At 39.6% G+C, this 107,954-nt stretch overlaps 3 protein-coding genes across 31 annotated transcripts; 1 reads left to right on the forward strand and 2 right to left on the reverse strand.

The window, feature by feature from the left end:
• Positions 1-451: 451 nt before the first annotated feature.
• LOC104138689 (granulocyte-macrophage colony-stimulating factor receptor subunit alpha) lies at positions 452-23,648 on the reverse strand. Of its 6 annotated transcripts, none has more exons than XM_009666423.2 (12): positions 23,511-23,648; positions 16,486-16,582; positions 16,177-16,310; positions 14,039-14,165; positions 12,497-12,626; positions 12,229-12,404; positions 9,435-9,574; positions 4,408-4,446; positions 3,272-3,401; positions 2,726-2,822; positions 2,055-2,136; positions 452-815 (listed from the first exon to the last, which is right to left on the reverse strand). In XM_009666423.2, the coding sequence occupies exons 1-12, from the start codon at positions 23,520-23,522 to the stop codon at positions 744-746; spliced, it is 1,236 nt and encodes a 411-aa protein (XP_009664718.2). In that variant the 5' UTR covers positions 23,523-23,648; the 3' UTR covers positions 452-743. The 6 variants fall into 6 exon arrangements, with proteins under 6 accessions (XP_009664718.2, XP_009664717.2, XP_009664719.2 ...); XM_009666422.2 differs by lacking the exon at positions 23,511-23,648 and adding an exon at positions 18,419-18,767 and having other exon boundaries at positions 16,486-16,578; XM_009666424.2 differs by lacking the exon at positions 23,511-23,648 and adding an exon at positions 18,419-18,767.
• On the reverse strand, positions 19,247-36,381 carry LOC104138688 (granulocyte-macrophage colony-stimulating factor receptor subunit alpha). 10 transcript variants are annotated; one of them, XR_011136664.1, is made up of 9 exons: positions 36,222-36,377; positions 30,950-31,079; positions 30,682-30,857; positions 29,787-29,926; positions 27,866-27,904; positions 26,890-26,945; positions 26,128-26,215; positions 25,489-25,673; positions 19,247-24,610 (listed from the first exon to the last, which is right to left on the reverse strand). XR_011136664.1 is itself a non-coding variant. In XM_009666421.2 (9 exons), exons 1-9 carry the CDS (start codon positions 36,358-36,360, stop codon positions 24,539-24,541), a joined length of 1,005 nt encoding a protein of 334 aa, XP_009664716.2. In that variant the 5' UTR covers positions 36,361-36,381; the 3' UTR covers positions 19,247-24,538. The 10 variants fall into 10 exon arrangements, 8 of the variants coding, with proteins under 8 accessions (XP_009664716.2, XP_068778778.1, XP_068778784.1 ...); XR_011136662.1 differs by having other exon boundaries at positions 19,247-25,296; XM_009666421.2 differs by having other exon boundaries at positions 25,489-25,570; positions 26,807-26,945; positions 36,222-36,381.
• Positions 33,752-89,210, forward strand: LOC138062951 (interleukin-5 receptor subunit alpha-like). 15 transcript variants are annotated; one of them, XM_068922501.1, is made up of 15 exons: positions 33,752-33,874; positions 36,659-36,825; positions 36,943-37,088; positions 59,224-59,400; positions 61,990-62,032; positions 63,315-63,514; positions 63,868-64,022; positions 64,157-64,304; positions 64,905-65,013; positions 65,101-65,288; positions 69,423-69,559; positions 74,143-74,287; positions 78,282-78,369; positions 80,110-80,200; positions 89,078-89,175. In XM_068922501.1, the coding sequence occupies exons 6-15, from the start codon at positions 63,412-63,414 to the stop codon at positions 89,156-89,158; spliced, it is 1,245 nt and encodes a 414-aa protein (XP_068778602.1). In that variant the 5' UTR covers positions 33,752-33,874; positions 36,659-36,825; positions 36,943-37,088; positions 59,224-59,400; positions 61,990-62,032; positions 63,315-63,411; the 3' UTR covers positions 89,159-89,175. The 15 variants fall into 15 exon arrangements, with proteins under 15 accessions (XP_068778602.1, XP_068778611.1, XP_068778699.1 ...); XM_068922557.1 differs by lacking the exons at positions 33,752-33,874; positions 36,659-36,825; positions 36,943-37,088 and adding exons at positions 52,043-52,495; positions 59,873-59,965; positions 62,400-62,462 and having other exon boundaries at positions 89,078-89,176; XM_068922510.1 differs by having other exon boundaries at positions 36,659-37,088.
• The last annotated feature ends 18,744 nt before the right edge of the window (positions 89,211-107,954 follow it).

The raw sequence follows: 107,954 nt of genomic DNA on the forward strand, positions 1-107,954 counted from the left end.
TCCTGCTGAGTTTTGGATTCATCCAAGGACAGAGATTTCACAGCCTCTCTGGGCACATGTTCCAGAGGCCATTTAACCGCTCTCGCTTGTAAAAGAAAAGTTTTCCTTATGTGAAATTTGAATTTCCCTTGCTGCACCTTGTAACTGTTCTCTCTCATCCTCACAATGTGCAGATCCCAAATGAGTCTGCTCTGTCTGTAGTGCAATACATCAATTAGATCCCCTTTAGCATCCTATCCTCCAGGCTAAAACTTCCTCCTGTTTCACCTTTTACATTGTGTGCTCCAGCCTTCTAATCATCCTGATGGCCCTCTACTGAACTTCCCCAGTTTCTCAATGTCTTTCTTGTATGGGGAGGCTGAAACCTGGACACAGAACTGCAGGGAACAAAGAACAAGGTCATTCATTCTTATTCTTAGTATGAGAAAAAATAATTTTTTCATTAAACAAATTCAAACATAACTGAAACTTCTTGGCTGATATATTTCAATCATATTGACAAAAAGGATGATATCCAAAAGGGCAGTTACCCAAATAGCTGAAGTCAGTCCAAATTAAAAGCAAATACAATGTGATTTCAAAAAATTGCACGTGAGGTAATCGTCTCTTTTGGCTGTACTACTGTCTTTATCTTTGAAAAGGAAGAAAGCAAAGAAAGCCTAAGAGTTATATCAGAATGTACAGAAGTATATACTGTTGTCTGAGCTGAGAAATACACTTGCAAATTCCTTATTTTACTTTGGTTATTTAATTACTTCAGCAACTAATATTATGTCTTCAGTTTCCGGTGTTATGGACTGCATTTTGCACTCAGTCTGCAGAAAATAAAATAAAATAAAAGCTTCCATTAGTTTTATAAATAAGCATAGCGTCTACTTACTTATTTGTAATTCTGAGAGTATTTCAATATTTGTTGCATATTTTATAAATATTTCACTTCTTTATTTCTTAGCTAGTAAGCTTCCTCAGCAGGATATAACAGTCACATTTCAGCCTCTACATAACGCAGGCACATGGGTTTTGACTAGCCTGAGCGTGGGCAAGGAGGACTTGTGTTTTTCTCTAGTGCACCGTGCAGATTATTGCAAATCATCTCAAATAAATTAAAAGAAAAGGGTTAACTTTGTTAAGCTATTCAGGCAGATGACTATGCCTTGGCCTGAGGTTTAGCTACCTGAACAGACCATGAGAAATTACCAGACATGACACGAGAAGTTACTGGAAAATAAAAGGGATGGTTAGATGTAGGTGAGCTGCTGGTCAATAAGCTTGTCTGCTCAAACCATATGCCTGATCACTGCAATCTCCGCTATGATCTTACAAAATCCTATTCTTAGCTACTTTCTGTGTCACCTTCCTCTCTATCCCGTATGTATCCTCTAGTGACCTTCAGGCTGGACTAGCTGGTGAGTAGGAGGAGACCCACACTTGGAATAACCAAGGTCAGGGCCAGTGAGTGGGTCAGGGTCCTGGGGTTGGGGCACGGGCGGTGAGCAGGGGGACTTATAGCTAAGGTCATATTGGAGGTACCTGTGCCTGTGGGGTGTTGCGTGTGCAGAGAACGAAGGTGTATTCACGCTTCCCAGGTGAACTTCAGCCTTGCTCAGCTGACGAACAGCAGAAGGAACAGGCCGTCTACCTCTCTGCTTATGTGAGTGCTGTCGGTGCTCATGTGGTGCCAGTAAAGGCGCAGGTGCCGATCTGTGTGGCTGGCCACGTCAGTGCCCTGTGTGTGTGCATTTGTGTGTGTGTGTGTATGCGTGTGTGTGTGTCTTGTATTGGCAATACACACTCAGCATTGCTGCTGGCTGGACCTACAAATGGAACAAGCAATACCTGCATCTTTTGGACTGGCATGAGAGAAACCCCCTGGGTCTGGAAGTGCACTGGATTTGGCCTCCCTTAACAAACTAACTTGCTGATTTTCTCTTGTAATTCCCCGATATATGGCAGTTACTCTCTGTATTAAGCTATTTATCATTTAAGCAATACCTTTTAAACTGCAGTAGAGCCTTGAATTTCATACATTTTGTATAAATAGAAAGAAAAGATACCTCTAAATTTGTATCAGGCAGTAGATGAAATGCATTTTTTGGCTCTGGGATTTGTGGAAATGCTACTTTCCAATAGCTAGTCCTGGAGATCAAAAAGGGATGGAATAGAAAAGAACAAATAAATAACCGTTATGTATCAAAGCCATTGCATCCTTGAATAAACTCTTATCTTCGTCTTCTAGGGTAGAAGAAATGGAAGAGAAATATATATATATAAATATATATATAGAGTTTCATCACAGAATGAACGTTGTTCAGGAAAACACTAGGAATTGCAGTGACTCTTGCAAAATCTATGCTGGAAAGGATAATCAACCTGTGTGTTTGCAATAAATTCAGCACTTCAAGGAATCAGGAGATGTACTGTGCAGACAGTATACCCTACAAATATTTCGACCTATTGCACTGCTAATATGAGTAACTGCATATAAGTGTTCTCCTTGCCATGTTAACAGAAGAGGGCCCTGTGGAAGAGTGAGGGAGAAACTTTGGGCATTACAGTTACAGCACCTGCAGTACCACACCTCTGGTTTGGTTTCCGCTGCAGTGTGAGTAAAAAGTACTCACACTCTGTACTACAGAGACACCTCTACCGTATTTGTTTGCTTAAGAACTTCATACGTGTTTCATACACACAGGCAAAACAAAATAAATCCATAAATTAGGCCTACCTTTTACAGAACAAAATTGTGAGGATTGCCACTAAGACTGTTGCAACTACAGTCAGAAGTAAGGCCAATACTGAAGGAGAAATAACTTCTTCATTTCCTGAAAGAGTAGCAGTTACAGTGTCTTAATGTAGTAAAAAGGAATAGTTACGTAGCTATGTCAAACACCTTCATTGGTTACTGACTGCTGGGTGTCAGTCTGAAAGGTTTCTGTTGTAATATAAAACAGCTCTCTAACTTAGTGCTTAAGCAGTAATATATGCTGGCAGAGATTAACATTGAGCCTATTCGTTCATCTCCTGCAATAAACATTTACTGTGGTTTCACTTAGACCTGTATACATTTTATATTGTTTTCGAACCACCAGAATGTTTGAGTATTAAGAGATGTACAAATACTCTCTCTTCTTTTCTTCCTAGCAGTGTAGATCGAAACAAAATGTTTGTATATTGTTTATATTTTTGTGTGCTAATAGGTGCAAAGCAATGTATTAGGTAGACAGGAAATAAGTGGGGAAAACTAGGCCAAATAATTGGTTTGCATTCTTACCAAATCCAAGAGGTGCACTCCACTTCCCCCAGGCTGTGTTTACAAGACAGCCGCTGCCAGCTGCTCTGATTTTCACAAAATACCTCTTTCTCATATTGAAATTTTCAAATGTATAGTAATTTTTCCTTTCCTAAAAGCAAAACAATTAAACTGATTAAACTGAGTTTTTCCTTATTGCAGGTCTAGCTGTTAATAGTGTGAAAGTTTCACTTACCAGTGAGTCTTCACAAGCTTATGAGAGCAGACTGGTGTTATAGAGCAAAATATAAATGTATGTCCCTTTTATTATGCATATAATATCCATATATCCATGTATCTCCTTTCCAAAATAACCTGTCCCTCAGTAAACTTTTTCAGTTTAGAAGCTTTTTTGTCTTTAACATTGTATCCTGTAATTTCTGATGCTATAGTATGACTTCTTTCATAGTTTTCCTTTCATATGGCACCCTCACAGAGGCAGAAGAAGCTGTTAGACTGTCTCATTTCAGTACTGCTAGAATTGAGTGATGTGAGGAATAAACAGCCTGCAAGCACCTCACGTTCCTCATGTGCATTATAACTTTTCAAGACAATCATAAATTCCCATCCAAACCTGTAAAATTTGTAGATTTCAATATGTAGAGTTATTAGAAATTACTGAAACATGTTTACTTTTGGATACTTTCAGGATAGATATGCAAGCTGCACTGATTAAAAGGAGGTGCAGGACACCCGGAGAACAGCATACATGGATTCCCTTCCTGCAGGACTTTTAGTGTCTTTGTTTTTCATAAATAGCTAAATTGCTGGGGGATGTTTTCTCTGTATCGCTTGTCTCTGCTGTCATTGACATGTAACTTCAAATTATGATCAAATGTTTGAGGGGCAGCAGGGACAGTAAGGTGTAAAACTGAAGCTTTTTCAAAATACCTAGAGAATAATTATAAAGTTCTGTCTTTGAATATATGATAATGTCACATAACCATTATAATGCTTTATCAATTTGAAACGTTTAAGAAATTTATAAATAAAGATCTCATAAAGCATAGCATGTTGAGTGCTGTTATACTGATATTAAAAGCTTTTGCATATGATTTACTTTTCACATGACTATGAAGCCAACATGTATTACTGATAAATAGAACAGGAACACTTACTATTATATAAGTATCTTTGGTCTTTTCCTCAGCATTAGCCTGCAAATTGAAAAAACACTTTATGTTTATGATCGTTTATTCTGTGATTAGATTATAAGTCATGTTTTATCCACTATCTTCTTTCACCCCATGCTCTTTCTTATCTCCTTGACATTTTGTTCAGAACTGGTGATTTATCTCAGATTTAAGGTCTAATGTATAGTTCTTTCACAATGCCAAGTTTATATAGTGAGCAATTCTGCTATGGAAAAGTGTTTATTTTCCTTACCACCAGAGTAGAGAAATAAATTTTCTTTCAGATTGGTGATTGAACTGAAACACAAGCAAAACAGACCTGGTCTGAATCAAAACTATAGCTTTATTGCTGCATATACCAGGAAAAATAAATAAATAAAATAAAAGAGAGAGAGAGCGAGAGAGAGAGAGCGAGAGAGAAATCTATGAGATAAAACCTTTAGTTTATGCATAGTATTTATATTTAAAAAGTAATTATTTCATTACTTTTAGTTACAAATGTTTTGTAAATATTGTTTCCTTTTCTCTTGGATGAAACGTTCTGAAACTGACATGAGTTCACATATTTTAAGCTGTCCTTTAACAACATTTTTTGTAGAGACAGTAAAATTCACTCATTTCCCTTGAACAGCTGTAACAACTGCAATGTAATGTAGTGACCACACAGCTAATTACTGGTAAACTATATCTTCTTCTCCATTAGCTTGTCAGAGTATGATTTTTTTTGAGTTCTACCTTCCTGCATTTAAAAATAAAAATAAAGAAATACAAACATTTTTGTCAAATAACTGCAGGCATTCGCATGTGCCCCTGGCTATAAGTTTGCAAGGCATGCTGCAATAAAAAACACTAGTTTCTAGAATTTCTAAACCAGCTACTTTAAGCACAGGAATCAGTCTAGGAAAAAGTGGAACAATATGCCCTCCTGTTTTATGTTTTTCTAAGATAATATGTGAGAAATTTAAATAACGATGTCATGGAAGACTTCAGAAAGTGGAATTCTAGAAGGATAGCTGATCTTTTGGAAATTTTGGAAAAAGAGATATATTTAAGAATGTTATCTTTAAAAGACGAAAGAGAAAAAGTATGCAACAGTCTTAGGGGACTTTCTCCTGTGGGGGACACAGTCGCTAATCTGCTGACCCGACCTGAGGGAGGTTTGTTGTTTGCCAGGTGCCAGGGCCCAGGATGTTGCAGAGGGACTGCCAAGGCTTTTCTGACCCTTGAACTGCTTTTCTGTGTGAGCGCTGGTGATATTACCAGGGTAATCTAAAGGGTTTCACAAATGATAACAGAGCTCTGGGGATGAGGGTGAAGGGCGGGGGCCTGGGTGGTGTTTACTCAATCCTGCTGATGGGAGAGAAAGTCTTGAGCAGAAGTGAACTGGTCCAGCAGGTCAATGCCTGGCTGCGTGGCTTCTGTGGTGTTGGGACTGCCTGAGAAACGAGGGCTCCTGAACGGGGACAGGATACATCTCACCAAGCTGGGCTAGAGTGTCCTGGCAAACAGGCTTGCTAAACCAGTGAGGAGGGCTTTAAAATAGGTATATGGGGAAGGCTTACAGTAACCAGAAGAGCAGAGAGGGAACAAAGGACAAACTAGAGGACAGCATGACAAGGGAGGCTCTCAAACCTCCTGTGTAAAAGCTGCATGACTTGAGGCCTGTCTCAAAGGCTTGTGCTAAAATCTACATTGCATGGGGAACAAGCACAGGACAAGTTAGAAGTCTGTGCGCAGCTCAAGAGCCATGAGCTCATTAGGATTACGGAGGTATGATGGGATAGATCTCATGGCTGCAATGCTGCAACGGATGGACACAGGCTTTTCAGGAACGGTAGAGTGGGAAGGTGAAGAGAAGTGGTTGCGCTCTCTGTAAAGGAGTGGCTTGAATACATGCAGCTTTTTCTTGGGAAAAGTGATGAACTAGGAAGAGAGCTGGTGGGAAAGGATCAGCAAATAGATGAAAACAGATGACAATGTGGTAGATAAATGCTGTAGACCGCTTGGTCAAGAAGAAGAGGTGGATGAAGCATTCTCTAGGCAACAGGAGAAAGCCTTCCAGTCACAGGCCCTGGTACTCATGGGAAACCACCCTGGATGGCAAAGAAGCCCAGGAGAACTGGCTGATCTTCATGGGCAGCCTCCTCAGAGCACAAGAATGGTCTATTCCAGCATGCAGAAAGTTGAGCAAGTGTGGCAGAAGGCCAGCATGGATGGACATGAAGTTCCTGATTGAGCTCCAGCACAAAAAGGAAGTAGAGAGAAGGTGGAAACAGGCATCTGAGAGGAATGCAGAGTCATTGCCTGCACAGGCATGAATGCGGTTAGCAAAGCCAAAGCTCAGCTGGAGTTGAAACGAGCAAGGGAGGTGAACACAGCATAAAAGGTTTCTGTAAGTACATGGGCAGCAAAGGGGAAGTAAAGGAGAATGCCGACCCATTGCTCAGAACCTAACGATAAAGGACATGGAAAAAGCTGAGCTACCAGTGCCTTTTTAATCTCAGTTTTCACTGGTGAGGTTTGCCATCAGGCCTTACAGTCCTTGAGACTCCCACTAGAATCTATGGGAATGAAGCGGTATCCACAGTAGACAAAAACAGAATTTGAAATTGCTTAGTCCTTTTAGATGCACGTAAGTCCATGAGACCAGATGTGATGCATCTGAGGGTGCTGAAGGAACTGGTAGATGTCCTTGTGAGGCTTTTCTCATCTTTGAAAGGTCATGGCAATTGAGGGAGATTCCTGATAACTGGAAAAAGGCAAGCATCACACTCGTCTTAAAGAATGGCAAGAAGGAGGTTGCAGGGAACTACAGTCACCCTCATCTCAATCCCTGGGAAGGCTGTGGAGCAAATCCTCTTGGAAGCCATATCTAAACATACAAAGTGTAGAAAGGTGATTAAAAGCAGCCAGCCAGCACATGTTTGCCAAGGGCAAATCATGCCTGACCAATCCGATTGCTTCCTGTGATGAGATGACTGGCACTGTGGACAAGAAGGTAGGTATGTTGTATAACTTGACTTTAGCAAGGCCTTTAACTCACCCTTCCACAGTCTCCTTTTCAGCAAGCTGGTGAGAAATGAGCTGCATAAGTGGACAATAAGATGGGTGGAAAATTGGCTGAACTGCCCAGCTCAAAGAATTGTAATCAATGGTGCAAAGTCCACCTGGTGTGCAGTAACTAGTACGGTCCCTCAGGGATCAGTACTAGGACCAATACTATCCACTAGCTTCATTAATGACATGGATGATGTAACACAGCACACCATCAGCAAGCTTGAGGCCAGTACCAAATTTGAGGGAGCAATCAATATGCTAGAGAGCACGGCTGCTACTCAGAGGGACCTGGATAGGCTGGGAAAATGCACTAGCAGAAACTTCATGAAATTCAACAGGTGCATGTACAAGGTCTTGCATCTGGGAAGAATAACCTCATGCAGCAGGATGCTCTAGAGGCTGACTGCCTAGGAGGCAGCTCTGCAGAGAAGGGTTCAAGGGTCCGGGTGGACAAGTTGACCATGAGGCAGCAATGTACCCTCGCAGCAATGAAGGCTAACTGCATCAGGGCTGTATTAGTAGGGGTTTAGCCAGGTGGTCCAGGAAAGTCATCCTTCCCCTTTGTTTGGTACTTGTGTGACTGCACCTGGAGTACTATGTCCAGTTTTGGGCTCCCCTATTTTGGACTCTAAAATTGCATGTTCTTCATTGTACGCTTTCCATTTGTTTTAGAATTTTCCCAGGCCATTTGCTGTTTGATTCACCTATTTGAGCATGGGACTTAGTGAGAGGGGTGGGTGTCATTTCACTTCCATCTTCATTGAATAAGTTGGCTAAACACTCTTAACTGTCAAGAGAAAGACATTTTAAGGCTTATTTTTTCTCATGCTAAAGTAAATATCTAAAGTAGGCCAGTTAAACTACACAAATATCCTTCTATTTACTTAAAAGCAACTCTAGTAAGCTATCCCAAACACAGACAACCACATTACAGACAGCTGAAATTAAAAGAGACGAATTCCACTCACTACAGTTAAGAGCAGATTAGAAAAGCTAACATGCATTTTAAATACTAGATCATTCTAATTTCCTTTTGCACTACATAATATTGTTAACAAAATAAAAACACTCAAGACTGTGATGGTGCTTGAGTTTAGCTACACAATTTGTCCAAATGCTTACATTGTGTGGCCAGATCTACAATCTAGAAATGAACTTGGTGAGTGGTTAACAGGGATACTAGACCAAGCACCACTTAAGAGACAAAACAGTGACAATTATTTTGTAGTAGAGATCATCTGAAGGCAGAATTCACTACATAACTGCTGTTAAGACTCATAAAAAATGGGCTATAGGCTGCTTAAGAGACTTTAATGATCATAAAAAGACAACAAAGGGCACATTTGTTTCATAGAGTATATCCTGATATGCAGCAGACAAAGACTTCAATAAGTATTTCAAGATTTCAAGAAGCTTTACTGCAATTGCACGCTTATGCAAAGGTGATGCAAACTTTCCTGTAAGCAGAAGTAGTGAAGTTTTATAGCAATTAGTTGGGCCTGGGAGAAAATTCACCTATGAGAGGGTAAGACCTATCCAAACTAAGCAGTTTCAAATAACAAATCCAGGGAATGCCCTGGATCGGTGGCCAAGGCTGGCTGCAGTACAGGCAGGTTTTGCTTTGTAGTCCCTCTCTGCCATCCTGTGGTCATTTGATACAGTTCTTCCCCAGTTACAGTAGCTAATGTCTACTGTTTTAGCAAAGAAACACAGCAACCTATCATTCCATATTGTTTCAAAAAGACTTTTAAAATCAACATTTGAGACAAAAACAGGTAATAAAAGTTGGGGCAGTACATGGTAAGGTAAAAGAATGGGAGCACCACAGAGAAATATGGTATTACATATGAGAAATGCTACACTGTAAAAGAGAAAGATTTCCCTGATATGTATGTGTATAGGTAAATGGAAACATATATATTAATGTTAAATATAGGTCGAGGAACTCCTCTTACCTTATGCTTTATGTCAACTTCATATTTAAAACACTTGTCTTTGCTAGAATGACTTATCTGGGGTCGTTCCCATTTAATTATGCAATCTTTTTGAATGCCGTCACAGTTGGCAGTGACATTTAATGGAGGCATGAGCTCTTCTGAAATGATATTACCAAGAGTGCAATTAAAATCATTTTAATCTCTTTTCACGCTAATAAAAGAGAATGCAATTGCAGGTACCACATCTACAAAGAAAGATACTTATTTGTATCTATTCTCCTTAGAAGCTCTGTTAGATATAACTGAAAGATCGGAGTTCTTCAGATCCTGTCTTCAGGATCAGAAAAAACAGGGACTAAGCCAGGGAACCTGACTTAGGAGCATACCAAGATACAAAGCTCCTCCATTCACTTTGGAAAACACTTACGTAGACTTCCTTCTTCTTTTCATGAGGAAGTTCCTTAGTAGGCAAAAACTAGCTGATGCTGAGAAATCCAAAGGACTTTTCTTTCTTCGGGCCTCCTCACCCAATGCTTCTGTAACATGAAGGTGTGGCTTGTTTGGTGTTGTAAACTAACTACGTAGTTTAATCCCCCTTCAAAATTAGCTATTAAATTACACATTTAAGAATGGAGCTTAAATTTTTAGAATCTGGCCAACTTCTGCACGCATCTGCTGTAGGTGTAGGCACAAATATGGAGACTTTATATTTTGATCACCCTCAAGGACATGATGCTTATTATAAAGACGAAAGACAGTCACTGGTTGCAAAAAGGGTGATAAAAGGCTGAGAGAGGAAACCTCAGTTTCAGCTAGTCTACCTTTTATTGATTCCTAGGGGCTGGATTGGGCTATTTGGACTGTCACTGTAGGGGATAGTGAGGTCCTGTCCTTCTGTTTGTGTTGATCTGTTTGTGGCTGTATCGTGCATGTGTGCACACCTATTTGGCATTCTCACTCAGCCCCACTGCCAGCAGGGCCTGGAAAGGGGGATGTGGAGCAGCTGTACCCCTCTACTGGCCCAGGACCAGAGAGATCTGGTCCTGCAGTCCACCAGATTTGGCTACTCTTACCAGCATCAATCAATGAACAGTCGTGTTTCATCTCCTGTGAAGAAATGCTATCCCTTAATTCCTTCTCCTTATAGAACTAAGCCTTGTTTGTCCATTTTTTTGAATACAACACCAGAAACAGTGAGGCTTTGGCAAATCAGTTGATTCATTTTCATAGTAAATGTACAGGATGCTCCTCCCAAGTACAGCACCATACAGAGTGTGTGAAAACCTGTGGTGCTTTGTATACATAATCATCTCTCTAGTCGAGGGTATGTTGTCCATGGCTGCCATGCCCACTGGCAATGAGAAGGAGGAATCAGTGCTCAGATAAGCTTCTTCTGACACGTCTCCTCAGCTGAAAGATTTTTGGCCATCACTGAAAGGATAGAGGTGTGGAATGAAATCTCTGACCTCCTGAGGTTCTTACTGGAGAAAAACTTAAAAATAAGAAGAGTGGTGCCACATAGATTTATCCTTCCTCTATGGAAAGGCTTTTGGTGTTGAAGAAGCCATGACAGATTGTAGCTATAGATATTTCTTGATTGATTGCACTCATGACTTTTTGACTTAAGGAACAGATTTTCTGGAACAGTTTCTCTCTTTTGACTTTAGGTCTAAGGTGGACACTTGGTTCTCTCACAGGTGATTTATCACCTGGAATTAAGTGACTATGTCCATCTTGAACAGAAAATTTGCAATTGCAAACTATACTCTTCTCCAAACCCAATGTGAAGGCTGTTCAATACAAGTTGAGCCATGGAGTCAGTACACATAAGAAGGGATGGAAAAGCAATGACTAGAAAGAAAACCTCTGTCCAAGGTATTAAAATTTGAAGAAGTAAAACAAGCAAGGCAGAAATTCAAGCTATAGTAAAAGAACTACTGCAAAAATAAAAGTAATGATATACTATGTCTCAAAATAGGGAGACAGAAACGCTGACGAGAATAAATAATTGAAAGTAATTTGAACAAAGAGGCATACACTGCCCCTTTTGTCATTGCAAAGATGGTGTATGAAAGGAGAGTTCAGGGCTTGCCTCTATAGATACTACATTTAGAGAAAAAGCATTCTATCCAGTAATATTTGTAAATGGGTAACCACAGTATGAACTGACATACAGATAGTCTGTCAAAGGGAAATGGTGTGTTACATACTCTACAACGGTATATATAAACTGGAGTAGAATTCTGCAGCCAGACACCAACGCAAGAAATGAGACTACTTGCAGTAGTGTTAAGTCTAACAGGAAATGATATGAGAATTTGTATTGAATTCAGTGATATAGTCAATAGATTTCAGGCTAGTATTTAACTGAACCAGTTTTCAAGCTGAGCAACAAAATTGCACTGTATTTGTATGGGAGAAGACAAACGTAGAAGTTTCAGATGAAATTCTGGAATCCGACACATCCAGTAGTATCTGGATCATATGAACATCCAATAGTTTATATGCTTTCATGGATTTTAGAAAACTGATATCCAACTGGAAAACTCTGTCTGTTAGCACTAGTATTCTGTTAGAGTGGTCAGACTTCTCTGAGCTGCTGTTTCATGCCTCTGCCTCCTGTTGCTGTGGTTTTCTTTTGGAATGATATTTTCACATCCACAAGGGCCAAGACTAAAGCTTTTCAAAGAAAAGGATAGCCTGTTTTATAGGGAGAAAATTCTGTAAGGACTACAGGCTCCTTTGCAAGGATGAATTCCCTATTCCCCTCATGCAATAGTGGAAACAAAGTAGAAAGAAATTATTTACTTACCAATTGTATACAGTTCGATGTACTCATCATAGAACTGGATCACGGAGTCTTTGCTAGACCCATTCACCACAAAGTAAGTAATTGCATCTTTTATCGCCACATTTTGGAAGTGGCATCCCGTGTGCCTCCCTTTTCCATCTTCAACATAAAGCTCACATTCCATCTCTTCTCCTTCTCTGTGTACAGCAAGGTGTTTTAGTTGCACGCGTGCAGTGTCATGCGCTGAATCGGGATTCAGAATTCCCTAGAGTCAAGCAAGCCTACTCACCTTGAGTTCTGCCAGTAGAGAAAATATTGGGTATCACCTGGCGCATCCCCGCCCGCACACCAAGTGCAGTTCATAAGGGAAACATTGTAAACCACGCAGGAGAAATTTGTAATGGCTGTCCCGGGCATGCCTGCAAACAGAGGAACGTCCCATGTCCCTTTGTGGGGGAAAACGGTATGACTGCTCCAAATCAGAACATCCCGGCATCCACTTAGGTATTTCAGGCACCTGCGACTTCAGCTGATTACTGTGGGGCTTTAGGAATGGTGTGCTTCATTTTCGGTAGCATAACTGGAAGATGTTTGCAGTGATAGATTCCGTGAATAATTGCACATGGATATAAACTCCAAGGATATAGTTATAGTTGCATCTGACAGAATAAGGCTCAGGGCAGGGGAGCCTATTTTGCTCTAGTACAGGCAGTAAGCTAAACTAGCTACCCTTGTGCTTTGAATTTTTCCGATTCAAAAAGAGACACAGGTGCCTCGATGTCACCACCCGAAATATCTCCCTGTCAGCCTTTAGAACCCTACAGTAGTATTTCTATTCCTAATGAATTTGCTTCAGTGCCTTGTCAAATACACAGGGAGAGCAAGGAGCCTCGCTGAGGACTCCAGAGAGGATGAGAAACCTGAGTACAGACCTCTTAAGTCTCTCAAGACTTCAGGGAGAAATGCTTATACAAATAGGTATAGATGTAAGCTTAGGAAGTCTTTGTGGTCTGCAGAGATACCTTCTTCCACCTAGAATTAATTCCAGGTACCATCTCCTGATCACAAACATTTCAACTCTCTCCTTAAGCTTCCACCCCTACCCCTACCCTCCCCCCCCTAAAAAAAAATTCCAATACATTTTTTTTAAACTTGCCTTTTAAAAGGAAGGATGACTTATCCTTAAGTCAACCCCTTTTTTAAAAAGAGATAGCAATTTATTTGGGCTTAACAATACCAGAATGAAGGCCATTTTGTATATGCTAACTCTATTTTGCTTAAATGAGCACATCATGTACCTCACTCTCTTACCACTTTTATCTATATTACATACATATATAATATACATAATAATAATATAGTGTAATAATATACATTTATTATCATATACACAAAGAAGAGTAAATTCTGTCAGACCTTTCATTATTGTGGATGAGACTGCAAAGTCATGAGATGCTGAGTGACACTGTGATAAAACTAAAGGTGTCACAGATTTCTCACATAAGAAGTTCAAAGCCAGCAGCCATAAACCTATTTCACTTGAATTTTTAATAACATTTTAAGAATATTTAAATGTAATCAATAATATATTAACACAAATATTTAAAGGAGATATGACAATGCAAATGATGGCAACAAGCAGGGTGCAATTACTGAGTTGTCTTGGCAATTTCCTTTTCTTGTGACTGAAAGCATTGTCATAATGCTCTGAATAAGTTCTTTCATCGCATAGAAAACGAGTGGATTAATTAAAGAATGATTTTTTATTTTTATTTTTTACCCTTAAAACATTGGAAGTAGGCAAAACCTCTTGTAAAGTTGAGCATATTACCTTGTGGAATAAATGTGCATATACTTGAATACGTAGTGTTGTTGTTCACTCCTGTAACTGAAAAGCTTGCACCGTTATGTAGAGGACGTGCTATATTTTTTTCAAACATGCAGTTTGTATTCTTCACCTGAAAAATGATACGCACATCGTTTACTTTTGTGCTTTTCATTGGGTGGTTTACATAGCACTCCTTGTAGAAAGGGCTCAGGCTTGTGCTTGATTTGTTACACTGGGACCACTGCAACCATGAAACAGGTACCAACATCTTTCCAGGCTCGAAAACTTCCTTCCCAGAAGGTGGGGATAATGAACCTTTACAAGTGCAGGGTGAAGAGTTCAGTGCTTCCCTCTAGGAAAGCCCAGAGGAAATGCTGGTCAAATAGTCCTAGGAATAGCAGTTCCTCCTGCCCTTCCATCCATAGCCCCCCAGACCAGTTGAACCTCCTCAACATGAAGTATGTTTTCATAGGGATTGACAGAGGGCTGCAATGTGGTTTATACTCCATGCAAAGACGAATGGAGATACTCCACAAATGATTGCTTACGTAAGAAACTGGATTGAGGTTCATCTCCACTAACATTAGCTTTCTGATAGCTAGCATCTAGTCCGAGCAAGTCATACAGATGCTTTATCTATGCAGTGGTGAGGGAAGACACAGACATTGGCATCTAAGAAGCATGGGATACATTGCATTCAGGCAGGGCCTGTATCTCTCTAACAACTCCTGTCAGAGCTTAAAAAACTACAATCTCCATGTTTAGATTGCTGAAATGAGGGTAACACGAATCTACTCAAATGTGTGACTAGTCCTGTGGGTAATAAAATTGCATGGAGTATTAAAGGAATCCCAAAAAGTCAGGCTTTTCTAGAAACTGTCTACTGAAACATTAAATATGGTATACGGATTGCTTGTTGACATAGTAACGTAGTATGAAATGCTCCCTTTCCATTTGTGCAAAACAGACTGCCAAAACCTATATATGCTATTATAGTTCCTCTTCTTAAAAAAATTCCGTTTTAGGGGTTGTCTACCCAGTCAGATGCTTTAGAAATACCGGCCAAATGGGCTGACACTGCTGCAGCTTTGAGCTCTAGAAGAAGGGATCTTAGCTAAGGCAGGAGCAATACATATGCAGGCAAAAGAATAATGCCCGGAGGACAACTTAACAACTTGCTTTGAAGTTTCAGTCCATCTTGTAGAGGACAATAACTAAGAAATTATTCTGCTTAATATACATGTAGTTGCATAATAGAGGAAGGTCTAACTTGCCATCTTCTCTGTGTAAGCACTTCTAAAAACAAACTAAAACATAAGCAGAAGTTGCCTTTTTCTAAAGTCATGACAGTTTCAAGTCATCCATTCACATAAGATCTGAGGTTAAGTCTCATGTCTGCTATCAAAAGTTTGGATCTAGTCAGAAAGTCTGGTGGCATTTCTCCTTTTCAGTTATTTATATAGGTTTCCCATTTTCTTGAGCGAAGATGAGAATCTGGACCATGCTAAACTGCAGAACGATCTAGTGAGTAAACCCTGCAAGAATGCTGCCTATAGAGATACCACCCCCTGAGGCCTACAATTTTTTTCAGGACTTGGCTCAGTTTGCGTATACAAAGGTGCCTGCTCTGTTTGAAATACCCGTGGATATCCTGTTTGGCCCCAGCAGCTACACTAGAAGGGACATGTCTTCACTGCCTTTTGCGTCACACCAGCCATTTCTGAGCAGGCACATCATTGCATTTCCAAGACCACTGAAGTCTTATGTTTAGGCAAGTCAGTCAGGACCCAGTCATCTAACTCAAGTCTATCCATTGTACTCATAAATCATCTTCTGCAGGTCATGAGCTGCCTCTCACCTAAGCTCCTCTGAAATATGGACAAGAGGCAATCTTACACTTCAGTGCCATCAAGGCCCTGATTTCACAAGAGTGCTCTGAGAGCAGTATTTCATGAGAATGGTGAGAGGATGGACATACCTCAGTACAAAGAGGGATCTCACTAAAAACTAGAAAGAAGCACTAAAACACAGACTACCATGCTCCTACCAAGGATATATTTTTCAGTTACTTAAGGATATGAAAGAAAAAGAAAATAAGTGCAATGATTTATCTGTACTCAAACTTTACATAGCAAATTTACCTTTATCCTTATCTCACCATCACTTGCATTCATAGAACATGAATACTCCGTGAAATTCATGCTGCTCACCCAGCTCAGTTCCATTTTCCTCTGATTCAGGGTCAAATTTCTGATAGGCCAGTCTGGCATCTCCGCTGAAAGTATCACAGAAGAGTATCAGTACAGATGCAACACTAATGTCCCCAGATTTTCAGGTGCAGAGACTACCTAGCAGGCCTCAGCCATAAGGCAGCTTAACCACAACTGCTTCCAAAGAGAGACATATTACACCCCACCTCTGAGGATGTCCCTTGGGAGCATTGTACTTACAGTCTGTGCATCGCCAGCCAACACACACTGGGGTAGTAAACAGCAGCATCCACCAGATCATGAAGATGAGCCCAAGAGGAGCAACCATCTCTTCTTCCTCGGAGATAAAGAGCGATAAAACTTGCCTAAAGTCAAAGATGCCAGACTGAACCACTCGCCCCTGAATTTATCTAGTCTGACCTGCTCATACTGCCTGCCTCCACACCATTCTTCAGCTCCTATGGTTCTAGTGAGGCAAGATCTCCCTATACCGAAGCCAGGCTGACGCTTTCCCAGCAGGCTGCATTAATTCACGTCCTCAGGCATCTTGTTGCTTGTTATACCTGCTACCACCTTGCCCAAAGGGAAGTCAGAGTCACTGTGGTGGTGGACGCTGTGGTTCCCAAGATCTCTTTTAGAGCCATTTTGTAAATGGGAGTTACTTTGGCAACAGGCCAGCACTCTGGCACTATAATGAACGATTACATGCCTTAGCCAGCAGTTCTGCAATTGCACAGTTAAGCTCCTTCAGCATTCTCAGGTGGTGACACCTAGTCCTAGTGGCTTATTAGTATCTAATTTATCCACTTGGTAAACCATACATATATCTACCTCAAAGTGGTCTAGCTTCCCTGGTACAGATTTCCCTCTGGCTTCTGCAGGACTGAGGCGAAGACTGCATTGAAATTTTCTGTTGCAGCCTCACGGTTCCTAAGGGGCCCTTTTATGCCTCCATCACCAAAATGTTCCACTGATTCCCTTGCTGTTTTCCTACTACTGATATATTTAAAGAACGTATTAGTAGTTTGAGAATGTTTGCAAGGTGCTCTTCAGCTCCTTTTATCCTTTCTGATTTCCTGTTAATATTAAATCTGCCATGTTTATGAGTATTTCTGTTTTACTTCTTTGGGAAAGATTCACATGTTTTAAAAGCTGCCCTTTTCTCTAGGTTGATCTACTTAACTATCCCAAAGAGACATATATGGTTTTCTACTGCAATATTTTTGCTTCTTTTCAAATTGTGTTACAAAATTACCTGAACTTCCAGTACAGTAATTCTGAAAAACTTCCATGCTGCTCTCAGGCTTCTTCTTTCTGGAGTGCTCCTTTTAAGGTATCTTTTTGCTTGTTTATTGGCTTGTTTTTGATTAACTGCCTCATATTCCATTTCAAGAAAGAGTTAAAGCACAGGCCATCCTACAGATTCCTCTTTTCCCCAAAACTTCCCCAGTCACTGTGCTGTCTAAATCCTTCCTCTGTACTATCATGCTCTGAGTCTCCAGACCTCTGCCCATCTCTCAGGTCTTGAGGGAGAGAAGATTAAATAGACCTTTCAAGCAGTAAGAAAAGTGTTCAGATAAGTTGTACAAAAGTTAAAGAAGTTGTAATTTTCTACCACAAAACAATAAGTCTGTTGATCTTGGGACTACTGTATGAGATGCTATATATATATATTTAATGATTGCTAACTTAAGGTCTGAAGATTATCTACATGCTATGAAGAAACGTTAAGAGGAATAGACATCAAGCGAGCGGGTAACAGTCACAAACAGAAAATGTCAAAACCAGCCACAGCAATATCAGTCAGCTCCAGTCACCCAATGGGCAGTATGTTATAATGAAGTCACTTGCTCATAATACTTAGTTCATATATTTTCAAGGATGTTTTCAAATATATGCATAAAAGTGGATCTAGGAGGAGCGTCTACCTTTGCTGAGAACTCAGTACCAAAATCGGAAAGAAAATCAAAATTATATCCAGGGCCTTTCCAAAGCAGGGAGTAGGCACTTTGTTTGCAAAGATCTTCATTCAATTTAGCGCCATATATTGCTTTGCCAGCTTTCAGATTTTTACCTAGGACATTTTTCTTCCAGCCTTGGGATTCCGGTATCCTCCTATCTTACTGCATACCTCAGTGACCAAAACAGTCAGATAAGACAAAGATGAACCTACCTCGTTTTTCAAAACTTCTGTATCTCATTTATCTTTGTATAATAGTCTTCAGGCTCAAAGAAGATGGAATGACTTGTATTTGAAATGGTTGTATATCTATAAATAGGGCTGTCTCTCTTGCCACTTGCTTTGTAGGGAACTGTTGTACCATGGGAAGTGTTGCAAGATGTGATGTTCATCACTTCCCTCCTTATTCTTACCAAATTCATTTCATTGCACAACTCATGATTTCACATAACACAAAAAAGCAGTTAACTAGTTATGTTTTCCTTTCTCTTGTATAGGATCCATCGGTGCTTTGAGATCCATAGAAAACTTTTTCTTTGACAGACACTGTGGCATCTCAGGGCAGCAACTGATGGCCTCGGGTTGGGCTGGGGTGGGCCGGGGCTTGAGGGGATGGGGGAGGCCCAGGGAGGGCAGGGGCACTGAGGGCTGCTGGGGCCCTCCAAGAGCCGGACCCCAAGCCCATGGGAAAGAGATGATTTCAAATCTTGGATATAAGCTTTTTTAATAAGATACATCAAAGCCAGAAGTGATGATTTGGGTTTATTCTCAGTTCAGTATTCCCAGTGCCAACCTCCTACCCATAACAAACCCACAAAAACAGACAAAAAAGTTGCCGGTAGTCCTATGAGCAAGCAGATAAGTTAAGTATGCTGGTGCAAAAAGCCATTCCAGAGGCTGCTATTGAACATTCGTTCTGTTTTCAAGCCATAGCTGTGAATTTTCTAGGGAAGAGGGTTATTATAAACATCAAAAATGTCAAAACTTCTCTTATACTCTGAAATATTTTGCTTCACACAAGACAACAGAAGATACAGCTCATTTAATATTAAGCTTTATGACCCATGCAAAGAAATTTTATTTCATCACATGTTGAAATTTAAACATAACTGGAAAATATGATATTTTCAAGCTGTAAATCCTGTCAGGTCTTTCCTCTTATGAATAGTCAGATCTAATCTACTGGAGTTTTAATTCTCTCCAGCCTGGAGAAGAGAAGACTGAGGGGGGATCAGATCAATGTGTATAAGTATCTGAAGGCAAGGTGTCAAGAGGATGGGACTAGACTCTTCTGAGTGGTGCCCAGAGACAGGCCAAGAGGCAATGGGCACCATCTGAAACACAGGAAGCTCTGTGTGAACATGAGGAAAAACTTGTTTCCTGTGAGGGTGACTGAACACTTGACCAGGTTGCCCATACATGTTGTGGAGTCTCCTTCCCTGGAGGTATTCAAAAGCCATCTGGATAGGGTGCTGGGCAACGTGCTGTAGGTGACCCTGCTTGAGCAGGGGAGTTGGACTAGATGATCTCCAGAGGTCCCTTCTGACCTCAACCATTCTGTGAAAAGTTATAAAAGAAAGAATAGTTCATGTACTTCTTTACCATCGCCATTTCTTGCCTATTATATTTGGAAAAAAGCATCTGCTGCCCAGCATCCTGCCAGGCTGCTCTAGTATTCACATTCTCTATCAAAAACCCAAAATCATTCCTATTGCACTGCTTCCCTGCTGACGTACGCAGTGATATAACTGTAAATCAACTATTCGTAGATAATATATCGGCATCAGGCATGTTGCATGTCAGACATTCAGGAGGGAGCGGTGGTTTCTGCAAAGAGATCGTACAGGATTCACACTGATTTGATGTAAACTAAGGTTATACGCTTATGAACAATAAAATCTCTTAGTCTTTCTGTGCTTGCATGAGTTACCAGTTTTCCAAGCATACTAGTTACATTTTCTCTGCTTGAACCTCTGTATCAGAGGTGTTTGTACAAACTGGCAAGCAGAAACATAAACACAATCCTTAAAGCATCCAGGAAATTTCTGTTTTTCTGGGTTTTTTTTCCCTTTAATTTCCTTAGGAGAAAAGCAAAGATAATGCAATGCTGACTATCTTTGTAAACAAAGAGTGCTTACTTCCTATAGACCCAGAAACACTTAGGCTCGTGAGTATTTCTGGTGTCTGGATTCCTACCAGTGAGTGAGCACTCATCTTGAGCAACCAGAAAGGGAGGATCTTAACAAACCCTCCTAGATGTTAACAAACATCCCTAGAAACAGTAACATATAGGAATTAACAGAGCCTGGCCCGGGCTTTTGTGGTCACAGAGTGAAAAGCTTAAGAGAATGGTAGTTTTATAAGGACCAGTTCACGAATCACCAGAGTTTACTTGCTCCATGAAAACGTAATAAGGCTTTTCTGAAGCATAGTTACAAAATAAATAACGAGAATGAAGGGCAAATAAGAATTGGTGGATGTTTTACCAAAAAGTAGATGTACTTTTGAAGTAGTCGTGCAAGAAGCTGTCCTTGTTAAGAATCACTGTCTCTGTCACATTACAGGAAAAAGAACTGAAAGCTCAGACTTCAGGCCTGGGATGAACATGGTAATTCAGAGAGAAAATGAGCCTATTGTCAGAAAATTCCACATTAAAGAAATTTTGTGCTTGCATATGTAGGTATTTAGTGAACACTTACCGCACTGTAGAAGTAGAGGAAAAGACTTCTGACCATGAAGAATAAGAAAAAAATACCCTTTTGTGTCCCTGCCTTTGGAAGAAAAACATTCAGTTTTGAGGAGGTAATAGACCGTGTTTTAGGGATAAATCACATGCACAGAGAATGTTTAGGAGAATCAAAGGGGCTTCTAGGAAATAAAGGAAGGCTAAGAGAGTTTCTGGCTCACCACCTTTCTTTCTCTCCGCTTTCTGCCAGCCTTTCACCTCCCTTGCTCTCCGCACTCCGTCCTGCAGCAGCTCAATTTACAGAGCTTTATGCAGTGTCCTACCCACTCTTGCAGCAGATACCTACAAACCAGGAGCTCTTCTCGCCCTCTGGCACCTCTTGCTGGAGAACTGCAGAAGGGAGGGAGTTGGGACTGGGTCATGCAGCCCGAACAGCTGGCTGGGGAAGAGGAAGGCTGGGATCAGTAGCACCAAAGATGGGTCTACTGATCCTGCAGCCGCTGGGACAGTGAGTCAGCTGGACAGGGATAAGGTTTGAGGATAGCTGTTGCCGTCAGCAGGCTACAGCTCCTACAGACCTACAGTAGGTGGCAGAATCAGTTGTAGCATATGACTTCTTCCACAGATGCAGTGGCTGGATGGCAGGGCTGTGCGCATAGCTGAGACACCCTTTAACCACAATGTTTGGCATTGACGCAGTAGGATGTCGGCTGCCCTGGGCAACTATTTCATCTGTGCCTAAATCTGCTGCTCGGAAGTACCGCCAACTTCCAGGCTTTGAGTTATCCTAATTAAGGGTCTTGAAGAGGGTAAACCGGTTCAAACACATCTGTTCAGTGATGGATTCTCTCTCCAGCCTAATTCTCAAATGGCTACTGGTGCGTCCCTTGCGGAGCCCTATGCCCTGTGCTGAAGAGCTCCTGAGGCTGCAGAGTCACTGAAGAGGAGCAGCATGTTCCCTCTGAGATTATGTTTCTGTAACACAATGAGGAAGTCTGGGTTTCGATGTTTTGGGGTATGGGTACTTTTGTTTTCAAATTGAAATATGCTGTAGTAGAACAATCCAACAGCCCACAAGGACAGCAGACGTTACAGGATGTTACTGCAGGCAAAGGAGGCCTCCCACCCTTCTTTGGGTGGGGATTTCTTTGTCTTCCTACATTTAATACAAATACTCCCCTGAGGCTTTCAAAAATACAAATGAATTAAAAATTTTAAAAAATCTTCAAGGAAAGCTGATGCTATCCACAGTGTAATCAAAGTCTGTTTTCAAAGAGGTGACTTTTACAGGCCAGGAAACTAGTGTTGAATGGGCTCACTATAACCCAGGAGCTTGAAGAGAAACAGATTTTTTCCAGAAGGGAAGCCTGACAGGGACGCTAAGACTTTTTCCAAACTTTTGGCTCTAGAAGGAGTACCACTGCAGGAACAGAAATAAGAATGACCTTTGTTAAAAGCCCCCAGATCTTGCAGAATAATTCATTGCTCCAACACCAATGGGGGTGCTCACAGAGCTGCCTGGGCATTTTGCTATAGATGTGTGTTATTGCTTTTGTATAGTCTGCAAATATTACAAATGGGAGAGAGACAGTCCCTCTCTTCTGATCCTTGCAGCAAGAACTTTCTAATTTTAGTGAATGACTTTTTCCACAGAACAGAAAAACAACCATAGCAGACCAGAATTCAGGACTTCTCCCATCTGTATGAATATCTGAGCCACTTATACAGAAAGTCATACACCCTAACCTCCCTTTCCCAGTGAGTCTTGCCTTCGTCCCTTGCCCAGGGATGGGAAAGGGATGTCCTGACCCCACACCTGCTCCTACCTCCACTACTTCACAGATAGAACTTCTATTGTTCTCATCAGTGTGCTAGAAGTAAATTCCAGATTTTTGAATGCCAGGAGCTGTGCAGACTCAGTAGCTTTCCAAGTGAGAGCAATGGGGTTGTAAGGGGTGCACAGACGACCACAAGCAACTGTGACTGCAGAAATATAGAGAGGATCCAGTAGGGCTTATCTGGTTCAAGCCCCTTAGATTAAAGTAAACTGTAGCTTTAGCTGGCCACTCCAGTAGGCTCCTGCTATAGTTCTGTTTTTTAAAAGCAATCCAGGAGAACTATAGAGAGCACCAGGAATAATATTTTGATACAGATTTTATACAAGATGACTGCAGGAGGTACTCAGCTAGACCTATGACTCACGAATAAAGAAACGGTCAGGAATGTGACAATCAACAGTTGCCTTGACTGCAGGGACCATGACATGGTCAACTTTAAGATACTGAGGGAAAAGAGAAAGGTGAGTACCATAACACAGACCTTGCAAGTCATGAGAGTAGACTTCAGCTCACTCAAAGCAGGATATCATCTGAGATCCAGAGTTCTACCCATTTCTCAGCCTTTTAGTCAGGAGATTGGTAGTAATTCAGAAAATTCAGCTAGCGATATGCTGGGCTGAAGTTTCCTGCAAGCAGCTTAGGTTTAGCCTCCAGAATATCATTCCGTGTGTCTTGGGTGTCATGACATGAACCATAGCTACCTGTTCCTCCCCTGCAGTCCCAAGTAACCCCTCTGAATAGCTCATGGCATCTACTACCTTTTCCCAGGCACAAAACCTACCATGGCAGACATATCTTCACGTACTTCATAGATCCACGTCTCCTGCACCCACAAGCAAATCTCCCACTTGCTTTCTCCTTATCTGATGGATCATCTCTGCTGCAGGAGCTCCCTTGGTGTCAGAGGACGGTGCATGGTCATCAGCTAAGAGATGGCTCAAGGCAGGCCTTCCTGCAGCCAGGGCTTTGCTCTGGACAGAAGTGAAACTCCCACAGGAAGTTCTGCTTTGATGGGGACAACCAACCTCAGCTTCTTGGGTTAAGGGGAACCACTGAGGGTTTTATATCTAGCACAATCTTTTCTTAGCTTCAGCAGTACCTCTTTTGTTTTGCAGTAATTCAATTTACCTGAATGTGCAAATCACTTAAGGCATTCCACTATGCAAGAGTTCGTCCTATGGTTTCTCTGGTAGAAATGCAGAGGCAAAGATCAAACCAATTTCAAAAGAAGTGGTTTTACAGTTGGAGATAAAGCTTTGGAAAAGCCAGTGAGGATAGAATAGCCTAGTAGGCATGGGATAGACATAGCCCCCAGTTTTCTCAATCTAAAGAGTCCGTGTGCAGAAGCACACGTGATCAGCCTCCTAACTGCAATCCTGTCTCATGTTTCCTTACTAATTGGAAGATTCAGGATGTGCCTGTTCTGTTTAGTCCAGGTGTTATCAAAATATACAACCTCCCCGCACCTTTTGCAGCTAAGAAGCTTCTGCTTGAGAGCTCATAAGTTTAGCTTCTGTCATTAACCCCCCTCCCACACAGGCACAGTTATTCCCACGATAACTTCCAAGTACTACCAAAATGTTTTTCTGAAACATTGCAAGAATATTCATCATAAGAAGAAATAAGAAGAGTCAAATTATTTATGGAAAATGCAAGCAAATACAAAGTTATTTTTAAAGATAGGCTCTTGGGGAACTACGTTTACAGGTAACACTGTTATCTCTGCCCACAAGACACAGCAAATAAGAAAACTAACAAGATATATAAGTATGTGGAAAAATTCAAACTGCTCATTTCACTTGCATGCCATTATGCCATTTCTTCAATAGTTGTTATTATTTCTTCAGGTTCATGCTTTGTTAATTGATTCTCATATTCTATCTAGTAAAGGAAGAATAAAACATTAGTTTAATGCATGAGATTAGCCACTGGTTACAATTTATGACCCACCTGTTATTCAGACAGTGGCTATTTATTTTATAGAAGTTGTGGTAGGACCCTGTCAGTGAGAGCACTGAGGTAGATTTGTTCAGGTCTTTCCTTCATGGAGAGCTCCCCAAAGAGGACCAAAATATTTTTCTACTCCAAAACCAGAAAATTCATCTTTCCATCATGTTTTTGCAGGCGTGTTCTTGTTTCCAGATGTGGATGTAACCAACTCAAAGACTTTCTGAATTGTAGAAAACTTTGCCACAATGCCCTTCAGACCTACAGTTCTCCACTGTTACCTGCGATCGTCTGTCTCTTCCTTGTTCTTCTCGTGAAGAACATCTATCTGAAGTTTGCTGCATAAGCTAGAATCTCCCAGCTCTGTGCTGTGACTCTTTTGCTCACTGCACTCTAGAATCTATACTGGTCTCAATATCTGCTATGACACAGGTATTTTTGATTAGCAGTAGGTTTTTCTGCCCCTTCTCTCCCCCAAAGCTGACCAACAGCCTAGATCTGTTTTACCATTGCCGAGAAGCTTAGGCACAGCACTGTTGTAGTGATGGCTTATGGCTTATAGGGAGAACAGGGTGAAATTGTGTATTTCTCCAGTGCGCCAGGTAGATGTACACCAAATGCTTTAGAACGTAAAAAGAAAAACAAAATAATTATTTGCATATGGACCTCCTCTTTCAGTACCCCATTTACAAGAAAAAGAGAGAAAATTACTCCTTGCTTCTGAACATCTCTCTGGCACATAGGTCATATCTTTCAGGCAGTGATGGATCCTCATTTATAACAAATTTCCTGCAAATGGAAACAAAACATACCTGGAAATTCATAGGAGAGCTCTCATGGAATGGGTCTTTTGGCTGTGGTACTGGAGCAGATATTATTTTCAAACAAGTTCTTCTACAGCAGCAAAAAGGGGTAGTGAAGAAAAGACTGAGTATGCAGACTTATCAACACTTATTATGTTATGGTACTCTTGAGGTATTATTTTCTTCCCCCGAGACTGAAGTAATGAAAGAGTAACTAAGAATTGCGTAGGTTGAGCACAATGGTATCAGTTCATTGTTCAGAAATTGGACTATAACTTCTTTTATGAATTGTTAAAGAATCGTAATAAATTACTTTATTTCTGTCTCCAAATGGGAAATATCCTCAAAACAAATAAACAATTTAATGCGCCACCCATCTACATTACAGTGTCTGAAGGCAGGAGAAGGGCACCGGTATAAGCCTTCTCCCGCTAATGGAGAGAGTTGTTTTACACTGGGAATTAGAACTATAACGCCCATATGAGGAACATCCGGCAGGTCATGACTCCTGCTATAGCTCAGTGTCAAAATTTCCCCTCTCTTCTCCCTTTAATAGATATTAGAACTTTTCTTGTTGGGGGAGGAAAGATTTTTTTTTTTTTTAATTCAGGCACAGAATAAAAATTTTCCACAAGAAATAAGGCTTACACTGTGCAGAGGAAAAATATGAGACTTGCTGTCACCACTAATGGCAGAACAAGCGAATATCCTGAAGCAGACGTAAGATGTTCTCTTCCTGAAAGGCAAGCAGTCATCAAAGTGCTCATTAGCATCACAGAACACGAATGACCACACAGCTGTGTGAAACATCTGCTTTGATGAATGATAGCATCAAACACCAATACGAAGTGGCTTCTTCCTTAACTTAGCTCCCCATCACCTTGTAAGGTTTGAAGGAACAGGATGGCTGGCAGTATATGGACAGTCTCCGGTAACCTAAAACATTGCAAAACTTTTTGCAAGGAACTGAGGCCTTTAGAGCCCTTCAAAATCCAAGGTGACATACGATAACAGTGGAAAAGAGAAGTTTATAAAGACAGAAGTAGAAATGGAAGAAGAAAAAAGAGCTGGCAACAAAGACCTGAAGATCTGTTTTATTCACTGGCTATTTCCCTGCAATAAGCACCCACTGTCATATCAGAGTGCTTGGAGGCCTCCCTAGCATGAGGAGAGGTGCAAATTCTTTCCTCTTTTTCATCCTGGCACATTGGAATAATGTGTGAATATCATTTAAATGTGTTTCTATCTGTAAGTAGGAAGCAATAAATGAGGCAGATAAGTAATAATTGAGAGAAAACTAGGACAAGAAAATGATTTTCCTTCTTACCAAACTCAACAGGTGTACTCCAGTCCCCCCAGTTTGTGCTCACTAAACAACCATTGTCAGTTGCTCTGATTCGGACTTTGTACCTCTTTTGTGCATTGAAGTTTTGAAATATGTAGAATCTTCCTGTGATGTTTCTTTTCTAAATACAAAACAACTCGACTTAGAGCTTTTTCTTCACTAGCTGTGCAGATGTTAACGATGTGTTATGTTCATTTATTGATGCAAGCTATTAGAGAAGAAAGTTTGGACATACTTCTGTGAACGTACCAGGGTAAAACAACAAACAAAATTTTTATCCCTTTATAAATTAGCTTGTTCCATCCTAATCCTTTCTATTTGAATGTCTGTGTTATTGTTGATGTGAAGATGAAATTTACTCTATGCTTCCTAGACTCCTTAGCCTCCAATTAAACACTGTGACTTTAGAAAAAAATCAAAAGTTTATTTTCGATCCACAAGTATTTTTTTCTACTAAAATTTAGTTCTTTAGAGATTTGATATTTCAGCACCCATGGAAGTATTCAAAATTGAAGTGCAATGGCCACATTTTACTGAAGGGAAAGATTTGATATATATTGAAATTATTCTCAGAAGAATATTGATCCTTCTTGAAAACTTGATTTTTTTTCTTCTCCTTTATACTAACTTAATCTTTTAGGTGGTATTTTCCTGCATCCCTCATCTCAACTTATTCCACAGACTATTATTAAAGAAAAAGTTTTCCACATTTTGTGTGTTTAAGTGCAATACGGAAATAAAATCCATATGTGTATACATATATGTAAGAGGAGGTAGAATATAAATAGACTGTACAATGGAAGGTTTCATGACATGCAGAGGACTAATATTCTACCTGTATAGATATTTTTTGTATCATATTTTGTAAATAACAAGTTAAAACATAACAGGTTAAAATAGCTATTTTTAGGAGACTTTTAGCTAAAAAGCATATTGGAACTGGTGGATTAAAATCAAAACAATTTGGTTTGAAGATGCTTTTATATAGGTGAACTTTCAGCCCAGCATAAGCATTAGATTAATATGCTAATGAAGACTTACTGTTTTAGATGCATCTTTGGTGTTTTCTTCAGGATCAGCCTAGCAACAGAAGAAAATTTTAATTTTTATGATTATTCTTTTTATTACTATACAATTAAGGGTCCCTAACTTCTGAATGTTTGAATTTCAGGAAAAAATGTGTATATAGTATTTTAAATACTTTCTTTTCAAGACTATGAAGCAAGCTATTCTTCCACTGAAATTTATTACCTCACCACTGGTGCTCTGAAATAATGTATCCTTTAAATTTGATGGTAAAACAGAGAATCAAAAACTAAAGAAAGAGGCTCAGATTGCCCAGAAATGAAAATTGTATGTTTTCCTCACACAAAACATAGAATCTGAAAAAAATACTAGTAAATGAAGACAATTTTTTCCATCAAAATTTTTCTTTCTGTAGCTTTTTCATTCTAATGGGTATAATACTACTGCCCATATTCATCCAGCTCTTTAAAATACCTGTAATTACTGAATTGTATCATAACAACCACGAATTAAGGCCTGGAAAATCTGATTATTCTGCTTCAATAAGCTGAAAGAATATTTATTTTTATTTGAAAACATGAATCCACTTTAAATTTTAAAAAAAGGTCACTGAGTTTTTTTTAAAAAAATCAGCAAATAGATGCAGCATTACTACCTCATTATTTCTGCTCATCATGGAGCACTAAACTTTTCCATGGAGTAACTATTGGACTTTGACATAACTACCAAGTAAAGGATTGCTAAAATAGTTGCAATGTAAATTCAAGACACTCCCGACTTTGTATATGGTGCAGCTAAATCTAAGAATTTGGTCAGCTACAAATTTTGAGGTAACTAAATAGTTAGCTGGATCTGGGAGGATGCTTGCTTATGAATAAACAGCATCCCAAAGGGTCACACAGTTTCAGCCAATAGTAAATCGGGAAACATCAAAAAAAAGTATTTAGAACAGTCTGTAGTACAGGCACTTAAATGATGGAGGGAGGGAGTCATACCCAAGTCATACCCTAGACGTATCTAGTGCTTAGATACGTCATGTCCAGATCTTGATTTATCCATTCTCCCCTTACTTTTTGGTAGTCATAGTAACTACGTACTGCTTCAGCAGTACCTCACTGGTAGTAGTAGGATTATAAACTGAGGCAACAGGTGAGGAAGGCAAGGTTGGATACACAAATGTCAGATGGAGGTATCTAAAAGGCCTCTCAAAACATCTGGATAAGTAAGTTGGCAAGCAAGGAATGAGGAAAAGCTTTGGATCTATTTAGCAATACCATAAACATAACTGAGCAGTACTGACAATTACAACAAGTAGGAAAAAATGAGAAGTTAGGTTGACTGTCCGTAAAAGATATGATGAAACTCCTGACTGCATAGAGTTAATTCTGCATAACACCTAGGCGCTTATAAAACATGATAGATGGGCTATGAGAGTGCAGAGAGGAAAACTACAGAAAAGAAGATCCTGACCTAATGTCATCTAGAACGGTACCATGAATAAGACACTACACTAGAACTCAAACCATCTTACAGGGACATAAAAAATCTGATCCTATCCTGTTTAACTGCAGTTTTGATTTTCTGTAGTTGACTTAGAGTTTGTTGACATGTCTTATAATTGTCCGTAATAATGTTACCAGGTCATATAATCAATCTGCCTATTTGTACTAGCTGTTCATCTTCAGCGTGGTGAATCCCTTGCCCAGTTTCTTTAGAGACTAGCTGCTGAGCGGGCTGAAAGTATTCCCTCAGTCGACTGACCCTATCTGTGGGTAGCAGCAGTCCTCAACTCATTTGCAAGGTGGCTGCTACATATGAAAAAGGAGAGGTTGCTTAAGAAGGAGAAGAGAGAACAGGGTATTGGTTGTATGGTAAGTGTGCGTGTGGAAATGCAAGTATATGCAGTAATACTAAGAGTCATAGAATAAATTCTTACCGTGTTTTCTATGACGATTTCATATTTGAAACAAGCATCTCTCTTAACGTGACTTGTGCGAGGTGGTCGCCACTGAATTTCACAACCATGCAAAATGCCGGTACAATTCACAGTGACATTTAAAGGAGGGGTGAGCTTTTCTGAAATAATATAATCAGGAATGCAATAAAATAAAAATCAATTCTCTTCGCTTTGGCTTGATAAAAAACAGTGGATGTTCAAGCAACTGGTCTAGAAAGAGGTGCTACAGCTTTACCAGAATTATCAGATTCATCCCAAATTTTGATTCAGGACTTCCTAATTTAATGCTCTGATGAGAAGTCTGGAGTACCTGAAGCAGCAGTAGGCAAAACTTAAAAAAACCAAAAATTTGTGTTAACTTTTGCATTTTGGAAATGTAATCTGTCCAGGGGTTTTTGATACTGAGTTCATATTAAATAGAATTAATTTATTTCTGTATTTCTTACTAGTAATATGCTTAAATTGGCAAGTATTGGAGGATTTTGCTTACAGTTTTAAGGCACTTGGTACTTTTATGTTCCGTGGAGGAACAGAATTATGGGATAAAGATATAAGCCCAACATCAAGATAGTCCCTCTGAGGCATCCTTAGCGATTTAATCTCCAATGTTAGTATCTTTCTTTCAGAGAACAAATATTTCACCGAAATATTCACTATTCTCTGATCCATAATTTCACATTGCCTCTGCATTCGTTTGTTTTCATTCACTCTTGTAATTTTGACTTTTCAGACTTTAAGGCTGGAAAAAAAGAAAAAAAAATCTATCCTGAAGATCAGTGTGTTGCAAATGTATACGCTTTTTCTGGGGATGTATTCTTCATTTCCTCAGTATAAAACTGGAAATAAAATTTGAAAAAACAAAATATATCCTTACCAATTTTATACAAAGCAATCTTCTTCTTATAGGATTGAATGTTTTGTCCATTTCTAGACTTGTTTACTAGGAAATGAGCCATCTTATTTTCAATGGTCACATTTTGGAATCTACATCCCGTGTGTCTTCCATAATTATCTTTGACGTAATTTTGGCATTCCATGAAATCTTCTTTCCTTTATATGACAAAGTGCTTCAGTTAAATATGGACAATGTGACATGTCAGATCAGAATTCAGAATTCCCTGGAGTCAAGCAGACCTGCTTACCTTGAGCTCTTCCAGTACAGAAAATATTGGGTATCTCCTGGAGCAGTCGTGCCTACTTGCCAAGTACAATTCATGAAGGAAACATTGTAAATTACACAGACGAAATTTTCAATGGCTGTCCCATTCATGCCTGCAAATGAAAGAATGTCACATGTCCACTTTGTGAAAAACTGTGTCACTGCTCAAAGCCAGGAGATCTCTGCGTGCACATTTAGCTGTTTTAGGCATGTGATTAGTAAATCCAATGGCATATTATTCAGGTCTAGCAATTAGACACTTACTTTAAGACTGCAATAATTTTATCTGTGTTCATCTGTGAGGAATCTGCTATTGTTTCAGATTCTGAAGATATGTCTAGGATTTGATTAGCTAGACTAAGTCTCAGGCACACTAATATAATGGGGACTAATAACAAAGATATGATCGTCTGTCCTTTGCGTAGGTCCTACTTTATTTAAGACCTTGTCTACAGTGAAATATAAATTCTACAACCATGAGCAACTGTGTTTTTGTTAAGTGCTCTGACCTGTGGTTGATTGAAAAAGGACTAGGCATTTAAAACAAGCTCTCTGCCACTTTCTTTTGTGTAACCCCGGGTGATTACAGCCTAACCTTCAGACTGCTTCCTAGAGCGTTGCTCCTGCAGAAGTGTCACGTTTTTGATGGGATAATGGCAATCTTTTGGATCTGACTGATCCTGGATGTGAGACAGTTGCTAATCTGTTCAATACTGAGGCACTTTGGATTCACACAAAGGCTGAATCATTGGTAAAGAGATATATTTTGGATATCTGTACAGCATCTAGATCTGAACTCAAGACCCTAGCATCTCTACAAGCTAATACTGGAAGTGATTCGCCTAACAAACCTCACATATGTGTTTTAGGACCAGAGATTTCCTTCCTTGAATTTCTCTCAATTTAAGTCTTTATTTATACATAGATATATACATACATACATGTATGTATGTATATTTTAGATATCCATTTATTAAACCTTGTTTTTCTATTAATTTGGGATCATTTCACAGAACTGACTTGGGAGCAATCAGTAATGCATAATTAAATTGACTAAGCTTTAGGGTGATTATCCAGCTAGAGTAGCCTATGTTCTGCAGCTGTGGCCTGTAACCTCATAGCTAGGTTTTTTGTCAGCCAGAGTAGTTTGCTTGACCTAATGTCTCAGCCACTGCTAAGGTTTTGACCTGCCTAAAGCCAAGAGTATTTTACATGAGTATTTTATGTACTGCATACAGTCCTCCTTCAGATTCCTATGGCTGACTGGTTTGGGCATTGCCCTAGGATAAGCGATAAGAGTGTTCAAAAGGTATATTTCCTTTGGCTCCTTTCTGCTCTTCAGCTGTAATATGAGAAGAGGTAGCTTTCCAGAAAAGGAGTAGAAACTCAGATGCACTCCTAATATATTTAGTTGGATACCTCCAGGAAGTTACTTTTGGCTTTTGGAAGGCTTTTGGACTACTCCAAAGAAGGAAGTTTCTTTCATTTGAGTGCATTGAAAATGTAGACAGATAAGAAAGATGATAGAGGATTAAAGTTTCCAGAGACAAAGGCTGTAGCCTTCAGACAGACAGACAGGGGAATCAAACCCCATGTCTCAAAATATATCTCATGGGAAGCGCTGTCTTCACATTCCTTACACTGGGAGTCAGCATGCATCACGGAAATGTTACTGGGGACAAGATCTTCCAAGGGAGTCCAAGAGTAGCAACCATCTCTTTTTTTATGCCTTTGGAAATAAAAAGGAATTTTTCAAGAGACAATAAAGATGCCAGAGTACTCTTGGATTTTTGGAAAACTTCCTCTTTTTCAAGAGCAAGGTGAAAACTATTTCAAGAGCTTGGTTTAGTAGCGTTTCTCTGGAATGATACATTCCTGCATCCTCCATGGATCCTTCTTGACTGCATCTTGCTTCCTTGGCTGTGCTAGTACCATTCCTTGTAAGGTCTCCTACTGAGCTGTACTGAAGAACTGATCATCGCTAACTCTTCAGCAGTTTTTGTTTTGCACTGTTTTCTATCACAAGGGCTTACCACCCCTTACCACAAACAATCACACAAACTCATCTGAGATGATAGTGTGGGTTAGCAACAAAGATCCAGAGGAGAGCTGCCTAGGCTACTTCTGCTACTGCAAGAAATGTTCACCTCAGTTTGGTCATTAGAGGCATCTAAGCACTCAGCAGGCACCCACTCCCAAAAGTCCACTGACTGCGGTCCTGTACTAAGGTGATGGAGAGCTCTGCTCAGTTCTTTGTTCTGCCACAGATTCAGCTCATGACCCAGGGTCGATCAAATTTCTGCACTTCCCCATTTACAAAAGGGAAATATAACGAGAATGGAAATAGAAAAAAATTTCTTCCCATGAAGAAATTGTTAGGTATATGCATCAAAAAGTCTGAGGTATGATCACAGGAGATATGCAAGGGTTTTACAGGGATAGGTTTTCTAAAGCCTTTGGAAATCCTACAAATCAAAAGAAAAAAGGATTATTCTGATTTCAGATCAGATCACAACCTGGTTTAGGTATGCCCCAACAAGCCAAGCTGGCTGGGAATATAGGAAACAGGATGAAAGCATCTCCAAAAATTGCACTGTGATCAAGGAAAAGGTAAACGAAATGTCTGAGGGAAGCATACAGCAATATACTCAAATTATCTTGAAAAATACTAACATGAGAACTGCAATGAGAGATTCGATCTGCCTACAAAATAGTCAGTTATCAGCTTCAGAGTGTCACATTCATATCAACATCAAACGTATGCTGGGAAGCTTTTTCATGTGTATGTGAGTCACAGTATCCCCTTTGTAGAACGAGACTTTCATTCCAGGTTTTGAGGGGATTTATTTTTCATTTCTTCTTTATTTACCTTTTTTGTAGCTATACTGAAGAAAACCTAGCAGAGTAGGTAAGTAAGGCTTCCCTGTCTTTAAGGTATTATTTATTATTGATCCTACTCTATTCACCTACATTGTAAGTGCTATAATTTTACTTTTATTTTTATTATCATCTGGAACTGAGCAAAATTTTCAGGAGAAGTTTCTCCCATAATCTCCCTTTATTTCAATAGAAGTCTGAAATTTTTCTCCTTCTAGTTTATACTTGAGGACTAGCTATGTTGTTCTAGTGACTTCTTACTCCTAATTTTTCAGTTTGTTTTAGCAACTCTTCTTTAATAACCCAATCTTCCTCACTTTTCTATCATTATTTCCTTAAAAAAGAGGCAGGACCGTACTGTCACAATCCTTTTTTTGTAATCTATGATGCAAAGAGCAGTTTAGTTTCACTGTAGTGCACTTTTCCTTCTGAAATGCCTCTTATATTCTTTCATAATGTAATGTATATACAAGTATACTAATATACTCACAAGCATCCTTGGCCATATAAATAACTTATTTTTCCATATTTCAATATCTTTAGTTGTATTTGAAATTTTTCTTGATATTCTTTATATCTTTTCATGAGAGAAGTACTTAACAGAGAGATTGATGCTATGATTGTAATTATATCCAATTATATAAAAACTTAATATTTTAGGCAATTTCCCAGATACAGGGAAACTTGGGTTCATTTTTTTTCTTGAATCAACTTAGATATTACCTCTATCTCTTGTGTGGATGTCAGAAACTATGTAGGAGCCATAGCTGCGAAAAAACATCAAAGAAAATAAAGCTTAGCTCTGCAACCTTATGATAGTCAGGATTATTAATGAGGAAGGACTGGATCTCATATCTGGACTTTGAGCACAAGAGAATTTTTACTTTTTATTCAGTAACTGTTGAATAAAAAATGAACAATCATCTCTAGGCTCTTGGGACACAATGGACCAGATAATTTGAAAAGGATTATAAAAAGGCGAACAAAAAGAAATTCAAATTGCTTTAACCTAAGCAATTTGGTTAGATTAAACCTGAACCAAACTTAGGTTTGGTTCTGAAGAAGCCATCAGATTATGGGCTGGAGTTTTTCTTACCTAACCTTAAACAAGAGCTACATAGATGTGTCTATAACTGAGCCACTAAATCAACACTGCTTTTACGATGGCGGGAAAGAAACAGGTACTTAAAACACAATTTATTCAGCCTGGTCTAGGATGAGATGGATGAAGTCTTAGTAAAGCTTATTTCCTGCTGCCATTGAGAAGATAGTTCAAGGTGACTAGCTCAGAAGCATGTACGTACAACAAAGTTATCTGCTTTGGTCAAATGAATTCAGGAGGATCCATTCCTTCCCCCCTTACATAATCTGTAATTCACATGTATGTCTCTGAGATCTCAGTTTGATCTCTACTAGAGTTATGAAATATTAAACAGAAATGCCACCAGTATTCTTTGCTCCTTGAAAATTGCAAATTTATTTCTGAAAATACCTTTTTTTTTCTTCTTTTCTTCCTTCCTTTCTTCCTTTTATTTTCAACCTGTATTACTATCATATGCTTCTCCTTTTTAGAAAATAATTGCAATTGAAGAACAGTATTTTTCCCTCCAGTGGTGGGAAAAACTGTCTTTCACATCTCAATTAATTCCTGTGCAACCTGTTGGTCAAACTCTTAAGGAAACAAAGTAATTCCATGTGAAGCTGTTTCCTTTCTGTACCATAGTTTATAATCATATTCTGAAAATTTGCTACTGCTAGACTCTATGTTATAGCATGAGCCACCTTCAGTTACCTCTCAGAACATGTTGAATCCTGAAACACATCCACATATAACACAGGAGATGGTTATATTAGGTATTTAGAAATATCATGCTGCAATGACAATTGTCATCCATACTGATTATAGGGTTGATTAGATAAGAATAAAAACTGGTTGATAACCTGATGAGTATAAATAGCACTTGACCATGCAGCTCTTGACTACTCTTCATACTGCTATGACTGTTTAATCAACGCAAAGGAAACTTTGCTTTGATACTGTAATGTAGGTTTTGACTTAACTAGATGAATACACAGAGGAAAAATGCTACTACTTGGATGAGGCCAGTAATGCTAGATATATGGCCACCCTTTTCATATTTCACGATCTTTACATACTTATTTTCAGACTGTAGACAAAATATGTTAATATGCCATCAAAATTTTGCCTAGGATTCATCAGACAGAGACAAAAGCATACACTTGTAGGTAGTGTCTGTCCATCTCAGGGTTATTTTAATAGCAAAAACTAGCACAAATAATAAAATGTAGTATTTCTTTGCACAACTTCTTTGGAGTAAAAGTAGAACAGTAATAAACAGAGACAAAAATAAACATACCTCCTCCTTGAAAGCCTTTTTCCCTGAGGTGATCACAGTAATGGGTCACAGAAAGTACAGAAACTTTGAAATTGCCTTGGCATATTTTTTTGTGCTTTGACAATGTGCTTTCTTTATTAAGTTCTTTTAAATCACCCATGCAACAGGATGCAAAATCCCGCCTACGTCTTACTCATTTCCTTATCCTCTACTTCTGCAACATAAGGGAGAAAAGCAGTAACAGCCATTGTTTTTCTAAGTAAGGGTAGAGTGACATCATCCTCTTTACCACTTCATTCACCTAACTTTTACTCATTCATGTCAGTTGTGCTTTATAAAGGCTACTGTATAGGGCACAACCTTAGAGGTAGGTGAATATAGGAGCTTAAGCTATAGTTTAGATATATATCAGGTACCGTTGTTCCAAGCCCCTCCATTGTCTCCTTCTCATTGCCTAGGGTCACAGCCCTCTGCAGGACAATAACCCTGGTACTTTGGACAACAGCCCACACCTCTGCACGCAGCCTCAAAGTCGTTTCCTGTAGATAGGTAACAAACCAATGTCACCAGCAATTCTGTTTAACAGAATTGCTGTTCCTGATGTGTCCGGATGTTGCTGGGCAGGGTGAGTTCGACATGCGCCTCAGAAAAACTTTCTTAATGCATGTAAATGTTCTGAGCAGCTCAGATCTAACAAAAATCAACATTACTTCACCTGTCTGCACTACTGCCCTGGTCCCAGGAAGGTGTGCACTTCCCTTTTCCCTGTGGCTGCAGACTCCGAACATCCTCTGTCCAAGTGCGTTCATCAAAATCGTGAACTAACACAACAGGTTGTCCACACCCAGGCATGAAGGTCTCCTCCTGCCCAGATTTGCATGACGTGAGGTGAGTAGCCCTTAAGTGCCATCCCAATTGCTTTATACACTGAAGACTGGGGTTCAGTCCTTTGCTCAGCAAAGCAGCTTGCATGAGCTGATGAAACGTAGTAGCTGCTCTTTCATATATCCCATGCGCTTTCAGTGTAATTACAGATCCCTCTGCCTTTCCCACCTTTAAATCATTTTAAAGGGGAAAGCAAGTCATTAGTGTAAATCACAGCCTTCAACTTTGATAAGCTAAAATGTTCACTGAGTGTACTAACGTTACTATGGACATCTGTTATATCTCTGTGGAAGAGTGGCAGATCAGTTCAGACCTGTCCTTCTGCTTGCCTGTATCTTTTACAGGTTGATTCTGATCAGCCTTCTGGGCAGAGGAGGAATTGAGGGTTTCTAAAAAAAAGATGTTTCCTCTTCCTCAGGTCTCAATTCCTCAATTTTATTTATTGTGTAGACAACACGGTACTAGCTCCTTGCTGAGATGTCATTTCAGGAGCTACAGAGGCAAAGCAAGACCTTTTGTTCTCTTTCTCATTTTCTATCATAGAGACTTTCATAAAGCCAGAGTGAGTTATGGTTTTGGGACAGGTTTGCCTCAGTGAACTCGAAACCTATTTTTTAATATTTTATATAAATCCTACCCAGTCAAATGACAATAATGCTGTGCAAGGCTGGAAGCTAAGCAGTTGACTCTGAGATGAGGTTCACAGAATGAAGTAGGTGTTCTTTGGAAAGGATGTAACTATGCAATTAAATTGTATCACAATTAATATTTATATATCCTAACAGAAATAGGGCTGTATAAGCAAATATAAATGGGGCTGGATGATCGTCTTGTTCTTCTACAAATTTATTTTTTATTCAAATTGGTATTTCTAAAGTATTGACAATTCTAATATGCAATCACATGGTACGTGGATAGTTTCCTTTGTGATTCAGCAAACTACTGTAACTCCTAATTACTGCTGTAGGAGTAACTTTTTTTAACTGGAGATTTGTAAAATCTCTGTGATATGGGCATGTCTGCTCATGCATTTCATGCTGCTTCCACTTCATAAAATCATTTGGGATGACATGAGAACCTTTAAGTGTTCTTCAGCAAAAAAGTATGTACTGAATAAAGAGCGAGTAATATTTTTCCTTCATTGTTAGAGTAAAAAAGGGTTTATTTACCTTTGACTTTGCAGTAATTCAAGTGTGGGTTTAGGTAGAAGTGAGGCAGAATGTGAGATGGATAGGTGATCTGATGGTTTCTGGCATTGGGATCCTGTGACTTATCTATCTGAGCAGTGGAGCTGATGAAAGTGCACTCATCTCATCTACCTAGAGTCACTCATACTATGATTTCAGCTCTTTGTCAATGTAGGATCTGTTCTTCCAGTATCTACTGACCTCAGGTGAGAGAGAAAGAAAAGAACAGGGAACATGAGGACCCCCTTAGTCCACCTCAACTACTTGCCAGTTAAAGGATGTCAGACATGAAGAAAAGAAGCCTCTTGTGAAACTTGTGCCTCCATTGTAATGCAAAGTACAAGTGATAGGCAGAAGCCGAAGTGAAACTACAGCAGAAGTCCCATAAACTTGTAAGATTCCATCTCATAATAAATTAGCAATGGTCAATAGCGCTTTTATACCTGTTCTGCATTTGCTTCATGTCTCCATTCTTTCTTGTTCAGAGGGAGTTTGGGGTGTTAGACCTTAAACCTGAGTTTCTTTATGATGAGCATCTGCAAGAGGACAAATAGGAAAAACAGGGAAGTCAGGAATAGAGCTTATTGTCAGGGGGCAGCAAGGCTGGGGGCTCCCTGGGGCTGTTGTTGGGCAAAGGCTGCCGTCAGGGCCGGTCCAGTGCTGGCCGCCTGGGTCCGTCCCCCCGCGCCAAGGGCGCAGGGCCACGTGGGCAGCCCCCATGGTTGGAGGGCATTGGGCACCACCGCGGGTTGGAGTCAGGGTGGCGAACAAGGGTCGGATCCAGCCCTGCAATGGAGCCTCTTGCTCCCCGCAGCTGCTGGTGGGAGGGGGCTGTCCTGGCTGCACAGGCCCTGCCACCCCCAGCCTCGGTGAAGCCCACAATGGGGCAGGGGCACGCTGGGGCCCAGACACTTAAATTGGAATTTAGATCTGAGCAAATAATAATATTTTAGCATGGGATGATCAGTTTTGTTTTAGTTTTTTTGGCATAGCTGAGAATGGTTGGGGTTTTTTTTCTTCATTTTTTTTTGGAAAAAAAGGCTCAGAGAAGTAATATAGGATACATTATTTGACCAAAATGAAATACTGTGTTTGGATTAGGCTTTATAATGTTTTTGGGGCAGACTCCGAAGTGAAAGTGTCATCGAAAATTAAAATTTGTATGTTGTGTACAAAATGATAAAATATTCAGTTTTCTAAATTCCTTCCTTATTTATTTTTTGTTTGTTGAAAACAATTTGTCAGACTTGACTTAAATTAATGAATATATTTAGTATGATGATCTGCTCAGTTTAGGTCCAGAATTGCATTTGATGTTTAACAAATTACTGGCAAAACCTCTTCAGAGGCCTGCAGAACATCACTTTTTTTGTTGATGATGCAGCTACTACAGCTATATTTCATGTTACATTTGTCCCATAAGGCTGAGAAAGGCTCAGAGTACACTTACTCGTGATTTCAATCTTGAGCTCAGTACGCAGAAGTGACTGTGCCTGTCTGTTACAGGACTACTGTAAAGGCAGGGCTACTTGCTTATGTTATAGAAGAAGCATTTTTTTTAAATCTCCACCTAGGTTTGCAATCTTTGTTGCATTGCATTTCCAAATGCAAAGGTGGAATTCTCTCCTTGACAGCCTCTCAAGCATTGTTTTTTTAAAAATAGAGTCTTCCAATATGTGATACCTGTAAAGTTGCCCTTGCTAGCTTCCTACCCCTGTAGTAATACATGGCAGAAAAGGTGAAAGTGTGCTGTAAAACTGCTCTTTAGAATGGCAGCTTGATTGTCTGAACAGAAATCAAAAGTTTTAGAACATGAACTGAGGGAAACAAAGGAAACAGAGAAAAACATAGAGTCAGTAGCTACTATAATGCAGTCACAGAGAAATAAGATAATTGACTTAAACTGTCATAGTTTTCCCTTTTTTGATTAGCTATCTGTAGATCAAACAGAAAATATAGATAGAGAGATGGTACTTATGTTGGTTAACAGCAGATGAAGTAATGCACTTTGTGGGAGGGCAGTCACTAGTTCCCTCTCAGTTAAAAGAAACTATTCAGCTTTGTTTAATCCCGCCCTTCTCAAATGTATCAGTTTGCAGAAAAGACTGTGCAAGGGACTTTTCACTGAAGGCTTGTTCCAACAGATGAATAAACATATGCAGAATTATTGTGAAAATGTAGAAATAGAAAGGGTACCAAGACTCCAAAAATGAAAGATAAGTGCTCTTCTTTGCTTTCAGAGGTGTGAAGAATTACAGAGCATTCAGCAGATTGATTTCTGTGAGACTTGGTGTGAACTCCCAAAAAAAAATGGCACTTCATTTGAGTGTGGTTTGCCTTCAAGTAAAAGGCTTCTCCTGAAAAACAAATGCTGTATTGTCAGTGGTCAGGGTGATATGGGGAGGAGGGAGAGTTATGATATAGTTTTGGCTTCATACTAGAACTAAAGATGGTTGTGTTACACATTTCACAAGATAAGTGTTCCAAGAAAGGCAATATTGTGATTTCAAAGGAAAAATATGTATTTGAGATTGGTAGAATGAACAAATTCAAGTGGTCATGCTGAGGAAGCCAAGGGGTGTCAGTAAAAAGACACAGGTTGTGCTCAGTTATCTAAAGGCAATGCTGCTTCTTGCCATAGTCCCTTCAGTAAGAGCCTTCCCAAAGCAGCGAAGGGCTGGAGCGCGTGCTAGCACATGCTAGTGGCACGGATCTGAGAAGAGGTAAATTATGTAGCTACTTAAAGCTCTCGCATCAAGCATGCCCATAAGTAACTGCTAAATAGCAAGCCAAAAGCTTATTTTAACAAATTGCATTATGGAAAAGTCTGGGAGGTTGGAAGTCCTTGTGAGTCCTTGTGTTCGGGCCTATGGATTTACTCAGTAAGCTATTGTCTTCATAAAACAGGAAATGAGAGAGAAGGAAAATACCCATAAACAGAACCGAGCTGCTCAGAACTGAATTGTTCTGATTTCCTGTCTGTAGGGGAATTCAAAGAGTCCTACCACAGGATAAAGGTAGTCCTGTCACTCTTGTGTCTGTTCAGCTTTAGTAATTCTTGGAAGTAAAGCCTGCAGACGCTCAGAACAGTGTGTACAACTGCAAGTTCCAGGTCGGGGGAAGCTGGGCTATGACGTAACTGAATCACAGTGATTTAGGATATAGGAAACAGGGCGGGTATTAATTTCCTGTCAAGTGAATTTCCCTTAATTATGAAAAAAGGTTTTAAACTGGAAAAGTTAAAGCCTTCAGAAAACAGTCATATGAAGTAAACAACGTGCTATCAATTTTAATGTAGGCATTTTAACCAATGGTTGGGAATGTATGACTAAATGGAAAGTCACAAAATGCGCAAGATTACTTGTACAAAGGGTTTGGAGAACCACAATGTGACGCACCACTACAGAGGTGTCCGAGATTCTTTCAGATTCCGGGGTTAGTTGCACTGGACGCAAGAGATCATCATTTGTCAGATATAAGATTTTATTAGAGTTAAGTGGTTCTACACATATGACGGACACTGGACAACAGTAAACAATTAACGGCAGACAATCTACAAGTATAAAAAAGCCAAAAAGAATAATAAAGAACTAAAAATAGAGTGCAAATATCAGAGCTCTACGGTTAAACTATAGATGCACAGTACAATGACCGTTCTTGGATGCACAGTATAATGATTGCTCTCACCCTTTCCTTGTCCTTATGGGCCACCCCTCCCTTTTTCCTGGACTGTTCTTACCACACTTGAGTTGCACGAGGAAGATTCAGGTTCTCCCGAGCAGCTGACATCAGGGGCGTTGCTGCTGATGGGTGGGTTGTCGGGTCCGCAAGCCAGCTGACAGTGAGTCCGAGTCCAAGCAGAGGTATGTGGCTTACTTTCTTTTATCCTTCCTGGGCTTAGTTCATTATTCAGTTAATCAGTGCCAGACCATAGTTGGACAACGGAACAGATGGCCTCAGGCAATAACAGTATCGATGCCAACAGGATGGTCAACAGAACGTTCAGCAGTACAGTCAACAGATGACAGTACACACGTTCAACAGCTATCAGTACACATATTGAACAGATGTCAGCTTCAGAACAAAATTCCACAGGACTTACTTAGATGCTCTACAGTGTGAGTCTGCAGTGTCACTTCTCCTTTGTTGACTAAGTTTGCTCTGCACTCCTGGGGTCAGTGGAGGGCTACAGTAACCCCACAGTGTGGTGGCTCTGGCCATGGTGCACCTGGGGTTCCTAAACTCCTGGTGAGCACCCCAAAGCAAACTCCTCTTCTATGGGCTGCACCATCCTGAGTCCCACCCTTACCTGTGGGGCGGCTATCACACAGTTGCATTCCAGTCGCTTGTCATTCATAGTCTCATAATCAGTGCTTGACCTAACTACCAGTCAGGTAACTTGAAGATGAAATTCCTCCTTAGTTGCTGTCTTGGTTTGAAGGATGGTTTGGTTTGCTTATGAAAGGGAGGGGAGTTGCATGCCAGGGTATTCTAAAAGCATCTTTTACTAGGCCAGCATTGCCTACCACAGACTTTTTGAATACATCTATATTCTTCCTAAAACCGTTCTCTGTATGGGCTCTATATGAATGGTATTGAAACCTTTAATTTACAAGATAACAAATTGAAGAATTGCACTTAGTCTTCTTCCTAGCTGGTGCTAAGAAAGAATAATAAGAGTGCAGCAAACAGAGGCAGTGAACAGACGCAGCAGTTCGTGCAGAAGGGCGCCAGAAGGTAAAGAAGGCACCTCTCCATTTTCCACAGCGGTGTGTCTTTCCGCAGGCATGGTCATGACACGCCGCAGAGCACGTTCCCCAGCGGCTGTTGGAGGTGCTGCATCAGCTCTGTGTGAGGCTTCAACCCAGACAGACCCTCTGACAGCAGATGCAGCTCTGCAGGTGTCAGGCTGCTGGGAGTGCCTGGGGCCTCTCCGTGAGGCCTGGGCTGACAGTCAGCTCTCCTGCATGAGGTATGCTGTGGTTGGCCAGTTGTATCGCCAGATAAAGGAGTTACGGGAGGAAGTTAGTAGGCTGCGTAGCATCCAAGAGGATGAGCAGGAGAGTGACAGGGTATTCTCGGAGACTGTGCAGCTCCAGGAGTCCCCACCCCCCACTGCAGCGGAGTTGTCAGAGGGCTCAGTACCGTGTGTCTCTTACCGTACATCGTAACACTGTTGAAGAGGGCTGGGAGCTGGTGACCTCTGGTAGAAGGAGAAAGGCTCTTACTCCTCCTCAAGACTTGCCCTTGAAGAACAAGTTTAGCACCCTCCAAGCTGAGGAGGAGCTGGGCATGGCTCCAAGGGAGGCAACTGGCCTGGCAGACCCTGTGCAGTGCAGGAACACCCAGAAGAAGCGGTGAGTGATTGTTGTGGGTGACTCCCTGCTGCAGGGGACAGAGGCACCTATCTGCCGACCTGGCCTCTTGTCCAGAGAGATTTGCTGCCTGCCAGGGGCTCGAATAAGAGAAGTCATGGAAAGACTGCCAAGGCTTGTCCATGTAGCAGACTCTTACCCTCTGCTGCTCTGCCATGTGGCACTAATGACACAAAAGGCAAATTGGAAACCATCAAAGGGGACTTCAGAGCTCTGCGAATGGTGGTCAAGGGTCTGGGAGCCCAGGTCGTTTTCTCCTCAATGCTGCCTGTGAGGGGAAAGGACGGGAAGAGGAGTAGACGAGTTTTCCAAGTTAACAACTGGCTGCACTGCTGGTGTTGGCAGCAGGGCTTTGGTTTCTATGACCATGGGACCCTGTTCAAAGATTGACAGCTGATGGGGAGCGATGGGATCCACCTTACCAAGTGGAGCATGCGCGTCTTTGCCAACAGATTGGCCAGCCTGGTACGGAGGGCTTTAAACTAGGCAAGATGGGGGAAGGGGAGTGGTATAGGGGAGTCAGTAAAACACCACTCAAGTCAGGATGCCTCCAGCGGGTGCATACAGCCAGGGGAGACAGCATGGAACATGGCTATGGAGGGGAGACAGCATGAGACATGGCTATGGAGGATCCTCTTGCACCTCTCCTGGGAAGCTTGCATGCTCGATTGGCTCTCTGAAATGCCTGTATACCAGCGTATGTAGCATGGGGAATAAGCAGGAAGAGTTAGTGATCTGTATGTGGTTGCAGGGCCATGATCTCATTGCAGTGACAGAGACATGGTGGGATAGCTCACATGACTGGGATGCTGTCATGGATGGCTACGTGCTTTTTAGGAAAGACAGGCCAGGAAGGCGAGGTGGTGGAGTTGCCCTTTATGTGAGGGAGCAACTGGAATGTGTGGAGCTCTGCCTCGGGGTCGATGAAGAGCAAGTTGAGAGCTTATGGGTAAGGATTAAAGGGCAGGCTAACATGGGTGACACTGTTGTTGAGGGTTTACTACAGGCCACCTGATCAGGAAGAAGTCATCGATGAGGCCTTCTACAGACAGCTGGAAGTAGCCTCACGATCACAGGCCCTAGTTCTCATGGGGGACTTCAACCACCCTGACATCTGCTGGGAAGACAGCACAGCTAGGCACAAACAGTCCAAGAGGTTCCTGCAGAGCGCTGATGATAACTTCTTGACCCAGGTGGTGGAGACACCAGAAACTTGAGGTGCAATGCTAGACCTTGTACTAACAAACAAAGAAGGTCTAGTTGGAGATGTGAAGGTTGGGGGCAGCCTTGGCTGCGGTGACCATGAGATGGTGGAGTTCAGGATCCTACGAGGAGGGAGCAGGGCAATGAGTAGGATTGCAACCCTGGACTTCAGGAGAGCTGACTTTGGCCTTCTTGAGGGAGCTACTTGGAGGACTGTCATGGGGTAGGGCCCTAGAAGGAAGAGGGGTCCAAGAAAGCTGGTTAATATTCAAGCGTCACCTCCTCCAGGCTCAAGATGGGTGCATCCCTCTGAGTAAGAAGTAGAGCAAAGCTGGCAGGAGACGTGCATGGATGAGCAAGGAACTCCTGGCCAAACTCCAACAGAAGAAGGAAGTACACAGAATGTGGAAAAGGGGACAGGCCACTTGGGAGGAATACAGGGACGTTGTCAGAGTCTGCAGGGATGCGACAAGGAAGGCTAAGGCCCAGTTGGAATTAAATCTGGCAAGGGATGTCAAGGACAACAAGAAGGGCTTCTTCCAATACAGCAACAGCAAAAGGAAGACTAGGGAAAACGTGGGCCCGCTGCTGAATGGGGCGGGTGCCCTGGTAACAAAGGATATAGAGAAGGCAGAGTTGCTGAATGCCACCTTTGCTTCAGTCTTTACTGCTAAGGCCAGTCCTCAGGAATTCCAGACCCTGGGGACAAGCGAGGAAGTCTGGAGAAAGGAAGACTCTCCCTCGGTCGAGGAGGATCGGGTTAGAGATCTTTTGTCCAAACTTGAAATCTGTAAATCCATGGGCCCCAATGGGATACATCCACAAGTGCGGAGGGAGCTGGCGGATGTTATTGCTAGGCCACTCTCCATCATCTTGGAAAGGTCCTGGAGATCAGGAGAGGTGCCTGAGGACTGGAAGAAAGCCAGTGTCACTGCAGTCTTCCTGCAAAAGGGCAAGAAGGAGGAGCCAGGAAAGTACAGGCCTGTCAGCCTCACCTCCAACCCTGCAAAGGTGATGGAACAGCTCATCCTGGAGGTCCTCACTAAGCATCTGGAGGACAAGAAGGTGATCAGGAGTAGTCAGCATGGATTCACCAAAGGGAAATCATGCTTCACCAACCTGACAGCCTTCTACGATGGAACGACTGGCTGGGGAGACGAGGGCAGAGCAGTGGATGTTGTCTCCCTGGACTTCAGCCAGGCTTTTGGCACTGTCTCCCATCACATCCTCATAGGTAAGCTCAGGAACTGCAGGCTGGATGAGTGGATGGTGAGGTGGATGGAGACCTGGCAGGATGGCCGAGCTCAGAGGGTTGTGGTCAGTGGCGCGGTCTAGTTGGAGGCCTGTAGCTAGCGGTGTCTCCTAGGGGTCAGTCCTGGGTCCAGTCTTGTTCAGTGTATTCATCAATGACCTGGAGGAAGGGACAGAGCGCACCCTCAGCAAGTTTGCTGACGATACAAAACTGGCAGGAGTGGCTGACACCCCAGAAGGCTGTGCTGCTCTTCAGAGGGCCCTGGAGAGGCTGGAGAGTTGGGCAGAGAGGAACCTCCGGAAGCTCCACAAAGGCCAGTGCAGGGTGCTGCACGTGGGGAGGAATAACCCCCTGCAGCAGGACAGGCTGGGGGTTGACAGCAGGAAAGCAGCTGTGCAGACAAAGACCTGGGTGTCCTGGTGGACAACAAGTTGAGCATGAGGCAGCAAGGTGCCCTTGTGGCCAAGAAGGCCAGTGGCATCCTGGGCTGCATTAGTTGCAAGAGTGTTGCCAGCAGGTGGAGGGAGGGGATCCTCCCCCTCTCCTCAGCCCTGCGGAGGCCTCACCTGGAGTCCTGTGTCCAGTGCTGGGCTCCCCACTACAAGAGAGACGTGGCGCTACTGGAGAGAGTCCAGCGGAGGGCTGTGAAGATGGTGAGGGGACTGGAGCATCTCTCCTCTGAAGAAAGGCTGAGGGAGCTGGGCCTGTTCAGTCTGGAGAAGAGAAGGCTGAGAGGCGACCTCATAAACGTGTATAAGTATCTGAAGGGGAAGTGTCAAGAGGATGGGGCCAGTCTCTTCTCCGTGGTGCCCAGCAACAGGACAAGAGGCAACGGGCAGAAACTGAACCACAGAAGTTCCATCTAAACCTGAGAAAAAAACTTGTTTCCTGTGAGGGTGACAGAGCATTGGACCAGGTTGCCCAGAGAGGTAGTGGAGTCTCCTTCGCTGGAGATGTTCAAAACCCGCCTGCATGTGATCCTGGGCAATGGGCTCCAGATGACCCTGCTTGAGGAGGAGGATTGGACTAGATGATCTCCAGAGATCCCTTCCAACTTAAACGATTCTGTGATTCTGTAATATTGCTCCTATGTTCAAGAAGAAATTGATGAACAAAACGAAAACTTTCAGTTAATTTTATTTTTGTTTCTTTGGGTTAATCTATTTTAAATTTGACATCTTAGAACTTGAGATACCAGAATTAGATGTCAAGTGATACTGGAAACTTGGATATGACTTAAAACTTTACTGTTTATTTATTTATTTATTTTTAATTTCTCAAATGAATACACGTCTGTGCAGTAGAATTGCCCAAGCCACGGGCCAGCTTCAGGTCCGGTGAAGTTTTCTGTTCGGAACAATTACTATCTTCACCTATCTACAAGAATCAGCTAAGCTTAAAATGTAAAATTCACATCCTTCCAAAAAAGGGGCTAAGAAACTATTAATTGAATTCAGCTCAAATCTGTAAATATTGCCAGGTCTCCCCAAACTATAAAGTTGGCCGATTTTATCCAAAAACCTCATTTTGCTTCCATCTGTGGCATGCAGTTAAAGCTTTTCATTTCTATAATGAATAAGATACTCTAAAACTATAGCAAGATGTGTTTAAATGTTTTACTTCTTGTGTTTTGTACTTTCAAAATAGAGGGAAATTGCAGGGGACTGCAACTGATGATATGCCCACCACACGTGGCTAAGGGAATGTAAGGATAACTTGGTTAGCTATAAATTTAAGCACAACAGCAATAAGCTCCAGATAACTGGAGTATTTAGGCATGGGGTCTATATGTATGTTGAATAGCCCTGTCTTGGGTATCAGACTACTTGGAAGCTGAAATATAGCTCAGCTCCTCATTGTATGGTGGTTGATTATGAGCTTTGCTTCAACTTTACCAGAAAAATTATTTTTCATCTTATTTCTTTTACTTTCGAGATTTAGAAGTCGATGTTTTCTTGTCTTTGATCCCAGGCTACCATCATGTGGCCACTCTGAGGATCTTCCCAAGTAATAGAAACTTTAAGGCTCATTATTGTGAGCCAGGAATGCAGCAATGAACTGCATGCTTGCAGGATAACGTCCACATGTGGCTTTAAGAGGGCTTATTTTTGCGTCTTAATTGCAATCAGACACTCTCTCTTAGTCAGACACTTTGCCCTCTGGTTTGTGTCTGTTCTACTTTAATTCTTCTCCTGAATACTGACAAAACACGTTTCTTCTTTCAGGAAGAAAAGATGAATTGTTTTCTGAAACTAGTGGCTTTGGGCCACTCTAGACATTTAGCTACAAGACATGTGTTTATTTGTGCTGGGTATTTCTGTTCATGCACTCCAAGCTCAGCATTTCAAAATGTTCCTATTTAAATGGAAGTGTAGGTTTGAAATTGAGTAAGTATGCTGCAAAGCTTATGCTTCTGCCCTATTATTTCAGACTGAATCAAAGCAAACAAAAGTGGAAACATTTGTTAGTATAACTCTGCAACTCTTAGGGTTAGGAACAGAGATCTCCAGGTGAAACATAAGTCTACAGTGGAGCAGAACTTTGTATTAATTACTCTTGTGCTGGGCTAATTTTTATTTATGTAGCAATGCAAATAATATAAAAAAAGAAATTATATCCTTAATATATTAATTGCAGGAGTGATTTTGAATCTCTTCTTCAGGAAATATCCTATGCTGGCATCTGTCAAAACCTGAAATCTAAGTCCAGTCTCCATGAAGCCATATTACCTATTTAATGGAATATCAACATGTCACCTCACTTTCCCCCCACCTCGTATACACCAATTTATTTAAAATCCCGAAAACTGAGTATATTTTGAATATGTTTAGCTATAAACATTGTTAACTCCTATGTTTGATTTTTTTTACTAAAACTCCAATATGTTAGCAGAGCTTACTACCAAAAAGCAGCAGATCAGTGCTGCATGCTTATTCACCAAAATAATTTATTCCTTTGTTTACAGTCTATTTATACACCATAGCTTACAAACAGTGAAGGTTAAAGAAGACATGACAGGTGGAATTCATCTCGGAAGTGCAGATTATAACAGCACACTGCAGATATCTCAACTTCAGTTAGTCACTCTAGGCTCACTTCAGACTCAGGGAAGAGAAATCGATGTTTTCTGGGTGCAGATGAATGGGGTGAGTGAACATTGTCTTGCCCGAGTGTATTTCTTTTCATTGACAATAAGGGTAGCTGAATGTGACTAGTGCAGACACAAACATCTATACCAAAAGGACTTTTTTTTAGTTTCAAAATTCCTTTGCATCTTACGTTACAATGACAGTAGATGGTGATCACCAGAAGGTTGATATGCATCAATCTGAAACTGCGCTGATACAGTGGCAATGTAAAGACTTCAATTTCTTTCTATACTTTCTATTATGCTCTGACTCACAGAGAATTTTGCAGTTTGGTCAGGTTTTTTAGTCATTTCTGGTTTTGGCTATGCTGAGGAGCATTACCATGTGAAAAAATATTAAGGAAGTAAATTGTCGACGTTCTTCCTCTGCCTTTCTGAATTTCTTAGTTAATTCAGGCTTACTGAATTTTAAAGCTTACTGTCTAGTAAGGCTTTTCATTAGAGCAGATATGTTCTCAGAAGCACTTCATTGATTGATCTGATATATTATCCATGCCAATCTTGCTTTTTTTTTTTCTTTCAACTCTTTTTCACCATTATTTACCTTCTAGTTTTCAAGCTGGTGCATTTTTTCCTTCGAGCTATTCAGAAAAGATGTAGTACTTTTTAATCCCCATCAAGTACTCTTTAGTACCCTTTTCACCTGTATGGAGGTGGTCTCTCAGCAACTGCTTTTAGCAGTAAAGTGCCACGCACTGTAAGATGTTCATCCTGTCAGACTGCCTCAGTCCCTCTAATAAGCATTTTTGCTATGTCAGCAATGGGATACTAGTTCAACAAGACATAAACGAGTAGGGAGTGGGTAATAAGTTATTGAAGGAGACTTTGTTTCTATGGAACTTCAATTTGGGGAGCTAATGGAATCTCTTCTCATATCTCTAATATGACACACGGTGATGGTGCTGCGCTCTGCAATGCCTGGATACTTGCAGTGTTCTTCAAGATATAACTGGTCAAAGACTTGCTCCTGTGCTTTTTTAACTTTGACAATTCCCTCCTACAATATAGATTTTGTTGTAGTGATATTGCTTATTTAGTCCAGATCACATGCAAAAACCATGTGAAAATGTCTTGATGGTCTCTGTGAAACACAGCCACCCTGAATTCTGCTGGACTTAGTCACTGCAGAAGATATATGTGAATGTAGCACTTTTGTACAACAAAACTGAAGAGGTAGATGCAAATCAAATGACAAACGATGACAACAAATCTCTGCAGATTAGATTACAGCCTTACAGCATTGACGTGTTCTGCATTATCTTACCATAAAGATTGCAATATTATTTATATTGTTATATATTTTTAGAATGTTTTTGAATGGACCAGATCAAAGGCCTGTTTATATTCTATCCTTGTCACACTGGCACGTCTTTCTCAGATTTGCCAGTCCCTGCCACTGACTTGCTGATGATATTTTTTTCTCGATTTGTCTTCTTTCTGTTCCTGTAGGAAATGTCAAAAACCCAGCCAGATCGTCACAGGGTTGATCTAACAGGATATGATAAATGTTAATTTTCTACCCAGCAGGGCAGCTGACCTTTGTTTGGAAGGCAAGCAACTATCCAGCAGTTTCTACTGACTGGGCTGACTGCAGGTATTGGCAGCTCTAGATGTAACAAGGAAAGATGCATATCTTGAGTGCTAAGATCTTGAGATACATATCTTGGCCTTGAGTGCCATCTGCTTCTGTAGCGCTAAATGACCTAAATAAGTTAAAATTCACATTTTGGTGCAATAGACATTAAAGTAAGTTTCCAGTGCTTTGCTTTTTCTTGCTAAAGCTAGTGTAACAGTGAATTAAAATTAATTTAGAGATCATCTATACATCAAGTGTTCTGAGGAAAACTCTTCTGAAACAAGTTCTTCTCAGAGGCTTCATGTGTGGACATTCTTCCTCACCAGCATAAAAGTTGCATATCAGTGTAGGCAGGGATGCTTCTTGCTCCTTAATTTACATGCTAAGTTTATGAGAAATAATGACCCAGTTGAGACAGGTTACTAGCAATTTCAGGAGAAGCTGGAGTGTTGCATAGCCTTCATGTAATGCACCCGAAAGAGGCTTTAGTTTATGTATGTGGCTATCTTCCCAAAGCTTATCAAGAGGTGGGTTATTTCTGGAAAAGTCATTACAAATCCCATAGGGATAGATGAAATTGTTCTAATGTTAACCATCTAAAAATTATATCTTAGGCTGAACCAGAGTCTCAACCAAGTGGCCTTTTAGGCCAAAGGAGCACCTCTGGAGGATAGCTCATGTGATCTGCCTTATAAGCCCTAGAGTAAGCATCTAGTTCATGACATGTTAATTTCTCTTCACTCTCTGTGAGGTGAAGCCAGGGTGATGAACTCAGACTTGGTAGCCTTAGATAGACATCTAAGTAAAGGGCAGCTGAAACTCGTTCTTCTGATGTGGAGGGTAATGGATCTTTGCACAGGGCACGAATATCTGTTTAGCTGATGGAGGTACTGGTGTTTTCAGACAGCACGTTATGTAAGACTGGAAGTGTTCTCTTTCTAGTAAGGTTACCTACTACAAATATTACCTAGCTCTACCATATTTGCACGGAATTTACATCATGTTCCTCCTAGGTCTTTCTGGCTTTTAGAACACTTAGGTGATTCTTCAGAAATAAACCTTTGTTAAGCTAGAGAATGACTATATGAAAGGAAGAAAAACATTTAGTCACATGCACTTTTCAGATAAAAGAAAATGGAAGTGGCTGAATTAACATGACTCAGCCTAACCCAGGGAACAGTTTCACAAAATGATTAGAAACTTGACTCAGCCAGACAACCTTTTAATCCTCCTCTCTCAAGAGAGCTGGTGTACTTATATGCTCAAGTGCACGAGGCGGGGGAGGAAAAGGAAACAGAGCCTGTGGCTGATAAAGAATCCATCTGATTTACTAGCTAGCTGATCTCGTCACACACAGACAATTGAGTAAGTGAATCTATGGGAAAAGGAAAGTAACATTTGACTGAGTGCAGAAGAGGATTTGGAAATGTTAGGCATGCAGTGGAAGCTGCAGCCCTGAGAAATCACCATATAACAAGAAGCATTTGGCATGTCAGGCTGGGACTCTCCAACAGGCTAAATGGGGAGTATCTAAGTTTGGCAGTAGGAAATAAGACAGTAAAGGGCTGTAGCCTTTCATCCTCCCCATCAGAAAAAACATGTGTCTCTCTTGTGGGACTGAAGGATTGAATTGTGCATGGATTGCAACAGCTATGAACATCTGCCAAAGGTAGGTCCCTAGCATCATCCCTTTTTTAAACTTCAGGCAGGCATCGTTCCTTCCTTTCAAATTCGTCACAGAGATGGAAACCCTCACCTCTTTCTCTGTCGAGGAAATCAGAACTGTGCTAGAGCAGTCCTACTCCACTTGAGGGATTTTTATTCAGCTTTCCCACTACCACTTTTGTACAGCTTTTTGTCTGGTAATCCCCTCCCCCAAATCTTAATGCTTAGCCTGAGAACTCAAGTGTCTTCTACATCGCAATTACAAAAAATATATTGAACTTTTCTTTGAAATTACTTTCAAGGCAAATGTGTAGATTTCAGAAAGTTCTCCTTACAAAACATTCTAAAATTCATAAGCCAGATTTGTTTGTGGTCTAGCATTTTAAGATTTTATCACAAATATTTCCTGATGTTTTTAAAAACGAAAAATAGCAGTGCCTGTAGATAGCTCAGTATTTTGAGTAAGAATAGACTTGCTCAAGAGTCCTTGGAACAGCTCCTCCAAGCATAGCTATTGTCATGCTAAGTGTCATGACTCACAGAGGTAGCTCACTCTAAGTCAGTGCAATTTCTTCCTCAGTGTATATTCACTGATATGAGACTGAAAGACCACAAGAACTTAGAAGAATTTTTTTTTTGTTTTTATGCTCTCTAGAGTAGTAATGAGGAGCTAAGAGTCTCAGCAAGCAAGTTAGAGTGTTGAGCAGAATATCTAGAAAGCTATCTTTCTCTGATACAGAATGAATTATTGAAAATCTGCCTAGTGGCAGAAGTGGCCAATGCCAATATTTTTGTCTGACTAATTGTAAAGAGGTCAACATGTTTTGGAAATTGTGTTATCTGTTTCAAAAACAAGTCCTTTATTTACTAGTGCCAGGCAGATGAATAGATAGTTTTCCCTCTGCCTGTCTCTGTGGTGAATTTTATGCGTGTCATCAATTTGCTTGGTGACAAGTCAATTTTCTTTCTACTGAGCAGTAAGTGTGGCTCTTCATTATTGTGATCTTAGGTAACTAGAGTTTAATAGAGAAGGAATGCCAAAAGAATGAGAAACTTCTTCCAGAAACGATGGATAAAGTAGGTGGATAGAATTTTTCTCCTCCACAACTGGCTATGTAAGGTCCCTTACACAGGGACAACAGTATGCCCATTTTCACTGGCAATGTCATCTGCACACATGGTCCTTCTTGAGTAGGTAAAGAGCACCCTACGGTAATACTAAAAAACTCCTCATTGAACACAGATTTATAAGACAAGAGACTCAAATGGAGGATTTAGAAGGTACTTTACAAAATCCTCAGTAATCTAGATAGGAAGCAGTTTTTTGATAACCATTTGTGAAACAATAGAAGCATTGCCAGAGCCAGTCCTAGGTCTTAATGGTGGAAGAATGAAAATTAAGACTTGAAATTTAAAAATGTTATAAGGAGAACGATTTTTTATGAACACTTAAAACATTTTCTGCCTACCATCTGGGAAGGAAAATAGAATGAAGCTGTACTGAAGGACATTCTTAAATGGACTATATAAATGAAGTATGGAGAAAAATGAATGCTATTCTGTTAAAGGAATGGAATTAAAAGAATAGTCTTTTTCAGAGTCCATTTTTTTTCAATCTATCTATTTTTAAAGCTTTTATACAAACAAGGGAAACAGCAGTGGCATTGATAACACTTAATTTCAGGGGTCTGACAAGTAGATGTAGACATCTGAGCTTAGTCACAGAATCACAGAATAGCTAAGGTTGGAAAAGACCTCTGGAGATCATCTGCTTCAATGCCCTCGCTCAAGCAGGGTCAGCTAGAGCAGGTTGCCCAAGACCATGTCCAGTCAGGTTTTGAATATCTCCATAGATGGAGACTCTACAACCTCTCTGGGTCTCCTTCTCCAAATTTGTTTTTTGTTAAGAGAGATCTAGTCAATGCAGTTTAAGGTATGATTCTTCTGGTTGATTATCTGTGTCTGCTTTAAGGTGAGATGAGTCTCCTTCTCTCTCTCTCTCTCTCTCTCTCTCTCTGTAGTTAGTTTACTCTTTACTGTAGTTCAATCTCCATTAACCATAGTGGCAGCCTAAACAGGTAGCTCATTGTAGATGCCAATTTTTAGGTGTCCAAATCTGTTGCTGAATCCTAATCCTAGACTGTCAGTTCCCAAGCTGAGGGTTGATCCCACCTCTGGACTTGTGATTTAGGACAAAAATGAACATGTACCATAAGGCCTTCTTCACTTGCTTCCTCCTAGCACTGTCTGTTCAGTTGTTTTATATGTTCATGTGCTACACACTGGAAATAGCCAAAGTCCTTTGGGAATGAAATATAGGTCTAACAAGAAGATACAGTACACATTGTATAGGTGAAGGAATGATGCGGTGCATTTAGTAGGTCAGTTTTGTCCTTTTAACTGGGAATGTCAGGCAATATATAGAATTAAAGAAGGAAGCATCAAAGTCTCTGCCTCCTTGAGATATAAAATGATATGCATGGATCTGTAGTAGTTCCAGTACAGTAAGAGAAACATTGCACACCCATAACCATGTATGGTGTTTGCTTCATGACAGCCATAAATGATTTAAACTGACTTTAAGATCTAAGCATTAATTGACGGCTACCTTATATGGTTTGTTAGTCTCTCATTTGATTCCAGAAGCTTACAGCTGACAAGCATATATATATTGCATTTTCTGTTGTCAGTGCTTGAATATCTGATCAGGAATGCTTGCAGAAATTAATAATCAGATGCCAATACATATGGAATAGGTAATCAGCTCTTAAGCATCTAGGAGTTTTCTCTGTGTTAAGCCAGTTTCTCACCAGTTTCTCTGAAAAAAAGATAACTTCATGGAATATAGCTTATCTTTTCTAATACCTTTTACCTAATACCTAAAATCTTTTCTAATCTTCCTAGAAATATTCAGGATGTATGACTATATTGTTCTTACAATAACAGATAAATCATCTGTTTCAAGCCTTAGTTTCTTAGTTTGCTTGTCATCACAATTATTATGATTTGTCACTGACCTGACCGTCATCACCCCAGATGGAATTTGTATGTATAGTGAAGTATCAGCTCATGACTATTGTTCTGAATTTTCCTATGTTTTCCTATGTAGCTCAAAGTTTAAAATGGAAATATCCTGAGAATAGCAACAACTCCCAGCTATTGCAGCTATTTCTGTTTTCTTGGAAAATTTGTATAACCTCCCTGTGCCTCGGTTCTTTATTCAGAAAAAAATTAGATCTGTGTTTTGCTATTTTTCCCTCCTCTTTCTTTCCTCTATTAAAAGCAGTGCATATTCCACAGTACATGTTAAATGGGCCTAATTTAGTCCAATTCGTTTGTAACAACGATACCATTGGCACTACCTTTTATCTCAAACTCTTCACTGATTCCTCCTGATTAGCTGAGCACAAGCATGTCTATATAATATTGGACTCCTTTATGGGATGCGTTTCCATCCCCTATGCAAAGTCAGCGTACTCTACAGTGTGCCCCAAACCAGCACATTCTCTCTGATAAATCTCTTCATGTAGAGTTTGGCTATAATTGATATTGACCTTAACAGATGTAGAAAAAGAGAGAAACTAAAACAGAGGCATTGCCATAGAGGACATTACTTTCAGAGTCTGATGTCTACTCACATAAATCAACAGAAGGCTACTTACTGTAGCTGATAGTTTGGGGAAAACAAAGAGACATCTTCTCCAAGAGATGACTTTCTCAGACAAGCCTTGTATTGGCATATATATGTGCATCTACTTTGAAAAATATTCCAAAAGTAATTCACAACAAAAGAAACATCACATTTTGAGACATGAGATTCAGAGTAGGAAGCCTTATGGAGAGATGCCATCCCTATCACATGAAAACAGAACACAAGATCAGCTTCAAAATGGAATTAAATGATCCAAATGATTACGATTTATTCATTGCAGTACAAAACTGCTTGTAAAATTCCCTTTGCTTAACAAGTACATATTACTTTCAGGATACTCTCTTTACCTTACTGATATCCTTTGAGATAACTGGCTCACTATCCCTTTGCAGGGAAACATTTGATTTGCAACGATCTGAATCTTTGAAACTTCATTTTCACTTCAGTACGAAGTGACAGATGTGATTTTCTCCTCTTTCTGTACTGACATGAACAGAGATGGAACTAAAGAGCATTTAAAATGCCCCCAGCACATCATTACAAACAGTAATTGTACTGAGACAGTAAACAAAAACTTCTAGGAAGTAGTGATGAGGGAAAAACCCATGTCCTTTTGCCAGATGTCAGATGCATGGGGGTTTGCTGGAACTAGCTCAACCCACGGTTTAGATGCCTACAAAAGAAATGATCGCTAAGTACTGAATTTTTCGCAGCGTGCTGGCTTTATGGATAATTAGCAGCCATTCCTTTTTATAGGACAACTGAAACAAGGCTAATATCCTGCTCAGTGTGTTGTCTTTATGGATATTTTTAATTATATGAAATGTCATTTTGTGAAAGGCTGTGGACCACCCAAAATCTATATGTGGTCTCAATGCAGTACTTTGATAAAATGGAACTATTATTGAGTTCAGGCTGAGAGTCTATTAAAGGTAGAAATAAAAATGCTAAATTGCTATCATTCTTGCTTTTCTGAATAAGTTATTTTGCGTGAACAGCTTGAAAAAAAAATCCCCTAGAAGTATATGATTCTGAAATTCTTTCTTTTCATCTTTATCTACAACTACTTTAAATTATAAGAAAACTCCAGAAAACATGCCACCAGGTAATGAATGGGTTTTCTCTGAAGTCAGCCGTTGCAGTATTTTATTAATTTAAGTTAATTACTTAAACAGGAGGAAAAGTGCTACAATTACTAATGTACAGTCATTAATTCAATATGTGAACAACACTTAAACCCAACAAAATTTAAATGTATTGCTAGTAAGCAGAAGATTCAACAGCAGAATGTTTTTATACACCTAAAAAATAAGGTACTGAGTCTAGTTTGCTACTGTTACCATTGGATTTAAAGTTCTAAGCCACAGTCTTCTCTGTTAAATGTATGCGGCAACGTACTTTGAAATTTAGTGGAAGTTCTCAAGAATCGTTGACCTTTATTTATCCAATCTGTTGTTAGAAAGATATGTCTTTTTCTAACGTACCCACCTTGAGCCCATGTCTCATGAACCCCAAAACAGAGGACTAACTGGATGCAAGGCATTAGAGATTAAGGCAGTAATTTCAGCCTTACATTGTATAATTGCATTATTTAACACTAACAATAAAATAATACATGGATCTAAACACATTTTTTCTAATATAAGACCATGATTAACTTACTGAATCTATGTATAAGGGAAAGCTAGGTATGAAACAGTCATAGTATTCACAGCAAAACACAATATATTATTGATAAAAGAGAGTCACGTGCTGTGTATATTAAGGCTGTAATAATAAGAAGCTGAAATATTCACTGAGATTTGGTATGACATCTGTATTTTTTTCTTCACTTATGTGTGTTTTAATGTATACACTAAAAGAATAAAATTCTTCCCGTGTTTAACCATAGCAACCCATGATTGGCACTGAGATGAAGATTTTTAGGCTTCTACCATTTCAGCTAATAAGACAAAAGTAGGAGAAAGTGATTCTTGTCCTTCTCAATCTGCCATAAAAGGGAGAGGGGGGACATGGGAGCTTTCCTTTGTTCGAGGTTCCCTGCTGTGTGCTTTATACCAAAAGATAGGGAAAAGCAAAGCAGAAGGGCCATTTTCTTCACTCCATAGGGGAGCACAACAGTGAGTTATATACAGCTAGCACATGATAAAAAATATTGCTTCATCTCTTCAACCCTTTGTACCAGTGTATATGAAATGAGACTTTTAGAGGCTAATACCTTGTCCAAATTTGGGAAATTTTTAAAAGGCAATAAAAAAGCTTTCCTGACAACATAGGCTTACTTCAAATCTTTGTACTAAAACCTGGAGGGCTTCAGATTCTCAGTGAATAAACTTTTTAGCATGAATAAAGAAACATATATTTTCCTAACTGCATTTTCAGAAACAACTGAACTATTTTATCCATAAATTTCACCCCAAAATTCAGCTTAAGGAGGAAAGCTGGAATACAAAATATCAACTTTTATCAATAAAATGATAATTTGATACCAAAAATACCTATTATTAAGGTAGCCAAAACCCCAGACTTCCACTCATAACACCTCAGTATGACTTGTATTTCCATATTCAATAAACAAAAATTAATCCTGTTTACAAATAAAGATGAAAGTAGGAGAGTTCTAGAAGCTAAGCTTGGCAAAGCTTCTGATGAGAAGAATAAAACAGAAAGCAATGCCTGCTCAAACCTTAGATTTGTTTGTTCTTTTTCCTTTATTAGTTCTGTGATGCTTGGTTGCCTGTTTAAACTTTTGTTTGGTGCGTAATAAAAGAGGTATGCTAGCCATCAGAAAACCAGTAGAATAACAATAAGTTTGGGATGATTTTTGGGATGCACACTTGAATTTCGTAGTCACTGCTTCCACTATATGGCTTGAATCAAACATTTTCTTACAAAACCTCATCACAAGGTGTAAAGGATTTTTAAATCTTTCTCCTCAGCGTGGAAAGAAAAAAAGGTAACACTTCGACCACTGAGCTAGCCATCAAAAGCTGAGCCTCTTTCAAAGTATTTAAAAGAATTTAGTTGAGGTTCCAGTTAGCTCTCATGTATTAAGAAAGAGGTGTGTTTTGGTCCCATAGCAGGAGGTGGCAGTGACAACAGGCTTTCCTGAGGTGGTGCCTTGAGAAAACGGAAGTCTGTTGAATCAATTTTTCACGATAGTCTTCAATCAAGACACTCTCAAGTTCTGACCTCTCCTGCTCCTCAGCACAAATGATACGTAGGTATCCAGGATTTAACAGGCATTAAAAAGGGAGGTAAGTTTTGAAAAATGAATGTAAATACTACTGCTATTTTAACTCTTAATCTACCTACAACTTTAAAAAGTATTTGACCTACATTGTTTATTTCATTATTCCTTAATCAATAGCAACATTGTGTACTGTCACGTGTAGGGGCTTTGAAAAATATGAATTCACAGCTTTAAATGAGGTGTACGTGTTAAGGATGTCTTAGTCAGACAAATCATGCCCTTGAGACAAGATTGCTTTATAAATTGCATAGAGACAAGAATAGAGGATTTAGTTCTTTAATGACTGAGTATACCCTCTAAATCAGGCACAAAATATTTTCCAAGAGAACTTGAAATTGTCTTTTCAGACTTTACTAATCTTTCCCAAGCACATATTAAAAGGTGATGTTTCTTAAAATGTTACTTTTATTTCCTAATATGTTTAGGAATAGTCAAATAATCAGTCCTACTAACTTTTAAAAAATGTCTTCCTTCAGACAATGGGCCAGTGCACACATCTACACTTCAAGAAACGGACAGGTCTCTTGAATTTTTAAAATTAAACACTTCCCACTCTCACAGTAACTTCTGTAAGTTTTATGAAGATTGTTTTGCTACTTTCGTTTTCTTGCCATGAATTTCAACTTCCCTGATTCACCAGGTGGATTTTGCATACGCCTTTATAATCTCTGCAGCTGTTGTGCTAAATATCTTGGCAGCTCCATGGCAAGGATTGGTAATGGATAACACCTTTACGTTCTATACTGTCTTCATTTCTACCTCCCCTTATATAAATCTAGCAACCTACTTTTGTAAAACAAGACGTTGTTGGGATGCAACCAATAGGCATTGGCTGTAGCTGAAGTTCAATAATGAAAGCAAGGGGATTAACGAAAGACAGAAAATCGTAAAGTATAAGCAAAGTACTGTTTTTATTATTAGGAATACTTTTATACTGAAAATAGGTTTTTTTTTTTTGTTTACATGTCACTATTTAGAAAGCAATCAAATATTTCTTTTTCCAGTTGAGTTACTTTTTAGATTACTTCATTTCCATTCCATTAAACAAATTGTAATGTCCGTAAGTACGTTTGTCTAGAGAGCATTTCTTCAGAGGCAGAAGGACTAGAGGACCTTTTCCCCCTCCAAAATGTTACGCAATGATTTTTATTTTGAATCTCATAGACTTTCTATACTATATGCTAACATAAAACCTTTTGTGACTAAAACTGCACTAGATACATACTGTCCTGTCTGCATACCTTTGAGAAAAAATATTCTGTCGTTTCTGCTCGTCCATGCTGGCATAAAAGGAAACATATCTTCTTTGACAAGTCATGGATCAACAGCCTTTTGTTTATGGATGTCTCTCCATTCCCTCCTGATTGCCTTGAGTATTCTTATGTTGCACTGTTTTTGCTTTGCTGTATTCTGTGGACTAATTCATTGTGAATAAACATAAGAAATTCGCTGTGGGGTTAGACTAGCTGTGTGTCTGGTATTATGTCTGCAGTAATGACAATAGGAGGTGCTACTTGGATATAATTCACAAGTCTGGCTGCGTCCTGCAATTCATTCTCCTAATATTCCCTCGGCATCCACCGTTGCTGAATTACGGATGTTAGATCCACCTCTAATACTTTTCAGTACCTGTTTATAGACCTGCTGTCCATGAATTGGACAATTCCAATGGCCTAATCCCATTCTCAGCCTGTTGATATTATCTGTCTTCACACCTGTGGGAACAAGATACAGAAGCTCATTACCGACTGAGTAGAGAAGTATATTTCAGTGCTATACCAAAAGTTTACCCAGGAAACAGTAATGACCTCCTGAACTGCCTTTCTTTGATTCTTTGATTCAGGGTGGTTGTTGTTTGTTTTTTTTTTCCCCCTAAGTTTATGCAGACTTACTTTTCAAATCTTCCCTCCCTGACACTGTGAGTGTAAGGGTGGGTAAGTGGAGTGGGAGAGCATCTGTTTCATCACGGTTAGCTGATCATGGACCTTTTCAGTTCAAAGGGTGTCATAAGTAACAGAGAGAATGATAGACAAGACGCACAGAGACACAAACCTGACAAACAAAGGGTAATGGAGGCAATGACAAAGACCACAAGTCTCCAGAGACGACTTGGCAGACCCATTAGGCAGACCCTACAGGCATAGCTTTGGACAGGGCTGACCTGGACTTCATAACTGAGTCCACTGGAGGCTGTGGCGCTTATGAAATCCCTTAATACTGAGTTTCCTCTCCATCTGAATGCAGTCAGTTTTATCACCTCCCAGATGATTTCTATTTTCGTTTCCAGTACCTCAACGCAAGATTTATTTTGTTCCTTTTCCTGTTTCAAGTCCCCTTTTGACTTGGGCTTTCCACAAATGTTATTTTACTAACAGCCAGAAGTACGTTATATTTAACTTGCTTAGTTTTACTCTTTTCCCTCATCATTCTTCCCTTTCTCATAATTTAAACAATGTACCTACATGTTCCTAAGGCTATTTTTGATTGCCTCATCTTGTGGGAACGAATGAGCCCCCTATAGTCAATATATGTTGAATTATAAACTCTTGGAAGCTCCGCTTTCATTTTACGTTTTCCCTGTTTTTTACTTTAGCCAAACAGAACCATTCTGGGAGCATCGTTAGTGAGAAATGAAGGTAAGCACAGCTCACCCACTCCCTCTCTGGACAATCAGAATTTACTTCTTTCCCAGGCACATAAAGCAGGGGAATTTCCTCACCTTTTTATTTGCTGTCTGCATGGCTGAATGCCTCTTCCTGGCATCTGATGTGCCACCCATAGCACTGCTGCCACAGCTGAGCCTAGTACAAGAGTGAAACAAGGCGGTGAACTCTCTGCCTAAAAGCATTGTTATGTCTTTTCATAGCACTTAAAAAAAATAACAACAACATGAGAACTCGACAGTTCATTATATGACCTACTGTTCACTGCATTGTGCCAAAATAGAATTACATATGTGTATGTATATATATTTATACTCACACACACACATGCATTTTCTAGTTAACCTCATTGCAAATCTTGGATCTGCTGAGCTCTCTTCCCACTTTATCATCTGTGCCTCTGGTCAGTTAATTTACTGTGAACATTTTGACAGACAATGGTTCCGGGATTTTTTTGCTGAGCCCTGGACAACATACTGGGAATGCATGTAGAGATCTGGTACTGAAAATATTCGGAGCCAAAATAAATCATTTAGTTTGTGACTAAGAGACCCAGACCACAGAGGCATATGCATTCTGTGCAGAACAGCTTCAGAGGTTGTCTCACATCAAGATATCTGCCTCTGAATAAATATTCAGCCGTTAGAGGACCACAAGCATATGTGTCTTTCTAAAACCAGCTTTGGCCAACGTGTAATCTGTTTGCTCAGTGTATCCCAAAATTAGCAAACACCTGATATACTGATGCTGATACCAACTTTTGCAAATGGCAGGATTCATTTCTGCTCTCTTAGCAATATGCAGAAAATAGCTGACCTGGAGGTGGCTTGTAGGTAAGATATTTGCAGTTCATATCCTCCTAAAGTAGATATCTAAAATGGGCAACATCAGTGACAACCTAGAAGTGCCTATTGCTCTGACTACCAGTTCAGGCCAGATAACTTTTATAGATGCTATTTATATACTTGTCCAAAGTTAGGTCGTGTACTCCCATCCAGATTGCTTTCAGTAACAGTAGTGTAATTTCTGCAGTCTTACCTTGTGATCTGAGGAGTACTATCATTTGAGATCAGCTCAGCAGGGGACACATTCTCTTTGGCCCTAGCACATAGTCATAGACTTGGTTTAAATATAGACATCCTGGGGATAGAAGGCACTGATCAGCAAGGCTCATTAAACATATGTTATTTCGTATTTACTTCTTATATTTGACATCACTTAAGTGGCTAAGTGACTGTTTCATATTATTTCACAGATGCAAAATGAACACACCATGTCCTAAACGCTTTTTCAGCCAAACTTGGATTTGAAGAGTCTCAATTTCCACCGACCTGAAGCCCAAAGAATTTGCTATGGCACGTGTTACAGTTACTCCTGTCATGCTGCTATTAGGTCTTTTCCAGTATAAGATACTATTTTCCACTAGTCTGGCAAGCAGACAAACAAATACAGTGGGTAAGTAAAATATTAAGTCAGAATTTGTCCTACGCTAGCCATCCCACATGTGTAAATAAAGCTTATTTTTAAGACTTTAAGCTTGTTTTTGCAGCCAATGAAGAGAGACAGAGACTCGTGCTAGGAGAGGTATCCAAGATAGGCAAAAGTGAATCACCTAACATTTGGGGAGCTACAGTGAATCTCACTGCTAAAGGTAGATACTCAACGGAGCTCAGCAATCACCTGCTCCATGCAACAACAGAGATCCTGGGGCAGCTCCTTGGTGTCCAGGTGTTACTGAGAAGTAACTCCACAGATCAGTATGCAGTGTGGGTCCTGTCTTCCTCTGTTTAATGTCATTATATTTGCAGATGCACTTGGGCTACGCAATGATGTGCACATTGCGAAACATGAGTCTAGAGTTATTCTGTCCTGGAACAATAATCTGACAGAAGAAGAAAGAGAGATGTACAGTGTAAAGTATATTTTGAGATATAAATTCTTCAATTCCTCTCATGAAAGCAATGTAAGTTGTTCAACGGCTACACATAGTTTAAAGTGAAATCGTGTATTACTTCATTTGACACATAAATTTGCATCATTTCCCTTTTAATGCTTGGTGCTATCTATCTTCATGCAACTCTTTCTTCCTCCTTTTAGGAAAGACTGCAGCAGAAGGAAAAGATAATACGTCTTGAGTTACGTTCCGGTTTTAGTGCTAGAGTTAAAACACAGCTTTTTGCAAAAGGAACAGAAGACCTAATTAAGGAGAGTAGCTGGACTGAATTTACTTACAAGGCACCTCCAGGTCAGCTATTTTCTGTGTATTGTTAAGACATCAAACACTCATGGCAATTTCTGTCTTACTTGGAGACATACCATTTCTGAAAGCTGATTATTGTCTTATGCCATTTTTGATATGCATTTATTAAAAACATGGCACATGGTATCTTACAACATAAATAGGGAAGGATGTGGAAATGTGTTACAGAACTATTTTCTTTGTTAGACTTACTTAGATTCAGAGATGTCTAGCTCTACTGAGATAACAGATCTACCTAACTACTCTCCCTGCTTTCCCTAGCTACTCACGTCTCATGAAGATTGCCTTTTCTACCATGTGGTTGCAGGATATCTTAAAAGGATGGAGCTCTTCAGCTGCTAGTCTAGATTCTTTTTTTTTCTGCAAGTGGGTCAGTAAGACTTTTGGTGGCAGTAGCAGAGGTGCTTCTCAGTTGTCATTGTCCAAAAAGTCAAAAGGCCTGTAGGGTCACATCTACCACTTATACGCCTTTCTAGAAGTGGTGGTATCTAATGGATTTGTGCTGGCATCTATCACTTCATTATTAGAAAAATCAATGTAAAATAAACACCACGGTTTCCTTTTTTTCCCCTTTCTTTGTTGCAGTATACATTCAGAATCTTTCATGCATCATATATAACATTTCTTTTTTCAATTGCTCCTGGCATATTAAAGCAGAAGCTCCTGAAGATCTCCAGTTTTTTTTTTCATATAGGTAAGGATCTTTTACAAAATAAGTATGAAATCATATTATTTTGTACCTAAGTCCTAGATTTACAAGACTCTTATTTCCTTCCCATAGACACACAAGAAAAGATTTTGAATGCCAGCAATATATAAAAAATGAAAGGAAGAAAAATATTGGATGCCACATGAAAGAAATATATTTCCAACCATCAAGAAAAATCAATTTAAACATATCTGTAAGAGATCTGAGAAGTAATTCAAGAAGACAGTCTTATTACAAAGCTTTTACACCTCAGACAATAGGTAAGTATCGCCTATTATTGCCTATTACAAAACCTCCTTTTATTGGTTCTTTCACTGGTCTGGGAAGCAAAGGAAGGAAAGAATGAAGTGTGGCAAAGTCAGAATATTAACTCTAACTTTAATGCATTCATATCTCTGAGAGTTTTATATAAAGATTAAACAAAATAGATAATGGCTCAAATAAGGTTTATTTTTTCCCTGATGTCATATCTTTATTTATGTATTATTGACATTTTAAAAAAATTGATATGCTATTTTGAGAAAATATTTTAAATATTCATTTAATGCAATTTGAAAGGTGTTATACTCCTCTTTTCTCCAGTTTTTTTCTTTTCTTTCTTTTTTTTCCTTCAATTTTCCTGAAGAAGAGGCTATAAGGAAGGAGTATAAAGCCACACAAGTTATATTCATAATTAAATTGGAAAATATGAATGTTCTTAAATGTTAGTAACATTTCTATTCATTTATGAAGCCATTTTTAAATAAAAATAATACTTTGACTTTAATTATTGTTATTTTGAATGAATAGAGAAGTTTATTCTTCCTTACTCCTCTGTGGCCTGTGAATTAACCTAATGGGTAAAATATTCTCTTGGATTTTTATTCAGATTTCAGATTTAAATAGTTTTAAAATTTTGAACATATTGGTCATGTTGCAGGACCTGTAAGATTAAGGAATAACTCAGGAATCAGGAAATCAGGAATAACTCAAGTGAAAGTAAAACATACATACATACATACATACATACATACATACATATATATATATATATGTATACACACACACACGCGCACACACACACACACACACACACACATATGTATATGAACACATTCAAAACTGGTAAGATCTATTCTCAGTTAAGGTTAGACCTCATTCATGCTGCTTTAATACATAGGCTTTACCTAAAGGTTTTCCCTAAAAGGAAAGCTAGCTGAAACAAGATTTCTGTTTTAGAAAAATAAAATATTTTCAAGAAAATTCTTTTTTTTTCTGAAAAGAAAAAAAAGCCTAGGAACACTGAGCTATAGACACACTGTATTAAGGTGTTTCCGTAGCTGATCTAGGAAGCCTTTAATTTCGAAACTGGCTGCCTGGGGTTTGACCCCATCCCCAGGCCTCACAGCAGAGGCCTGCCAATTGTACCTCCAGCCCTAGGATCAAAGGCATATAGCAAAACAGAATTTCAAGTAAGAATTAAAAAGCCTAAATTATTCTAATTTGCCTGCCAACTTCCTAAGGGCCTGCCCAACCCTATCTTTGCAGTCTCACGCCTTCTCGTGTCCTTCTGCTATTTTCAGGCAATCGTCCCAGCCCAGGCTCTCATCTCATGCAGTTCCTCACCCAGGAGCAGAGGGCTGGTGTAGGTAGGAGCGAATAGCAGCTAGGTAGAAGTGAACAGATGCTCTTTTTTTCTACTTCACTCTCTCCACTTAATTGTGATCTCCTTCCTCCTGTTCGAAGTGGCCACTGCTGTCGCCTTACAGGGGTCAGGTTGATAGCATTTCCCCCTTGCCCTTGCTCTCTTACTGTCTTTTTGATTTCGCCGTCAACACTGGTGCCCTCTAATGATAGTCGATTCAGTCACCAGCTTCCTCTTCTTTTCAGTGCCCAGTCAAACATGCATGTGCTCAGCTTCCTAAATTTGTACATTATCATAAAATATTTTCTTGGAGAGCTGAGAATTGCACAGCTCTGTTACAAGGCATTGATCAAACAGTGAATTGCTTTAGCTCTTTGGTGAAAGAACCTCATTTTCACTATAATTCTTATACTGAGGAAGAACATTTTTAAAATTTCCACAGACATTATGCTGATTAGTAAATTGAAACCTGAACAGTCTTATGGCTTAATTAAGCAGGGACAAACCCTGTTTGTTTTACTCCTAAAATCCGTTGTCAAACTTTGCTGGTGGGCAGAAAAATCTGGGCATGCCTACAGGAAACATTTCTCATGTAATAAATAGTGGAATGCTCTTGAAAGCCTCTAACATTGCAAGCTAGGGCTGTCGTCTCTCTCCTGAAAAGGTAGCTACGCCCTACCCCTTGCACTGTCCTGGACATGCTGTGCATTGCCATTCCCTGAAACCCAGAGTGTCATCCAGTAACAACATCCAGTAGTACTGTTTGACAAAACAGGACTCAGATATGTCCTATGCTACGTACTGCCCCCAGGCAACTCAATTCTAACTCCCCTTGTGGGCTAAAGAACTCTCTCACTTTATAGCTCCAGACAACTGGTGACAAAAGGGAGAAAAAATAGCTTCCTGCTCTTGGTTATACTCACCAAAAAGTGAGATGCTGTGGGAATAGTATCTCAGAGGTTTAGGGTAAAAATATGTCTCTGCTACTACAGAAACTGGGCAATGAACAGCTGCTGCTTGCTTTCCTCACGGTCAGGACCGTCCAAGGCAGGTCTTGATCACTACCCAGCTTAGTGAACTTCAGGAAGAGGGAGAGGAAGAGAACAATTTTGCAAGCCAAAGGAAGCCTGGAGAGAAATGCTTTTGCTAACTTTGTGGAACACAGTAGGGGATCTGTACTCAAAAGGGAGGAGGCTTTTCAAGGAGGGGAAGGAGAAAGAAAAGCCGAAAAGGAAACCTCAGTGTGTCACACATGCCTGAAGAAACATGGTCCTGCAGTGACAACTGCTAGAAACAGAGAACAAACACAGCTGCTGCGTGGACTAGCAATGCCGCCAGTCATCCTCCTTCTTTGTTTCTCTCACTCTGTCCCTTTCTCTTCTCTCCGGCACCACATTGAAGTCATATAGCCCTCAGACTTCACCAGCTTTGCCCTCCAGACGTGCGGTGAACTTCTGCCGCTGCTGGGAGGACTTTTTCAGAGAAATCCAGCCGCGGTTTCTTGCGTCACAGTAATGTGCTAACAGCTTGAGAGGGTTCAGGTTGCCTGAGCACTCCAGCACACACCTAGCATCAGGGCCCTAACACTAACCGTGCTAGAGAGCAATGGGAAACTTTCTTGATCTGAACTAGAAGCTAAAATCCTCTGGAACTGAAGTGTCCCTTGCTTCCAACCCTACACTTCTTCACTCCCTGCACTACTTACACTTCATGTCTGGAAGAGAGTGATGGAGACAGGATTTTTTGTTGTTTTTTACATCATCTGAGCACATCTTGTTTCAAAAGCAAAACATTCCTCTATAGCAAGTGCTCATTCACTCATTTACAAAAGAAACAGAGGTATCTTAAGCATGTGTAGCAAACCTCATAGATTGGAAAAGAGCTGCTGGAGGCTGATACCTCTTTAGTAGCCCCTCAATGAGAGCTGAAATTCTATTATTTTCAAGGTTATACAACTAAGCACGTGCATAGTCTTGGGGTTAAGTTCATACTAGCTAACTTGGACACTGACAGCAGGGTACATGTGGCAACAGGAAAACTAGTAGGAAACCAAGAATCCAAGTATTTACTTAGATACTAAATGGGTTTTTCAACGTGAACTGAAGTCCATAAGGGTATGACTGCCTTTTATCGTTATGTTAAAACTATTTATATTAAACTACTACATATTCTGTCATCATAGCAGACCTCACTAGTTCATCTACACAAGCTGTGGTCACAGCAGTGGGTTACAGATCTACAAAGGTACCCAAAGATTCCAATCAAATCCTGCTGAGTGATACACAACCCAGAAAAGGTTAACGCTTGAGGTTACCAGAAGGTAAAATAGTATACACAGGATTTTAGAGTTTGACTCCGCATTCACAAAGGCAGCAATTTATGACTAGCTTCCTCCGGGTACCCCACAAGATGCAGTGGAAATAATCTTACATTGTACAGGGCCTACGGCAGCTCAGAGATCACTTCAATACCCACCTAGGCTGCAGAGAGTGAACTCGGAGGGCCCACTCATCCTACCCACCCTCATCACCTTCCCTGGAAAGACATATGAAAAAACTCTCTCTCTTTTCTTTTGAGACAGAAATGGGTATAATTTTCTGAGCAGCTTTTTTAAAGAGAACATCTAAGTTCACAGTAAGCCTTCTTGCAGCGTGATTAATTCCAGAATAGCCAGCTCTTTATTTTAAGGATTGGCACACTATTTGGTTTGCATGAGCATAAACCGCGAAACAACATGAGGTACCGAAGACCTCTCTGTGCTCATTTTCAGAGAAGCTGAACCCTCCAGTGAACATCTCAATTTCCCTTGAAAACAGAAGTATTAAAATTCACTGGAAACCCCCGCCTACTATTGGTTCTGCAAGTAACAAGTGCTTTTTGTATCAAGTGAAAATTACAGATCACAAGGTAAACAGTTCTGCAGTACTATAATTAATTTGCGTAACATAACTTCCATAACAACCAGGCATCCCTTTAATTTAGCAGAATTAAAGCTATTCTTCTAAGAAATCCAAAAGTCTTTCATGAATAATCAAGCATTTTTTCGTCTTTCTGGTCAAAAAGAGAAAGCTAAGTCATTTAATGAAGTTTTTTGGATTCATATTTAGAGTCAAGTGGACTGGTTAATTTGTCTTTTCTTGTTGAATTTGAATTGTACTTTAATTTCATATAGGTTATTGATATTTTTGGTTTATTGAAAATTGAGTATCAATAAAAAGAAAAGCTCAGAAGCCACTGTGATAATATTATTTTTAAGAAAAAATAAATAAAAAGGACACCAATTTGTGAAAACTGAGAAAGAGAAGAAATGGTGAGAAGTTTTTATTCAGAATGATCATTTTCAGTTAGAAAAATATATTATTGAAAAATATTAACCACCACTACTATTAATTCATTTCTGTTCAAGGTAGGACTGCCAAGGTAAGACTCTTTCAATATAAGGAAAAGCATGGCTAATATGGATTGGTCAAACACCAGCTTATCGCTTGTAATACAGTTTAATCTGCAGTTGCAGGTATTTTCTAAAAAAATAGTTCATAGGTTTATCCTTCTTCACTAGCTCTCTTCCCTGCATCAATATGTAGACATACTTTCAGAGTTTATCTGAAGGATGTTAAACATTTTTAAGCAGTATTATAGCTGTAGTATTTATCTAATATTATTGAAATAATTATGAAATAGTTAATTAATCTTAAAAACCGATTTTTAAAAAAAATTTCCTTCTATCAGAGTAGAATTATGCTGGCTGTCAATATACTCCTCAAAACTAAAACTTATTCAATAAATTAAGTTGTAATTTTAATTTATTCCTGAAATTTTTAATTAGGCTTCACCCTTGTCAAATTTTCCTTGCTTATTTAACTGATGTCGTATTCAGTGAATAATTCACGTGAAGTATATATGTGAATCCTTGCAGGACTGTGCTCACAATTTACATGACAATGTTCTTTTTTTCTAAAGACCTTCACTGAAAAAATCCATCTTACTATTTGTATATCTTGTATATATTTGAAAAATTTTCATACTGTGACAGAAGTTTCTCTTAGTTTTAACAGTAAAAATAGAAGAGTGTTGTAATTTATGTTACATAGGAAAATGGCATTCACTTCCTTTCCTTTTAAATTTGCTGGCAGTAACAGTTGAAAAATTTTCATGCAGATTCTAATTTGAACTCCTCAACATTCAGAATAGGAAGCCAAGCATTTAGTTTAGAATATGATAGCTAAGAAATTCAGAAGTTTATATGCATAAGAACTTTTTGGACTGTTGGTGTTTTCATTCAAGGTCTCTTTTAACTGTTTGTTTTCTTTTTTTTTTTTTTTTTTTCCGGAAACTAAATCTTAGCTAATAAATACTTTTTTCGGTGTACAATACTCTAACAGTAAAAGGCTTAGCTAATCTCAATGCAAACCTTTAAGCGGCAACTGAAGTGTGAGGGAATGTATGAATAGATTGATATGTATCCAGTCTTTGTTAGACACAGTAGAAAGCAGAAGTGCAATGAGGTAGATACTTTACTGGTCACATAGATTTCTCTTCATAAACTACAGCAGGGTTTATTAATTTAGACAAAGCACTGTGCTAATACTTACAGGCAGCTTCCAGAGGAGTGTTGGCTTACACTTCCCCCGTGCTCCCACATCTGGAAAGGAGCTTGGGTCTGTGCGTGGATGTACCAAAACCTCCCAGCTCTCTGTAGGCTGTTCCAGAAGGAAGACAGGCCTTCTTCGAGGCCATCTCTTCAACTAGTTATAATCCCCTTAACCATTCCCAAGCCTAATAATTCAAAACCCTACCTGAGACATCTTGGGGCTTGTCCCTGTCCGTTCCTCGAAGCTCCTCATCACCAGCATCCATGGGTAAAGTGAGCAAGCAAGTCGCATTTCAGCCTGCAGCATTCGTGCAGCCGTCACAGCCCATGTTTCCAGCTTCCTATTGCCTTTGCTTCCTCCTGGAAGGAAATGCCCACATTCTTACCTATAAGGAATAAGTCTATTTCTTTTTTCTTGTCTTAGACAGCTGCTCCTCTGTTTTGTACATATTTGCAGGACATAAACATAGCACAGCAAAGGAAAATAACCAGGGCATGGAAGTGAAGTAATACCTACACTGGTAGAAAATCATGCTCGTTTACAGATGGGATGGCTGGGAAGACAGGAGAGAGTCTAATGGCAACAACAATAACAAAAAAGGCATATGACGGCACCAGCTGAGCCAGGAGGGCTTTAAAATGGATCAGCACTGAAGCTGTTATTAATTAAAAGGGTGCAACAGTGCTACAGGAGACACAGGAAGGAGAAGAATGGAGTAAACTTGAGTTTCTGGTTCAAAACCAAAGTCAGGTCTTAACAGACCTGACTATCTATCACAAAGACTTCATGAGCCAAACTGATGATTAGGGCATTCACATGCAGGCCTGTAGATATTTGTGGGAGAACAGCTAAGAAGAGAATGACTAAAATATACAAGTCTATATTTATTTATTCTGAAGGCCAGAAGAGATGACTTGCTGAATATTTATGTGTACAAATAATAATACTGTGATACAGATTGACCAGGAATAAAAGATAGGAAATAAAGTCCTCACATGACAGACAGCTAAGAAAGGTGGTCAAGTACAGTAGGAAACAAGATTACAGTTCAGAATAGTGGCTAAGTCTGAAATCAACGACGCAAAATTCGGTAATAAATAATATCCTACAGTTAGGAAGTACAGGTCAAATGTGCAAACATGAAAAAAAGAATTAACATGTAGGCAGCAATGCAGAAGAAAAAAGATCTGTGGATTATATGGAACCACAAACTGAGTCAATAATTCCATGCTGTTACACAAAGGTCAAATGTTATTCAAGTGCATACAACAGACGTGTCACATTTAAGATGGAGGTTGTGACTAATTTACCCTTTTTAGTACTGAGCTTCACTTGAACTTTCAAATTCTGTTTTGCGCACCACCCTTTAGAAAATATAAGCATTGGAAAAAAGTTCAGAGAACATCAGTAAGAGTTATCAGAATGATCAGAATTTTTGAAAATATGGTCTAAGAAAGGAAGACTGAAGGTCTAGAGAAAAGGAGTGTAAAAAACTTGTATTAACCATCTTCTGATATATAAAAGGCTAATAAGAAGAGCATGGGGATCATATTTACCCATGTCAACTTGTGAGTGGGATAAAAAGTGAATGGCTGAGTTTGAAGTAACCTACAAATTATGAAAAGTGTTCTAACTACAGGGAAAGTCTAACGTGAGAACGGGCTCCTTAGGCTACTTGAGATGGGTATAAAGTATCTGAGAAAAGATTAAACAAACATCCTGCAAGAATGATCTCAGGAGACATGACTGAAGGTTGCTGCACATCCTCACTGCCAGAAGATGGCCTACATAATTTTTTAAAATTTCTTTCAGTCCTGCATTTTGGTTATTTCTTATGATGACTCAAGCTCATGGTTTGCTACCTAGGGAGAAATTTTCAGGTACAGAGTTTAGTTAGCCCTTAACCCTCATGGTCACTTGCAATTTGCTTTTCAAAGCCCTCATATCCCACATTTCTGCTTACTTTTGAAAAACTTAGCGTATGAACTTTTGGATCTATTTCTGACACCAAGTCTGGAAGAAAGGTCTGAAAGGGATTGAAGGAAGAGAGACAAATAGCACAGTACACGGAGCCAAATCCACACTGAGCACCAGTCAGTGCTAGAGGAACAGGAGGTGACCTCTTCTTAAAGGTGCCTATGTAGTAGTATCTCATCACGCTTCCCTATCTTCAAAGATGCATAGATGTAAGATGCAAAAATTTTGGGCCCCTCTGTGTCTGAGCTGCATAAATCTACTCCCTTGCAACTTCTTAACATTATTGCTAATTTTTATGAGCAGCAGTCCCTCTCCTACTTTTTTTTTTGTTCCTTCTTAAACTCTTAACATTGTTTATTTACAATAATTGCCTTCAGTTCTCCAAAGTGACCAACGATCTCTGTTATTAACTGTGACACTCCTTGTCTGGGCTTGATTTTTTGAAGTGATATGTTTTAATTTATAAGCATAATTTAAGGTATTGCAAGATAGTCACTAAAATAATAGACGTTCCTCACCATTAGTAGCTGAAAAATGTGAGCTTTTATTCTGCCACAAAGTCAGGTACAAAACACCACCTAAACCAAAACCCTTGAAACTTGATTTCATAATTACTGTATTCCACATACACTGAATGTGATACAAAATGAAAGGGGAATCAGTGCTTTCAGGTTCTTGCTGTTCTATTACACCTGATACCTTCTTCCGTCTTATCAATTCTGAGCTTTTCTTCATTTTCAGATAAGACTTTTAATATATGCCAGGCAAAAGTCAGATTGTGCCTGGACATAAACGCTCTTTCTGAAAATCTCTTTACTAGATTTGAGATATGAACAATGGTATTTGAAATCACTAGATTTATATCTGTCTGAACTGCAATGTGAAATCACCCAAAATAATCCCCTAAACATATCTTGCTAGCCTGTAAATGTCTCCGAAGAGAAATATGAGTATCCATTCCACAAGCCACCATACAAATGTGCGGCACAAGTGAGGGCAAAGAAAGAGAAATGCATAAGAAACAAGATTTGGAGTGAATGGAGTGAACCAGTGTTTATTGATGATGGTAAGTTATCATGTATTTACTAATTGTAACTCTTAGTATTATATAATTTATTATCATTTAGCTTATTACTACGTCTGTTCTTCTCCTTCTCCTTCTGTACTTCTACCATGGCAGTATCTCTGTCTGTGCCATGGACCAGGCCCTAAAAGCTCTAGGTGCCGTAGAGAAAGGCAGTCCTTGCTTTAATGAGTTATATTTCCTTAGTCCTAAGGCTGTTTTGCACAGGGGCAGTTGTGCAAACGGCTATGCCCCTGAGGTAAATTACACCTGACTCTTGTTAGTTAGAAAACAAAAATTGTCAGCAGCTAAATAACATGCATGAGACACAATTCCCTCCTGCCTGCTCTGCAATGGGAAGCCCAGGAGTCTTTACAATTGCTTTGAACTGGAGTTACTAACCCCTTAAACCCAGGAATAACACAACAGTCAAAATTGCATAGTCTTTAAGGACTAAGTCTAACATATTTAGCCCTGTTATTGTATCAGCAAAACAATTTCTTATCTGATAGAGATAGGAAGTGCTTTAGCTGTCATTTATATATATCTGCTCGGGTACCCACAATCTATTTTAGCATAAACTAAACAGAAGCATTATAATACTTTTCCTTCACTTCCTGTAACTAAATTTCAACATTTATATGCTAAGAAGGAGAGCTCCTGTGCTTTCCATGATGAGAAAAACACCTCCACATACAGCCTCATGATGTCACGTTGGGTAAAGGGGAAGTAGAGTAAAGGAGCGAGTAACACCACATATTTACCTAAAAAAAATTGGTACCTAGACTTGTCTCTGTATGTCAGTGCACAAAACTGTACAATACTGTTGTTAATACAACAAAACAAGGTAAATATCTGTCTAACGCAACAGACTATGTATTCTGGAATACATCTTTCTGATCTACTCAGCTTCAAGTACATGCTTATCAGAAGAGACGAGAAATACAAGGCCAGACACTGCTATTTCTGCAATGCTTTGAAAGTAAATTTAGTTATAGGGCTTGTAGGAGTCACCCACTTGCTCAGATGACTCACTATATTTCAATATTCTGTTGGCACCTCCTACCTACTGCCTCACTTAGTCCAGATTAATTCAACCTAACTGGAAGCATTTCATTAGTTTTGGGAGAGAGGAGCCTAGTTGCTCCGTGTGCTCTCTGTGGCAAAGGAGAGAGCACATTTCAGCCCAATAGAGCTTTAAATTTCCCTTTGGAGATCTTTCTTTCTTCCCCCTGAAGACAGAGGGAGCCTAGTAGGGTGGCATGGTCAGCAGAGACATCTGCCTGGTGCCTGCTGGTAGGTCAAATGCATGTGACCACTGTGTAGGCAGGAGAAAGAAGGAAAATTAGCGCTCTTTATAGTGGGAAAATGTAGATCTGCTCACTGCCTGCCACCATCTCACATGAAAAAGAAGAAGGAAATGGAGCTGAGCAGTCACCCATCCTGATTCAACCTACCAACCATGCTTTCAGCAACTGCAGCTGTCCTTCAACGGTTTTCAACATCGCTGCTTTCCCAATTTCCTCTACAGCTGTTGTTCAGGCTTAACAATCACAGCTCGTTTCCTCCCTTTCACAAAAGTTTATAATAGACTAGACTGCCGTGTCATATAAACTACAATAGTTGCATGTGTTCAGTGCAGTACGTTGACTTACCTCTGGAGTGTGCCGCACATATACACAAGTTCATGTAATACAGGCAATTTCCCTTCTTCCTTCCTGTACTCGGAGAGGATCAGTGGCTTTTGTAATATGGATCTATGGAGTACATTACACTGAAGGCCCACATGCTAAGGCAAACCTCTTTAAACATCTCCTTTGATGACGAGAGAAAGTTCTGTGTGCATTTTATTTTGAATTTTGTTGAAATGATTTTGGCTGCTTCTACCTGGGGACATGTATAATAACTGGACGTTATGAAGTACATTTTAATACTACCAAAATTTTAAAAAGCTATTATTAGTAGCATCATTCACGGTAACCAATGCAAGTCATGTACCTAATTTCATAGACATAGCAGATTGAAAAAAAATTGAATCTTTTCTTGAAGTGACCTAAAATAGAAAATATCCATTCAATATTTTAATTTTGGAATGTGTCGGTTTTTCTGGGGAAGTTCTAAAACAGCAGAAAATGACCTGCTGTTTATTTGCTTCTATAGGACATTCCAACATTTCATCTGGAAAAGATGTTATATTTCTTTAAGAATGCATTTTTAAGTGGCATTTCAGCTTCCATTTCAGAAAGCTGAAATATCAGAATGAAATAACATAAATTAAAACATAATGAAAATATTTACTCTGAAATGTTCCTTTGACATGAAAAGAATTGGTTAATCTTCTCATGGGAAACAGATTCATTTTCCATTGGAATTAACATATGCCCTTGAAAACACTCAAATTAAACTGAACTGAACTTTTCAGTATGGCAACTTTCCATTAAAAAGGAAATGTTTAATAAACTTTATGTATATTTAGAAACTTGAAATAATTGCTCTAATTTTTTAAGCTGCTGAGCATTCATAGACCACTTTGAAGTTAATAGAAATTCAGAGGTGCTCTGCATTTTTGCAAGCCAAGCAATTTATTTTGGTTCAATTTAAACATTTCCATCTGGGAAAAAAAAAAAAAAGAACAAAAAATAGTATACCTAAAGGAATACAGGTCATTCTTTTTCCTCTTCATTTCCAAAATGTGTGAGGTAAGAAAGCAAGAGAAGCAAAGGCCTCCATGGGTTGGTTGGTTCAAGGATCACTGTTTCCTCTTTTCTTGAGTGTGTACGTGACACAGGGCTAGCAAAACAATGCAGAACAGTTATCTCAGACAGAGCCCAGAGATCATTCAGAATATATTTTCTGAGCAATAATCTCAAAAGACAGCAAGGGAAAAACTCCTCCTTCTCTAAGCAAAACACTCTAAGCAAAAAAAGAATAGTTTTATGTTTTAGTAAAACATTAAAGTTATTCTTATATGTAGTTTTACCTAGAAGTTTGTGAGTTTTTCCTGGTTTCACATCGACTTTGTGGAAATTCATAATATCCTTCAACTACAGATGGATTAAAAGTAGAAACTGTTATCAACTGTTTTGTTCTTTGAATTTTATCTAGATTGATTCTAAAACCACAGTTAAACTGACCTAGGACTGTTAACGTTTTGAGAGCTGTTCCTGCCTGTTTTTCTTCAAAGTGCTTAGTTCGAAGGAATTCAAACCCTCCTCTTGATTCTAAAGCTGGATATTAAACAGAAAACAAAAGCTAACAAAAAATACGGTTTTGAGTCAACCAAAGACTTTGCTATTTTTGGTATGGGGAAAGAATGGAAAGCACAGAGTGGTAATATTCATTGAATAGTAAAAATATGTATTTTTAGAATGTTATATTTGCACTTTTTTAGGACTTTGCCTAACATGGTTAAAAAAGGTAAATATAATGAAAATCAAATGTTGCTTCTTCAGTCAAAGATAATATCTTGTTTCACAAAAACCTTTTATTTTCATTTTGCCTTAAACCACTTCCAGCTGTGAAGTGGTGAGGAGGCAGCTGCAGGGGGATCACAGTGTGTAGAGATGGGAGGTGGCAACAGCAGGAATCCAGAAGCAGCTGGGGCAGGATCAGGAGTGTCAAAGGCAGGCAGAGAGAGGAGTCAGATATCTAGAGGAATCAAGGGTGGATGGAAGTATCTGGTCAAAGGACAAGTAATGCCCGTCATACAAGAGAAGATATCCAGGGAGAGGTGGGGATGGAGATCACTGGGGCAGAGGAAGCCAGAGAAAGTGCTGGACCAGGGCAGCAGCAAAGCCGAGCCTGAAAGGAGGAGAAAAGAATAGTACTGAAGTCAGAAATCCCTATTTTTCCTAAAAAGCCCAGGGAAATGTTTCTTTAAATCTGAAGTACTGCCAGAATGGTACAATATTTATATGAGTCATTAATATACACCTCATCCATTTATGAACTATCCTTTCCCATATTGTTAACATTGTCCTTCCCTCCTCTTTTTAAGAAAAGACAGTGGACATCACGTTGCTAATCCTCACCTTGTTTTGCCTTCTGGTTTTCCTCGGATGCTTGCTGAGATGTGTGTGTCGAAGGTAATGCACATTTCTAGAAGGTAGTATAAATTTCAGGTGGAAGAGAGGTGAGGGAGGAAAGAATTACCTCTGTGAGGGCAAGCAAGCCATGCAACGGATTAATAAGTCAAGCATAGATCTTCTCAGATAAATCCTGTTTGCAAGAGGCAGCTAATTGTGCGTTCCTGGCTATTGTTCCAACAAAGGTGTGATGGACAGCCAAGACAAAGCTATTGCTGAGCACTGTCACTGTCATCTCATGGTTCCATCTCATTTCCAGGAGCTCCAGTCTCACACCAGACTCTTAGGTCTCTTTCTCCCACCAGAAATGGTGTTTTCCACCCCAGTATGACTACCTCCTTTTTGCTCTCCGTGTGACTTTGCCCCGTGCTTCTGTAGATTCTGTTCGGTGACATCAGCATCAATCACACTAAAGATGAATTCCTTTGGCCATATTCTTTTGGCCCAATTTATTTTCATAATTCGTGGGTATCGTCTACAGCATTCTTTTCCTCTAAGTTGCACAGCTTATATGAAATAAGTTAAAAAAGAAAAGATAGGCTGACAGAAGAAATTTGTTCTGCTGTACCACCAGTGGCTCTACACCTGCTACCATAAAATGCAGCCTACTGAGTGACTGGTCCATGCCAGCGCTCTTCTACTTGGCTGCATAACTTTTCCATTCAGGTGATGGAAAAGCTTTTCCTATGCTGAACAACATTACGTTCAGGATAGGATGGTAACTCAGGATACCTTAATATTTGGAAGGTGCAGCATGTAAATGCAAAAGCTTTTGCCCTCAAAAGTTAATTAATTAATTAATTAACTACTCAATATTGTTCCCGCTTAGGATAAAAGCAGTTGCCATATAGCCTATCTTCCTTCAGTAAACAAACACCCAAGGAACTATAGATACGGAAGAGTTAATATAAAATATAGAATAAAAAGTTTCCTCTAGAGGTAAACAAAACACAGGAATGAACTCCATCTGCATCCAAACACAAAATAATATTCTCGTCAAATAGCAAGGAGTTCCTCTGGTCTCAGGAGAGCAATTCACGTGGTAGAGCTTTCCTGTGGGAAACCTATAGTATTCACAACCAAGAGATAATCCTTTGTGATGGTACACATAGAGTACCACTGTACTGTGCAGACACCACTCACTTGCTCTCCATTTGAATTCTACTAGATTTCAGTAAACAAGTTAAAAGATGTTTCAGATACTATGTCTGCCCCTGTCCTCAGACTTTTCTTTCTTTCTTTGATTATCATACTTTATGGATGATATTTTTAATTATGAAAAGCACATATAGGAGTAATTTTACAGCTATAGGCATGTGGCATGCTGCAAACTCACGCTTTCCTTAGAAGTTAAGTGTGTGCGCATATGCATACCATTCCATTAAATCTCTAGTAGGCTAAGAAACAGTCAGGGTGACAAAGATTTGGAGAAAGCTCTGAGCAAAATGTCTGCAATGAAACCAGAAAGGGTAGAATAGTTTTAGAAATTAGATGTCTGACTAATTTAGACATCAAACTCGTGCATTATTTTTGGCACCTATTGAGATATTTCCTCAAAGTGTTCAAGTTCCCGTTCTGTTCAGTAGAAAGAGGTCAGTTTCTCCAAAGGCTGTTAGGTGGCTGCTGTCCACTCAAGTTTAATTACTTTCTTTAGATTTGTATAGATCTATTACAAAGTATTGTTGAATGATCTGTTCCTGCAAACATTTAAGAGTGGTGTGCCGTATTACTCTCTTGCAGGTACAGATGCCTTGAAGTTATAATCATGCCTGTCCCACAGGCTTCGGATAATATCAGAACTTGGTTAGCTGCAGAAGAGACTCACTGTCAGGTAGAGTATGCCTGGGTTTTTTCTCATACAGCATTAATATATGTGATATTATTTGGGGTCAGAATGATACAACTTTACCGTTGGAGCAGCAAGTCAGTTTTAAGAAAAACTGGAAAAATGGCATGCAAAATATTTGTACTGAAGCCAAAAGAGAACACAAGGCTTGTGGAGATTACAGAACAATGGTCTTGGTAGGCAGGAGGGAGAAAATCCTCAGGGTAGTATTATTTCAAGCGTACCTGAAAGAGAAAGTGTTTCAGCACATTCACATTTGGCAGGCCCGTGTTTCAAGGAGCAATCACGATGACTCCCTGCAGAAGTCAGTTATGGGGCATCAGAGTCTGTGCAGAGATGTGTGAAGCATTAGCTATTTTGCAATAACAGTCTGTGTGCACATTTTTATGGCAAATAAGAGGACCCTCCACAATGCACAAAGTACAAGCTACCCCAATGTTGCACCTGCTGCAGTATAAAACCATGTATAGGGGGGTTTACTTTGGAAGAGCTGATGTGTTGTAAGCTCAGACACTAACTCACCTCCTTCTAACTTATTGATCCTCAGCTTATTGGTTGATTTATTTAGTCAACTGGGCAAAAGAGAAAATAAATACTTGCAATATTTGTGTAGATGTAATTAATAGAGCTGCCTGGCTGGCGCGTCCAGTGCTTCTCACCGTTGTCTGTGATCATGTGAGTTAAAAGAAAAAAATTCACCAGTTAGGCAGTTATGTAGATCTCTTGCTCTAGTGAAGCTTACGCAGTGAACTGTGCTCCAAGAGGTACAGAAAGATTGTTTCTTCTCATGTTCTCCTGTAGCATATGATGAAAAGTGCGGGTGTGTCCAAACTATTGGGGGTTTTTGGAGACAATACTGAAGTAACAAACCATAATGAGGATTTTCTCCATCCTATCTGTTCAAAACATTTGTTTAAGAATGTCTTCAGGTTTTTCACGATTTCTACTCTACTCAACTCTATTTCTGTACTTTACAATATCTAAACATTTTCTAGTTGTGCATTCAGCAATATAACTAACAGCTGTAAATGACAGCTGTTATGCCATCTTCTCTCCAAGGGAAAAAAATGTGTGCTTTGTAGTGTTGTGCTTTATTTTTCATGCAAAAATATACACATAATCACAAACTCTGACAGAAACTATGGACCATCTCAATTCTTGAATCACAATTATAAATGTGAGACAGGGAAGGTTAGGTTGTTTTATTTTGTTTTACTTTACCATCTCAAAGATAAATTTAGGGAAAAATTGATATACATAGGCTATATGATTATATTACAAAAGGCAAGATTGATGGCATGTGTTTTGAACTTGCATTCGGAGTTCATTCCACAAGCGCTGGGCTGTCCCCCAAGAAAGTTCTGTGCGTCTCATCATCTTTACAGCCATCTTTTCTGAAAAGAAAATTCCAGCAGGTCTTCAGAAATGGACTGAAGCCAAGATTCTTATTCCCAAGTTTCAGTGTCACTTCTATCACACCTCTGATCAAAATTATTTGACCAGATTTGATCACAAGGTTGCATATTTGCTGCCTTCTCTGTGCTAAATCTTCTGTCACTCTTGTCACCAGTAATAGTGTGAAAATTAAATAATACCCCCTGGAGCCATCGCATTTGGTCTGCCAGAATGTAAAGACAAAATCACAACTGCCAAACATATATTCTATACCTCTCCCCACCTTAGAACTGTATACACTTTTATTTAGGGGTCTTGTTTCTTCATTATATAAATCAAAAATTGCAGCAATCAGAGATGACAACAATAAAGATATTTAATATCACTAACAGATAAGGAAGACAGCTCTGTCCCCAAACTATTACAAACATTGAACACATATTCGACAGGAAGACACCAGCATAGCTGTGTAGTTACTGTCTAGATGATTACAATAAGTGCCTGAGAGGACTGTTGATGGCAAGCTAGGAAAGATAAATTGAATAAAACATATGGAACATATCAGTATCTCAGATATTGCCAAAACCTGAAATAGCAGAGGCATTGTCTTTGAATTTACTGTAGGAGTTAAGATGACTGTAGAGAACGGTGCTGAGATTATCTGTTTTATCCCACAAATGAATACAACCCTGAAACTTTAGCACTTTAGAGCTAGTATATGATTTTCACATAAACACTAGATACATAGCCATATCATCTCAGAACTTGACTAGTGACCAGATTTAGGGCTCAAAACAACTAAGCAGATAAGCTTACGAGCAACTTGTAGATTGCAAATCTGAAAAATGTGATCTCTGTGGTCCATTCAGCATGACAGAGGAAGTAATCCATGCTAATCCCAGATATGCCAAATAAGTAGCATGCTTGTAACAAAATTCAGAATTTGTAATATCACTGAATCCAGGTGCTTGTGCATAATGTGATTTTTAACCAACAGAAACATTTTTCAATGCAAGTGGAAATGCACTCAGAGATTGGGCTGGGAATTCCAGAGGAAAACTGACACAGGAACATTCTGCAACAAAGGCACTTCGTGAGATCTGGTTAGAAGACCTGTAACACCAATATGATTTCTTTTCGGTACAGCAAGAGTTATGTTTTTGTAATATTCTGATAGATCTAAACAAGGCTGATACTGGAGTTTGCCTGAGCCCAACAATTTGAGACAACTGAAAATTTTTGAGCTCTGACATTTTGCAACTATTAGAATGTGCTTTGGAACACAAAGGAAAAAGCAGCACCTTACCAGTTGTCTTTAACTGCTACTGATCTTCAGCCCAGTAAAACTGCAGCAGCTCAAAGAATACAACGAGATATCGGGGTCCTACTTGGGTCAAGACAGAATTAGAGTTCATAATATTGTTTCATAATACTGCAGTTGCTTCTAAATAATGTCCACTAAATCAACGCCTTTGAAGACTGTCTGTTCTTACAAATCTCACAATAAGTATTCAATATCAGATTGAAGTGGTCAGGAGGAATGATGGAAGCAACTGATGTTTATGGAAACATCAGAAGAAGCTCACAAGGATTCTCTAGAGCTCTGCCAAAATCATCTTCTGAGAGACTGCAACATGTAAGCAGACAACAACCAGAAAGAAAAGTCTCGTGTAAAGATATAGTCTTTAAATGTGATGGCTGTATTGCTGTACAGTTAGCAAAAGGAGACAGCTTTAGATAGGGTGAAAAAAATAGAGAATATTTTCTACTGTACCCTAATACTTTTTGTAACAGTCAGTAAATAAGATATGTGTCTGTGCCTAGTTTTGATCCACCTGAATATGGGTTCTTTTTGGTAAAATGTCTCCTTCATCTCATTGAAGAACACTGCGCTCTTCCTCCTTTTGTACTAAAAAATGGCTGCTAAGATCTTAGATCCCATTCTGGAACTACCTGGACAATGGAAGGACTCTCTTTGACTTCACTTTCCATATGATCAGGTTCATGATCTCAGGAAAAAAAATCAGCTTTACTAGATAACGTTATATTTTCAGTCCATTTTGTTTTTTGTAGAAGGTGAGGATGACTTTTCTTACGAACAGCAGTGCTCTTCCCCCATATCAATCAGCTTGATGCCTACACAGCTGAGCAGGGAGAATATAAATGGCAGATATCAGGTACTGAATCAGATTCCAGCCTGTATTGACAGCTCCTTTTCTGTCTCGAATATAGATGAAAAACACAGTTACCAACATAATCATTTCTCACCTCTGTGCCACAGATAGATAGTGTCAGGTAGACACTGTTTCTGTGGGTACACAAGGTAGCTTACCCACCTAGCCATGGTCCATGCCAGTTTTCAGCAGGACGGGAAGAATTGCTACTTCGGCTAAAAAAATATTACAGGAGGCATTTGGGAAACAAGTGTCATGAACTTAAATATTCCTTTGCAGGTAAGAACATAGAACTGATATAATGAAAGAATTCAACCACGTGTGAGCTAAGCAGAGTGGATAAATAACACACATTAGCCAAACACATCTGGCATCCAGACTTTAAATACTGAAATCCGGCCACAGTGAATATTATGTTGTTCCTTAAAATATATTTGATATGCATATATTTCATATGGTTTTGTCTTGAAACACTTGAAGCCCATAACCAGTGCCAGGATTCAAGATAAGATATAGAGCCTATAGTTTAAAGTCATCTTACCATTTTACCTGAAAATAGAATAATTCTTTTAAATTAAAATTGCTCTGCCTACAAGAGGCCTCAGTTTAGATCCATACACATGGTTCACCCTCATGCACAAGGAAACCTCCAAAGGTATACCATGAAAAAAGAAAAATTATAATACCAATAAAAAAAATAATCCTAAGTGCAAACTTTGTAATAAAAAATCAGTATCTAAACCTTTTTGAAAAACCTTTGAACAATTTTTTTTAGAAAATAGTATATTTTTTCCTAAAATAAGCAGTGGATTAATGTGCATGATGAAATATTATTATCTGAAAGCAAAATTGTACACTCCTCAGTATGGTAGTGAGCACTTAAGCATATATAAAATCTCACTCAGCTCAGCTGGATTCTTCCTGTGAATGAAGTGCTTATCTGCAGAAGACTTCATCTTCTGGTATTCAAGTGTCACAAGATGATGAGACTCTTTATAGTGAGTGAGCACACACAGAGATTGCTGTTCACCTCCACCTATGCATACATGGAAGTCTCATTTGTTTCAGTGGGCATTGCAAGCAAAATCCTTCTATCTCAAGTATAAAGCCCTATGATATATCGTGACCAGCAATCTTTATGCTTTCAGGTCTCAGGCCCCACTGCAGCCAGATGCACATAGCATATGGAAAGTTAGGGCCGGGGCTATACTTTCATTTCTCCATGAACACCAGCGACTATATAGACATTGAGCTTATCTTACTGTTACTTCTGAGGGCACCATAGACCCCTCCTTTTGCTTTGAAAGGAATGTAATTGCAAGAGGAGAAGGGAATCAGTAAAGCAATCTTCTGAGTTAGGACAGAAATGTGGGATTGACTGTGCGCGAAGCCTGGTCAGGTTGTCCATTGCTGCCACCTACTGTTCACACAACCTGCTTTTAAAGAGAAATATTCTTGAAGCTTTCAACGTGGCTTCTTCACTCAAGGCAGTTCTGCTGGTACGCTGCTTTAGCCGCACTGATAGAATTAAAATAGCCCACGCCCTTAACTCTGTCTTGAAGCCCTGGCTTATATTAGGGATGGGATCTCTCATGCAAATTTAGCTTCCTCAGAGTTAGCTATCTAATCAAACATTAAGGTCCAGGGCCTGGGATACTGTGATAAGAAAGACTATCACTTTCAGAGGGTGCTTTATTCCATCCTGAAATAGATTTCTAAGACAGGATGAGTTCTCCCTCCCTTTAAGCCCTAAATGATCAGACTCAGATTAGATGTCTATACTGGCAAAATATGCTTTACTTGACCTAGTTTATTACGGGTTGCTTTACCTTTTCAGTTTTTCCAACACATTTACAGCAATCAAAGTTGACAGCTCATCATGTTTTAGACCAACATTATTATGCTAGCAACAGTAATTTTGGTCAGAAACAGCTCTGATTGAGATTAAAGGCTGAGAATCTTGAGCCACAGTTTTTAGGTCAAAGTCTGAGTCCACATTTTTATTCTCACTGTCAAATGCAAAGGCTCCTTTCCACTCCATTTTCAGTTTCACTGAAGTGAAAGGTATCAAACAGATGAAGAAGGAGTATGTGACTATGAGGTGTTTATGAATATGGAAGGAACATGATCAAAGAAATGCTCCGTGCATTGAAAAAGGTGACAATATTCATCAGGACTAAGTGTACACACTGTGTTCTTAGTAGACTGTCTCTGTTTCTCCGTTATGGTTGTATGTGATGTTTGTTGGCAATTAACTAGTCAATGCCAGCTGACTGGTACAACTTGATCTACTTATATCAAAAGGAATCAGATTGCTCCTACAAAATAAGTAACTTTACGGATAAAGATGACATTAAGAAGGTTAATATCCTTTGTGTGGAAAACAGATGCATCATCAGGCTGTGCTATGAGATGCATCACTGCATCTCAACAGAATATAGTCATGTCAGCACTCACAGTAATTGCCTCAGAAAAATCCTGGCCACATCTTTCAATATAATTTGCTTATAAAGCCTGTAGCCATGCCTCTAGTTCTCATAAAACCTGGCAGGTGATCAGTGATACACCCCAACTGTTGAATAAATAATTAGAGAATATGATTCTGACAGCATTTGTTCTTCAGTTTAGGCTATCATTTGGAGTGACATAGACCCAGAGAAGCAGTGAACACCTATGAGTCAAAAACACCCTAGCTTTACTCAGCTCTCCTATTATCACCCTCCAATCTTATAACAGCTTCTGAAAAACATAGACAAATTTGTCTAGTTGCAGCAAATCCAAAACATGTAAGCATAAAAAATGCACGTAAAATTCAAAGGAAAAGTAAAACATTAACAAAGGAGGGAAAAAGAGGTGAGAACGGAGGAAAGAGGGAAAGAGTTAGTACTCCAGACCATAAGATAATGTTATTATGCTTTCATTATCTCACAAAGATTGGTTTGGATTCGACAAGCTGACACTTTACACCCATCTAAATGAAAAATTATTGCATTTTACAACTTGTTTTGGCGTTAGGCTGTAATTTGGATTTTCATCCAACGGTGGGAAGTAAGATGCCTTTTGCAGTGAGTAAGTGAAAGTTCTAGATCATCCTAGCTAAGAGATAGTCATTTCATCCTTGATTTCATGCAAAAGACTACTATGTGAGGAAGTCACTTTCTGCATTTTAAGCTACAGGACTGCTTGCCGGAGGATGTTGAAAATGCACGTGGGTTCAAAAGAAAATGGACAAATCCATGGAAGAAAAATTTATCAAAGACCTATTAGGCATAAAGACAACTGTTCTGTGTTATGCTGTACTTCAGTCATAAACTGCAGGACACTAGCAGAATATTTCTCTCCTCTTCTCATTTTCTTATCTAGCTATTCACTACCGGCACTGTTAGAGCCTTAGTGGCCCACTGGTCTAGATCAGCCTTTGGACTGATCCATTATAACAATGTTTATATTCTCAGGGCAGCTGGAGGAACCGCTGAGGCATCATATGCATTTCCCAATTATTCGATGACTAATGCTTTTTTACTAATGTTGAAACCAAATCTATGACCTCTGTATTCAGAAGAATGGCAAAGCATGCTACCAAGCTGATGTCTAAGCCCAGATACCCTCAAATTACCACAGGGAACTTTGAAAATGCTTCACAAAGTCACGGAGTTCATGATCACTGTGTTAATATAGAGAAACCTTATTAATCTGGAATTCCTCTGGCAATCTGGGGAAGGAATTTGTCTATTTACAGAATTTCAGTAGCTTTCTTGGATCACAAGATGTTCTTTACATATCAATATATTTTATTTAAAATATACGGAGTGTAAAAGCTTTATCCTTGATCCCTTATGGACATTTAGTAAAGAGAAATTGCCATGCACATGCCATGGACTGATGTTCCAACAACTGGTAGCAACAGAAAGAGATGGGCACAAGCAAAATTGTGCTCACTTTCAAGAGGTTGAACAGAATTTGCAATAACATATATTCACTTTGTTATGAATGTAGTCAGCTTTGATGCATTGTAACATTGCACTGTTTGAATGGAGAGGCTGTGAAGTATGAGGTATTCAGGGACATATAAAAACTATAAATTATTTGCATCCTTACTTTTCTCAATTTATTTCTTCATGAAAATCAATAAAAATAAAGTAAAAGAATACCTGCACCATATGTAGCATATATTTTGGATTCCTTTAAACTGAAGACAGTTATATGCTCAGAGAAAGGCTTTTGTATGCCTGTTTAGCAGTTGTTAGTTCTGGTCATGTTGAAATTAGAGACTTCCAGATACCTATTTGGGGAATTTATTCTGTGCCATATTCCCAGCACACAAACTTGCATTAAATGTCATGAGGAACCACTTCCTCAGTGGTAGAAAGTGAGGAACTGCTGGGCTTCGTGAGAGCGTAGAGTGCTTCAGGGCTCACCGGGGCACAGAGGTGCCAGAGCCACCCCACGGGTGAGTAATTGGTCATTTCCTTCCCGGCTCTAGAGCCATGAGTTAGTCTTTGGGCATAGGAAGGTTTGGGGTAGAGGCAGCACACCTCAGAAGATTCGGTTACCCAAAGCACAGTGGTCATCTGTTCTTGATTTAGTGATTGAGGATGTCTCATTACGTATTTTCACACCACCCCTGTAGGGCACCTCAGCACTCCACTTGGAGCAAATGTGACAACCAGGAGCTCTTTTTTCTCCTTAAAAAAAATCTTATTGGTTATTTTACCTAAACATTTCTTTTTTCATTCCTGTGAAGAGATTTTAAACACTAGGTGTCAGCCAGTCACCTTACAAAAGCAGATTCTCAAACCATAGCATATTTGTTTTTGGTGGCAAAAACTTCTAAAGGGAACATGTGCAATAACGTACACATCGTATGATAAGTGCAGTAATGCCAAACCCAGTTCCAGTCATTACTCCAGCACCAACTCCCCAGAGCTATTTAGCAGCCACAAAGATCCCAAGAGTCAGGAAATGCAGAGAAACTAATTTCATGCAAAGATGCTTGCACACACTGTGGTGAGTATTCACTATCTCCGTAAAGTCCCTCTTAAGCTGCTTCCTAATGCTACAGAGGACTGAAAAATTCCCCTGATAAATCACCCATGGTGCTCCAGCTTCTGAAGTATTTGCAGAAACGTAGCTTTCAAAAGAAAGACACCTCATAGCTCGGTAGAAAAACTGGAGCTCAAGAAATTCTCCACTCTTCTGCATTTCCTAATAGCTAAGTTAGGACACCAGTAGGAGTCATGTTACTGCATTTCAAGAAATTATGGGTCTCTCGTGTTTATTGTGACCTTTGCAGGCTACTCCCCACAGATCATCATTGAAATGCAGGAACTTATGTCTGCAGCCAAGCTACATCAATTACAGTTTTGACATCTGAGGGCTATTTAAGCAAACGCTTGTCTTGACAACAGAGTTTGAAGTATGCTCCTTTTGCCACATCTGCAGTGGCGAGGTAAGTGTGGTTGCCTGGTGGTGAATTATTGCAGTGAGAGTTGCTGGACTTCATGAGTGGGGCCCCTCAGGCAGCTCTGCACTGAGGGTCATCATTTTTATGGGTATGGCTTGCAATACTCAATAGAGCACACAATAGATGCAAAGACACTCAAGCTGGCTCCATAGAATAATGGTATACAAGAGGAGCTATTTGCTCAAGCACCACTGCATGACCCTGGGCTCACTGCCTCAGGACCCACACTAATGTGTCCTTACTGAACTCCCAGTGTGGATACACAGAGTGGGATCACACTGCCTCTCTGCTACGTGACTTGGGCCAGTTTTGGGCACCCAGCTTTCTCTATATGTTATGTCATGGACCTGACTTAAATGCTCACAGCTCCACTAAATGGCAAGGTGTATACATCCCCCCTGAGCATCTAGCCATTGTCTAAAATTTGGCTTTGTTGCTACAGAGTTTTTTATAATTTTCTTCAGCTATGTTTTGATTCAGATATCCCAATAAGCCTTCAAAAATCTGTTGCATGTTCTTGAAATATGTTCAGATTGCCTTTCTTTCCTGGAAGAATACATGTGCACGTGTATCATTTTAACTACTCAGCTACTTTAAGACAATGTCACTGTGTACTTCAAATGGTAGTTTACTCCAGAGTGTATGAAATAATGTATATCAGGATTATAGTCTCTACTTTTTTTTACATATATTTAATATTACTGCATCTCTGCTGTGAGACTCTGGGGAGAAATATCTTTCTGACACACTGATTCTGCAATATACAATCTTTTCAGCTCATCTATGAGATCCCAGAATGCTGGGCGTATGGTGCTTGTGACTATTCAGTCCTGGGGAGTGGCTGGACGCTCTCTCCGTGTATCAGTCCATAAGGTGAAGGTCCATCTGGGACAGGTCCTCAGAGGAGGCAGGTAACAGCTTTCAGGCAAAAAAACAGAGTTGGATTTTTCATTACTCTGTACTTTGTGAGGCAGAACAGGTATGTGCAGTGCTGCCCCATGAGAGCAGCTGCGTTTCCATTCACTCTGCACTCGTCTTGCCTGAGCATAGGTCACCGCACAAGGCGAGGGGACTGGAGAACCAAGCCCTTTGATCTCCAAACAGTCACTGCATTTGGGTCTTTTTTATATTATTTAGTTCGTTTGATCTCACGTAAGGGCTTCAGTACTTTTTTTTCCTGGTGATGGGAAGAAACAGCAGTGAATTAGTTCCTCATCTTTGTACCTGTCTTCCTGCTGTGATCATTTGGCCATCCTTGTTTCCCTTACTTCATGGCAGTTTTGCACCTGCACATCATCATGGTGGCAATGAAAGCCCCTTCAAATCAATAAAACCTAGCCATATTTGTAGAGCAAGCCTTGTACTAAGACAAAGGCTGCCTTATGTGGGGCAAGACACAAACACCTATACCCAGATTCATCCCACTTACGTGAAGTGCTTCTATCAGAAAACCAGAACCCCTCTGTAGTCAATTGTGAAAGACAGACACCTCTAAAGTCTGGTTCATCCCACCTGAGGATGCCTATTTCCCTCTATTGACCATAGAGGGAAAATGATCTTAACACAAGAGCCCCAGTTCATTACAAAAAGTATTTTGAGAACAAATAAGGGAAAGACATTGGCCATAACAAAAATGTAGCAGGACTAATGGAAACCATGGTCAAAAGGTGGAAAATGGAAAGTGAGAGAAAGCAGTGCAGCAGTGAATCAGAGAACGGCTCTGAGGCCTCCGGTTTCCTCATACCTGTCACCAGAAGGTACTTTATTCTGATCATATATACTTACTGTTTCAAAATTTCTATATCATTTTCAAAATTCTTTACTTCTTTTCAGTAGATGCAAGGCATTGATAATCTTTACTGAAAATGTCTTCGTGCTGACTTAAAATACCCATTTATGACCTCATCTGATTCAGAAAAGTGAGATGAATCTTGCATTCATCATCTGCTTGAAGTCTAAAATTGACATGGTGTCGTATGTACTATCTTTGCTTCATTCAAACTGGAACTCAGAAAATGAAGCATGTGATACCAAGCTAATAAGATCTGTGAGATACAGAGAGAAGCAAAAAATTATATCCTTCTAAATTACCATGCTGGTCTTTTCTTCAAAACTGAGAAGCTGAACTTAGTGTTTCACTGCTAAAGTAAAACAAAAGAGCAGTATAACAAAAGAACTCTGAATTTCTATGTCCTTTGCCTTAGAGGGATCTTTGATGGCTATGAAGGTTGAATGTGTTGGCCTGACACAGTCTGCCCTTCTCACTGATGGCATTTTCTTTGATGTTTGTGAGCCCAGAACATTTCTCAGTTTTTATGTTATGTCAATATCTGGCTGAAATAGGCTAGCAGGATTAAAAGTAAGAAAGAAAGGGCCAATGGCAGATGTACCTCCATGCAAACATACTGCTTGATCAGTCAAACCTCTTTCCCCTAATAAATTAGACTAAAAATGTTTTGAAGACACACTATTACACTGATTATTTTGAAATTATCAGATTACTAATATATTATGCATAATTATCAGATTACTAATATATTATGCATAAGATATGAGCTCTACTGAGGATAGATAAATCTATTGAAATCAATTAAGACATTACTTCCTTAAGATAGTCTCAAACACAGTTAGAAAACTTCAGCAAATGAACTGATTGGTATGACTCATGCTTAATAATAATTTTGAAGAATGAACTCTATTTTTGTAATCAATAAAGACGAAAAGAATTCAGAGTCTCAAAATACTTCTCTGGTCTCTGTAAAAGAATATTTTTCTTAAATGAAGTCAAGAGAAAGGGCTCTATGAAAAAAAAATATTTTACAATGTATGTAAAAGGATAAAATCATTTGTCCGAAACAAAAAAAAAAAAAACTGAGAAAAATACCAAGCTGTTTGGAAATAATGTGGACTTATTAAATATCTGATTTCAAAAGCATATAACCCATTACTGTGGTTACACACGTGCTAAAGATGTGTTCAGCTCTCTCTGCCACTAAAATGTAACATTTCCACTTGCAGTGTAAGCAAGTGAAACAATCCTGTAAATTTTATAAAGGTACACCACTCTTGCTCCCATTGAGATTAAATAGCAAAACTTTCACTGAATATATGGAATTTTTAAATTCCATTGAAATACTGGGAAACATGTAACATTATTGCACGAAGCCCAACTGCTCAGTACAGAAAAGCAAAGTTTGATTACAGAGTCCAGCTTCCAGAGTCCATGGAAAGAAAAGGATGCACACACCACCTGTGTGTGTGGTATATCTTCACCTCAGGATGAAGACATATTTTTCTAGGCTTAAAGAGCCAATATAATTGTGCAATCATAAACTTTTTAGTAAGAAACCTGAAAGCTCCTGAAACAAGTGTTGTTTCAATATTATAAACATCACATAGGAGACAAGATTAAAAGATATTAGTTTTGGCTGGCTGGTTGGGGTTGGTTTGTTGGGGTTTGGTTTTGTTTTTGTTTTGTTTTGTTTTTTTGCCAAAGCTAGATGATACTTGATACAAAGCAGCAATTTGATCTGTTGAATCACATCACAAACATCCTGTCAAGCAGATTGATGGTCTATCTATTTTTTTCCTGTGTAGTGCATGGGTGTGCTTTTTATTCGTTTATTTGTTTCAAGAATGGTTGGAATTAGCAGAAAGGTAATAAAGAGAAAACTAGAAAATATCATAAGGACTTTGTAAAATTTCAGGACTTGTCTGTGGCTCAAAAGCTGCATTCAGTTCTGGTCTTCCCATCTCAAAAGGATATAATAAATCTAGACAGAGAAAGACAACAGTGGTCAAAGGTATGAAATAGCTTGCATGTGAGAAATGACTAAGGAGACTAGGATTCTTCAACCTGGGAGAGGGACCGCTAAGGGGGAATGATGATAGCAGGCTATAATCTAAAGAAATCAGATACACCTCTTCCCGCAATAAGCATAGTTAAATTGTAGAAATCTTTTCCAAAGAATGTCGCTGAACGTCAACATGGGTTCAAAAGGTGATTAAAAAAAACTCGAACAATACACACTGATTCATCAAGAACTAGTAAACACACATCCGTGACTCAGGAAGCCCCTGAGCTACAGACAACTAAGCAACAGAAGGTTGCACGCAATTCTTGTCCTGCTCTTATATCCCTCCTGTGGTGTTTCGGGGGGCCCCAGCTGGAGCTCTGTTTGGGCTAGGGGGGCCTTATGTCTTCCTCAGCTGCTCTTCTTCTTGATACAGCAACCTGCAGGTTGGATACCCCGGGGACCCACATGGGGAGGGGAGAGCTTGGGGAGGCCATGTCATGCCATGCCGTCACCAGGAGGGAATAGGGAAGAAACACTGCAATTAGTTCCTTTCTTTTCTTTCTTGCCTAACTCTCAGCAAAGGGAACAAAATATGTTGTCTTTGAAATGTAGGTATAATTTATCACCTTTGATAGACAGTGGTAAATGTAGGTGTGCCCTGTATCTTTTTTCTGGAATCTGTTTAGTAAAAGGCTGTAGAGAGTTCCTAAAAATGCTGAAAAAGGTCAGAACCTGGCACAGTAATAACATCGTTTTGAACAGTCACGCATGATTTCAAGCAGGGGTCCTTCTGGGGGGCCTTTGTAGTGGCCACACTGGCTGCGTTGTTACCACCAGTGGTGGGGGCAGGCCACATCACCGGCTATGCCATCTCTGCATGAGGACACATACCATTCAGAAGTGCCTCATCTACAACTAGGGGGTACATTTCACATTTTGAATCCCTGCCTCTCTCCTCCCCCACTGCAAAGCAAAATGCTTGCCCAAAGATGCAGCCTAAACATTGATGTGAGGCTGAGAGAATCCATTTTGTTGAAAACAAAATTTTAAACATGCTCAGTGTGTTCTGCTATCTGTACTTTGTGACTTGATGAAGGAGATAGTGAAATTGGAGATAAGAGAAAAAGGAAAAAAAAGGTCTATCTTGATTTGTTTGTTTCTCCCTGTTAGCACTGTGTGTTAGCACTTTGTTTCTCCTGCTTAATGTGACATTGACTTCATCAGAAATCGTTGGTCCCTTTGTCACTTGTTACCGTGCAAGTTTGCTTGTGTGTGGAGTGATTCTACTAAATCGCGTATATTCATTCCTAATTGAAGCTTATATGTCAACACAGAGCGTGGATAGAGCATGAGCTCAATTGGCACTTAGTTTTGCTTCCGACAGAGAGAGGGACTCTAGAGGGCAATGGAGAAGGGCCGCAGTCTGTACGGTCTCCACTGGCGCAGCTGCCAGTCTGCAGCTCTTCTTACAGTGCAATGTGTGCCTCTCCCTGCAGTGACAGAGTGAGGAAAAACTTACCTTTCACAGTTTCTCACAGCTGGCAACCGGTAATGGGGGAGAAAAGCTGAGAACTTTTGCTTCACGGACTTGCACTCAAGGTAGCCATTTACATCTTGGGGAAAATATTGTAACCTCGTTTTACACTCATGCAGAACAGCTGTAAATTGATGGAGGCGTAACAAGGCAGGGAGCACTCAGGCTGACCCTTCCTTAGCTGTGAGTGATGCTGCCCATGTTTGATTCTGTTATCAAACAGGTGAACCAATCAACCAACCAAGCAAGCTTCTACTCAGCTACTCAGTAAAAATGACATAAATGTGTTTATCTGGGTGGGAGGGGAGCACAAAGGGGAGTAGCAAAGTCACGAAGCTTGTATTTATTTCCTCTAAATTGCTTTAGGATAGAAGTTGCTCACTTTAAAAGTGAAACAGTGATTTTTCTGTTCACCAGCAATGCAAATTGATAGGGATGTGACACAGCAACTTTTTGTGTGTATGTGTGATCCTAGCAAGCCATTTTCACTCTGCCTCTCCAAGACTAGTTTTTCAAACTACTGTATATCACCCGAAGAGCCTTCTAATGTAGGTACATAACTGTGACTAGCAAGAAATGGGACCAAATATTATTTTGCTGTAGGTATCCATAGGATGCTGGAATAAATCTTTTGTAGCTGAAAGGATTTTCTAAAAAAATGTGAAATCTAGCTATCTAACTTTGAGATGTCAAGATAGCCTACTTTGCTTACACTTATATATACCCGGGCTCTGTCATACCCAAACACCAAGACAAAGGAGAAAATTTTCAGGTAAAGAAAATACGATTTTTCAGCATGATTTTCCGTATCAGTAACACTTTTTAAACTGAAATAAAGAGAAAAGGACATCTTGAAAAGATGTTCCTCTAATAAAAGCAGAGACCTCTTTTCCAGCCCCAAAGCAATATGATCTTTCCATGAGCCATCCCAGCCTTTACTTACCCTTTCCAGATTGCTTTGAAAAAATCACTGAGGGAAAAAAAAACCCAAATAAACTCTCTTTCCCTTTTAGATCTAATTTGATAAAAGCTGCCACCCTCCATTCCCCATATGCCTGCTGGTCATGGCCATCACAAAGTTAACACAGTTACTAGAAATGAGCTAAACTTAACCCAAAACATGTGTTTGCCTGTACAATGGCATTTTAGAAAACATTGCTTATATTTCCCCATCCTCAACTTTTCTATGGTTTGTTTGTTTGAAAACATTTTAAATTCAATTACATTTACTGCAGTTCTGGGAAGGGCCCCCACTTCCTTTTTAAAACAACTCACAGGAGAAAACAAAATGGGGACTTGCTGGTGCAAGAGATTTTCTCTAGAGGCTGGATTTTCCCCCTCTTTCCTCTGAGTAGATTCTCCTAGTTAAGTATAGAATTATCTCGTGTGTACCTTACTTTCAATTAGTCTCGTACGAGTGCAAAACCATGCTACTCTTTTCAGAAAAACAGTCTTTATAATGCCCAGCCCAGTGCAAATGTTAGGCCAGATTCCTCTTCTGTGCCTCATTTTCTCTGTCTGGTAATATTTCCCCCGCAAGGGTGGGCTCCTGGAAGTCTCAAGTCTGGAGAGTCCCAGTCCTAGTTCAGGAAAGGCTGACAGTGAAGGAAAAAGAAAAGTGTAGACACCTATATAATTCTAATTTCTTTATTCATCCCAACAAGTCTATCTGGGCTACAGTTTTGTCATCCTCTTGTTACCTGAATGCACAAGCTTTATTTCATTATTGAAGGGTCGTTTCAACAATAGGTAACGCCTGCAGTTGAACTGCATGGTAACAAAGGAAGACGATCCCCTGGTTGAAGAATCAAGCAGGAAATGGAGCAGCCAAGGTAGCCAAATAAACAAGTAGTTCCCTTAGGGGCAATATCCTTTCCCCTCACCCCCACCCAAAATTAATTGAGATGTATGGAAAAAAAGACAAAAATTCAAACTATACTTAGACAAGACTAAGTCTTGACACGATTAAGATATAATGCTGCTTTGACAGTATAATACTCTTAGAATATGTTCACATAATTGCCATTTTAGATACAGGGAATCTTCAGTGTAATTAAAGTCATTGAAAGGTGCAGGAATATTTTGTTATTAAAATCTCAGGTAGCAAAAGACGAACTACAAGAACAACATTCCCTGATGCAGAATCCTGATTCCTTAAGAGCAGAGAATTACCACAACACTGGAGTCTAGAACTGCATCTCTAGTCTCTTTACTATTGGTATGTCATATATGGAGTAAACAGAGTCTCTTAACTCTTCTCTTCATACATAAACAACTTTCCAATCCTCAAGAACGGCTTTACAGCTTCAGTATAACTTGGGACACAAATAACAGAAGAGTAGCAGAGCAACCGCCTTACAGATTTAGGCATTCATATACAATCTTCCAGAAATGTTGGTGAGTTGGGCCCAAGAGAGCAGAAGCATCTTTAGCTACTTATATGGTGTGCAGCCTTTTGGTCTATGAGAGGGACTAACATTAAATGCCCATCTAGCCCTGCTTTGTTTGCAGTTATGGCGTCCTCCACAGGTGCAAAGAGCCTAAGATCTCCAAAAGCCCATATATCCCATTCTGGGATACTTTTCTAAAGCAGGCAGGATCACTAACTCTCTCAAAATGTCTGTCAAAATCTGTTGTGTGCTGAGAGGACATCGCTCTCAGGTAGACTCAAAGCTTTCAGATGGATAAACACGGTATTTTGAAAGGATTCCCATTCAGAGTTTAAAGCTGTACTTTAAAGCTTACATTTTAAAGTTACCTTTTGTAAGTTTAAAGGGTTAGGTAAAAAAAGAATAAGAATTCAATTTGCTATCATTACAGTCTTTAGTCATATTCATGAGTTCTTAGCCAAGCATGGCTAGTAGAAATCAGGAATTTCTGCTGTACTAGAAGTTCCACTCTAATCCACAAAGAAAATAAATCAAAGGATTTATAAATATCTTATTTAAAAAATTGAAAAAAAATATTTTAGGATAATTAAAATGCTAAGCATAAATTGCAAATATCTAATTCCACTATGAATTAAAAAACTTATGTAATATTACTATAATTTGTATTGCAGTAAAAAGGACAAAAGATGTATAAGAAAAACAGGCTATATTCTGGTGTTTAATTTTCATCACATTTTTCTTCATCTGAAAAAGCTAAATTTTGCTGTCATGCTCTGAAACAAATAGTTAGATAGGCTCAAGTTACAATTGGTTGGGTTCTTCACGTAAAACTCAAACCAGAAGAACATTGATTCAGTTCAAAAACTGAATCAATGTAGTTTTTTTCCTCGCAATGTTATTTTCATAAACTTTTACATACACTTCTGAATAAATGAAAGAAGTCGTAAAACATCACAAAACAGATATGAATCAAAATAATTCTACATCAATTGGTAGCAGGTAAAAGAGAAGCCTGGGTTTTGCAAAACTTCAAAACATTGAAAAAAGTAAGTTTCACTAAGTAAGCATTTCAATTTTTCTTACTTTCGCTATTATTTGAAATATTGATGTTTAATAATTTAGCACTAATTAAAATATATGACTCTAAATAAAAGCAAAGCACTAACCAGAGCTCTTCATGAAGCAACAGACAGCTGTTTATACATAGTCCTTGCACATTTTCAGATAGGTAGCACTGCTGGGTGAATACAGATGCCCAGATTCTCCAACAAAAGCCCGATCTAAAAAAGCTGCCAAGTGTCAAAAATAAAAAATATATAATGATTTACTACTATGGAACTTTAGAAGGATTCAGAACATTTATCTGAAATCAGATCCTTAACATTTAGAATATTTTTTTTTGTGAAAAATGTTTCCGTGTGATATTTTAAATAACCATTTTTAGATTTCATTTGTCATTTTTCTAGAAGAAAAGTAAGAAAAAATGACAGTTACTTGTGGAAAAATCATTTCTGTCATACTTCCATTTTTAACAGCAATACTTTAATATTACAACGGCTTGGTTAGGTCTGTGCAGTAATATATAGTGACACAATGTTTGTCAAGAAGGACATTGTCTTTTATGAAACAAACCCACAGATTTGGAGAAACACAAACAAGCTTTTAAGCCTATAAAATATTTGCAGATCTGAGGTGGATGCACAGCAATCCTAAGGCTGCAGAGAGTTTATATACAATTGCTAAGGGTTTAACATAAGCATATTCACCAGAAAGCTGGAGTGGAAGATTGTTTGGTACGTGGAAATTAAGGGAGGTGTATCATAGAAAGAAATGATAAGGTCTTTAGCTTTGTCACAAAGAGAGGGAAAGAGAATTGATGTAAAATATGAGGTTCAATGAGTAAAATAGATTGGCCACTGAAGAAACTCAAAATAAGATGACTGCTCTTTTTTCTGAAACCACGGTAAGCAAGGGTGACTCATTGTTTCCATTAATTTACATACAGATGAAGTTAGGATTTGAGATAATCAGAGCCAACATGTTTTTCTTAAGGGAGAGGGGAGGAGAGTGGAGGGCAAAGAAGAGGGGAAGGTTGAGAGATTTTTAGGGTTTGTTTTGTTTTGTACTTTTCAAGAGAGAACTAGATTGTTTCCACATCTTTTGGAGCCCACCAATGTTCCAAATACAATTACAAAATATGAAAACAATGCTTCAGCTTTCATCTCACAAGTGCTGAAATTTTTGAGCATATGCTTTCAACAGCTGAGGCAGAATAGAAGACAGCTTAAGCAATATACTTTAATCCTTCTCTGCTGAGCTTTGCATGGGAGCAGAAGAACTGAGAACCAAATTCTTTTCAGCTAGATATTCCAGGGAGTTAGATCTGACCAACATAGTCTCTTGGTTTTACAAACACAAACCCAAACACAAAATCCAAATAATAACCCAAATACTTCAATTGTAATCAGTACCTTCAGGCATTTTCCTAAACACGTTACTTATCCTCTTGACTTGCACAAATGACCTTACACATGCACCTAGTTCCATTAAAATGACTTATGCTTCCTCAACGGGAAAAAATAAATTTGTGGGATTAGGTCTGGGAGACAACTTATGCCAGTTCTGTGGCCTTCATTTGAGTAATCTATAAACAGTGCTAAATTGTCATTTTATCAGCTGAAACAGTTATAGAATGAGCCTGTTTGGATCTTCTCTTGATATTGACATGTCTGTTGAAGACTTGCAGGTACGTAGCTAGCAATGGGGACTACATAGAAAGCTACCATCAGTAAGAACGTTATACAAGCTTTTTGCTTTTCAAACAAATACTTGTAATGCATTATGGCTTCTTTTACAGCAAGTGCTATTATCAGTGTTGAAGTTTTACATATTCACACCATTTCAAGACTTAGAAATCATTGAAGAGACCACCCAAATGAGCCAGCGGTCAGATCATTCTGACCTCTGACATGCTACAAGGGAAACAGCGTGGGAGAAGTTGAAGGGACGTGACTGCGTTATGGCAAGGAGGACTGGCACGTCGTATGATGTGCTCTGTCCTCTGAATTAGCAGGGAGTTATCATCACTGCATGGCTGTTTTGGCGCCGGCCTGACATCACCTGTCAGATCAGACATAAACATGCAGCCTGGCAGTTCAAAGTTTCCAAATGTCCAAAGTGACAAGGCATCAGCCATCCCTCTGGCAAAATTTCAATTTGAGTGCGTTCACCCTGACGAGCTTCCTCCTGAAGTTTATCTGAATACGGCATTTGTCACTTCCTGTTATACTGGGGTACAGCATGGGGTAATGGATAGTCCACCAACGGGGCAACCACATTTCAGTAGAAAAGTTAGAGATCTGCATAGACCACCCTGTTTCCATATGGCTCTCATAGAAAACTTGAAGAGCGACAAAGAAATGAAAGTGACCATTCATGTGCCTAAATAAGCATGCCTTATTGAATTGAGCTTACATCATTTCCTAAAACGCTGTGGGGCACAAGCTGGTATCAATGCAAGAAATTCATATGATAAAACTAGAATTTTATGCCCAGGAAAAACGCCAAGATTCATAACCATTCCCCTGGCTAAATTCTACTTTGCCTGATTTTCTGAATTGGGTGGTGGTAATTATATGCCTAATATGCATTCCTAGTTAACATACTTGTCTCTGTAAACTCAGTAATTGCTTATTCAAACAATGCAACAGGCATGTATCACATAATTGGCATGCACAATTACCTAATTTGCATCAGCAATCACTGTAATTTCTTGTCATATTGATTATGCATGAAATCATGAACATATTTTTAAAGACATTTGAAACCTAAATGTAAAACACAATCAGAAAATAAGATCAACAATCCTTTTATTTGTTCTTTTCCTCTCCCTTTAAACATAGCTTATTTTCACTGTGATCTTCTTATCTTTTGTGCATTTTGGGGGGTTATTTTTATTTTATTTTATTTACTTTTCTGGGACAGACATGCACTGTCCTACAATCAAGTCTTTAGATGTCTGTGAACAGCTAGTTCCATGGGAGGGATAGAGCCACTAAATCTGCCCTTAACAGCTAAAATGGTGCTTATTTTTCACTATGGAACAGAGTGCAGGGGAAAAGCAGAGCCTTAGAGTGTATTTAACAAATATAGCTTTGATGGCAGAGTAGCTCCCAGGGAGGAGTCACCGCTTGGCTAGCACTAGCATGGATCCAGCACTCTGTGGACACTCGTGTCTAGTTGCAAGTGCCGAATAACTACTCTAGAGGGCCAGAGCTCCAGCACTGGACTGAAGCTTAAAGTTGTCCAGACGCTTTTGTAAGAGGACATAGTCATTTAAAAGTACTTATCTGACTGTGGGATTGGGCTTAACTGTGCATAGGGATGTTGTACATAGTCTTTGTAAGATAAATTAGCAACTGCTTAAGTTAATGCCCTGCTGTCACAGTAAAGGCTTATGGGACTCTCAGGATATTGCTTATACAATATTTTGAGGGGTATATTGAAGTTACATTTAAAATAGACTTATTGTATTTATAAACATTGGATCTAGAAAGGTGAAGTGTCTGGTTCATCCCACGGTAAAAGAATAAAAATATATGTGAGTGTATGTATGTATATGCATATGTATAAAAATATTTTATATAATAGGTATATGCATGTATTATGCATCTATTTATATTGAACATATACATACATACACATATATATGCCTAAGATCATAAAAACACTGAAAGAATATTAGAGTTCTTCCTGGTTAGAGTTGTTCTCAGCACCCCTCTCCTGTGAGAGTGATATACGATGCATCTTATCTCCTCCTGTTATTATTTTGCCTGTGACGGAGTTGAAAAGTATGATATAGGAGCTACCCACTGTTGGGTAGCAGCTTTGTCAGGTTTTACTTACTGCAGTGACTCATTTTTAAAGCATGCTTTGCTTTGCCAGCAGCTGACTCTTGCCCTGCTCTGTGCTGAAGGTGTTCAAAATCAGAGAGGTGACTGCCCATGAAAAGGGGCTTCCTACTACCATGCAGAGGAGTTCAGGATGGACAAAAATAATAAAAGAGTAAACTGTGGTGTCTTCTAATTTATTATGTTAGCAAATTCAAATCACAGGTTCTGAAAAAGCTACCTGAAACCTCAGCATGAGCTCCCCTATCTCCTCCAACGGAAAAGTCAATTAATAGTGGAACATACACTTACTGCCATGGGAGCCACATCTTTGTTGTATCACCTTTAGTGCCACACATGCCTGGAGAAGTTAGATCCGGCTAGATGCTGGTACTGAAACAGCAGAGGCAGCCTCAGTTGTCCCAACCCAAAACCACCACCAAGGCTGTAATTACCAGCATTTCATCCCACTATATGCTCTTTAATACTTGGTTTTCCCCCTATACTAAGTTCCAAAGTGAGTAACGGAGCACTGCAGTCTGAATCTGCAACTAAATGGGGATAAAGCAGAAGAAAATGTCTACTCTATAGATATAAAAGGGGGAAAGAATAATATTGATAGTATTACAGGGATACTTTAAACATTTAAATAATGCAAAAAGATAGTACCTAGGAGGAAGAACAGCTAGAAAACTATCAAATAAAACCTGAATGTTCTTCTTGCTGCTCTAACTTTTATTATGGAGCACCTTTTTATTTTTAATTCACTTTAGATAGTAGTGGTGTCCATATCCATTATTCTTTTGAGCAACAACATTTTAACTGAAAAATTGGAGACAGTATCTGGTAAACTCAAGTTTCTTGCTACCCAAATATTTTTATTCCTGTTGTTTGGCTTCAGGTGCTTCTCAAAGGGCTGACTTCTTCCTTTTCTAATCCTTATATATTTACAGAATATTTATTCTTTATCCCAGTAGAATCTCATTTGAACACCTGAGTACTTTTACAGTACAATCTAGATCAGAGCCCATAATATATTTTTCTGATATTAAAAGTGTTGCCATTAGATTTAGGACTAAACGGTCACGTGCATGCTCCAGCTCATTATACATGAGTCAAATCAAGCACAAGTCACAGTGTAGGCCCATAACCAGAAGGAGTTGCTGGTGTGGAAGGTGGCAAAACACTGTGCAGGAGGAAGAGGTCAGCAATGCTCTCTTGTTGCTACTAACAGCTGACAGTTTTCTTCCTTGTGACCCATGTCAGGGATGGCAGGTGCAAAACACAGAGAAGACCTTAAATTCTTGCATTTTGCCCTTATTTTCATCCATTTATGTCACCAGAGACAATCTTTGCTCATGCTTATTACTGCAGGGTGATGGGTACATGTGGAAGAGACACAAGAAACAGGTTGGGCAGTAGCGGGGAATAAAGCCAGGGGATACCATTGCCTTGCACTTGTCCTTGTGCTGAATTAGGCTACACTGAAATACACTAATAGCTTTATTCAGTGTATTTGCAATTGAAAAACTAATTGACCCTGACACAATATGGAACAATGTGTGTACAGCTTGGAATGCCTCGAAGCACAATTTTTACGAGATATGAGGAAACAGATTCATGGGGAAAGTTCTAAAAAGTAGTAATTTTACATGTTTCTTTTGTGAAAATTAACAAATCTTACTATCAGTATATTAGTTAGTTTGGATCAAACCTCACTGGCTTGTGAACCAGATTTTTGGTGTTGATTTTCAGAGTTCTCATATCTTAAAAACCCTTTGAGACCCATCAGAGTACAAACATGCTTCCTATTAGCTTGCCACATGCTAGAAGCTTCCCTGATTATTGCTTGTCATTGGAAGATACAATTTGTCCTGATCACTGAAACACCAATTCTTGTGCCATTCTAATCCTATGTAGAAGAACACTGCTTCTCCTTAACTGTCCTAAAGCAATGTATGAGAGAACTAGGATCTTGCTAGGGTGCCTAGTGTTTTAAGAATCCCAGTGGGCTTGGGCAAAAAAGTACTGACTGTGAGTCAGATAGATTGAAATTACCTGTCAGGTTAACGCAAGTCAAAGTAGAAATGCATCTATTTAAGGGGGCATTCATAACAGGTGACAAATTACTGATGTTTCTAGAGGACTTGGGAGAAGACATGAAAATATATATATATTATCTTCCTCCAGTAAGCGCAAAATTAAAAGGCTTTGGTTCTCTCTCTTTTCAGGTGACATGCTGTAAGTATTTTCTTGACCTATGGGATCAGGGATCCTTTCTCCCTGCTTGCTGTTCGTTGTCGGTAACATTGTTCAGAGCAAACCCTTTCCTGAGAAAGCACATTCACTTTTACGGCTAATCTATAGGTCTCAGTGTCCTCCAAGGTTTCAGTCATGTTCCATTCCCCTTCCCCAAGCTTATCCTCTAGCACACCCAAAAGATAATGTTCACAGTGAAAAATTAAGGACTGCTGCTGTCCCTTTAGAAACACAAAATCCACTTGTGCCATGCAAGTGCCGTTTCTATCAAAGGATCTAGTTTCTCAGGCTCAATGAGAGGTAGAAATCCATCACTATGATCAATATATATATTTTTCCTGGTAGCAACATCACAGAACGAATCACAGAATGACCAAAGTTGGAAGGCATCTCTGGAGATCATCCAGTCCAACCCTCCTCCTCAAGCAGGGTCATCTGGAGCACATTGCCCAGGATTGTGTCTAGGTGGGTTTTGAATATTTCCAGCGAAGGAGACTCCACTACCTCTCTGGGCAACCTGGTCCAATGCTCTGTCACCCTCACAGGAAGCAAGTTTTTTTCTCAGGTTTAGATGGAACTTCTGTGGTTCAGTTTCTGCCCGTTGCCTCTTGTCCTGTTGCTGGGCACCACGGAGAAGAGACTGGCCCCATCCTCTTGACACTTCCCCTTCAGATACTTATACATGTTTATGAGGTCGCCTCTCAGCCTTCTCTTCTCCAGACTGAACAGGCCCAGCTCCCTCAGCCTTTCTTCAGAGGAGAGATGCTCCAGGCCCCTCACCATCTTCACAGCCCTCCGCTGGACTCTCTCCAGTAGCGCCACGTCTCTCTTGTAGTGGGGAGCCCAGCACTGGACACAGGACTCCAGGTGAGGCCTCCGCAGGGCTGAGGAGAGGGGGAGGATCCCCTCCCTCCACCTGCTGGCAACACTCTTGCAAGTAATGCAGCCCAGGATGCCACTGGCCTTCTTGGCCACAAGGGCACCTTGCTGCCTCATGCTCAACTTGTTGTCCACCAGGACACCCAGGTCTTTGTCTGCACAGCTGCTTTCCTGCTGTCAACCCCCAGCCTGTCCTGCTGCAGGGGGTTATTCCTCCCCACGTGCAGCACCCTGCACTGGCCTTTGTGGAGCTTCCGGAGGTTCCTCTCTGCCCAACTCTCCAGCCTCTCCAGGGCCCTCTGAAGAGCAGCACAGCCTTCTGGGGTGTCAGCCACTCCTGCCAGTTTTGTATCGTCAGCAAACTTGCTGAGGGTGCGCTCTGTCCCTTCCTCCAGGTCATTGATGAATACACTGAACAAGACTGGACCCAGGACTGACCCCTAGGAGACACCGCTAGCTACAGGCCTCCAACTAGACCGCGCCACTGACCACAACCCTCTGAGCTCGGCCATCCTGCCAGGTCTCCATCCACCTCACCATCCACTCATCCAGCCTGCAGTTCCTGAGCTTACCTATGAGGATGTGATGGGAGACAGTGCCAAAAGCCTGGCTGAAGTCCAGGGAGACAACATCCACTGCTCTGCCCTCGTCTCCCCAGCCAGTCGTTCCATCGTAGAAGGCTGTCAGGTTGGTGAAGCATGATTTCCCTTTGGTGAATCCATGCTGACTACTCCTGATCACCTTCTTGTTTTCCACATGCTAAGTGAGGACCTAAACATCAACATAAGGAGATTCTGCTCTCTGAAAATTTCCCCTTTATGGTCCTCTGCTCTCTTATCCTGACTCCTGCACTGCCCCATAACTGACCTAAATTCTTTGAAGATTTTAATCTTTGCTTACATAAACTTAGGACCTGACTTCACGGTCAAGGGAAACCTGTTCAAAATATCTTTGACGTTATCAGTCTTTGTGCAAGATCTAAACTTCAGAGCACTGAAATGCATTCAAACAATAATTACAAAATTTGGAACATTTTTAGGATAGTGTCAACAATAATGGTGCGATATGGGAGATGACTGATTCTCAGTCAAATTCCATGTGGAAAAAGTAGTTCAGCTATTTGAGAAAGCAGATAAAATTTCTAAATCAGAAAGTGCCAACAGAGATCAGTTCCACTTCTGAAAATAAAATCCTGGAACATTTTTCCAGTAGTTTAGAAGAATGAAATTGTTATTATTAGCTACGTTATAACTTTTGGATAGCTTAGTCTTGTGAAGATCTAATCTTATCTAAGAACACATAAAAGCAGATGCAATAAACTCTCTTATGGACGAAATGAGTGTGGTACCTGTATCTTTAAAAAAAATACCTGAGACAAAGATTAAGATGTTTTCTGAAGATAAGACTCATCAGTCATCTCAGTACATCCTGACTTTGCTGACTCTGCCTAGCATTATTTCACACTGATCAGTTGATTTTTTTAAGAAGTGTGTTTGCAGACATCACAAAGGTTACTGTTAACAGTTGCACACAAGACAGTAGATATGGAAAACAATTAGGCTGTTTCAACACACCCTCCACTGGCAAGCTGCTGAAACACCACTAGGTTTCAAATAAGCCCTGGACGAAACGCATATATATTTTTTTTCAAGGAAAGTCAATGCACATTGTAGCTGGAGCCCATTTTATTCAAGTGAACTGTTAGCTGGAAGGTTATAAGTGCTGGTTTTGCTGTTGCTGTAGCTCACAATACAGCAGCCACAGAAGATGCAGTAGACAACATTTGTTCCTTGATCTTTTCTAATGAAAAGCCAAAAAGACTGTTAAGACCAAAACAGATCTATTTCACTAACATAATTTGAATCAGAATGTTAATTTTGGCATTCGAGTGCAGAAAAATCCAACAACTTTGTTTTATCACAGCATATGAAAACAACTACATTCATAACAAGTTAAAAGTAGCATGGAAAAAGTCATTCTTAATGTTTTTATCTTAGTTTCAGTATCTCCTATATAACTACATCTACAGATGCTTTGCCGGAAAAGCTCTTAAACTATATGCTTATCTACTCTTCATCAGTATCTCTAGCAGTGGAGGGAGGAGGGGGAAGGGGAGCTTACTGGAAATTCCAGGGTACATTTCATAGTTTCCCAGCCACTATGGACTCACTAGTACATGTACAAGCCTGCAGGTGAGCAATGGCTTATTAGAGCACCAATATGAAATCAAAGCATTCTTATTCTCATGCCCAGTGCCTATCTTCTTTCTTCCTAGAAACAATCTACGTATTACAGGCAAAATTCTCTAGCCTGTCAACCCACTTGCCCACTTTCCTAGCACATTCAGCCCTCACACAACCCAGTAGGAGATGAGTATCTATGCTGTACAAATGCGGAAGCAAATCATGACCAAATCTTATTCTTTCCTTCCCTTATCCTTTCTAACATTTCTTAACTTTCGTTAAAGTTAGTTTTCATATGAGCTGTCTAAATGAGAACTGAATGTCACTGCAGGTTCCAGAAGACGAAACTGTGACAGTGATAGTTATGAATCTCCGCAATAAATAGGCCAATGCGCAGTTTCCTTATGTGTGGAACAGAAAAGTTTATTTTCAGATGCAATACTATTTGTCTCATGATTTAAAAGATAGGCTTGAATTTCAGTACTGTAGCTTCTGTCAGTGAGCAACTTTTATGGAACATGCTGTGAGGCAGCAGACCTTCATTCATCTTGAAATAGTTGTTTAATTCCGATGACTTCTCATTTCATTCTGCTATTTCTAACAGGCAATTCACCACTTTACCTTGTAAATTTTGTTGGATAATCCCAAAGTAATTTGAACTCTGAAAGATGAAATAATCTTCTGACATTTTCCTGGCTTGGTTTCCTCTTCTCTGTACATAGCAGGTGAGGACTCCAGGGAGAAATGAGATACATAGAATGAAACAGCTACTGGT

This window comes from Struthio camelus, chromosome 1, assembly GCF_040807025.1.
Source record: "Struthio camelus isolate bStrCam1 chromosome 1, bStrCam1.hap1, whole genome shotgun sequence".
Taxonomy (NCBI): Eukaryota; Metazoa; Chordata; class Aves; order Struthioniformes; family Struthionidae; genus Struthio; species Struthio camelus.

Bases quoted from the DNA above. Each gene is read 5' to 3' on its own strand.
- LOC104138689 (XM_068922444.1), bottom strand. From the start codon at position 17,632: ATGGAATATGAGGCAGTTAATCAAAAACAAGCCAATAAACAAGCAAAA. The intron at 16,311-16,485 runs GTAAGTACAATG...TGATACTTTCAG, and splicing joins TGGCTGGCGATGCACAGACT to CGGAGATGCCAGACTGGCCT. The intron at 2,137-2,725 runs GTAGGCCTAATT...TTTGATCTCCAG, and splicing joins ACAATTTTGTTCTGTAAAAG to GACTAGCTATTGGAAAGTAG.
- LOC104138688 (XM_068922636.1), bottom strand. From the start codon at position 36,360: ATGGGTGATTTAAAAGAACTTAATAAAGAAAGCACATTGTCAAAGCAC. The intron at 29,927-30,681 runs GTAAGGATATAT...ATATTATTTCAG, and splicing joins GATTGCTTTGTATAAAATTG to AAAAGCTCACCCCTCCTTTA. The intron at 26,946-27,865 runs GTAAGTCTTCAT...TTTTGTATTTAG, and splicing joins CCAAAGATGCATCTAAAACA to AAAAGAAACATCACAGGAAG.
- LOC138062951 (XM_068922510.1), top strand. From the start codon at position 63,412: ATGGCACGTGTTACAGTTACTCCTGTCATGCTGCTATTAGGTCTTTTC. The intron at 64,305-64,904 runs GTCAGCTATTTT...TCTTTGTTGCAG, and splicing joins TACTTACAAGGCACCTCCAG to TATACATTCAGAATCTTTCA. The intron at 69,560-74,142 runs GTAAACAGTTCT...ATATCTTGCTAG, and splicing joins TGAAAATTACAGATCACAAG to CCTGTAAATGTCTCCGAAGA.